The 144,179-nt window shown below is 33.2% G+C and overlaps 7 protein-coding genes and 1 long non-coding RNA gene across 15 annotated transcripts; 4 read left to right on the forward strand and 4 right to left on the reverse strand.

The window, feature by feature from the left end:
• The first annotated feature begins 14,435 nt into the window (after window positions 1–14,435).
• On the forward strand, window positions 14,436–21,228 carry SPS3F (sucrose phosphate synthase 3F). Of its 2 annotated transcripts, none has more exons than XM_085674733.1 (12): window positions 14,436–15,243; window positions 15,775–16,007; window positions 16,569–16,632; window positions 16,733–17,425; window positions 17,574–17,708; window positions 17,780–17,911; window positions 17,998–18,174; window positions 18,266–18,319; window positions 18,407–18,469; window positions 18,630–19,535; window positions 19,829–19,956; window positions 20,886–20,936. In XM_085674733.1, the coding sequence occupies exons 1-12, from the start codon at window positions 14,965–14,967 to the stop codon at window positions 20,893–20,895; spliced, it is 2,874 nt and encodes a 957-aa protein (XP_085530859.1). In that variant the 5' UTR covers window positions 14,436–14,964; the 3' UTR covers window positions 20,896–20,936. The 2 variants fall into 2 exon arrangements, with proteins under 2 accessions (XP_085530859.1, XP_027933697.1); XM_028077896.2 differs by having other exon boundaries at window positions 14,438–15,243; window positions 20,830–21,228.
• Window positions 21,229–28,606: 7,378 nt separating this feature from the next.
• On the forward strand, window positions 28,607–53,869 carry LOC114187800 (callose synthase 7-like). Of its 2 annotated transcripts, none has more exons than XM_028076174.2 (43): window positions 28,607–29,350; window positions 31,810–31,910; window positions 32,195–32,307; window positions 32,390–32,477; window positions 32,572–32,682; window positions 32,790–32,951; window positions 33,883–33,969; window positions 34,106–34,197; window positions 34,544–34,667; window positions 35,620–35,754; window positions 35,856–35,932; window positions 36,040–36,130; window positions 37,717–37,845; window positions 37,973–38,090; window positions 38,234–38,565; window positions 38,700–38,752; window positions 39,361–39,421; window positions 42,502–42,586; window positions 42,680–42,729; window positions 42,842–42,928; window positions 43,553–43,657; window positions 43,767–43,861; window positions 43,949–44,030; window positions 44,124–44,287; window positions 44,384–44,507; window positions 44,611–44,705; window positions 44,813–44,909; window positions 44,995–45,146; window positions 46,278–46,387; window positions 46,472–46,582; window positions 46,673–46,741; window positions 46,836–47,022; window positions 47,115–47,226; window positions 49,274–49,396; window positions 49,486–49,604; window positions 49,739–49,822; window positions 50,142–50,254; window positions 50,376–50,605; window positions 51,403–52,200; window positions 52,295–52,345; window positions 52,606–52,791; window positions 53,202–53,461; window positions 53,563–53,869. In XM_028076174.2, exons 1-42 carry the CDS (start codon window positions 29,140–29,142, stop codon window positions 53,439–53,441), a joined length of 5,754 nt encoding a protein of 1,917 aa, XP_027931975.1. In that variant the 5' UTR covers window positions 28,607–29,139; the 3' UTR covers window positions 53,442–53,461; window positions 53,563–53,869. The 2 variants fall into 2 exon arrangements, with proteins under 2 accessions (XP_027931975.1, XP_027931974.1); XM_028076173.2 differs by having other exon boundaries at window positions 28,608–29,350; window positions 53,202–53,456.
• A 1,272-nt stretch (window positions 53,870–55,141) lies between these two features.
• On the forward strand, window positions 55,142–62,622 carry LOC114188906 (uncharacterized). 3 transcript variants are annotated; one of them, XR_014995912.1, is made up of 5 exons: window positions 55,200–55,290; window positions 56,237–56,300; window positions 58,463–58,737; window positions 61,733–62,313; window positions 62,422–62,622. XR_014995912.1 is itself a non-coding variant. In XM_085675176.1 (4 exons), exons 3-4 carry the CDS (start codon window positions 58,547–58,549, stop codon window positions 62,241–62,243), a joined length of 702 nt encoding a protein of 233 aa, XP_085531302.1. In that variant the 5' UTR covers window positions 55,200–55,290; window positions 56,237–56,300; window positions 58,463–58,546; the 3' UTR covers window positions 62,244–62,622. The 3 variants fall into 3 exon arrangements, 2 of the variants coding, with proteins under 2 accessions (XP_027933375.2, XP_085531302.1); XM_085675176.1 differs by having other exon boundaries at window positions 61,733–62,622; XM_028077574.2 differs by lacking the exon at window positions 58,463–58,737 and having other exon boundaries at window positions 55,142–55,290; window positions 61,733–62,622.
• Window positions 62,623–71,157: 8,535 nt separating this feature from the next.
• LOC114168636 (uncharacterized) lies at window positions 71,158–72,914 on the reverse strand. Its single transcript, XR_014995733.1, has 3 exons — window positions 72,786–72,914; window positions 72,597–72,667; window positions 71,158–71,382 (listed from the first exon to the last, which is right to left on the reverse strand). It is a non-coding gene; the product is annotated as an uncharacterized LOC114168636 (long non-coding RNA).
• A 15,041-nt stretch (window positions 72,915–87,955) lies between these two features.
• Window positions 87,956–92,498, forward strand: LOC114188333 (putative receptor-like protein kinase At2g42960). The gene is made up of 8 exons (XM_028076927.2): window positions 87,956–88,527; window positions 88,999–89,734; window positions 89,845–89,949; window positions 90,130–90,252; window positions 90,766–90,936; window positions 91,021–91,150; window positions 91,239–91,448; window positions 91,901–92,498. Exons 2-8 carry the CDS (start codon window positions 89,070–89,072, stop codon window positions 92,027–92,029), a joined length of 1,533 nt encoding a protein of 510 aa, XP_027932728.1. The 5' UTR covers window positions 87,956–88,527; window positions 88,999–89,069; the 3' UTR covers window positions 92,030–92,498.
• A 718-nt stretch (window positions 92,499–93,216) lies between these two features.
• LOC114187167 (uncharacterized) lies at window positions 93,217–95,976 on the reverse strand. 2 transcript variants are annotated; one of them, XM_028075323.2, is made up of 2 exons: window positions 94,417–95,976; window positions 93,217–93,571 (listed from the first exon to the last, which is right to left on the reverse strand). In XM_028075323.2, the coding sequence occupies exons 1-2, from the start codon at window positions 95,447–95,449 to the stop codon at window positions 93,564–93,566; spliced, it is 1,041 nt and encodes a 346-aa protein (XP_027931124.1). In that variant the 5' UTR covers window positions 95,450–95,976; the 3' UTR covers window positions 93,217–93,563. The 2 variants fall into 2 exon arrangements, with proteins under 2 accessions (XP_027931124.1, XP_027931123.1); XM_028075322.2 differs by lacking the exon at window positions 93,217–93,571 and having other exon boundaries at window positions 94,116–95,975.
• Window positions 95,977–102,503: 6,527 nt separating this feature from the next.
• On the reverse strand, window positions 102,504–105,814 carry LOC114186870 (uncharacterized). 3 transcript variants are annotated; one of them, XM_028074916.2, is made up of 3 exons: window positions 104,480–105,813; window positions 104,297–104,368; window positions 102,504–102,938 (listed from the first exon to the last, which is right to left on the reverse strand). In XM_028074916.2, exons 1-2 carry the CDS (start codon window positions 105,488–105,490, stop codon window positions 104,306–104,308), a joined length of 1,074 nt encoding a protein of 357 aa, XP_027930717.1. In that variant the 5' UTR covers window positions 105,491–105,813; the 3' UTR covers window positions 102,504–102,938; window positions 104,297–104,305. The 3 variants fall into 3 exon arrangements, with proteins under 3 accessions (XP_027930717.1, XP_027930714.1, XP_027930715.1); XM_028074913.2 differs by having other exon boundaries at window positions 104,297–105,814; XM_028074914.2 differs by lacking the exon at window positions 104,297–104,368 and having other exon boundaries at window positions 104,480–105,812.
• Window positions 105,815–138,674: 32,860 nt separating this feature from the next.
• Window positions 138,675–139,465, reverse strand: LOC146885777 (uncharacterized). The gene has a single exon (XM_085675089.1). The coding sequence runs from the start codon at window positions 139,299–139,301 to the stop codon at window positions 138,675–138,677; it is 627 nt and encodes a 208-aa protein (XP_085531215.1). The 5' UTR covers window positions 139,302–139,465.
• Window positions 139,466–144,179: the final 4,714 nt, after the last annotated feature.

A 144,179-nucleotide genomic window follows, 5' to 3' on the forward strand; every position in this document is an offset into this window, starting at 1 on the left:
ATATAGTAGTCTGTAATACATAATAAATACACATAACTATAACTATAGATATAATTATAATTATAATTTTAGGACTTTGAGTTCTTAAAAGAATATTTATATATATATATATATATATATATATATATTATAAAAAGAGTATATATTTTTTTTTATTGTGGAAAAAAGACTTTAAAAGATGGTGAAATAAGATTTTTAAAGACGGTTATTTAACCTGTCATTAATTAATCAATTCGTTGTTGAAAGTAGGAAAAATAGACAATGGTTTCAACTTTGTCATATGTATGAAAAATACCATAGTTCTTTAAAAGTCATTTATAACCGCAGTTCTGATATGAACAGTCGTTAAAAGTATTCTTTTTTAAAATAGAAATGAAATATTGTATATTCCACAATCCTAAAATAAACTTCAAAAATAGATTATTTTGCAAAAGTCTAACCAGTTAATTCTAAATAAAGTTTGATAAAAGTATAATATATATATATATATATATATATATATATATATATATATATATATATATATTAACAAAATGTTTTGTCACGTTCTTTGGACATACACTAATGTATTTGATTCCAAGAGTTATATGTCATTAAAAGTCATTCAATACTAGCTTGCACAATGATTGTTATTGATTGTCATTGTATAATATATATATATATATATATATATATATATATATATATATATATATATATATATATATATATATATATATATATATATATATATATATATCTTGAGATGTTGCATTTGGTCTACCACTCAATATGTTTTATTCATTGTAAGTACTAAAATAAGAACAATCATGATGTTAAAAAACATGACATTATATATTCAAGGTCAATGTAGTAATAGGCATTTCTTAAAATAGACTTACCAATTTACTACCTATTTAAAGTGACTAGGGTTTTTCTTATGCATTGAGCATTTCACATTAGTCTTCAGGTGACATAAAATATGAAAACGGTCACACAAAATTTCAACAATCAATATGCATCTGAAAATCAACACAAAGTGCAATAAAACAAAATAAGTAAAATATATGGATGCAGATTATAATTTATATACTAATAAATTAATAAAATATAATTATTCTTCTTAAAATGTCAATTCAAAATTTAATACAATAGTTGATACAATCATCATTAGTTTTCATATAAAGTTTAAATTAATATACGAAGAAATTTAAAACTGGAAGAGTACTACACAAATCAGTGTATTAATTTTCAAACTAAAAATTAAGCATCATTAAATGAAGCCTTAAATACACATTTGGTACATATTTTTGTCGTTTTTATTCAATTTGGTCCTTATTTTGGTTTAATGTTCAATTAAGTCATTTTTTTCGTCAATTTTTGGTCATTTTGATTCTTTTTTCTAACTATGTTTAAATAGTAAACAGTGCATGCACAATTTTTGGTCATTTTCTTAGTTTTTTTATTATTATCTGTTTAGAAATTGACACGTGTCAAGACACCATTGTGCCATGTGTCAATGTTAGTGTCAAGTGTCAGTTTGTGGTTGTGTTATTTCTTTTTGTTCAATTTAGTCCCTATATTTGTTATTTTTATTCAATTTAGTCCTTATATTCGTTATTTTTGTTCAAATTAGTCCTATTTTTGGTTAAAATAGAGAAATTTTGTTCCTTCTAAATCGAGACTAAAATAGAGTTAAATCCGCATGAGCCAAGTTTGGACAAGTCCATGTTCATTATAGTTACGGTCGAACCATGTTCAGCTGAGTTAAGCTTGGCTTAGATGGGTCCTAATTTGATCAAGACCAAACTGGCCTAACTTGATCATGACTAGGTCAAGTTAAGTCGGCCCCTATCTAGGTTGAGCTGAATCAGCTTGGGCCCCAATCGATTTGAGTCGACCTAGGTCCAAGTCAAGCTAGGTCAGCAGGATCAACTTCAATGAAGTTGGGCTAAGCTCATCGATAATTGGTAATATCATATTTTATTTTTTGTTTATTTTTATCTGTGATTGTTATTTTATTGTTATATTTTTAGATATTTGAGGTTTTATTTAATAAATTTGGAAAAAATAAGTATTTGGTTTACATATTTAATATTTTACAAATAAGTGAAAATATCAAAGAAATTAAGAAAAATATCATCAAAATATGATTATCAGAGTTATCAGCAAGAAGAGATATTGATAAAGTTGGTTACTCCAATACAAAATCAAGTACAAAGTTGTAGGCTTAGTCCAACTTGCCTATCTAGGAAATTCTAGCTCTTTCTTAGTTTAAAATACCTTATTTAGTTTAACATACCTTTTTGGTTCAAAATAATCCTTAGATAGAGAAAGTTAGATGATCTAGCCAAATCAAATAGTTCCATAAGCAATAAAATCCAATTCAACCAAACCCACATTTCAAATTAAATATCTTACTAAATCGATCAATTTAAAACAAAACAATTGTTATAAATAAACTAGTTTCCCTTACCTAGATCGAACTCCAAAAGATGTTCTACATAGGCTCAATTCTCGCTAGCTCTGTAAGACTCACAAAATTTAATTAATTAAATAAATAATTAATTAATAAATGCGGGTAGCGGGAGCCTTTATGGCATTAAATGTTGATTGCTATGATTTGGAAAAGTACTAGCTCAAGTGGTTGAGAGTACTTGTATATGTTGACAGAACTTGAATGTATGTCATTTCTGTGTTATTTAATTGATTATTATTTTTATAATATTATGTGGAAGCATGAGTAGTGATGAGATAATCCTAAATTTATAGGAATTGTCATTAAACATTAATTGGTTGAATGGTTGTGCATTGACTTAACGTAGGCATGATTGTGTGTTTGAACTTAGTAGAGACTAGGGATGGCAACGGGGCGGGGCGGGGCGGGGCGGGCACAGGTTTCGATGTCTCATACCCATCCCTGTAAAAAAAATCATCCCCATCTCCATACCCAAACCCAACGGGTATCAAACTTTTGTCTCATCCCCATCCCCACCGGGTAACGGGTATAATCTCGTACCCACACCCATACCCATTTTCTTACTACTTCAATATTAACTTTAATTAATTTTTATAAAATAATAAAAAATTATGGTAAAGGAAACATAATATTATCAAATATTCAATATTAGATGGATAGTTGTTTCTTCGATATCAAATACTTTAAAATAAACTATAATTGTTTACATTTTAGATTTACCAAATAAAATTTCATGAGAACCACAACAATTATTAAATTTGCAAATATTAATGAAACATAGTTGATAAAATTTAAAAATATTTTTTAAAAAATATGAAAGGAAAAAAAATATTCAAATTAAAATATATTTTAAATGTTTGTTTACTTCAATCTTTTAAATTCTAATGAATCTCTTTTTTATACATTAATAAAAGTTATAATACATCATTTGATCAAAATGATACAAAGAACAAATAATAATCATAATAAAAGTTTAAAAAAAATTATAATTGTTTACATTTTAGATTATAATACTAAATAAAATTTCATGAGAACCAACACATTTATTAAATTTACAAACATTAATGAAACCTAGTTGATAAAATTTAAAAATATTTTTTTAAAAATATAAAAGGACAAAAATATTCAAATTAAAATATATTTTAAATATTTGTTTACTTCAATCTTTTAAATTCTAATTAATCTCTTTTTTATATACTAATAAAAGTTATAATACATCATTTGATCAAAATGATACAAAGAACAAATAATAATCATAATAAAAGTTTAAAATAAATTATAATTGTTTACATTTTAGATTATAATACCAAATAAAATTTCATGAAAACCAACACATTTATTAAATTTGCAAACATTAATGAAACCTAGTTGATAAAATTTAAAAATATTTTTTTAAAAATATAAAATGAAAACAAATATTCAAATTAAAATATATTTTAAATATTTTGTTTAGTTCGATCTTTTAAATTCTAATGAATCTTTTTTGTATACATTAATAAAAGTTAGAATACATCATTTGATCAAAATGATACAAAGAACAAATAATAATCCTAATAAAAGTTTAAAATAAATTATAATTGTTTACATTTTAGATTATAATACAAAATAAAATTTGATGAGAACCGACACATTTATTAAATTTGCAAACATTAATGAAACCTAGTTGATAAAATTTAAAAATATTTTTTAAAAAATATAAAAGGAAAACAAAAATTCAAATAAAAATATATTTTAAATGTTTTTTTACTTCAATCTTTTAAATTTTAATGAATCTCTTTTTTATACACTAATAAAAGTTATAATACATTACTTGATTAAAATGATACAAAAAACAAATAATAATCATAATAATAAAATTTTAACATAGATATTGTATCTTTTGAACTTCAATTATGTTGGATGGTGATAAAAAAATATTCATGACAATTACATTAAATTTTTATATTGTAGTAAATAAAAATTATTTATACAATTATAGTGAAAAAATTACAGTATGATTGATAATGAGTTAGAAAATAAAAAATAATTAGATAAAATATATCGAAATAGTATTCTACATAATGAAAATAAACAACAAATAAAAATATTAAAAAATTAACAAATGTTTACAAACAATTTGAAAGACTATTGAAAGAAATCGCACAAAGAAAAATAAATGTATAATTAAGGGTGATGAGTTGAAAAATATCTAAGAGATGTAAGAAAACTTTTCAAATATCAACATATATAGTCAATGGTTCAGAAATAACAAAAATTATTTTAGCAAAACAAAAGAGTTCTTCAAATGAAACAAAAACTAATAATAATAAGTAAAGATTTTTTTTATATTACCTAGTAAACAAAAGGTTTGTGTTATTAAATACTTAAATTCAGAGTATTAAACATTCTCATGTGAAAGAAAAATATATAATAAATAAAAATATTAAAAAATAATAAAAATATTCAAATGCGAGACATAAAAAAATTTTAATTGACATACATCTTTTTAACAAAATTACATAAAAGTTATGATAAGTTGAAAAATATAATTGAGATGCGAATGAGTTTCATGACAAACCAAATAATTAGAAGAAATAAAAAATAATATATATATATATATATATATATATATATATATGTGGTTACTTAATTAATTGCGATTTTTTTAATAATTTAAACAGGGACGGGTATTATGGCGGGGATATGTACATCCCCATACCCAATTGAAAAAGTCAGGGATTCCCCATACCCATACACATACCCAGTCAATGCGGGGATTCCCTGTCAAAACGGGGACAGGTTCGGCAATACCCACGGGGACAGGTTTATTTGCCATCTCTAGTAGAGGCAAATTAAGCTTTCTTTTTGCCAATTTTCTTTTTAGCTTAGATGCAAAGGGTCAGAAACCCTAACCTTCAGAAGGGGCAGCCAAGAGGGCTGGAAAACCACCTAGTAATGGTTCTTGAATGACCATTAATCCAGACATTAATCCATTTTCATTTTCTTTATGAAATTAATGAAATAAAGGGCTGAAAACTTGAGAGTAGAAGGGTTTTTGGAAAATTTGGGCATAGGAACTAAAAGTGAGTTAGGAGGCTGTGATCAAACCCAGGTTTTGGGTTTTCGCTTTAAATCGCCTGGCGACGAAGAACTGTCGCCAGGCGACGTATGCAGGATTGCTATGTTTTGGTTGTTATTTGGTTTCTGGGAATTTGAGGGACTCATGGGAGTCTCTGTAATCTGGGATGCTGGGCAATTAGACAAATTGTGTAGTGATAACCTGAAATTATTGTTATCCAATGGAGATTGATATATGTAAGAATTAGGGTTGAATATTTGGGGGATTTATGTTATGAAACAGATTGTGTAATCAAGAGCAATACAATTTGGGGTGTTGGAAATTTTAATGTAATAGAGTAGTTAATTGCATATGTGTGGAGTGTATAGAGTGAAGAATAGAGTAACTAGCCTGGAATGGGACTTTGGGTTTCTCACAAGTGCAGGACAGAATTATAGGTTTCCCATGCACTTCCTAGCAGCCGGCTAGGTGCCGCTAGGCACCAACGCAGAGAAGGTGATTTGTGTGTGGCTGTGAGGAGAAAGGATGGGTCTATAATTCTTGGAAATCATATTAATATTGAATATGGGATTGAGAAATTGACTAGACAAAGGTTTAGGGTGATTATATACATAACATGTTAGTATACATTAATTTGAAGGTTAATGGTGAGTGGGAAGCATCATTATCATAATAACAGTACCATAGGGAGTCTTATTAAACAAAAGCATTGTTGGAATTGAGAGTTATAGTACAATTAGGAACTGGAAGTACTAAATGAAGATGCACTAGTGGGATATGCGATATGGATTTATTATATGATAAGGTTTTTACGTGGGAAAGATTCCTATTGTGAAGGGTCTAATTGTGTTGTGCAAGACTAGATAGTAATATGGTGGTGGTGAATATGAATCCTATAATGTAATAGAATAATTGAATTAGAGAGTTGATAGATATAAAGATAAGGTGTATCTATTGGTTAAGTGGAAAATGATGAAACTGTAGTATATGAGTCACATAGCATGATGGAAATACCTAAGTTAGAGAGTAAGTATGTTTGCAATGATTGGGAAACAGGTGAAAAAGGGGTCTGCAGTGCCTAACAAAAACCAGTACTACGCAAGTACTGGTGTAGTGCTTGACGGTGGTGTATGGCCGTCAGGTGATAGCTACGATCATAGTGGGCTCTGGAATCGCATGGCGCCTAGCGATAAGGGTGGTCCCGCCAGGCAATACCTACAACGTCAGTGTACTTTGAGGCACTTGGCACCTGACGGCACGTGTCCCCCGTTAGGCGGTCTGCAAGCGTATTTCATCTGGTGGCTCTAGAGCAACGCCAGGTGATAATGCAAAGGCATGATTTATGATTTGTTTTCTTGGATGTGCGTGATCTACAAGGCTTTGGTGATACCTCAAAGGTTGACTTGCTGGAATGTTCATTGAGTTGTGGCTCGAAACATATCCCTTGAGTTGTGGCTCGGGATAGGGTGGCATTCCTTGAGTTATGGCTCGGAATGACATCTCTTGAGTTGTAGCTCGAGATGGCGGATGAACACGAGGAACTCTTGAGTTGTGGCTCGGGTTGGCGAGTGTTGCAGGTGTGAGTGTGCGAGTTATGACTCGTACAGATAGGTCCAGATAGATTGCCCTCCTCAGTTTGTGGCTGACGAGTTTGGTAGTCTTGGGACATTACGAACTTTATTCGTATTGGAAACTCCACCTGGCGTTACGGAATATGGTCCGTAGCTGGTTTCCCGTACGTATTCTACAAGTTATGGCGTGTAAATGTGGCGGCAAGACATCTTGAGGTATTCATTTAAAGACATAGAACATGGATAACATGGTGGTGGCCATGTGGTTTGGAATCAAAGGATGGAGTTCTTTTGATGTTTTATGTTTATATATTTGAATTGTATATGTTTTATATTGTTAGCTCCCCGTATCTGCTTGTATGAGCAGATGATGTTACAGGTGGATCTGGTGAGGCATAGAGCTAGAGCGAGGCTAGACCGGGAAAAAAATTTTATCCGAGTTTTGATGTTTTATGGTTTTGGAATAATTTTGTAAACTTTTATGTTACTAGACTTGGTTATTGTATTTGAATTTTAAAGTATCGATTTAGGTTATTTTATGATGAAATAAAGGATTTAATTTTCCCGCATTTTGGAAAAGGATAGTATTATAAATGATGTTTAATTATTATTTCCATTTTATTTTATTTTAAATCCGTAATATCCGAACGGGATGTTAGAAGCTCCACAGACTTACCTCACACATGTTGTTCTACCTACACATAGAGAACTCTTGTCAACGATCATAACACACCCTAACAATTATAACCAAACAAATATTCATCTTAAGCCCTTAAACGCCACATGCAAGCCCAAAACACCCGCATGCGACAAATTTCTTAAAAGATAAAAAAGAATGACAAAGATGAGCTTACTCTGTTCAAGATTTATATCGAGTAAGATTGTAGGCCTTTTCACCCTGAGTCCACTTGTGGTCTCTGATCGTCAAACTGATAAAAGACGACTTTAGAAAGTTATAGAGAAGGCAAAGAAAGTTATAAAAAGAGTTTCTAGAAAGATAGTGGTATTTATAAAATGAAACACGATTAACACACTAGTGCAGTTTGGGCTTATTAAATCGTCGTATATGCGCTAGTTCTTGTGCAAACGAGACATATTAAGACGTGATAACATTTTTGCAATTTTTGTGAACTTTTATGCCTTGTGTCTACTTTAAACTGAGGCAGAAATCTCCCAAAATTTTCAAACTTCCCACTGTTTTGAATTTTTTAAGTTGATCGTAGAGTTTTATGCCTCGAGTATGCTTTTAATCGAGGCAGATAGGATTTTATGCATCGGGCCTATTTTAACCGAGGCATATTGTAATATTTTTCGAGTTTGAATATGCCTTAGGCCCAAGTTAACTGAGGCATGTAAATATTTATGCCTCTGTTTAAAATCAACCAAGGCAATAAGCTTTGTTAAGGTAAAAAAAAAAACCCAAATCGCCACTGTTGCAACGTTTTCTACGTCGTGGGTTGCAGAATGCCAACAGTTCCCTTCTTCCACGCATAACAGCCGCATGTTTTGTCCCTCCATCGTTGGTGCACCGTCGTTCAGGTCGTTGCGGCGCTGCCTCCATTATTGTCATTCAATCCTGCTCCTTTGTACGATATATTTTTATGTTTTGGTTCGTTTTTGTTTTGACTCCATTTTTTCTTTTGCATTTTGTATGTTCTTGAGTTTTCAATCTTGAATTTGAGATTATGATGATTTATGATAGAAATTGTGTTTGTATTTTGATAAAAATTATGGGGAGAATTGTATAGGTTTGAATTTATTTAAGATTAACAACAATAAATTAGGTGGTAAAATTCCTCCATCAATGGATTTGCACAAGAACAACTTATCTGGTAATTCACTGGACATTTCAAACTTAAGTCATTGGAATACTTGAACCTTGCAGAAAACAATTTTTCTAGGGTTGTACCAGCAAAGATTCCAAACAACATTAGGGCTGATATTGAAAGGCAATCAATTTAGTTGCAATATTCCAGTAGAACTGTGTAGTTTCCCTTCCCTAAGACTACTAGATCTATCACAAAATAAATTTTATGGATCTATTCCTTCATGTATACTCAATTATAGTCTCTTAGATGGTGCAAGAACAATAAAATATCATCATCAATTCAATTTTGAGTTTTATTTGGGAGGTAGAGTGGTGGAGAATCATGTGAGTTAAAGAAGGAGTTTAGGGTGAAGTGAAAATTCATTTCTGATTTAATTCTTTTAATTATGCCTTGGTTTCCTCCAAAACCGAGACAGTAAGACAAAAATATACTTCGGATCATAACCGAGACAGAATGATCACCCTTTTTTGTCTCGTCTGCATATGTCTCAAGTCTGAAACCAAAACTAAATAACAAAAATAATTGTGGCAAAAACTTTTCCCACATGATATCAAATCTATTTATAGTTGAACATTTTATGAATAAAATAATTAAGTGTATCATCAAAATCACTACTACTCTTTAAACTATTTTAATCCTTAAATTATGTGTGATGAGCTTTGCTTTGAATTTTCTTTTTTCGGTTTTTAAGTTTGATTTTTCATTGCAATTTCAAATTTTCTTATTTTGAGCTCCTTTAGTTGCTTGAAAGACTGAAAATTTTAGTTAAAATGAGAATTAAGTTATATCAATTTATCAGTTTTATTGGAGCAATAGAGGAGTAAACAGAGATTTGCAGATACTGGATATATGTCCAAGTATAATGTGTATGAGAGAAAAGGAACAAGAAAAGTAATAAATAATAATAATAAAAAAGGGTTAGCATAAACAAATATGTGTAGTACCATTTCTTTTTTGGTATATAAGAGATCCTAAAAAGAAAGTCTGTTAAAATCTTAGGCAATGATAAAACTTATTAGAAATACTTAAAACTAAATTAATTACAAAAGAAAATTAACTTATCATTTTGAAGAAATAAATATTTTTATTTTTGAAATGAACATTTAAGTTTATTTTTTTATTAAACAGTTTTAATTTTTTATTTAAAAAAATCAATTTCATTTTTAACTATTAAGAAAATGCAAAAATAAATAAATTGTTTATATGTATTAATAAAAGAAAAAAAAAAACTGGGTGCTCCCAGTATCACTAAACTTTCGGATTTTAAAATACTTTTTTTTTTTAAGAAAATACACTTTGTGTATGTATAATATTGGTGTGAGAAAAGAGAGAGATCTCAAATAACCTTCAGCTTCAAACTATATTTTTTCTGGCAAGTCATCTCTCAGAACCATTTTTGGAGAAGGACAAGAACATGAGGGAAGGAAAACCTCAAATACTAAAAACCAAACACAAACGAAAGAGAATATTGATATTTATCCATACCCTACAAAATTTTATAAGCCTCAAAATGAGAAAAAAAAACCCTAAATGAATGATGACACAAACCTATAGAGATGAGTCATCTATGTCTTCATGCTGATGGAAAAGTGTGTTGTGGATATCTCATGAATATGACTAATTTAAGAACATTAGGGCAAAAATATAGTGAATATTTCTGGTTCAAAAAACACAACCTAGTTAAAAGTGTTCAAAAAATGTTTAAGGAAAATATGACAAGAGATAATGTTTGGTTGATGGTGGTGTTCACAACTTGTAGGATGAGGTCCATGTGTCACAAACAATGACATCAAGTCCCCACAAAGAGATCAACATAAGGACATTTAATCATTCAATTCACAGTTATATGCTTGATGGTGAGTGCTATAATTAATTAATATATATATATATATATATATATATATATATAAATATATAATGATAAATGTGTAATAAAGTAATAATGTATATATTAGAATTTTCACTAATTAATAACTCCAGGTTAAGTGTCCAAATTATTTTAATACTTGATTAATTAGAATACGTAGTTTAATAATTATGTATATAAAATAGATTATATTAGAACGGTTTAATCACCATTCCGGACTATGAAATGATACATGTTTTTTTAGCTACAATAGAAAGTTATTTGATTCTGACTTTTTTAAATATTTAAAAAAATTAAATTATATAGAAGAAAGAAAGATAATGATGGTAAGTCTCTTCTTTCTTTTTTTTCTCTACTTTTTTGAATTACACAGTGGAAACAAATTTTAGAAATGTGCGTTCTGTCTCATTAGATTTTAAATAAAGGCTTATTAGGAAGTATTAAAAAAATTATAACCAACTTATTTGGTTTAATTACCATTTTGGTTCCATAATTTGTTGGTTTGATTCATTTTGATCCTCTTATTATCTTTTTGTTCAATTTAGTTTTCTAATTATTTACAAAGGTTAAATTTGATTTCTGCCCTTAAGTTGACATTAACACTGTTTCCATACATGTCACGTGTCATTTTGTGGAATTTTTTAATTTTTTTTATTGTTTTGTATTTTTTTAGAGGACCAAAATGTGTGTTCTGTCTCATTATTAGATTTTAAATGAAGGCTTATTAGGAAGTTCCGTCTCATTAGATTTTAAATAAAGGCTTATTAGGAAGTATCACAAAAATTATAACCAACTTATTTCAATGACAAAAAGAACATATAATTTATAAGTTTTGTCGTTTATTTTACTAATTTTATTTTAATATATATATATATATATATATATATATATATATTATATATATATATATAATATAGTCAAAGTATTATTATTTTTATTTATTCTAATAAGACTTACCATGAAATTTATACTAAATTATCAACGTGGTGCATGTGTTTTTTTAGTTAATTCAATTTGGTTTCTCAACAATTGAAAATTTGAATTAATTTCTTAATTTCAAAAGTAGTGTAATAACCTTATCATTTATGTTAATATGGTTTGAATTTTTGAATTTATATTACCAAATGTAGGGATGTCAAAAGTGAGTCAAATGGACTCACACTAATTGATTCACTACGAATTGAGTTAAAAATGAGTCAGTTTGATCCGACTCACTTCTTAGTAAACAACAAAATTATTAACTCGGCTCAACTCATTATGATTGGTGAGTTAGTGAATTGATTTATTTACAAATGTTTTGTTCTTTCAATTTATTTTATATATTTATTATAATAAAATTAAAGTGAATTGATTCGACGTAATATATATGATAATAGTATAATCAAAGTCTTTATTTATTTTACCAAATATTATTATAAAGATATTGCAATCGGAAAGTGAAGTGTCTAGTTATGTAATGTAGAGAACAATTAAATTAAATATTCAAATTATTAAAACACTATTGAACATTTTAATATTTAAAATGACCAAATTTTAAACATATATATCAGAAGTAGTAGATAACTATAATAAAAAAACTTGTGAAAAAAATAGTAAAAAATTAATAAAGAGTTGTTATTGGGTGCTTGCAGGTAAACTCACATTCAACTCCACTTAAACTTGTTTAACTTACCGGTTAAGTAAGCCAAGTCCAATTTGACCATGTTTAAAAGCAATAAGTTTTTTTCAATTTAAACTGACTCGAACATGTGATGTGCCAAATTGACTCACAAGTTGAAACTCATTTTTTAACATTTCTGATCAAAGATATCCTACAATTAACTACATGTTATTGTCTTATAACTTAAAAAGAAAGTTAACATTTTACACAATTGAATCAAAATAATGTTGTATTAATTAAAATTAAAAAAATTATATTTATTTCTAATAAAAAATATAAATTAAACTAATTAAATAAACAGACGTGCATGTCAATATTTAGTAAAAAAAATAAGCATAGGAAATTATTAACTTACGCTTAAATTTGCAATAAAAATCTTCATATAATAACAAAATAGTATTGAAGAAACGTTTAATTGAATGGTTTATTCCAATACACTATCAAAAGTGAACTTTCTTTCATTCAAATAAATGAATGTGACTAAACCTTTAAACACGTCAAAGTCAAACATTTTATATGTTGTTGATAAAGATTACGTAGGTCCAACATGAAAACTTTATTTTTCATACAAAAGATCCTCATGCAATGATTGGAAGTATAATACATTATTCATTTGATAAGAAAATAAATTGTTAAAACTAAACTTAATACATCAAGATGCACAAGTCTCACTCCAACTTTAATTGCTTTAATTTCTCTTTTTTTATATGTATAAATATCTTCTACATAGAACAATTTTGTTAGAGCATAATATATCTTGGAAAAAACTTTTTTCTTTTTATATTCATTGAAAATTAAAAATAATAAAAGAAAAAGAAAAGTTTTTCTTTATTCAAGTAACGAGAAACAAAAAATAGAATTAGTCTTATTACTTATATTCTTTTTCTTTTTCTCTATCCAACGGCTACAAAACTCTTCTGAGAAAAGGAACAAAGATACTTCTCAAATATTCTGTATTTTCTTCCTACTTGCACATGCAACCAAGAAATAACCTCCTCAGCAGAATATGGTCCATTCCCATTTTTCTTCACTCTTCATCTACATGAATTTATAAGAGGAAAACAAAACCTTTTTAGCTATTTTTCCTCTTCTTTTTTTCTCAAACTAAAACACTAAGTTCTATTTTGTTCTTTTTCTAGTATTAATTCTAGGAATATTAAGAAAATATTTTCTCCATTTACTTTTATATTCACTTCATTTACTGAATATTAGGATAAATGATTCTTAAATAAACAATGATTTCGATGAGTCCAGATTTTTTGTTGGATATTTTGGACATTTCTTTCGCTGAACATTAAAAATGCTGGTATTTTAAATTTTTTTAAAATATTTAAAAACTTCAAAATCAGTTATCATTAATATATTTTAAAGACATAACAAAAGAATAATACAGAAAAACTAAATAAAAAATCCAAATTCTGATTTCAACAAAATAAACATCGTATCATTCATTCAAATTATTGTTCTGCATCGTTTTCATATTGTTTGTTAGAAAAAAACATGAATATCCTCTAAATTCATTGCTTCGTATCATTCGTGTACAATATTTAACCCGAATTAAATGTTTAATTATCATGCCGAAATTATTATTTATTACTATACTTAAACATAATTATTTGTTTTCATAAATAAAACAATTAACTTTCAATTGGATCACAAAAGAATTACTGTCAAACCTCTTACATACTAAACATAAGTACTTTTATATATAATATTCATAAAAAAATTATCCATAAAAATACAATAAGTATAAACAACTCCTATTAAAAATCTTTATTACAAATAGTTGAATATTTATTACTCTTGACTATAACTAGAAAAGCTAAAATACTCTTTAGTAGTTTTTTCAACTCCATAACAATCATGTTCATACATGAGAGCCAAATTCTCTGTCTATTTTTTCTTCTCTCTCTACACGTGTACAAGTCTCTGGCCCACCATTCCCTGCCACGTGGCTCCCTCACCTTTGCCATCTCCTTCTCCTCCACCCCTTCCTCACTTCTCACCATCTCTTCCCATCCAACCCTTCTCGTGATTCTCCAAACACAACCCAAAAACTCTATCTTTGAACCCTTCTTCACCAATCACAACACACCCCTTTTCCTCGTTCTACCCCATGCAACACCTCAACACACACAAACTTTTTCTCTCTCAGCATCCAAATGAATGAATGACACAAACTCTCAAATGACAATAACAGAAAAACACAACACCACCTCACCCCTTTAATCCTTAACGTACCAGAAGACACATTTCTCATGTTTTTCACTTCTCATGCTTACTTAATATCCAAGAAACCGTGATGGACTTATAACCACTGTACATATGTGATATATACATATTCTTGTTTCAAGTTCTTTTCTGAGATAATTTTGTTCAGGACACTTTCTTTTTCCTTCCTATACACATCTTCTTTAGGAGATAATTCGGTTGACACAATCTACGTTGTTAGAAATATCAAAAGACCCTGGTTTTTGTTTTCTTGGTTTATAATCATTTTCTTGAGAGAAAAAACAGCGTGATGGCGGGGAATGAATGGATTAATGGGTACTTGGAGGCCATACTTTCAACTGGGGCACCGACCATTGAGGAGCAAAAGCCTGCACCTGTGACTCTGAGAGATGGGGGGCATTTCAACCCCACCAAGTACTTTGTGGAAGAGGTGGTGACAAGTGTTGATGAATCTGATCTGTATCGGACTTGGATCAAGGTGGTTGCCACCAGGAACACCAGGGAGAGGAGTTCAAGGTTGGAGAACATGTGCTGGCGCATTTGGCACCTCACTCGCAAGAAAAAACAGGTTCTTCTTTAAGTTAGTTTGCTTTGAATGAAAAAGAATTCATTTGAATTTGGATGTGATTTGTAAACTATATGAATTGTAAGGTTGATGTGATTTCGAAGGAGTTTCATGAAAGAAGAATCTATTTGTGAATCCAATGATGTGGTTTTTCTTTTTGGATTCATGTTTTGATGGCATGATCAATCAATGCCAATATCAAATAAAAAAATATGGTACCATTTTGCATGGAAATTTGTGTGTTTTTCTTGACTGATATTTGTGCACACTGCATTAAAGTGACATTTTCTATTTGTTTGGAAACACAATCCAGTTTATTTATCTAAGCTGTGCCATTAGCTATGATTGTTGCTTTTTCTATCAGTTCAAGATAGAGAAGGGAGTTTTCTAACTAGGATACTGTGAACTGTTTGCTTTTAGTGTTCAATTTCACTGTGCTTGGTCCTTCACCTAACAAATTTGAGGGCACTATCATGTACTATAGAGTTACTGTATGCAAGATCATAATAGGTAACACTGGTGTGGTTTGTGTAGTTTGAATGGGAGGAATCCCAGAGGGTGGCACACCGAAGATGGGAGAGAGAACAAGGTCGCAGAGAAGCAACAGAGGACATGTCTGAAGACTTGTCAGAAGGAGAAAAAGGCGATGGTGTTGTTGAGATGATACAAAGTGAGACCCCAAAGAAACAAATCAAGCGTCAGATTTCCAACTTGGAAGTATGGTCTGATGACAAAAAGGAAAAAAAGCTCTATCTTGTCCTCTTAAGGTATACCAACAATTAACATCTGTGTTAACAAATAGACAATTTCTCAGGTTGTGTTAATGCATCAATGAATACTTACTCATTGATTGATCGTAGTGGAAGACAGATTCATATTTATTCCCATTATCAGTCATCAGGAAAACAGTTTACCTTTGCTTCACATGCTTTGTACTGCCTAATTCAGATGATAACAATGATAAGAGTTAAGCCAATGAGTCATTTCTGAATTTCCACCAGCTGTCATAAAACAATCATAATGGCCCTTTATCCTGCACTTAAACTTTTGTCCTGGTTCTTCATAATGGAAAATGTTGTTGGGGATTATCTTAAGATCAATATCATTGACAAATACAAAAGGGTAGGGAATTGGAATTGCATTGTCAAGCATTTACTATCAATAATTTAGAGAGAAACCACTTGCTTCCTATGAAGTTTAAGCATCTGTTTTGAAGATAGTCTCATTTTTCTAAACACTGCGGTTTAGAAATGTTTCAGGAAATAAACTCTAGAAGCATGTGTAGATTCAATGATTGCTATAACCTTATATATTCTTTTATTCCACAGCTTGCACGGATTGGTTCGAGGAGAAAACATGGAGCTCGGTCGAGATTCTGACACTGGTGGACAGGTTCTTCACATTTTTACACACCCAAATCACAAACCTACTATAAAATATCTTTGTCACTCCCTTTAAATGGTGATTAATGCTAGAAACAACGTGTTTGCAGATTAAATATGTGGTAGAACTTGCTCGTGCACTTGCAAAAATGCCTGGAGTATATAGAGTGGATCTGTTTACACGGCAAATCTCATCCCCTGAAATTGACTGGAGCTATGGAGAGCCTACAGAAATGCTAACTGTGGGTGGAGATGATGATGATAACATTGGGGAGAGCAGTGGTGCATATATCATACGAATACCCTTTGGTCCACGCAATAAGTACCTCCAGAAAGAACTTCTTTGGCCTTACATTCAAGAATTTGTTGATGGAGCATTAGCTCACATTCTCAACATGTCAAAAGTGTTGGGTGAACAAGTTGGTGGGGGACAACCTGTGTGGCCATATGTAATTCATGGACATTATGCTGATGCTGGAGACAGTGCTGCAATTCTTTCAGGTGCCTTGAATGTACCAATGGTGCTGACAGGCCATTCACTTGGAAGAAACAAGCTTGAACAACTTCTTAAGCAGGGACGCCAATCAAAAGAAGATATTAATTCAACATACAAGATGATGAGGAGGATTGAGGCAGAAGAACTTTCTCTGGATGCAGCAGAACTTGTTATCACTAGTACAAAACAAGAAATTGAGGAACAGTGGGGACTTTATGATGGATTTGATGTCAAGCTTGAGAAAGTGTTGCGAGCTCGGGCTAGGCGTGGTGTCAACTGTCATGGTCGATTCATGCCCAGGATGGCGGTAATTTGCTTACTGATATAGCCTTAGGTGTTGTTTGAGATAAAGTTCTTCATAAGAAATTTTAGAAAATAGAAGTGAGATGAAAAGATTAAATCAGTTTTTCTTTATGTTAATGCATATGCTACTGATTACTAGGACCATTCTGCAGGTTATCCCTCCTGGAATGGACTTTAGCAATGTTATGAGCCAAGAAGATGGCCCTGAAGCTGATGGAGAGATTTTTCAGCTTACTGCAAGTGTTGAAGGGGCTTCACCAAAAGCAATGCCATCAATTTGGGCAGAAGTGAGTAACTGATAATCCAGATCTTCCTTCAATATTACTGTTATTGGCTTTCTACTTACAGTTTAGTGCAGGTGATGCGTTTCTTTAGGAATCCTCACAAGCCAGTGATCTTGGCCTTATCAAGGCCAGATCCAAAGAAGAACTTAACCACTCTGTTAAAAGCCTATGGAGAAAGCCGTCCCTTAAGAGAACTTGCTAACCTTGTAAGTTGATTTATTCGAAATCGATTTGTCCTCTCAGAGGGACTGTTGTTAAGTACTTGGAGAAGACTAATGTGTTCACAAAACAGGTTCTCATAATGGGAAATAGGGATGACATAGATGAGATGTCTTCTGGGAATGCCAGTGTTCTCACAACAGTGTTGAAAATGATTGATAAGTATGACCTATATGGCCGAGTGGCATACCCTAAACATCACAAGCAATCTGATGTTCCAGAGATATACCGATTTGCCGCAAAAACAAAGGTATAATGAAGTCAGTAGATTTTCACAATTCAGAAACAATAACCTGAATTTGAACAATTATTAACAGCTAATGATTTATGTTTTCTATCAGGGTGTTTTCATCAATCCTGCTTTAGTAGAACCTTTTGGTCTTACTTTAATTGAGGTAGAGTTTAACCAACTAGCTAATTTGGTCTTTTTTATGGTACAATGTTCCTTTTTTTTGTCTCTAAACATGATCAAACTCATGCAGGCAGCAGCACATGGGCTTCCAATGGTGGCCACTAAAAATGGGGGACCAGTGGACATTCATAGGGTAAAACAAATTTTATCTTAGTTACATGGTCCATGCAGGAACCACCTGTGGTGAACTAGTATCTCAGATAGAATTGAAAAACATAAAAGTCACATTCAAATGCAAAAATCTCTTGTCCAAACCATGCAGCCACTTATTATGTCTCATTTTGATGTGTTAGGCCCTGAACAATGGTTTACTTGTGGACCCTCATGATCAGCAAGCAATTACTGATGCATTGATCAAGTTGTTGTCAGATAAAAACCTGTGGCATGACTGCAGGAAAAATGGTTGGAAGAACATACACCTTTTCTCATGGCCTGAACACTGCAGAACTTATCTGACAAGGGTGGCTGCCTGCAGAATGAGGCATCCACAATGGCAAACGAACACTCCTGGGAATGATATAAACACTGAAGAGTCTTTCAATGACTCACTTAAGGATGTTCAAGACATGTCCCTTAGGCTCTCTATTGATGCTGACTTAGCAGGTTTAGGATCAGTGTCAGACCCGCAAGACCAAGTTAAGCGTCTCCTAAGCAAGATGAAAAAGCCAGATTCTGGTTTAAATGACACTAACAAAATTCCTGACAATGTATCTGGGAAATATCCTCTTCTGTTGAGAAGACGGAGATTGATAGTTATAGCACTAGATATCTATGATGAGAAAGGAGCTCCTGGTAAGACAATGATCCAGATAGTGCAGAGGATCATCAAAGCTGCTCAACTAGACCCCCAAAATGCAAGAGTTTCTGGATTTGCTTTGTCAACAGCCATGCCAATGCTGGAAACAGTAGAGTTCCTCAAGTCAGGGAACATTCAAGCAAATGATTTTGATGTCTTGATTTGCAGTAGTGGTAGTGAAGTTTACTATCCTGGTACTTACACAGAAGATGGAAAGCTTTTGCCTGATCCGGATTATGAAGCTCATATTGACTATCGTTGGGGTTGTGAAGGTTTAAAGAAAACCATTGGGAATCTTATGAGTACTGCTGAAGGTGAAAAAAAACCTTCAAGCCCCATTGAGGAAGATTTGAAATCTAGCAATGCTCATTGCATATCATACAAAGTAAAGGATCTCACTAAGGTACATGAAATTCACTTTTGTGTTTGCATTGGTCCTGTTTGGTGGAAACTTCTCCAGAAGTACTTCAGGAGAGAAGAATAAGAAGAAAAATGAAGTATCAATGGGAAATAACTTCTACTAGCTAACTTATGCATAAGTCAGTTTTACTTTGTAGTTAAACTAAGTTTATTTCTGTCTTATTTTCTTGCTCTTTGAAGTGGCTTTAGAGAAGTTCATTCAAACTTACTCACAGTGACAATGGTTAAGGAAACTGGTTTTGTTGATTGAAATGATCCTTGTACTGTCTTTGTCAGGCAAAGAGAGTTGATGACTTGAGACAGAAGCTTCGGATGCGAGGCCTACGTTGTCATCCTATGTACTGCAGAGGTTCATCTAGTGTGCAGGTTATTCCACTCCTTGCATCAAGAGCACAGGCACTCAGGTAATAGTAATTCATAATAAGCAGTAAAGTCAATTCTGTAATAACTCATGACTCAACACTTTCAGATTGAAGGGTCTCATACTAGCATACATGCTAAGAGAGTTTGTAGAAATCTACTTTTAATAAGTGAGGAACTGTTAGAAAACTCTGAAAATGAGGCTGGAAGGGATTCAATCATTTGTTTAATACAGCATTTTGTATGTTGTTCTCTCAAAGCCATGGAATTGTCCTTCTCAATATTATAGGAAACGAAATGCTTACATTAAAACTAAGGTTGAACTTTGATACATTTTGGTCCTCAAACTTTATAAATGAATGGATATAATCTTTTTAACCTAATTATATATTTTTTTTTTGTTAAACGTGTCTTTTAGTTAATATTGAACCAGAAACGTGTCAAACGCTTAAATGTTAGCATGAAATATATTTGACATGTCAAAGAAATTTAATGTAATTGGGTTAAAATGTCTGTATCCATTTACTTTTAAAGTTTGGGAACCAAAATGTATCAAAGTTTCTGACAGAATGATGAATTTCAATTTCGTGTCAAAGTTTAGGAACTAAAGTCATATTTAACCCTTAAAACTACATACAACATTCAAGCAGATTTTGTATTGGAAATCAATCTACACAGCTTTATGTTATGCATTCACGTAACAGTTCATACTTCTTAATTTGATTTTTAAGACAATATCATCAAGATGGCACAGTACTAAACAAACTGGATTTAGGTACTTTTTAAGGTTCAATCTTATTCCTACAGTTTCCCATTTCTGAAGGGAGAAACTTGGCTATTTAATGAAGTGTTAGAGTGCTTGATTTACTGAGATAGCTATGTTTTATAGAATTGCTAAAAGAATGGTATTTTGTTAGGTATCTGTTTGTCCGTTGGGGACTGAATGTTGCAAACATGTTTGTGTTTCTTGGAGAAACTGGTGACACAGATTATGAGGAGTTGATTTCTGGAACTCACAAGACCATTATCATGAAGGGTGTTGTGTCTAATGGTTCAGAAGGAATACTTAGAGGTCCAGGAAGCTACCCTAGAGAGGACGTTGTACCAAATGAGAGTCCTCTTGTGGCATGCATTAGTGAAACAACTGAGGACAAGATTGCAAATACTTTGAAGGAACTATCAAAATCTGGGATAATGTGAACAAGTGTTAAACTACTAGGTGCAATTTTCTTTTTCAAATTGAAAAATCATGTAACTGTGTGCTATTCTTAAGCATAGAATCTGGCAAAAGTTATATATGGCTTATTTTGTCACAATGCTTTTTCATATTAGGACTTGTATAGAAATTTCACTTTAGGGTACAGGGTAATCATGAAACCTTGTTTCTCTTTTTATTTTTTACATTAAAGTAATGGGAATTTTGCAGGGTTTAGTGTAATTGAAGAAATTCTGCTGAATAAGAGAAGCATATGAACCTTTAAGAGGAAGCAAATTAAGCAGAATAATATTTTGCCATGATAACTGCTGAAAGAACTACAAAGTCTTGGAAACCCAGTAACTAATAGGATCCCAAGTAAGGAATAAACAGTTACATCAACCAAAAGGATGGAACTTGTTTGAGAAGGATTCAAATAGGTGTAAATTTAGGTTTTGATAAGTTAAGTTTTAAATATCTATATATCATATTTCTTATTTGAGTTATTTTTTTATTATATTGTTCATAATTAATAACTTTATTATAGAAATGATATTATTGTTTTGTTCGGGGGGAAGTGAGAACTTTGTTTCTCTTTACATTTTTTTTTTCTAAATAAAAATGAAGTGAAAGAAGGAAAGATAAGAGAGAAACTCTGCTAATTCATTCTGCAAGAAGTGAGAAGATAAACAAAAGTTTAAGTAAAAAGATAGTAATTTCTTAATAAAAGAGAAATGTATAAGTGCATTAGAGTGTAATAAATATAGGGATATTTTTATTACGAATACTGGGGTGGGCGTGTGTGTACAAATTTTTTTTATAATAATGGAAAACATACAATTATATTTTAATTTAATATAACGATTATTACAAAGGAAAGTAATTACGGAAACATAAAACAAAATTATAATAAAATATGTTAAAATATATTTTGGATTAGTTTTGTCAAAATAAAGACATTGATAAATAGAACATATACTTTAGTTAATTGAAACATGACTAACAAATCTAAATTTTACAAATTAGTCTCATTAAATTTCGAGTTAAAGAAGATTGCATTCACAAAAATTATGCAAGAAAATAAAAATATATATTTTTCTAGTGAAAGATGCAAAAATTTTGAGAAAGAAAACGACTTTTACCAGTTCTATATAAATTTTTATTTTTTTATGATTTGCTATAAAGTATTATTAACTCTTTCGTTTCCACAAAAGTATATTTGATCTTGATTTTGCTTTTATTTTCCCTTAATTTTCATACCTTTTATTTATTTTTATTTTTATCTTTTAAACCCAATGGTGATGTTAAAGTAATCTCTATTTCATCTAAAGTATCATATCAACAAATAACATCATAATATATTAGAATAGAAAATAATATATTTATAAGAACTAAAACTATAAAACGTAACATTATTACCTAGACTAAAATAAAAATAATATATTTATAGAGATTAAAATTAAAAATGAAGTAATTGCAGGAACTAAAAATAAAAATAATGCATAAAAAAAAACCCAGGGTAAGACTTGAGTATGACTAGAGCGATGAGATGTCACTTGATCAGTACTTAAGCCTAAACACACCAATTCAAATAAATAGATAACCAACAAATGTTTTACGTATTCTACGAAAACTAATTCCCATGCTTCCAATCCATCAAAACTTCCTATTTCATGTTTCAAATACAATAATATCCAATTGAATAATAATTACAATTCTTCCAAATATATATATATATATATATATATATATATATATATATATATATATATATATATATATATATATATATATTTCTACTTCTATATACATTAATTACTCTAACACATACTTCACACATATGTAACAGCATAAATCATTTTATAGATGTAAGTATTAACTCTTACCTGAATTGAAGTGTACTTAAACTTTCCTTATCATTTTAGAAAATTCAATCAAATCCATATAAGTTTTCAAAGATCAAACCCTTCACCAACATTGCCTCCTTTAAACAAATAATCCATAAGAGGGTTATAAAGGAGTTGAAGCCTTATTATAATTTAGGCTTAATTACCATTTTGGTCTCCTAATTTGTTGGTTTAGTTTATTTTGATCCTTTTATTATTTTTTGTTCAATTTGGTCTTCTAATTCTTTAAAAATGTTCAATTTGGTCTCTGTCATTAAGTTGACGTTAACACCGTCTCCGTACATGTCACGTGTCATTTTCTGGAATTTTGTAATTTTTTTTAATTTTTTTAAATTTTTATTAAAAATAAAATTCATTTTATACTTGTGACACGTGTCAATTTGAGATTTTTTTTATTTAAAAAAAAATATATTACCACGTTGCAGGTCATGATTGTGCCACGTGTCAAGCTAGCATTGGTTGTCTTCAATTTAGTCCCTCTATTTGAATTTTTGATTCAATTTAGTCTCCCAAATTTTTAAAATGATTCAATTTTGTCCTTTTCAATATGAGACCAAATTAATAATTAAGTTTAATTACAATTTATATATTCATGTTAAAATAATTTTTTATCATTTATACATCAAATCACTCCCTAAATATTCATGTTATTTTATTTTTTACATTTTCACTTGTAATTTGTTACACTTGAAATTTTTACACATGTAAAAAAATAATAATTTGAATAGTTAGATGGAGTAATTTGATCTATAAATATAATAAAAATTATTTTAACATGCATATATAAGTTGTAATTAAGATTAAAATTTAAAATTAAATTTTTTTTATCAAGTTGACATGTGGCACAACCATGACATGACACGTGACAGTTTAATTTTTTTTTAAATAATAAAAAAATTTTAAAATTTTAAAAAAAATTAAAAAAAAATTTAAAAATTCCACAAAATGACACGTGGCATGTACGGAGACGGTGTTAACGTCAACTTAACGGCATAGACCAAATTGAACCTTTTTAAAGAATTAGAAGAGCAAATTGAACCAAAAAATAATAAGAGGACCAAAATAAACCAAACTAACAAATTAGGGGAGCAAAATGATAATTAAGCCTATGATTTATTATTGCTTACCACGACTCAAAACTAATCGGTCCACCAAAATATTTATTCATACGATTCTTCAAAGATATGATTTGACAATGCATGTAAGGCCCTATTTTAATTCTGCCTTCTTTAAGGGCTGCCCTACAGTATTGGGCCTAAAGGTCGGCCCATAGGTTAAGAGCTGTCCATGTTACCCTAATTCCACACTCTCTTCACTTTCAGAACCGTAGCCGTCACCTTCCTCAGTGCACCGAGGATTCGTTCTGCTAGGGTTAGGTTCCTACTGTTGTTGAGCTAGTTCGAAGTTGTCTCCTACTCCAGGTAAGTACTGTGGCTAGCCATACTTGTCTCTATCGTTCATCTCATTCCTTTCATAGCTAGAGTTCCAAGTGACCCATATTGTGCTTCTGTCTCGCTATCTCTCCAGTCCTCCCGTTCGTCCCTTGAAGCTGTTGTGTCGTGCGTTCGGTAGCGAGGGCGTGTCGGGTCGTTTTGCTAGCTTGTTCCAGGTAAGGGAAGCTAGAACCTTTCTTGCGTGATGTGCTTAGCCTGTATTGTTATGGTTTGTGAATCCTCTGAGTTTGTGCATTGCCATGAATGTCTGGTTTTGGCTGGAATCTCTTTTGGGTGCGTGAAATGCGATTTGCAGGTGAGAACAGTGGCGGACACTGATAGACTCGCCCAGGCGAGCCTGACTCGCCCAGGCGAGATGTGCAGAGGCTCGCCCAGACCTTTCTGTGCGAGAGGTCGCTTGGGCGACCTGGGTGTGTTTTGAGCGAGTACACAACTCGCCCAGGCGAGAGGGATCTCGCTTAAGCGAGATCCCGCGTGGTCTTCTTGTTCCTGTTGAGCCCTCGCCTGAGCGGAAGGGGAACTCGCCTGAGCGAGACTGTCTCGCCTAAGCGAGATCCCTCAGCTTGGGCGAGGTGCTGAGCGAGGCAGTGCTGTGGTTGATTATTTGTTCATTCTTGAATGGACTATTTTGGTTGGGTATGAATGCATGATGAACAATATGTATATAATGGAGTATGAGGTATACGTGGTATGATTCCTGAATTACAAATGAAGGGTTTGGCATGAAAGTTAGCATGATCTCTACATGACTTGTATATGATGAGTTGGTTACATATGTGTGTGTGTGGGGTCACAAACTTGGTATGAGCAATAATGAATATTGGTGGTTGGTAAAGCTTTGGTATGGTTAGCATGAGGAGAAACACCTTACTCCTGATCGAGAATAACAAGTTGGTAATGATTCAACATATGAGTAATGGAGTTTTGTTGTGGATTTTGGGTTGAAACCTCGTGTACAATGTATGTATAAATCCTTGGTTGTATATGTATGTTGGTCCGTGTCAGTGCATAATGCCTTGGGGTCTCTAGGTGAGACTTTCAGGGTTGCGCTTCAGTGGTCGGGACGTAATTCCATGGCCCCTGTTAGTGGGTGTCCATGGTGGTGCCCCATCTGTATAACTAGGTATGGATTCAAGGTAAGGACTGCATCCTGACACTCTAAGGGGCCAGTTAGTCTCACTTAGAGCGGACTGATCCCTGTGGTGAGAGTAGCAGGAGGCCTGAAATTCATTAAGGGCTAACCTTGTGGTGAGGGAGATTTGATTCATCGTAACACTTGTAACATAGCTCGGGGGTGAGCAGCTCAGGGTCGAGCAGAGGTATCCACCACAAGTGCAAGCATCCGCTGAATCCGACCAAGTTATACTTATCCGGATGAGTCGAGTCGAGTCGTAGTGTATTGATTGAAGAGTCTTAACATGATTGGATGTGGTATTTATATTGAATGGCGAAAGTATGTTTAATTGTATGAAAAAGATGTTGATTGGCTCTAGCTTACCCCTTTCTCGTTGGTTGTCTTGTATGTCGTGTTTCTATCTTTGCGATGATCATCAATCTATTGATGGGAGCAGACGCGAGGAATCATCATGGTCATCAGGGAGGAGGCGACTCTACAGCTTAGTGTTTTTGGGATATTTTGAGGGCTATGGCCTATGTACTCGTCAATCTTTATATGCTGGTGTTTCCGTAGACTTTGTAATACTCCCTTATTCTCTTGTGGCATCGTGGTGTGCCTTATTTTTTTTGTAAGGTCTTACGTTTAAACTCCAGAACGGCGCTGTTATATTATAATTATGTGACGTTTCCTTTAATTTTACGTATATAAATTAAATGGGGCGTTACAATGCACAATAGTTATATTTAGTTTAGAGAGTATGTTAAGAAATGAATTTTAAATCTACTTTAATCTTACAAAATTGATTTATAAGATGTGGTTTGTATCTACTTATGGACTTTAAAGTATATACATCTCAAGCGTGAGTGAAACTAAACATTGATGAGTAATATGATAGCTGGTGACACGACCTAACAAATAACAACTATCTCAATAACAAGTCACATAATAGGTCCAATAAATAAAAAATCTGACTAGAACAAACTTTAATCCATAACTTTAATATCATGTTAAAAAATGAATTTTAAACCTAATTCAATATCATAACGACTTATAAAATAAGATTTATACTCACTTATATACTATAAAATCATTTCATTTTTAGTCATCGTAAAATCTCCTACACATAGTTCATATAAAAAGAACCTAAAGATAGAGAATTTTAAAATGAATTAAGTAATGAAAATCTAACTAGTGTATATAAGCCTTAAAATTAGTATCCATTCAGACGTGTTTGGATTGGGTTATTTATTGTTGGTGCAGATAGAAGTGAAATGAAAGTATGAAAACAAAATAAAAAAAAAAATATTTGTCAAAAAAATTTCCACGTCGTGTAATAATTACATGAAAAAAACAGATACACTATAAATGTTTTTGTTCAAGTTTAACAAAAGTGATTTTTTTTTTCTTTCCTTATCTCGTATTTTCTTATCAATGTATACATGTATTGGGAGTGTTATTTTGTATATTTAATTGATTTATGATTTTATTTAAATGATTTATGCCGTATAAAAATGATTATTAAAAGTGATAAAAATTATATGAATTTGTGATATTTATTTAAGATGATATGTGAAGAACTATTTTATTTGTGTATTAAGTGTTGACACCAATATTGTAACATAAATCTTCTTATTTTACTAATGGTTTAAGTCACATAGGCATCTTAGATAATAACGAGTTGGAGGAAAATTTAAAATTTTTTGTACATTTGATACATGTGTAGATATTTGATTTATATCATTGAACTTACCATATTTACTGTATTTGGATTTATTATTGTAAATCTAAATCTTCAATTAGATCAATATTAGTCTCTGGTGGAACATATTAAACATAAATCTTTGGTATTATTTGATATTCTATTTGTTAAATATATTTTATATATAAATTCATGTGTAATCTTTACTGTTGTTGTCTGCTGGTATTTTAACGAACTTAAATTGTTGTAATTTGCTAATTAAAATCTCCTCTTTTATATACAATTTTTTTATGATGGAAAATTGTTTTAATAGGTCACTCTTATATCTATTGTTACATTGCGACTTATCATGATTGTATTATCCACACACACACACTATATATATATATATATATATATATATATATATATATATATATATATATATATATATATATATATATATATATATATATATATATATATATATATATATATATATATATATATATAACTAAAATAAATTTTAAAAGAATTAAATTTACATATTTTAAAATTAAATTGAACAAAAATTTCAAAGAAAAATCAATTTTAATTAAAATTTTTTAAAGAATTATAAATATATTTAATTTATATATATTATTTAATTTATATTTTTAAAAAGATTATATAGCCATTTTATTATTATTATTATTATTATTATTCATTTTCTTATCTTTTTACTCTTACATATTTAATCTTTATCCTTGTCAGAAATCGCTGTAAAATATGGATCTTACATTTTTCAATGAATTAAAAATATATTGAGTTGAGTTCTGAACATTCATCCAATTAGAACACAAATTAAAACTCAATTTCTGCTTGATAACTTCACAACTTTTGCTCAACAAAATCAAATTTAAAGATGTATAGATCAGCTTATCATTATTTTATTTTAAATTAGAAATTTCATTTCAAACTGAGAAAGTACTTTTGGTTTCTAAACATTAAATTTGGAAAATTAAAGTATATTTTCAGAATTATTTTAATCTCTAAACAATAAATTTAAAAGTCTAATATCATATTATTTTAATTTGTTTTGTTTTTCAAATTATATGATTAATTGGGAGATTAAATATTAACTAAACTTACTACTTTTCTATTTTTTTTTTCATTTTAAAAGTACAAAAAGAAAACAATCCGATCACAGCATATAAATATTGGGGAAACTTAGTACAAACAAAGATGCTGTGATGATTCTAGGATTGGTGAGGAACAGAGCGCGAGCACACACAGTGACACTGTAGACTTTCCTCTCACAAACCACTTTTCTTTTTGTTACATGTTTTCCGTAAAAAACATAATGATTGATAGCAACTCCAAACCCCAAGGTTCTTAGCTTAGCTTCCTTGGCATGTAAGGATTAACAATTCGTCAAATCACAGTTTCAAAGACTCGCTTTTCTCACAAAAGAACAAAAAAAAAAAAAAAACAATGAAATTGCAATCTGATGTGTGAAGTGTGAGCTTTTCTCTCTGGTTTGTTCCTTTGTTTATTTATCACCAAAAGAAAAAGCACTAGCAAAAAAGAGTAGCAGCTGCATCACCCTCTGTTCCCTTCTTTTTCTTTATTTTGATAATTATTTATTTATTGTTTCCCTCCTTTTCCCTTGCTACCAGAGCAATCCCAAAACCTCTCTCTCAATCAAAGTATCAATCTTTTTGGTTCCTTCTTGTACCCCAGTACAAAAGATGGCAACTTTACCTTCCCTCACTCTTCAATCAAACCCCAATACCTGTGGTGCTTTCTGGGTGGTGAAGGAGAGAAAGAAGAAGAAAATTGAGGAAGAAATCTCGAACCTTGTTGCATTGGGTGTAGTGGTGTTGGAGGCAGGACCATGGCCAGCACCAGTGGCACAAAGGGTCCTTTTGAGATTGGAAGGCAGCCATCAAAGAGGATGGTGAGGGCTCCTACCAGAAATGTGGACTTGGGAAATGAGGAGGGTGTGGTGGACAGTGAGATTGTGCCTTCTTCACTTGCTGTACTTGTGCCTATTCTCAGAGCAGCCCTTGAGATTGAGGAGGAGAATCCCAGAGTTGCTTATCTTTGTGAGTATTTCTTCATTGGGTTGTTTTGATGATTTTTTTTTTTTTTTTCAGTTTTCGCTTGTTGTGTGCGAACAGTGAGGTGTTATGTTGTAAGTGAGGTGTTGTGCAAACAGGGATGGTTGGTGTTTTGTGTATGGAAGTAGAAGTATATAAGGCTGTGTGGATTTCCTTGGATGTTTTGGGCAATATGTCTTTTTCTTTTCTTCCTTTCTTAGAATGAAAGAATAATTTTTATCATGGAAGAGAAGAGTGCAAAACTTAATAAGGCTTGGGTATTCTAATCAAGAGATGCAAATTGCCAAATTTAACAATAAAATACTTAAAATATAAGATTTGTATCCCATGTTATTGCACCGTTTGTTGGAGGGGATGTTAAAAGTAGTGTAAAAGATATGATTTGAGATATGTACGGCTTATAATTATAGATATTCTCCATTATTAGGTTTCCCTATATTATAGTTTGAGTGATTATAAATAAAGGGTTTACATGTGTGTTGTTTATAAGGGGTGAGAAAAAATGAGAACAGAAAATTTACCAGTTCACACTGAGAGGCCACATCCAACACTCACCTCATATGAAATGATCAGCATAAGGAATTGTCTATATACAAGAAAGTAAGTGGTAGATTGCGTCCATGTTAAACCACACCACTGGATTTCCAACAGAGCTTTAGTGCTTATCTTGTTGAGTACTGCTATCCAAATGAAATACCAAATTTTGGGATGAGCTTCGGATTGGACTTTGAAACAGTGTTCTGCTAAAAAAGATCTAGATATACAAGCCTAAATTAAAATAATATGATAATGTATAAGGGAACTAACCACCCTTCCATGTATAGAAGTGGTTGGTAACTGAGATGTTACCAGTGCACTGAATATAAGAAAGTAAGAGTCCATCACAAAGAAATGAAAAATTAGTTAAGAGGATCACTGGTTACCACTAATTATGTTTTCCAAAATCTAAAACATTCCTGTCCTGCTACTTTTATATTCTTCTCTCAACTCTATATATCATAAAGGTTATGCAGAGTGGTGGAGAGTCCACATGTTTTTGAAATGAAAGGATGTTTAGCCTGAATGCATTGTTTCTGACTGACCCCAGAAGAATGTAGTAGTAACTAGTGATGGGATTTTATGAAAGACTGGAAATAAATCCTCTTTGGGAAAAGGAAATGAACAATTAAAGTGGCCAAATAATCACTCAATGAAAATAATTTAGTGGACAAAAGAAAGTAAACTGTTGGCACTTCAAATGTTCATGAACTTGACGCACAACAGTATTGGATTTCAATTAAGCAATAATTATCAAGCTAAAACAGTCATTTTCATTAAGAAAAGTGATATTTTGACAATTAAATTTTGACAATTTTCTTTTACAATCTTAAGTGATATCTTTGAAGTGGTTTTGAAATATAGAAAAATGAGAAAATGTAAAAAGGGAAGCCACTTAAAAGATATCACCTCAGGTTGTAAGAGAAAGTTGTTAAAATTTAATTGTTAAAATATCATTTTCCTTTCAATTAATTGATTGTTTGAAACCCTTACAGTGGATACTTATATCTTTAGCATTGAATTTCACCACCAATTTAGTCCTTATGACCGCAGACCTGTCAAACACGTGCTAATATTTCTCCCTTTTACAATTTGGCTTTATTGTTTAGAATTTTTTGTAGAAAAAGTTTATTATTGTGTGTTTAGCTCAACTTATTTTGAAGAAAAAATTGCTTGTTTTTACAACAGCTTTCTGAGAATTCTTGAAAAGCAAATGGTTATTTTCTCAAATTAAAATAAACCAAGCATGTTTGTGAACACCAAAGCCTCTAGTAATTCTTCTGCTTGTCGTATCTCTTGACATGCAGTATTTAATGAAGAAAAAAATTAAAGTTGTCTTTATATGGTTTATATTACTATCAGCATTTCTGATTTGTGATACCATTGATTTAGAGATATTTCCTGTAAAAATGTGCAGATAGATCTTCTGCTAAATTGACATCCTTTCTTTTCCTTTTTGCTTCTTGAAATGATAACTACTCTGTAAAAAGATTTCATATATGTTTACTTCAAACCATGTTCTGGATTTTATATGCTATAAAGATTTTGTTTATGAAAAATGGTGACTGCAGTTGTCACAACTCATAGAAAGATTTGAAAGTCTATGGGCAATTTTGACGAACCTAAATTTTTTATCTGTTTAACATAATCCAAATAGAACTCAGAAGAGGAACTATTAAAAATAAATTTTAGTAAAAAATCCCTTATTAGTTATTGCAAAGTGTCACATTGAAGCCTGATTCTACTTTCCGAATTGTTACTATGATGGTGAACACAAATTCAAAGCCAACACCTAAAAGAAAAGTGAAACAATATATAGAATGGAAGCGTTCCTTCAGTATATCAAAGGTGTTTTACCCACTATTCAGAGAAGAGTACATGGTACTGATGTTTGCTTGTTAAATTAGGTCGCTTCCATGCATTTGAGAAGGCCCACACAATGGATCCAACATCAAGTGGGCGTGGTGTTCGTCAGTTCAAGACTTACCTATTGCACAAACTTGAAAAGGTACACTGGCTATTTTTATTTTCTTACAGATCTTTTAGTTATAGGAGGTTCTGTTTTGTTTCCTCTGGTGTCTATATGCTGGTAATGATGGGTGTCCTGTTGATTTATATTCTATATATTACTCTCAGCCTGATAGGTTTTTCTCTTTTCATTTCAATATCAGGAAAAACATTATACAATGATTATATTGGTTGATCATTTACAAATAATTTCTTAATTGGTACTTGGAAAATGAGATTCAAGTAGTTGATGTATTAGACATTTTTAAAATTTCCTGGTTGCAGGAAGGGGAGCTTACAGAAAGACTTGTTCAAAGAAGTGATGCCAGGGAGCTGCAGACCTACTACCAACAGTTCTATGAGAAGAAAATCCGAGATGGAGAATTTAGCCAAAGACCGTAAGGCTTGATCTAAATCTTGTGCTTTCAAGTTTTGTGAATTGTAATTTGATGTTTTATTGTTCTGATGTTACTCTTGAAGTGAGGAGATGGCTAAGAATGTTCAGATTGCCACCGTATTGTATGAAGTGCTGAAGACTATGGTAGCTCCACAAAATATTGAGGAGAAGGTTTGTTTTGCTTGATTAGGCTACCATGACTAAAATTTTAGAATTCTAGTAAGAATAGCTCAGACCTGGACTGAGGATGTTGTATTATTGCCAGACAAAAAGGTATGCTGAGGATGTTGAGCATAAGAGGGGACAATATGAACACTATAACATCCTTCCATTATATGCTGTCGGTGTTAAGCCAGCAATCATGGAACTTCCTGAGGTTTGTGTGTCTGGGATATATGCATTGTTTCTTTTACTTCTGCTAATACTATAATTTCTCTGAAATTTTAAAGTTTTAATCTGCTTTTTTTTTCTTGAAAATTAAAGATCAAAGCAGCAATTTCTGCATTATGCAAAGTGGACAATCTTCCAATGCCCATAATTCGTGCAAGACCTGATGCATCTAATGAGGATTCTACAATGCCTACCGAGAGGCTTAAAAAAGTGAATGATATACTTGATTGGATTGCCTCAGTGTTTGGGTTTCAGGTAATGGATGTTCTCTCTCCCTCACCCTTGTATTTCCTAATTTCACTTTGATTGGAGATTGTCCTTCTTACAAATGTGGGTGAATAAGGAGCTACATTTATTATTACCATAGGATCAAGGTTCTTGGTTTAAGTTGGTGGTGGATGAAGAGATCTAGATTGGACTAATGATTGGGCTCTAGAAGTTGTATTCATACGAGATCTGGAGTCAATTTTTTAGTTTTTACTATTTGATAAAAGGATTCCATTTTTTTATCACATGGGGCTAGTTTCAAAAGGGTGGATTGAATGCTTTTTTCTATGTTCTGATAAGCATATTTAAGAGAACTAATGATTTCTGTATTTTACCAAATTATTGAGAGCCTTTGAAAAATATTTTGTTTCTCCTCAAAAGTGTTACCAAATATGCCCTCAGTTGAACTTGTGTTAACATATGGCTAATTTGGAAGAAATAGGGTAATGATTAACGTCTAGAAATAGAAATGTTTCATAGGTATGATGAACCATAGTTTCAACTTTGGTTGGAATTTGAGAAGGGTTCTCAAAATATATTTTTCATTGTTCTCTGGTATTGAAAATATGTCTGAACAATGCTTAGAGCATAAGCATTTGCATGTTTGTCTTTTATGGCTGAAGCTAATGTCAGTGCTTTTCAGTGGAGATATTCTCCTTGAACCTTTTATGACATTAGTTTTTTTCACTACAAACATGGCAAATGAACAATTTGATGAACTTTTATTAATAAATTATAAAGAGATTGAAGAGCTCAATTTAGCCGATCCTTCCTTATTTCATTTTGAATCTATCCTTGGTATGAAAGTTATGCTTCTCAATTTTTATTGCAATTAGCCATTGACAAATACAGGTGGGTATATTTGTCATGCACATTTTTTGTGAATGATCTGATATTCGTTTTCTTTTGGTATGTGAAGAAAGGAAATGTGGCAAATCAAAGGGAGCACCTTATATTATTACTTGCCAACTTGAATATAAGGGATAGGGTTGAATCATCTTCTCAGGTGAATTATTATTTCCCACATAAAACTTTTGTTTTCCTATCTTTTTCGTATTAAATGTGCAGGGTGATGCTTAACTTCAGAGTTGTAACTACATTTCCAGTTCTCATAGTAAAAGCTAACACAAAGCTTACTGCAGCTTCATGTGGAAACTGTAGAAAAGTTGATGGGAACAATTTTCAAAAATTATGAGTCATGGTGTCATTATGTGCGTTGTGAATCCAATCTTAGGTAATTGAATGTTTTACTTTTGGATAATAAAACCCGTAGATTTGTACCCTAAGAGTATGTTTGGAATGAGTAGTTGGAAAGGGAAAGGAAGTTTAAGTTTTCAATTTGAATTAACATTTTTTGAATGAAAGGAAAAAAGTTGAAGTGTTATCAAGTAACCTTCCAATCATCTCTTATTTTGTTTTATATAAATGTTTTATAGCTATTGATCTAAAACGGTAAACTAGCCCTCCTTTCCCTTTCTCTCCAAACCCTTTCAAAAGATACTCTAAACTGTGCTTTATGCAGTGTTTATATACTAAGAAGTGCTCATTGATTCATTTTGGTCTTAATTTCTTAACACTAGGTTTCTAGAAGATTATGACTTGCAACAGATAGAGCTGATATATATTGCCCTTTATCTTCTAATATGGGGAGAAGCTTCGAATATCCGTTTTATGCCTGAATGTATTTGCTATATTTTCCATCATGTAAGCTCTCTCTGACCTAACTTTCATTCTTCTTCTGTGCCTGCACTGTGAGTCCATCATCTTAATCTCATGCTCTAATTATTCATAACAAGCTTATGATAGCAAAATGTTTTTGTTACCTCTTAAATTATCATTTAGCCATCATTCTCATCTCCATCAATAACATAACAAATGTTATAGCTTTCATCTATAACCATGCTTCTTATCAATATGTTTAATGTCTTGAATTATTCTTCTTAGACAGAATGACGGCATTGAAATTAAGTAGAAGATATTTCATGATTCTAGATTCTATTTTCAGATTAAGGAATTAATATCATTCTAATTTTTTACCAAAAGGCATTCTAATTAGACAAAACCTTGTTGTGTACACTAACAAGATTCACTTTCTTATCCATAAATTAATGTTCTAGCTGAATGCCTTTTGAAAGGAAAAAAATTTCGTCAGGTTATCACTTCTCTCACGAAGTTCTAATCATACAAATTTCAAAAAAATATCGTCATGTGAAACCGCAAATGAAATGCAACAAATTGCATATTTATCAGAAAGTTTGTGGAATGGAGACGTTTCCCGGTTAATTTCCAAAACACCGCATGTGCCAGAATTAACTCTATATACATGATTTGGGAAGCTATGCAACATTTTAAAACACAAAAGTGTTTATATCCCAGCACTCAAGCATAAATAAATAATAGCATATCTATTATTAATCAATATCCAACATTCAAACGACTTACAAAGCAAAAGCCATATCAATATCAGACCTATCCTGAGCATGCCTCAAATTTTCACCTAATGACAGACCTACTTCCAGCATCATTCTTTCTATTCTAGTAGTAGGATAGAAACTCTATTACCTTTAGCGCTGATCCTGACCCTATAGCAAACATAGCAAACATGGGCTAGATGGTTTAATGCTAAGTTAATAATTCTCTTTTTTTCCTTTCAAAGATGTGCCATGAAGTCTATAGAATATTAGACAAGAATCCCTCACGTGTGACTGGGAGCACTGAGATAGTAGAAGGACGTGATGATGAATATTTTCTGAGGGAAGTTATTAGTCCTATATATCAAGTTTTAATGAAGGTCAGTGTGATGTGCAGCCGTTTTCAAATGTTATCTGGAACTTGTTTTGCTGTGTGTGTTCAAATGTTGCCTGAAACTTGTTTCTGTATTTGTTGAAAAAGGAAGCAAAGAGAAACAACAAAGGCAAGGCAAGTCATTCCAATTGGAGAAACTATGATGATCTTAATGAATACTTTTGGTAAACATTTCATTAGACTTTTACTTATCAAATATTGAACACTCTTGAAACAATGACATTTTTGTATGCATTTGGATAACACAAAGCTCAAACTTGTCCTTTTCCAGGTCTAAAAAATGTTTCGATGATCTAAAATGGCCATGGGATCCCAAAGCTGATTTCTTTAGGCATTCAGATGAGACACAAACAAGACATCGGGTCTGCCTATCTTCTCTTTCTCTCTACTTTACATTCTGCATACGTTTGCTGTTTTCCAATTGTCAAATTCTCTCATGTATTGGATGTAGTTAGAATAAAAGAATATTTATTTGAGTATATCATTTACTTTATATTCTATTTGTTTGAATAATTTCTCATCTTATGTCAAGTGCCATATTTTTAAACTCTATTACAATGAGCCTAATACTATCCTATTTTGCCCCTTTGTTGAAGAATGTTTTTATTTATTAAGACATTTTCATTCCTAAGATATAAGAGCCACAACAACTAAGCCTTTTTTCCACAAGCTGGGATTGGTTACATAGTTCAAAAGATGCCATTATGTTTTGAAAGTTATAGTGAAACAAAGGGCTGTAACAATAATAATCCTATAACTACAGATATGAAGTGCCAATTGTCATAGAACCCGCATGAAGGTTCCTGCATCAGATATTTGGATTAGGATACATTTTTTTGGGTAAATATTATATTTTTATAGATATTTGAAGGACCATCTCTCCTAAAAGCTAAGTTGCTAGTTGGACGCATTTGAATGTTTTTATATTTCCCAATGTGCTTTGTGCAGAAAATCCAAGTGGAAGAATCTTAGATTTGTAGGTTTAGGCATTACTCAACCTTAAAAAAATGGCTAGTGAGACGAGAGAGTTGTCTCATTTATTTATATACATTAATTTGACATCATCTCTAATTAATGTAAGATTTGAGTTTTTCCTAACATAGCCTCTCATGTTTAGCATTATTGGATTTGGTGTGTAAATATTATTATAGTTGATATTATATCTAGGACATGTCTTAAAACAATCTTAGATTTGTTGGTTTGATCCTAGCTCAACCTCACAAAACTAGCTTGTGAGGTGAGACTGTCCCCTCACTTTATTTTCATACTTTGACCTTTTTTATAGTCAATGTGAAACTTTTAGTTTTTTTCCAAAAAAGAATAGATGTATCATTGAGGTGATATGGATATTTAAAATAGATAAATAACTGGTTCACATAACAATCAATTATCTCCAAATTCACCAAAATAAGATTTAATTGCAAATCAGTTCATGACAATTTGTTTTTATCCAAGATAAAAACTCCTATACTAGTGGCTCTCTTTATCATATAAATTCTCTTCTTTTGACCCAAAAATAAAAGAAAGTAAATGTTGCCAGCAACTGTGGGATCTCAGTTCCAGTATTGGTAGAGGTGTGAGAATGATGGAGTCTGTATTGTAGAATGACTCCACACTTAATATAGTTTGTTGGGTTGGATAGGGCATGCCTGCCTTTCTTGAATTAGAGACATATGTGTCACGTATGTATATAAAATATTGCTCAGGCCGAAATGGTTTTTCATGTATAGCTATTTATTTGTATGTTGATTTTTGTACTTGTTCTACTTCTTTTTCCTTGCACTTAGTGTGTTCATTAGATATATAAATGTAGCCTACTTGTATGTCCTTGCATACTAATAAATTGTTGCATTGATTATACCCAAGTTTATGTAAATACTCACCTGGTTAGATGAACTTGCATTTCTTTTGAAAGAGACTTTAATTGATGTACAAATTTTAATGACAGCGCCGCAGCCAAGCCAACACTGGAGTTGGTAAGAGGAAGCCCAAAACAAATTTTGTTGAAGTTCGTACATTTTTGCATCTGTATAGGAGTTTTGATCGAATGTGGATATTCTTTATATTGGCTTTACAGGTAATTGTAGTGCTTGGACCTGTGGAATGTCCTTTATGTTGACTCTAAGTAAATGTCTAGAGCTATGGTTACGTGTGTAAACTTCACCATGCAAAATATGTTTCAAATATGAGAGTATTTGTTTCAGGCAATGATTATCATAGGATGGAGTTCCTTGGGACCTGTTGGGGTGTTTTTTGAAGAAGATGTCTTCAGAAATGTTATGACTATATTCATTACATACGCTTTTCTCAATTTTCTTCAAGGTACTTGATTCCTGTGTTATTATTATTACTATTCTGTTGTGTCATGACTTTATTAATTTAGAATGAGTATATTCTTTATGTTGTTTTAATAGCACTTACTGACATCATTTATTAACTTTTTTTCTCATAACTTTTATTTGCAGTAACTCTTGATATCATTCTGACATGGAATGCATTGAAGAACATGAAATTTACTCAGTTGCTTCGATATTTTTTGAAATTTGTGGTAGCAGCTGTTTGGGTTGTTGTTTTGCCAGTCTGTTATTCCAGTTCACTAGTGAATCCATCTGGGCTTATAAAATTTGTCACTAGTTGGGCTGGGGATTGGGGGAATCAGTCCCTTTATACCTATGTTGTTGTATTATATATGCTTCCAAACATAGCAGCTACAATACTCTTTTTCCTTCCTCCTCTGCGGAGAAAATTGGAGCGCTCAAACATGCGAATCCTTACCTTTTTGATGTGGTGGGCTCAGGTCTGCAATACATTCATTTATTTGTTTATTTTATTGTGGAAATACCTAATGGATGCTTCTTGTATTAATTTCTTTCTATTTTCTAATTGAAATATGGTTTTGGTGTGCTTTGTCTAACATTGACCATGCTGCAGCCAAAGTTGTACGTAGGAAGAGGCATGCATGAGAACATGTTCTCACTGCTCAAGTGAGTGAGAATTTATTATCAATTTTTATTATCCTTTTCCTTTTTGAATCCAGTTCTTTTTGTGGGATGGAGGGGGAGGATTTCAAGGTGAAACCTTCGTTTTACTCCAACCAAGTTTTTTTTTTTATAATTGGCTTAGTTTGTGTTCCGCAAATCTTTTAGAAAGATGATATTCATAAAAATGACTGTACTATTCCAATTGTATTTTGTTATGTTAAACACGATTTGATTTATTAAATGCTTTTTAAGATATTGTACTTAGCATACAGGGAACCCTTTTTTTCAATGAAAATTATATTCTTCTATTCCTTAAAGCTTTTTCAAGAAGCTAAGAACAAATATTTTTACCCCAAAAAGCATACAGGGAATCCTAGTTAAAGACATACTGATGAATATATCTGTCAACTTCCTTTTAGTGTTTTCATCATATGTTTTACAGGACTATTTTGGCCCATATAGGGACAACAGATCAATTTTTTTATATTGTCTTAAAATTTGATCAGACTAATGATTGGGTATTTAATTCAATCATATGCACATATTTTCTGCTTCTATTATTAAGTATATTTTCAAATCTTTTGGCTTTGAAATATATTTTATTATGGCAGGTACACCCTCTTCTGGATCATGCTACTGATTAGCAAGTTAGCATTCAGCTACTATGTGGAGGTATTATTTATGTAATTGATTTTTTATTTAAATTTCTTCTAATTTCCATGGCTTGTTGACGATTGTTGGAAGTCCCACATCGACTAGAGATAAGACAATTTCATAGTATATAAGTGAGGTGCAAACTTCATCTTACAAGGTAGTTTTGTGGGGTTAAGTTAGGCTTAAAGCCCACTTCTAACATGGTGTACTATCAAGATAAGACAATTTCATAATATATAGAAGTGAGGTCTAACAATGACAAAACACATGTAAGGGATAAAAAGCATATCTTGAATAATTAGTTTTTGGTTCCTAAACCTTGTATGACTTTTAGTCCCGATAAATTATTTTTTGAAGCTTTTGTACTTATTATTTTATTTTGGTCCCTATAAATATCTATTTTTCGTTTTGGTCCCTATAATATTTTGTTCATTTTGAATTAGTCTCTTCGAAAATATTTGAGGGGCTAGAAGCAAATAATCTACATATAACAAGAACTAAATCATATTAATAGATATTTACAAGGAGTAAAATAAAATAACAAGGACCAAAATAAAAAAATTACACGGACATGATGTTAAGCAAAATTTTTATAAAGATAAAAAAGTACAATAAACTATACTTCAAGAACAAAAAAACATATTTAACCCTTCATGTTATTGTGAGTGTATTAAAATATGTACAAAATATTTTAGAGGACAAGAATTATGAGTAATAGATTTCTATAAATAGGGTTAGGAGTTTGGTAATTAATTCCTACCATAAATAGGGCTGTTAGTGCATTGTCTTTGGCATCACATTCAAAAACATACCACCCAATATGATTTAAACAACCATATTGGGTGGAGCAAACTCATATTTTGTTATTAATAATTTTTTGGTTAAAATACTCCCTTTATCCATGTTTTTGTTGAAAAATCTCAAATAGGTCCTAAGATTTTTTTTAGTCTCAATTAGGTCCATATTTTTGAAAATGTGTAACAATTAGGCCCATTCCGTTAGTATGATATTAACGGTGTTAAGGATATGCCACGTGTCAGCTCCACATTTTTTTGATTTTTTTTAAATTTTTTTTTTTAAAATTTTTTAAAATTTTTTTAATTTTTTTAAAAATTTTTTAATTTTTTTTTTGAAAATTATTCATGCCACGTGTCACGTCAATATTGTGCCACGTGTCACGTCAGTAAGGTGACACGTGTCAAATTATTGTCTGAATCTCAATTTGGTCCATATATTTGTTATTTTTATTACATTTCAGTCCATTTTTTAAAAAAAATTTAAATATATTTATTTTAACCTTTTACAAAATTGTTTTAAAATTTTATATTTAAATTTATAAATTTTTTATTTTTAAACCAACTCTAACATTTGTATATAAATTATTTAAAACAATTTTGTAACAAGTTAAAATAAATATTTTAAAATTTTAAAACAAAATATAAAATAAACTTAATATTATTAAAATTGTTTAATAAAAATATCATTATAAAATTTATATAAAAGTTAAATTTGATCTCAATTTAGAGAAGATGAAATTGAAAATTAAAAAAAAATGGACTAAAATATAATTAAAATAACAAATATATGGACCAAATTGAGATTCAAACAATGACTTGACACGTGTCACCTTACTGACTTGACACGTGACACAATATTGATGTGACACGTGGCATGAATAATTTTCAAAAAAAAATTAAAAAATTAAAAAAAAAATTAAAAAAGTTAAAAATAAAAAATTCAAAAAAATGAGGAGCTGACACGTGGCATGTCCTTAACACCGTTAATATCATACTAACGGAATGGGCCTAATTGTTACACATTTTCAAAAATATGGACCTAATTGAGACTAAAAAAAATCTTAGGACCTATTTGAGATTTTTCAACAAAAACATGGACTAAGGGAGTATTTTAACCTAATTTTTTTTTTTTTTAAAATTATACATCTGTGTTTAAGTTCTATTTTTGTAAAATTCAACATCGATGCTATCACAGTCTCACATATACTTCAAATAGGCAAGCTTAACGCTAACAATTTTGAGCTTTAATATTATGTGTTAACTAGAAACAATTCCTAAACATGGTATATAAATATAGACAATTGTCACCTTACAAGACAGTTTTGTAGGGTTGAATTAGGTTTAAATCACTTACTAAAATGGTACCAAAGTTTTATTTTTTCTTCGGCAGCAGCCTTAGCCTCTGAGCACTTTTACACTCAAGCAGCTGCTGCGTTCTCTAAGTATTTTTTTACTTGAAGAATTGTCGCACTTTTTGTTCACTTTTTTGCTCTCCTGCTGTGGTGTTTGACCTCTAACACAAGCTTGCAACTGAAAATTTGCTTCTCTAGAAACAGCTATGCTACACCTGCACCAAATTGATGCGTGAAACCTTGTCATTGTTAGCTCTAGCAACCAACAGTGACATATGTCTCTCAAGGGGCTAATGTTGATGACATTTGTAGCAAGCTTGACTCATATCATACACATGCTCCAGCTTCAGGGAGAATGTTAAAAAATATGATTTGATTACATTATATAGGGAAATATATATATGACTCGTGTATGCATAACACACACCTACAAGCAATCCTTTTCAAGATGGTTTCAGAACCTATCACAGATCCATTACAAAGGCCACTCACCATGTTATATAAGTACCAAACCCAGTAGTACTAGATGTGAGGGGGTGTATTGGGGAAAGCCCAACTCAACTAGAGATAGTGGCAAATATAATTGGAGGTAATCCTCATTTTACAAGATGGTCATTTAGGATTGAGCTAAGCTTAAATCATTTACCAAATCATGTAACTGTTAATCAGGAAATTACATTGATGATAATAGCACACGGTGTCAACATCTCAGGACTCTCCTTTTTCTCTTGTTCTCATTTTCTCTTCAATTAGACATTTGTGCAAAACTTTATAAAAGTAATGAAATCAATTCCCAGTATATGAACTATCAAATTCTTGCAATCATGTTTCATGTATTTTCTTTATTCCTCTTTATATCCATGTCAGGATTGTACGAAACTCAGCAAATATTTTAAACTGTAATTCACTAAATTTGTTTCTGTTTCATTCTGAATTTATCTTTCCACAGATATTGCCCCTTATTGGACCCACAAAATTAATCATGGGGATGTCCATTGATAACTACCAGTGGCATGAGTTCTTTCCAGAAAATGGTAAAGATTTTTTGTCCTTTTCACATCTAGCTATCTTTGCTACTTGTTCTGTTGTCATAGCTAGCTTCAACTCACATTTTGTAACTGCTACAGAGACTCACAATATTTGTATTGTCATTGCAATATGGGCTCCAATTATCCTGGTAAGTATAGTAGGAAAGGAATTTTGGACTAAAGAACTTCAATTTATTCTATTACTCTCCCTTCACATTGGTACATTAATTCATTCCATTGTAATATTTTATTAATATATAGGTTTATTTTATGGATACTCAAATATGGTATGCTATTTATGCCACACTGTTTGGTGGCATTATTGGAGCTTTCAGCCATTTGGGAGAGGTTAGTGGCATGCTTATTGCAAAATTTTATATTTGACCTTTGTGATCCCCCCTTATTATTTGAATTATTCTTTAATCCCACGAGAAAATGCATTATTTGTAAACTACAATTGTTTATAATTATTTATTTATTTATTTGAAAATTTGCTTGGTATATATTAGTGATGTTATACTTTTCTGGTTATGATGCACATATACTTCAAATTTGGTGATGTAGACAAGTCAGATGCTGATATATGTTATACTGCTGCTTCTGTACCAAAAGCATGAATGCCTCGTCTTCAAACGAAATTGTTTTTGGATAACAATAATGATTCTATGTAAATTTGATTGCAGATATACTTTTTATAATGTTTTTCAAGATATTAAAGACAAACAATAATAGGATGGTGATGGAAAACCAATATAAATATCATATTATATATTTAAGAAAAATAAAGAAATCAAGAAAAATAAATCAATAACATATACACAATTTATAATCATTATATTTTAATATATAATGTACTTGTATTTTAAATTGTCATATTTATGTATTCTATCTTATTTTAGCCAGTACTTGTACCCATTCCATGCAACATAGTTTGTTTTTTGTAATTTTCTCCTAATGTTTTGCATCCCTTAGATAAGGACGCTTGGAATGCTACGGTCTAGATTTCAGTCTGTTCCAGTAGCTTTCAGTCAGCGCTTTTGGACAGGAAGAGATAGAAAGACTAAACAGGAGGAATCGGTATTGCAGTTCATGTTTCAAACTTTAGTATTTATGTACAATAAAATTATATAACTACATAAAACTTGAATAAGTATCTGGTGTCTTATGAATGAATTTTCGGTGCCAGGATGAGACCTATGAACGGAATAATATTGCATACTTCTCTCAGGTTTGGAATGAGTTTATAAATTCTATGAGAGAGGAAGACCTCATCAGTAATAGGTTCTAACTACTGGCCTTATACATCTTGTATCGCATGCCTGGTCCTGAATTTCAAGCTTCTGATATATTTTTAATTCTGATTTCCAGGGATAGAGATTTGCTTCTTGTCCCATACAGTGCAAGTTATGTTTCTGTAATTCAGTGGCCTCCATTCTTGCTTGCTAGTAAGGTGTGTCATACGAGTGGTTCCCTATGGCAAGAAGTTTATTATGATTGAATGAATGTGTCTTTTGCTTCGTTCTAAATTTTTTCAATTTGATAGATTCCTATTGCTGTTGACATGGCAAAAGATTATAAGAAGGAGACTGATGATGATTTGTTCAGAAAGATAAAGAATGATGGGTATATGTATTCAGCAGTTGTTGAATGCTATGAGACTCTCAAGGACATCATATTGAACCTTCTGCTTGAAGAAGAAGATAGGCTGTAAGAGAGAAATACTTGTATAGCCTCTGTTCACCCATTTAATTTTCCTCTTATTGGAATCCTCATGAGTATTGGGTTTCTTCCATCTATGGACAGGGTTGTGAGCAGTATATGTGGTAAAGTAGAACAGTGTATACTTGATGAAACATTTGTCAAGGAATTCAATATGAGTGGCCTACCTTCTCTCAGTGAGAAGTTAGAGAAGTTCTTAACTCTACTGGTAGGTTTTCCCACTCATTCTACCTTTTCTTTCTCAGTATATTTCAGTTCCTTTTCGTAGACTTATTCATATCTTGAAAATATTATTTTTCACCTATTGGCAGCGATCTGAAGATGGCAAACTTGAATCCCAAATAGTCAATGTCCTGCAAGATATTGTAGAAATTATCATACAGGATGTCATGGTTGATGGCCATTTGTATGTTTGAAACAGTGACTGGGACTTTGATTTATGACTTTTTTTTTTCCCTTAAACCCTATAGTAAGTACTGCTTTACAATATTGGTACTGTTCTGCCTTCTCCAGGTTTCTGCAAACTCCTCAGCAATATCATTTAGAGAGAGGGCAGAGGTTTGTCAGCATTGACACATCATTTACACACAATAGAGCAGTGATGGAGAAGGTACTCTTAATTATAGTTTAGGGAATCTATTACATTATTCTTTTTGAATGTGCTATGCTTACAAGTTTCTCTTTTCTCTCTGTAGGTTATTAGGCTTCATTTGCTTTTAACAGTCAAGGAATCAGCCATAAATGTTCCCCAAAATATAGAAGCTCGCCGCCGAATTACATTCTTTGCAAACTCCTTGTTTATGAATATGCCAAAGGCTCCCAAAGTTCGGGACATGTTGTCCTTCAGGTCAGTCATTGTGATAGAATAATACATTGAAAAAAAGGGAAAAAAATAGAATGAGTATTGATTAAATTGAAGTACAAGCTCGTGAATGATTTTACGTGTCCACCACCCCAAACAAGAGTGCTTTGAGATTAAAGCATGGACAAACACATTGGTATACTCTATTTTTTGTTGAAATTTATTGGATTAATGAGGGAAATAAAGATCAAACTTCTTAAGAAGTGGATTTTAAACCTAACTCAATCTTAAAAAATCGGTTCGTAAGGTAAGGTTTGCATCTATTTATATATTATAAATTCTCCTTATTTTCACCAAGGTATATACATCTCGAACATGAGGCTAGACACTAATGGGTGGTATGATAGGCCTAACAAACAACAAATCTCACTATGATAGTCTTCAGATGACTTTAAAACCATCTTAAGAAGTAGACTTTAAGTCTAATTCAACCCATTTATATACTATAAATTTGTCTTATCTCCAGTCAATATGAGATTTCCAACAAAACTCTTGAAGACTTGGTTATGTAAACTCTTATACCATCTTATGAACAATTTTATATCAAACAAATAAATTTTGAAATGGACGGTTGGATTTTCCTTTGTGCACAATGTCTAGCGAACCAACTTTTTTATTGGCTCAAAAGAGAAGAATGATTTAGATACCAATCAGATGTCCTTTTTCGTCACGATTTTCACTTTATTGTTTCTTTTTAAATCAAAATAAAAATGCTATTGCATCACTATACATGCTATAATCCTAATTAGGTTAGCAATATACGTTGACACCTGATTAATTGTGGCTGCATCCATGTATCTACGTGTTGACTTTATCAAATATATGGATTATTGTTTACTTTTTGCTGAGAGAATTATTGGAAGAAGTTTGTCACTAAACCTAACATATGCTCTGTTATTTATTGGTTATTTTACCATTAATTATAGTGTACTATGGTGGCAAATTCACTAATATCTGGCCAAACTATCTGCAATTGATATTTCTAACGTAAAACATAATTACACTTCACAGCATATTGGAATAATGCTAAATCTTTAATATTAGTGTTAAGTTAAAGTCCTAACAATTTTCCGAAACTACTACTGTGAAATGTAACTTATCTGAATATTGCTTCAGTGTTCTGACTCCCTATTTCAAAGAAGATGTTCTATATTCTGATGAAGAACTCAATAAGGAAAATGAAGATGGGATATCAATTTTGTTCTACCTAACCAAGATATATCCTGGCGAGTACTTTTATATGCTTACTTATATTTCTGTCCCTCTTGTCTATGTGCCCTCATTTACTAACTGAAACTGATGTACTGTAGATGAATGGGCCAATTTCCATGAGCGACTAAAAAGTGAAGATATTGAAGAAGACAAGGAGGAGTTAATGCGCCAGTGGGCATCTTACCGAGGGCAGACACTCTATAGAACAGGTCTTGATTGTAATGAACGGTATTTTCATTCCTATATTTCAGTATCCATTCCAATTTTAATGTTATTTTTCAACTTCTTGTTTTTGTTAGTGAGAGGAATGATGTACTATTGGCAAGCTTTGATCCTTCAGTGCTTCATAGAATCTGCTGGAGACAATGGTTATTTCTCTATTTGCACACTGTTCAAGTTAAAATTTTGAGATATGCATTAGCGTTTCATTTATAAATGAAATATACGTCTTTTCTCTTGCAGCTCTATCTGAAGGTTTCCGGACAATGTATTCCTATGACACAAATAAGAAGCTTCTTGAAGATGCACAAGCTATGGCTGATTTAAAGTTCACCTATGTTGTTTCTTGTCAAGTGTATGGTTCTCAGAAGAAGTCCAAAAATACTAGAGACAGAAGCTGCTATAATAACATTCTCAATCTGATGTTAATGTGAGTCAATACAACCAGCGCCGAACTTTATTAGTTCTTGTATTTGTAAAACAGCAATGAGATTGGATGGAAAAATGGAACATTCCGTGCAGGTATTCAGCCCTTCGTGTTGCTTACATAGATGAAACAGAAGAAACAAAGGATGGAAAATCTCAGAAAGTATATTATTCTGTTCTTGTCAAGGGAGGGGACAAGTATGATGAGGTATGGACAAAACATCCTTGTTTTATGCTTTTTTCCGAGTTGTGTTTTTTTCCATTTTTAACGGAATTTAGTTTCTATTGTCTGCCAGTGCAATATTTTTTTTATGCTCAACCAATAAAAAATTATGCTAGGTATGTGGTAGATACTGAAATTATGATAAGAATAATACAAAGAAATTCAGAGAACAAGCTGATTACATTGAAAATATCATGAGTTATAAACTGAAAAGAAAAATATAAAAGAAGCTGTGCTTTTCTGCCCTGTGACCCTAGCCACTACCAAAACTACCTCCTCTGCAATCCTTCTAATATGTCCTTGACTATAACTCTCTGTACCCTCGTCTCCACTATCCTGCTGCCAGGTGTCCTGTCTGTCATACAATCATAACAGAATTCTATATCCATTTCCCGAACTACCCTTATTTCTTCTTTCTGTTCTGTTGTTGACTTTAATCGTGTTATGGTATCCTTATATCAGTTAGTGTAATCCACAGATAGTTTCTGTAGTTGGTGATCCTAATCTCTGTAACTATATCTCAGTTAGTTACAACAGTTTCTCATGTTACAACTGTTTTGTTAACTGTCACATCAGTGCTGTGTCAGCATAGTAGCCCTAGCTTTCAAATAACTCTTCTTAGAGTGTCTATTAATATGTATTGCTGAATATTTCAAAATTGATAAAATCTTTCTTTCTCTTTATTTTACTGAATATTAGGTTGTAATATACTGGAGGTCCATTGTGTTGAGTTGAGGCTCATTAATATGGCTTTTAAGTTAATTGTTGCAAAAGTAAGCAAATTTACCGTACATGACAGTTTGTGATTGGATTGTACTGCAAAAACCCCTTACACAGTCAGTGCTAGAATTTTTTTTATATCAAATTTATTGCAGGTAGCATCGTGTGCTTCTAGAGTAAGGATGCACTAAAAACCAAGATAAAAAGGAAAAAGAATTACATCAAACCCATGTAGAACCAGGCAGACCTAAAAAACGGTTTGTGGAAAAAAGTACAGCCTAATACAATCAAGCATCCAATCATACCAATAAAAATCACATTGAGTTTCTATTCCTAAATTTGAACCAAGGTTCAGCTGTCACATGAGCAGACCCAGATAGCCCCAAGTTTAATAATTTAAAAGACCCATAATATTCTAAACTTAGCACCATCATTGTTTCTTGGTCTCAGGTGGCCTTCCAGGCTTTTTCTTTCCTAGAATATTTATATTTAGATAGAAAAGGTTGAAATGCTGGCAAAAGTCGCTAGCGGGGTGAGATGATAGACTCAATAGGCCTTGCTTGGATAAGCTTTGATATTACATTAGGAAGTATATTTTAAGTCTAACTCAACCTCACAAAATCGGTATTTTAGACAAGGTTTGCTTCTATTTATATACTATAATTTGGTTGAATCTTTAGGATCTGCAATGCAACAAGCCAAAAATTAAAAAGCTTGTTAGTGCACAGAATATTTACTCAAATAAATCTTGTAAATTAAATTTTTGTTTTGTAAACTTACTCTTAAATTTTTCATTCTTCTTGATTTCCCCTCTGTCCTCTATACATAAAACCACATATGTTAAAAGTTATAATTCTAATATATGGAGAATGGAATGCATGACTTTCTCATTCTGTGCTATTTTTTAATTATATATTTCTGTTGTTGAAAATAAGAGATTGAAAGTAGACAGAAATTCAACTAAAAGGAGCAATTTACGTTGTTTTTATCCAACAGTAGATAACCACTTCTTTATCAATGGAAAAACCAATATGGAGCAGATACTTTATAGTTGAAGCAAATGGAAAGATATGCTTACAGTTACAATAATTCTAGATTAAAATACGATTAGGGTGACAAAGTAAAGGATGGTATGTACTACTATTTGCATGGTATAAAGGATAAACTGAAGGGGTTTTCTATTGTAACTGTTGTGCCTAAATATATGATGAAAGAGTTTGATATTGTGCACATTGCTCAATTCATGTTAAGTTGGTTTTCTGATTTGAACAGCCTTTAATTTAGTTCAAATTATTCTGTATTGCATTTCTAGGAAATATATCGCATCAAGCTACCTGGTCCTCCAACAGAAATTGGTGAAGGGAAACCTGAAAACCAAAATCATGCCATTATATTTACTCGTGGAGAAGCCTTGCAGACTATAGACATGAATCAGGTAACTTTTCCTTGGACTTCAATTTAATACAAATTAAGCAGCATTTTTTGTATAACTCAATGCTCCTAACTCATGTTTCTTCTGTTAAGGATAACTACTATGAAGAAGCTTTCAAAATGAGAAATGTGTTGGAAGAATTCCGGAAAAGACGTAGTGGGAGACGGAAACCCACCATATTGGGTATAAGGGAGCATATATTTACTGGAAGGTCTGCCTTGAGACAATAATAATATTAAGTTTTATTTGAATTAAATTTTTCGCGATCAAGAAAATATATACTTCTATATCATCAAACATGTATTGGCACAAGTTATCTATGCTTATGTGTTTCTTATTCTGCAGTGTTTCTTCACTTGCTTGGTTTATGTCAAACCAGGAGACAAGTTTTGTAACCATTGGCCAAAGAATTTTGGCAAATCCATTAAGGTTAGTCCTAATTTTTTTGTCCTGTGATACTGACTGCAAGTATGATAATCCACTGGGATTTTCATATTGTTTTCACATATTTTACCTTATTCTCTATTTTGTTTCCTCCGCTTAGTTAATGTACAAGAAAGGGTACAATTTATTATTTATGGACTTTCCCACTTAAAATTCCTTTAGGCTTCAATCATTAACAGAGCACAGACAGGTCACTACTCTGTGCTGCAACTGAACTTAATACAAGAATAGGACAGTCTTGCGTTATATGAACTAACCTTTTTTCTTTACTTCAGTTAAGTAATCCACATTTCTAAATTTGTAGGGTCCGGTTTCATTATGGTCATCCTGATATATTTGACCGAATCTTCCACATAACAAGAGGTGGCATAAGCAAAGCATCAAAAGTTATAAACTTAAGTGAAGATATATTTGCAGGTAATAATAATAAATGATATCCTACCAATCAATTTTCTTCTAATTGCACTTTCAATTCAAATCCATATTGGTAATTTATATGGGTGTGCAATTTTTGACTAATTATGTTTTACATTCATAGGGTTCAATTCAACTCTACGTCAAGGATTTATCACACATCATGAATACATACAAGTAGGTAAGGGGCGTGATGTGGGCATGAATCAGATATCACTCTTTGAGGCTAAGGTAGCAAATGGAAATGGAGAACAATCACTTAGTCGGGATGTTTACAGACTTGGACGACGATTTGACTTTTACAGAATGTTGTCATTCTACTTCACAACAGTTGGTTTCTACTTCAGTAGCATGGTAACTAATCAAATCAAATATTGGGGATCTTATCTAGATAGTTTAAGATATATCGATAGTAATCTATCTGCAATTTTTCGTGAAATGAGTGATTTCTTAAGGCTCAATTTAAGCACTTGGTGTCTAGACACGTGTACAACATAAAAGGAGTGTAGACATTTCTTAATAAGTATTTAATATGTGTGGTTCATTTAGTTTAGAGAAGCCTTATGTTGGCCATATATAGTCTTCAAAAAATTGGTGACTAAATATTAGAGTTTGCCTTGCTCTAATGTTTAGTCTTTCAAAAATTTATTATGTTTAGTCTTCCACATGGACTTATATGGTAACATTTTAGATCTTTGTGGAAATAATTGGGTGACACAATATATAGAGGACTACTAAGGTGACAATTTAAATCATCGAAAGACTGATTCGGTAACCAACACTTTTGAAGGACATATCATCATGTAACTTTGAAGAAGAAATGAAGGTTTTCTTTTTAGTTTAATTCAGACTACTTTGAGATTGTGTTCACCTTTTGAAAGTGGAAGATGAAAGGTATTTATCAAAATCACATTTCTTAATCTGGTATTAGATATGGTCACATGCCTAAATTTTAAAGAAATCAACGGCAATCAACTTAATTTTTAAGTTTACATGTCTTGTTGACTGTGTAGTGAAATATTGCAAAACTAGAACTACAATACAATTACAGATATTACTAGAAAACTAAATACAGAAGCACATGATTCTATTCTTGATGTTTAAAATGAACTTATGCTAACGCCTGTATTTGGACGTTGTGAATTTTTCAGATTACTGTGTTGACTGTGTATGTGTTCCTATACGGACGTTTATATATGGTTTTGAGTGGTGTTGAGAGAGAAATTCTCCAAAGTCCAAACATACATCAGAGCAAAGCCCTTGAAGAGGCTTTGGCAACTCAGTCTGTTGTTCAGTTAGGCTTACTACTTGTGCTGCCCATGGTTATGGAAATTGGCTTGGAGAAGGGATTTCGGACTGCCTTGGGTGATTTTATCATCATGCAGCTGCAGCTAGCCTCTGTGTTCTTTACTTTTCAGCTTGGAACAAAAGCTCACTATTATGGAAGGACACTCTTACATGGAGGCTCTAAATATAGACCAACTGGTCGCGGATTTGTTGTCTTCCATGCAAAGTTTGCCGAGAACTACCGGATGTACTCACGAAGTCATTTTGTGAAGGGCCTTGAGATACTCATACTATTGATTGTTTACGAAGTCTATGGGGAGTCATATCGCAGTTCACATCTTTATTTGTTCATCACAATCTCAATGTGGTTTCTGGCCACTTCCTGGTTGTTTGCTCCTTTCTTGTTTAATCCTTCTGGCTTTGATTGGCAAAAAACTGTGGATGATTGGACAGATTGGAAGCGGTGGATGGGAAATCGTGGTGGCATTGGTATTTCAGCTGATAAAAGCTGGGAATCTTGGTGGGATGAAGAAAATGAACATATGAAACACTCAAATATCAGGGGGAAAATACTAGAGATAATTCTTGCATTTCGTTTCTTCATGTACCAATATGGTATTGTCTACCATATGGATATTACTCATCATCACAAGGAGTTGCTGGTAGAGTAACTCTTTATGTGCATTCTCCTATCCTATTAACAGTTTCAAGTTTTATTGGCATCATCCTACTTCAACCTTTGGTTTTTCCCTGCAGGTATTTGGACTTTCTTGGGCAGTTCTAATAATAATACTTATTGTACTGAAGGTATGTACAAATTCTATCTGGGGATCAAGAGTTATTTCCTATAAGACTACTATTGGTTCAATTTAAGCCTATTCATTTGTTTGATACAAAATATTATTAACTAAAGTGAGTTTTCACTCCTAGTTTGAATTTTAGACATAAAACATTTATTTTCGTAAAATAAAGGGAGCTTTTAAATCAATTTAGTCACTGTACAGTTAACATTAGTTCACATTTCTGCAGTACTAATTCATTTGTCTTCTGCTATCTGTATATATCAGATGGTATCAATGGGAAGACGAAGATTTGGCACCGACTTTCAGCTCATGTTTCGTATTCTGAAGGCCCTTCTCTTCCTTGGCTTTTTGTCAGTCATGACTGTATTATTTGTGGTGTGTGGACTCACCATATCAGATTTGTTTGCTGCCATTATTGCCTTCATGCCCTCTGGATGGGCCATTATTCTGGTAAGTTAAAACTTCTGCACCTTAGAGAAGCATTAATTAAGAACAACCTTTTGCCTTTTTGTCAAATTGACCCTATTTGAATAAAGTTTTCAATAAGCACTTACATTTCAAGAAAGTAGGAGAATAAAATGAATTGAATTTACATGAAAAGAAACTCTCGTTTAACTTTCCAAAATCCAAAATACATAAGTTGATTTTAGCTTGTGAGAGAAACTAAATTCATTTTACCTTTCATATTTTCTTTTCCCATAAGTACTTATGACAGAATCTACTCAAATAAAACCATTATCTAACATGTCTGAGACAGATTGAAGAAATATTGCTATTTACTTGCACTCCATCCTAGACATTTTTCTAAGAGTTTCATTCATCAAATAAAACTGATGTTCCCTTCTTTTTTTTCATTCAAGATTGCACAAGCATGCAAGGTGTGCTTGAAAGGAGCTAAACTATGGGACTCAGTAAAAGAGCTATCCAGAGCTTATGAATATGTAATGGGATTAATAATATTCTTGCCAACAGCTATTTTGTCATGGTTCCCATTTGTGTCAGAGTTTCAAACCCGGTTGCTATTTAATCAAGCATTTAGTAGAGGGCTCCAAATTTCAATGATTCTTGCTGGAAAGAAGGACACTTATAAATCTGATTGACATATTACTGAATTGGTAAGGTAATCTTGCATGCATCAAAGTTGTTTCTGTACCATGCATGAAAAAGAGTGATACTTGTTTACTTTACTCACTGGTTTCATATGTTTCCACATATTGGCAGGAATTTGAAGTTTTTCAGAATGGAGAGAAATTGATCTCCAACATACTAGAATTTTTGGGAGTTCATAGGATTCCCTTTTCCTTTTCATACTATATTTTACTGACAGAATAGGAATGACAAATGACAGAAGCAGGACTTTGACATTTTGAAATTGCACAATTGTATCAGCAATGTATATGTATGAGCTAAAAGAAGAGAGCTTTATTTTATTTATTTGTTACATACAATATAAAGAGGATTCAGAGGTCAACATCATTGTTACTCATTACAGTATAATTTAATTACAAATACTTATGTATTATTTCAAGTTAGTCTACATTCAGATGGGATTTTAAAAGGTATAAGAATGTTGTATCTTAAATAAATCTGCTATATTTTCTCCTTACTTGTGCGTCTTGTTTGTTTCCTTCAGTATTTGGAACTAAAGAATCACTACAAAAAGATAACAAACTTATACTTGTAAAAGACAAATTCTAAAGCTAATGAACCAACCAAATTTTGTTTTAAATATTTTCAGGATGTATAAATTTTGTGACTTTGTTTTTGAAGAACAGAAAACAAAAGTTGAGGATTGGTTATGCTGGTGATGTATTGCAGCTAATAAAAATGTTCAGTTGTTGTTTTGTGAACTGTTTGAGGCAGGGGAGTAGTCACAAGGATACATTCATTAAATTGTTTTTTTTTTTTTTTGAAATCTTGGTCTTAAATTATTGAAATTTTAAAAATAAATATCTTAATCATGTGAGAAATCTTCTCTAGGCATCTTTATCCGTCACGCATGTGAGAAATGATTACATTATTGAATTATAACTATTATTTTTTTCACTCAATTATGTATTGATATTTTAATTTAAATAATTTATGAGTATCTGACATATATTTCGATATTTTAGGATTTTATCAATATTTATTATTAAATATTTAATCTATAATATGTATATACCATATATAATATTTTATTATTCTTAAAATAAATGTATCATGAATGTAACGGATAGTGTTGTATTCGATGCATATATTTTATTGTTTTCGAAATAAACATATCATCAACATTTCGCGTATTGTTGTATTCGATGCACGAATCAATATCATTTTGATTTAACTCTTTATCTCCTTTACTTTGTGTTTATGCCAAAGCTTATTTTTAATATTAACAAAAAATTGAGTTACTGTATTGAATATTATTATAAATATTAAATTATAACCATATAATCGGTAAATACTTCAATTTATATATATATATATATATATCCATTTTAAAATAAATTATATATTTCTGAATGAATATTTGTATTAGTCATGTAATTATCTTTTAAAAAACTATCATACTTTAAATTAAGTTTTTAATAAATAATTAAGTAATTTGAATTTTGATAAAAAAAGCATAAACTTAATTTATTCTATGAAAAGTTTTAGTTCAATAACTAAATTATTAATTATTAAATTAGATTATATACATATATGAATTAATTATATCAAAATTTAGTCTTAAAAAAATTCAGTTTTCAATAATGTTAAACTAAATAAACTTTTTTTTTTCTTTGTATTCGTGACAATAACCCTAATGGTGAGATCATTATGGTAAATTCCTTGGCCTATATAGAATTGACACAACGTCTCACATCAGTTCAGTTTAAGCTTCAGACGCCGATGCATAACACAAGTTGAAACTAAATAAATAGCAGACACGCACGCTACTCTGATCAATTCAATTGTTCTTAATATCAGGTAATAATTCGCAAAACCCTCAATCTTTTCTTCCTCCTACTCGCTTCAAAATGCAATTTTTTTTACTTCGTAATACAAAATCTTAAGATTTCTGCTTCTGGGCGTTTCTTCAGAATTCTTTTTTCTTTGAAAAATGTTTCAGTTTCATATTCCGACAATCCCTTTCATCAAGTTTTTTTTTTTTTTCTGTTGTAATTGAATTTATAATTTTTATAACAGCTAAAAAGAACGTAATTACCAAACCTGTTAGGAAGAACCCACAAAATTTACCTCTTTGGTATCTGACTTTTATTTTTCTTTTAGTTTTTTCTAGTGGTAATCGTTACGCAATCTTCCAAAATTTTGGCATGTTGAGCAACAAAAGGTGAAATAGGAATTGAAGCAACAATATGCTGAGAATCTAGAAATCTGGAAGTAAAATTTGAAAATTTTAAGTGAGAAAAACAGTTTATCAGATGAAATTTTGGGTGAAAAATATTTCTTTTATAGGGTAGGGAGGTGTGAATAATTGAAAAAAGCATGGGTTAGTTTATCTTAGAAACGCTCAGATAGATCACAAAGAAATAAGAAAATAAAGAATATGCTTTGCTATAATTTTTTTTTTTTCTTTCTGGCCAAGGACAACAAATTTTGTAGGGAAGCTACTTAGGTTTAGATTGAGTTCTTATCGTATTTTATCACTTCTGAACAGATAATTTACATCACACTATCTGTTCATTGTTTTCACTATTCACTCCTGGTTATGATGTTAGTGTTACTTTTTCTTTTTTTACCTCAACAGCTTAACTAAGAATATGTAATAGTTTTGGTACTTGGTCATGTGCTCGTACATAGGAACTTTGATATATTGCTTATGTCCTTAGACAAGCTTCTGGAAACAGTCACATGCTGTGGTTTTGACAAATTTGATTTAGTGTTTTATGAGTATCATTTTAATTTTATGTAGGTGGGGTTTAAAGTGTGGTGTTACAGGGCCCTGTGACAATGGTTTTGATTAGTGGCACCAAGAGGTAAGTTTTCAAGTCTAGTAAAGTTTATTCATTGCCATTAGTTTTGACTATTCTTTTGAAACCAAAATTTTTTTCGTCAATATCAGCACTTATTCTTTTGAAACAACATACTTGAGATGCATATACCAATTAAGCTCCATATTAGCTAGACTGTCTTCTGAAAAGTGTATCAACAGTTCGTCGTCATGTGCATGTGCAACCATCTTCTTGTAGTACTTAGTGAGGTGGCTCTTGGGACATGTGGTTCCTCTGTATTTCTCAGAGTCTGACACCTTGAATTTGGAGTGAATCAATACATCTAGCACCAGGCATAGTCCTGTACAATCCTCAAAACCATAACTTACATCATCTTCAATGGCCCTGAGCCTTTCCTCTAAAATTTCCAGCTTGCCTTGGCCTTGTCAACATCAACTTCTTGGATAGTAGTGTAAGATGGAGCTTTTGTTTGGGATTCCCCACCACCCATTACATATGGAGCTTTTGGGCTAGGGTTTCAGGAGGATAAGCCTAGTGTTAGGACAATCTGCTCTCTGGGCACACTTCAACGAATGCTATTGAAGCTTGAGCAATCACATTAGTGAGGAGGGTGAATGAAATTCGAAGCTCCATTATGTTTATTATGGGAGCATTCCTTGAAGTTGGATTGCCGAGGTGTGAGTACAACCAATGACAAATGTGGTCTCCACCCAAGTGTCGAACATTCCATTGATGAGTGCACCGAATTCAAGCACTATGTGCAAATTCATACCTATCTTGTGCATCCATTGGCAACACTAATAAAATGAGGAAATGAAGAAATGTTACTAGAGACATGGTCTGAGGCACTTGAATCTAGAATCCTGTTTGAGAAATGCATGTTGTCGATACATTTGGCCTTGAAAAGGATTGACCAAGATTGGTAGATTTTTCAAACATATACTCCAAAAGTTCTTGGTACTCTTGATCATAAACTCTAGATTGTTAATAATCAGATAATGAGCATCTTTGTCTAGAAACTGTGCAATGAATAACATTTTTCTTGGGTATGACCCATTCTCCTATAATATGAACATTCAGGATGCCTACTTCGGCCACCATTTCCTTTTGGGTTGCTATGACCTCTTCCTCGTGCCACTATCATTAAATTTATCAAAGCATTAATGTGTGTGAGCTTATATATTCTTTCCAGCTTCCATGAATATGTTTGGTCTAGGTAGTGGTGTGGTCAAAATCAATGATTTAAACTATGCTATTTGGTATAAAAAAAATCCAGTTTCATTTAGGTGTGTTTGATTTAGATTTAGCTATAGATATGGATGAGATGCCCCCAGTTAGGGATGGCAACGAGTTGGGTTGGGGACGGATAATGCCTACTCACAAGCCGATCTGCAACAAAAAAAATTACCCGTACCCGTCGGGTACTCATTTGAAACATAAACATACATGCGAGTTTTTTAAAGCTCGTGGATACTCGTGAATATTTAAAAAGGATATTTTATAAAATTTTAAAATAAAATTACAGAAACATATAAAATAAAATATAAGTAAATTGAATATAAATTAAATTTTAATTTTAATTAAATTTAATCTAATAAAATTTAAATTAAATTTCAATTTTTTGTGGGTAATGGATACCGTAGTTACGAGTAGTATAATACTCGCACCCGACCTATTTATAAACCGGTATTAAATACCCGCTACCCATTACTTGGGTGTAATAAATACCTGCGGATACCAACTATCCGTGTGGATTTTATCCGCAGATACTCACGAGCACCAGTATTTTTCCATCCCTGATCCCAGTCAACAATAAGACCAGTACAACAAATAAAAAGTCTCTTTATAAGGCTTGACAAAGGTTTAACATGCTGTCTTTAAACTGGATGCGCATGACCATGGCAGAAAATGTGACGCCATTTATGCCCAAGACTGAAAATGCAAAGGGATTCTTAAGGTTGATCAAGGAGTATTCACAATTGGACATTATTGATAAGTCCATTGTGGGAATTCTCACGAGTGAGCTGACAACCAAGAAATTTGAATGGTCACAACGCATTCATGATCATGTAACAAAAATGGTAAATATAGTTGCAAAGTTGCAGTTTATGGAAATGGAGGTGAATGAATCTTTTTTGGTATAGTTTATTATGAACTCTCTTCCTTATGAGTTTGGTCAATTCCAGGTGAATTATAACACCCTTAAGGATAAATGGAACTTTCAAGAGATTAAAGTATTGCTAGTTCAAGAGGAAGAAAAACTCAAGAAAATGAAGGATCATTCAATTGATCTCATGACTCATGATGGTGCTAGCTCCAGTAAAGCGAATTCAAGAAAGAAGGATGAAGCCCCAATGAAAGTTAATGAGGGTAGAATCAAGAAAGACCACAAATGCTTCTTTTGCAAGAAGGTGGATCACTTCAAGAAGGATTGTGTGTACAAAAAATCTTGGTTTGAAAAGTATGTTTATGTAAGTTTTGAAACAAATATTATTGAAGTATCTAATAATACTTAGTGGTTAGAATCTAGAGTTACCACTCATGTTTCTAATATTATGCAGAGACTTCTCTCAATCTAGCCTATAAAAGGTACTAAAGGTATATTTATATATGGGAAAAAGAATGAAGGCACGAATAGAAGGAATAGGATAAATTGATTCTAGATATTGGCTATTGTCTAGATCTCAAAAAGTGTCTCTATGTTCTTGGTTGTGCTAGGAATATTGTAGAGTTTGATTATTTAGGTTTTAATTTTAAGATGGGAAAGGGTGTTTTTCATTTGTATAAACATACGTACTATTATAGTTCTGGTACTTTATGTGATGGTCTATACCATTTGAATCTTAATTTTAATTTTAGAGATTCCTTGCTTAATTAGTGAATTCGTCTCTGTTTAAGTGTTCCCTTGGTTATGGCTTCATCTTCGTTTCCTTTAAACATGTTTGTTTATCTTCGTTAGACAATCCACACATGCATCCCGGTCACCAAAATCCAATTAAGGTAAGATATCATTTTTCACCGACCTCATCATCATTTTTGGATACATGACCTAATCTTTGATGCCATAAGAAAGCAAAATTTTCATTTTGTACATTACACTTGCTACTAGAAACATGTTCAACATTTAAATAGGGAATGAATAAAACTAACATTAAGATTCAAATGGTATAAACCATCATATAAAGTACCAGAACCATATTAGTATTTATGTTTATACAAATGAAATACACTATTTCCAATCTTAAAATTAAAACCTAAACAATCCAACTTTGCAACAAAAATCAAATTCCTAGCACAACCAAGAACATAGAGACACTTTTCAAGATCTAGACAATAGCCCGTCTTTAGAAACAATATATAAGTCCTTATTCCTTCTATTTGTGCCTTCATTTTGTTCCCTATATATAAATACTTTTCAGTTCCTTTTATGGGCTGAATTGAAAGAATTCCCTGCATAATATTAGAAACATGAGTGGTAGCTCGTAAATCCAACCACCGAGTATTATTAGGTACTTCAATAATATTTGTTTCAAAACTTACATGAACATAAAATGTACATTTCTTTTCAAACAAAAATTTTCTTTTCAGACAATCCTTTTTGAAGTGATCCACCTTCTTGCAAAAGAAGCATTTATGGTCCTTCTTGATAACTTTCAATGGGGCTTTGTCCTTGTTTCCTGGATTGGCTTTACAGGAGCTAGTATCATCATGAGATGAATTGAATGATCTTTCATTTTCTTGAGCCTTCATTCCTCTTGAACTAGCATGGCTTTAATTTTTGAAAGTTCCATTTATCCTTAAGTATGTTATAATCACTTGGAGCTGACCAAACTCAAGGGGTAGAGAATGCATAATAAACTGGACCAGAAAAGATTCATTCACCTTCATTCCCATAGATTCAGCTTTCCAGCTATATTTGTCATTCCTATTACATGATCATGAATGGACTGTGACCATAAACCAATTTATCTGTTGTTAGCTTGAGAGTTCTCACAATCAATAATGTCCGGTTGTGAATACTCCTTGATCAACTTTAAAAATCCCTTTGCATTTTCAGTCTTGGGCCTAGATAGCTTCACATTTTCTGCCATGGTCATGCACATCAAGTTCAAAGACAATATGTTAGACCTTTGCCAAGCCTTATAAAGAAACTTTTCATCTATTGTACTGGTCTCAATGATGGTTGGGGACATCTCATGCATAACTAAATCTAAATCAAACACACCAAATTGAAACTGGATTTGTTCATACCAATCAACATAGTTTAAACCATTGAACTTGATCACACCACTGTCCAAACCAAACATATTCATGGAAGCTGGAAAAAATATATAAGCTCACACACATTAATGTTTTGATAAATTTAATGGATTTAGACCCATAACTACACTAGTCATGCATTTAAGTTCACCCTTGGGTGACGCTTAAACTGACATATAACCATACAAATCATTTATTTAAGTTCACCTTTGAGAGATGCTTAAATTGACAAATTTCCATACAATTAAGAGGCTAAAATAAACATACTTTAATAGGCAATCAATCATACTTAAGTCTACATGCATGCTATCTTTGAATATACAAACATATTTACTAAGTATTACTTTAATGTCATTAATTATAAGCAATGGTCCCCTTTTGGGTGACACAAATATTCCTTATTAATTAATGAGCAAGCAACTGTAAATTTATAGCATCTAAACATACATAATTCGCAAGATTTTAATGTCTCTCGACCAGCGAGACATGATTCTCGACCAGCTAAACAAACTTTCGGCCAAATTTCACTTTTATGCAAAAGGTTTGTTCGCCCAGCGGAAAACATTTTGACGAGCGAATTAATGAAACTGTATGCAGATTCGCGCCAGATCATACTCAACCCTACATTCTCTATCTACAAACAGCCCCCATCTGGTTATGCAACATTCGTCCATAATTTGGTCCCGAGTGATTCCTGGGGTAAACAACCACCATCCATTGTGATAAGCTCATATTTCAATAATAATTTTACAGAGTTACACTTCCATACTCATTTGATTCCTCTTTTCTCACACACACATAGCAGTTTGTTTGTTTCTTTGAACCAATTGCCATTTTTTTACACCAACTTTGAATAGTAGACTTCTTTGGTACTTTTGGTAAATGTTGGATTTGTCGGAGTACTTTTTTTTGGTTGTCTACGAAATTGTAAATGGATTAAAGAAGCCATGCTTGCTTTTTCTAATGTGCCGTTTATGCTGGTGTCAAATGTCTAACACCTCTTGGTTGGAGAATAATCTTAAAATCTGTTCGGTTATTTCTTGCGGTTGCCAATTTGGTGACCTAAAGTACTCTTGTAGGATTCTTTTTGGTTCTCAGTTCAGTTGATGGTAATTTTGGAGTGCTGTCAATGTTGCTCAAGTAAGAGAACATAGAAAGTTTTTGCTAATCTTCTTGCCTACCATTTTTGACGGCAGTGTTTTTCAACAAACAAATGATGAGAGGGCCAAAGCACAAGGTATTACAGTGCTTCAGAATTCGCCGCAGCAAGGAAACAAGAATGTGGAAAGTGCACGGACGCAGAATGTGGCTAATGCTGGCTTGAACAAAGCAATGACAACAATGGATGAATTCAAGTCTGGATTTCCGTCAGAAGGCTTATCAGCCACTTCAAATAAATGGTGGGGTAATAGGGACCGTGATGATTGTGCAGGAAGTAGTGCCAATGGAGCCAAGACTCTACTACCTGAGGAGAAAGCAGGGGAAGAGAAGATGGTACATGAAACACCAAAAACTGGAAACAGTGAAACTCCTCATGGTTCTTCTTTATTGACCGCTGTGAGGAAAAGGGCTGTGGAAGAAGGAAGAGAAGCATTGAAATTAGGAGTTTTTCGAGGCTATGGCATAAACAAGCTAAGCAAAAGGGAGAAAATACTGCTCCACCAAGTATTCGGATCTTCACTGCCAAAGCCATGGATGGAAACATGATTTTAGTAGTTTTAGAGACACTGTCATTCTGCACAGCTCAATACTATTTCTGATTTACTGACACAACTTAGTGAGAGTTCCTTTTCTTTCCCTGGTTTTTCTGGTTTTTCCATTGGTAGTTCAATGGAATGAATGGTACGTTATACTAACTATGATGATCATGTGACACTTTTATCAGATGTTGAAATAGCTAAATGAGAGGAACAAGAGGACCAAGTAGTGAAACATGACCAGAGTCAGGTTTAGAACTAGTTTTCTACGACTATGGACAGACTTTTATTGTAAATGAATTGTTTAACATTGTGTTGAAGATGTTGTAAAAGAACATTATGTTGAAGATTGAAATGAACATTGTGCCTGCTAAATTGTTCGAGTTGAACCATGAGGACTTCTACTATTTGGCAATCAAGAAGTGAAAACAATTATAAGACTGTTGTTGGACATTATCATAAATATGTTACAGAGAAGATTATTTAGTTGATGATAATGTATAATAGGGATTTTAGAGATGACATTAGTTGATAGTTGCCAAAATTTATATATTTTTTTTTTCGTAATGTTGAGAATTCAAGTAACTAATATTATTAATTTCAACAATGAATTAATGAATTAAAAATCGAACTGAGGTCTCTTAATATAATTTAATTTTCTTATTAATAATATTAATTATGTCTGAGATTATTATTTTTGTATGGAATATAGTTGAGATCAATTTAGTGATACTGAATGTAAGAGGGAACCATAATAAAATAACGAACACAGAAAACGATTAGAGGGAAACATGCTAACCTATGACCTGGGAAAATTATACTAACCTAATTTCAAAGGAGGATTCTAAACATACTAATAATATCAATTATCTGACTGCTATGAAACGATTAGTAAAGTGATTAGTAGTACTTTAATACCAATAGTAGGGTATTACACAATCAACATAAGAAAAAAATTCTAATAAATTATTGACAAAGAATAATATTTATTTTGTTGGTAAAAAAAAAAAACCATTGTAGATATCGATGAAAAAATTACAATAAACGTCAATCAAGAAAATCTATTTCACATCTTCCAAAAAATAATCTCCTTAACAATGGTTGAGAAAAATCTAAATAATAATGATCTACAACAATAAAATAATCCTAACAACGAATATAAAAATATTTCTATTAACATCAAGAAAAAAAAAAAAACCATAGTCAATGTCAATTACAGAGAAATCTTCTCAACGTTGGCCAGAAAAATCCTAACGAACATTGTTCAAGAAATAATAATGAATTATGCCCAAAAAATAACTATAATTGATATTGGTTTAAACCTTAACTCGATTCACATAAATTAACCCGAGTTCACACAAATTAGGAAAAGAAAGTGTCTAACACTAGTCAAAGAACATTGTTAATGTTGATTAAGAAAATATTGTCTAATGTTTGTTGGGAAATAAACTCGACCTAACACCAACAATAAAATAAATTTGATGATGTTGGCTGAAAAATAAATAGGCTTGGCTTTTGTTTGAAAGAATCCTTTGTCGATATTTATAAAAAAAAAATGTTGAGATTATAACACTTCGATCTTAGCCAAGTTAATTATGTCTTGTTCTTAGTCAAGTTAATTAACCTCGACCAAGATCAAGTTAAGAAGAAAATACAAAGAGAAAAGACAGGGATTTTATAATATGAAAATTTTCTTTCCAAAACAACATATTTTATCATAAAAATTTCAATTTTTCTATGAATGAATTATACTTTTACATTTTCTTATTTAAACACACTGTAAAAGTGTGGGGGTATATGATAATATTACTTGATCCCAAGAAAAATAGGTTCTAAAACTTTTAATAACATGTTCTTAGGATAAACATAGTTGTTTGTAGGGTTTTTATTCTTAAGTGATGTACTGAAAATATTGAGTCTTTGAGAATATATTCCATTTAAAGGTTAATAATATAATAGTGAAGTCATGTGTGGGGACTGGAAAGTAAAAGAAAAAAATAAAATTTCTTTTGGTAATGATTTTTACACTTACCTAACTAAAAATAATCTAATAAGCTTTTTAGAATTCACTAGTACTTTTAATGCAAAAACTTTTGGATAAGACTATTGGACTTAAATTGATTATATAAAGAAAAATAATAGGTAGACTTTAGTAGATTTGTCCAAAGAATCAAAGTTCATTGGTTCTATGGAGATATTTAAGAAAAAGAGTATTATGGTATTTATGACGTCCCATTTTTAATAGATTAATCCATCAAATAAAGTATCACACAATTATAATAACGAGAAGCATTCAGATGAACAAGACGATAAAGAAATGGTAACTGTTACAGTCATCCGGAATTACTTAGAGGAAACACAAGTCTAAAAGTCTAACAGTCTTGCAAAAGGGTTGCCACCACGGCAACTGATACAAAAGGCCTCATGGTCACGAAACTACTCCTAAGACATCCAGACACAAAGATCTAAGCTGCACTGCTGCGTCTCCCGGATTCATCTCGGGCCTCCCTCTCATCTGCTCCCACCAGAAGGTGATCATCGCAAAAGAGAAAACATAACAGGAACACACACAAAATGCAAGGGTAAGCTAGTGTAATATAATACTTATCATGGTATAAAGGAATAAATGCATAAACATTCCCAGACATACAACACAGAGGCACATAGATCATGTTATGGCAAACAAGCAAGACACTATGACTCAATTATCCGGATACATATATTAAGATCGGATTCACTGGATGCCTGCACTCGTGGTGGCCTCTACTGCTCTGCAGAGCCATTGCCAATGGGTTTCACCCTACCACTCACGAGGTTAGCCTTTAAGCGTCTAAGGCCATTATCCTGCCAAATTTGCTCTACTTGAGACTCACTGACCCTTTAGAGTTTCGGGATGCAATCCTTACTTGAATCCTTATTTTAATATATACACTACACGCCACCATAAAGTCTCCCCATGGGACTTATGGAATTACGCCTATCACACCATCAGAATCATGTTTCTCATACCATAACCACCACTTGATCTCATACATACAGTTCTCATGTTAAAACATCACGAAACCACAACTCCATGATCAATCTCATACCAAGCATGTCAATTTCATTCATAAAAACCCAAACACCCAAGCATATTCACGTACACCATATTTAGGGAGAATGACCCAAACCATACATGCAACAAACCATCCAAACAGCCAAGACAACATGGCACACATTCGCAAACTCGCTCAGGCGAGACGCTGGCCTCACGGACACAGCGGATTCTCGCCCAGGCGAGACATGCAACGAGGGATCTTCACGAACTCTCGCTCAGGCGAGATGCTGTCTTCCCTGAAACAGCGAATTCTCGCCCAGGCGAGACGCTCGACGTGGGGGCTTCACGATATCTCGCTCAGGCGAGGCCTTCTCGCCTGAGCGAGACTATGTGTCGCTCAAGACGAAAAAGGGCCGCCTAGGCGAGTTCTCGTGGCAGGGGGCTCTCTGGTACTCTCGCCTAGGCGAGACGAGCTCGCTTGGGCGAAAATAGCAGAGTTCACCACTGTCCACCCACATGCAATGGCGGAACCAGCTCGGATCCACACCCAAACACACATGCAACTCCATTTCTCTCAACAAAACACACCATGCATGCATATAAACATGAGAACGACCAAAAACAACTTAAAACAGATGGATCTAGCTTCCCTTACCTTTTGTTTTGGGTACAGAAAGCAAAAGTCCTTAACCAAGGGTTAGCACAGCTCCAGGAACTCGAGTAGGGCTGAAAACGTGAAGATTCAAGCAAAACGACGTTAGGAATCTCAATCCTAACTTGACCAACGCTTTCAAACAGAGAGGAAAAGGAAGTAAACGGACCAGAAGCTCCGAAGTTCCCTTACCTGTAACACGAAAGGAGTTTTGGTAGCTTGGAGACGTGTGGATGATGTGCCCTAGCAGAGGGCAGAGGTGTGGGATGGAGAGGAAAGTTGCTTCTGAAAAGGTGACAAGAGCAAAGTGAGGGAACAAGGTAGGGTATAGGGTCCTTCTGTAGGGCAGGGCCTTGGGCCTCCGAAAAGGCCAGGCCCAAACTCTACAGTACTGAAAAAGAAGGCTTACAATATCTCCCCAACAACAAAATTTTTCGTCCTCGAAAAATTAGACTTACCAGAACAGATGCGGATATGAACTCCTCATCTCCTCCTCTAGCTCCCAAGTAGAGTCACCCGTCCTCCGGTCCCATATGACTTTAACAAGACTGACGGCTCTCCCCTTGCGCTCCTTCACTTGGCGGTCCTCTATAGCCATGGGCTGTACTACAACCTGAAGATTCTCCCTGACTTCCACATCCTCCGCCTCCAAGACATGCGATGGGTCAAACACGTACTTCCGTAGCTGTGAAACATGAAAGACTGGGTGTAGATTAGCTAACTGGGGTGGTAATGCTATCTCATAAGCTACGGGCCCTATCCTTCTCAAGATCTGATACGGGCCCAAGAACTTAGGAGACAACTTCCTTGAGCGGATAGCCCTCCCCACACCAGTGGTTCGGGTCACCCTCAAGAACATGTGCTCCCCTGCCTCAAACTCTAGGGGCCTCCTTCTTCGGTCTACATATGCCTTCTGCCGACTCTGTGATGCTTGCAACCTGTCTCTTACTAACTGCACCTTCTCTGTGGTCTGTTGCAACAACTCTGGTCCAACCAAAACTGACTCACCATCCTGGTACCAACATAAAGGAGTCCTACACCTCCTCCCATACAAAGCCTCATAAGGCGCCATCCCTATACTCGCTTGGTAACTGTTGTTATAGGTAAACTCCACTAGCGGTAACACCTCGTCCCAACTACCAAGATGGTCCAAGATACAAGTCCTCAACAAGTCCTCCAAGGACTGAATCACTCTCTCTGACTGGCCATCCGTCTGAGGATGGTAAGCAGAACTCATCCTCAATCTGCTACCCAAAGCCTCCTGCAGTGCCTGCCAGAACCTGGAAGTGAACCGGGGGTCTCTGTCAGACACTATGCTACTAGGCACTCCATGAAGTCTCACTATCTCTCGGATGTAGAGCTGGGCCAACTTGGTCATAGACATTCTGAGATTCACCGCCAAAAAGTGAGCACTCTTCGTCAAACGATCCACCACTACCCAGATAGCATCATGTCCTCTCACGGTGCGAGGCAAGTGGGTAACAAAATCCATAGCTATGCTATCCCACTTCCACACCGGAATATCTAAGGGTTGAAGCGTTCCACCGGGTTTCTGATGCTCCACCTTTGCCTTTTGACAAGTCAAACAGGCCGATACAAACTGTGCAACCTCCTTTTTCATGCCCTGCCACCAAAAGCTCTCCTTGAGGTCTTGGTACATCTTAGTCATGCCAGGGTGCAGACTAAGACAACTCTTGTGTCCTTCCTCAAGGATCAACTTCCTCAACTCGACATCCTCTGGTACACAAACTCTGCCTCTGAACCTCAACACACCATCACTGCCCAAGGCAAACTCCTTGGCCTGATCTGACCCCAGTAACTCTTTTACCTTCTGTAGACTAACATCCGTTGCTTGTCTCTCCCTGATTAAGCCCAAGAAGTCACTAGATATAACCAAGGTGCTACACCTAATGAATTCCGGCTCCAACTCAAACTGTAGCTTCATGTCCCTGAAACTCTCAAGCAACTCTAACTCTTTCATCATCAAGTGTGCCACATGCACTGTCTTCCTACTCAATGCGTCTGCCACCACATTCGCCTTCCCTGGGTGATAGAGAAGTTCGAAGTCATAGTCCTTTAAAAACTCTATCCACCGCCTCTGCCTCATATTTAACTCTTTCTGATCGAAGAGGTACTTCAAACTCTTGTGGTCACTAAACACACGAAACTGTGCACCATACAAGTAGTGCCTCCATATCTTCAAAGCAAAAACCACCGCTGCCAACTCTAGGTCATGAGTGGGGTAGTTCTTCTCATGAGCCTTCAACTACCTTGAAGCATAAGCCACCACTTTCCTCTCCTGCATTAAGACACACCCAAGGCCCTGATGAGAGGCATCACAGTAAACCTCAAAGGGTTTACTCACATCCGGGATTACCAACACTGGAGCACTCGTCAACCTCTGCTTAAGCTCCCTGAAGCTCTCTTCACATCTATCAGTCCATGCAAACGGCTGATCTTTCCTGGTTAGCTGTGTCAGGGGTGCTACTATCTTGGAGAACCCCTCTATAAATCTCCTGTAGTAGCCAGCCAAACCCACGAAGCTCCGAATCTCAGTCACCGTCTTGGGACATTCCCACTGTATCACAGCCTCTACCTTAGCTAGATCCACAGCTATTCCCTGAGCTGATATAACGTGCCCCAAGAACTGCACCTCTCTCATCCAGAAGTTACACTTTGACAACTTGGCAAACAGTTGTTTCTCCCTCAAGATGCTAAGCACTATCCTCAGATGCTCGGCATGTTCCTCAAGCGTCCTGGAGTAGATGAGAATGTCGTCTATGAAGACCACGACAAACTTGTCTAAAAACGGACGGAAGATCCGGTTCATGTAATCCATGAACAAAGCCGGGGCATTAGTCACACCGAATGGCATGACCACATACTCATAATGCCCGTATCTGGATCTGAAAGCAGTCTTCTCAACATCTTCTGCCTTCACCAAAATCTGGTGATAACCTGACCGGAGATCAATCTTGGAGAACACTGACGCCCCATGAAGCTGATCCATCAAATCATCTATTCTTGGCAAGGGGTACTTGTTTTTGATAGTCAGCTTGTTCAGCTGCCTATAATCCACACACAACCTTGAGCCACCGTCTTTCTTCTTCACAAGCAAAACAGGCGCTCCCCACGGCGAAGCACTCGGCCGTATAAACTGTTTCTCAAGCAATTCCTCTATCTGCTTCTTCAACTCCACCAACTCTGCTGGCGCCATGCGGTAAGGAGCTATCGATACAGGACCGGCTCCTGGTACCAAGTCTATGGAGAACTCAACCTCTCTCCTCGGAGGCAAACCTGGTACCTCTTCGGGAAACACATCCTCAAAGTCCCTGACCACTGGTATTACTGTTATCCTCTCCTCTTTCTCAACCTCTATCCTGGCAAAGACCATATAACACTGTGCACCGTCCCGGATTTCCTTCATAACCCCATGAGATGATAGCAGCTCAGGCTCCTCCGAGTTGTGGAACAACAACTTCTTCTCCCGGCAGTCGATGAGAACGTGATTGGCAGAGAGCCAATCCATTCCCAAGATCACATCTAGCCCTTGCAGAGGGAGGCATATGAGGTTGACCTTGTATACGCGTCCCTCTACCTCAACTGGACATCTAGAACACACTGAAGAAGTCCTAACTAACCCAGATGCCGGAGTCGATACCACGAGATCAAACTGTAGTTCACACACCGGCAGACCCAACTCCCGCACACAAGACTCTGACACAAATGAGTGTGTCGCTCCAGAATCAAAAAGCACACAACACGACTTCCCAGATATCAAACAACAACCAAACACAAGGTTACCTGCACCTGCCGCCTCTGACCCGGTCATAGCAAAAACCCTGCCTGTAGCCTGAGGCCTGCTGCCTCCTCCTCTCTGCTGAGCCTGGCCTGAATTCTGACTCGGAGTGTGTGGTGAGGGTCGTGCTACAGCCCTCCTCAAAGTAGGACAATCCCTGCCAAAGTGGCCCTCCCTGCCACAATGGTTGCACCTGCGAAAACCTGATAGCTGCGGGCAGAAATTCTTCCCATGCGGCCCTCCGCAATGATAGCACTGAATCCTGCTGGGCGGGGAAGAAAAGCCTCTAGACCCCTGTGGCTGTGGATGTGGTCTAGCATAAGGCTTCCTCCTTTCTTCAACTCGTGGCCTGGACCCAGATGGTCCGCTAACTCTCTGCTGTGGCTGCTGCTGAGCTTCCACCTCTACTTTCATTCGCTCCATGACCCTGGCCTTCTCCACTAAGGCCGCAAAATCCTTGATGGACAGTGGAGCTACCATCAACCGAATGTCTCCTCTGAGACCATTCTCAAACTTCCTGCAGTGCCACTCCTCATCGAGCGGCATGGTGTAGAAACGCCCCAGATGCTTGAACTGCTCGGCGTACTCGGCCACTGACCTGTTTCCTTGCGTCAGCTGGAGGAACTCAACCTCCTTAGCGTACCTCACGCTATCAGGGAAATACTCAGACAAGAACCTCTTCTTGAAGGCTTCCCATGTGATATCCTCGTGCTTCTCTTCTATCACCAGCTTCATGCTGGCCCACCAATGCTCAGCCTCTCCAGTGAGCATGTAGACAGTGAAAGCCAGTCGACTCTCATCCGGGCACCTCTTGGCATCAAAGATGCGCTCCATGTCTTTCATCCACTGGTCCGCCTGGTCAGGACTCTTCTTGCCATCAAACTTGGCAGGTTGGTGCTTCAAAAAGTCTTCCAAACTCCATTCAGGGGGTGGAGGTTGGGGATGAGGACCATACATTGGTGCACCAGCAGCATTCTCCCCTAACTGGCGGAGAGCATCCACATGCTGCCTCTGAGCATCCTCTGCAGCCTGCCTAGCAGCTTCCATCTGCTGCATCATGAAGTTCTGCTGCTCAAGAGAGGCTTCCTGGCGCTGCATCGCCACCTCATGCTGTTGCATCATGGCATTGCTTTGCTGAGTCAAAGCCGCAGCCATGGCCTCGATCGCCCTTGCCAGATCTTGCCCATCGCCCTGAGTCGGTTGAGGAGGAGCTATACGTGGGGGTGCCATAACACTGGACACACAGAAAGAACCATCAAAACTCGGTTAGATTGGAAACTCATCGAAACATGACAGGAAGACACAACGAAAGCTAAGCAAACACATAGCCCATAGACACTTTGGAACGAAGGCTCTGATACCATAAAAGTGTGACGTCCCATTTTTAATAGATTAATCCATCAAATAAAGTATCACACAATTATAATAACGAGAAGCATTCAGATGAACAAGACGATAAAGAAATGGTAACTGTTACAGTCATCCGGAATTACTTAGAGGAAACACAAGTCTAAAAGTCTAACAGTCTTGCAAAAGGGTTGCCACCACGGCAACTGATACAAAAGGCCTCATGGCCACGAAACTACTCCTAAGACATCCAGACACGAAGATCTAAGCTGCACTGCTGCGTCTCCCGGATTCATCTCGGGCCTCCCTCTCATCTGCTCCCACCAGAAGGTGATCATCGCAAAAGAGAAAACATAACAGGAACACACACAAAATGCAAGGGTAAGCTAGTGTAATATAATACTTATCATGGTATAAAGGAATAAATGCATAAACATTCCCAGACATACAACACAGAGGCACATAGATCATGTTATGGCAAACAAGCAAGACACTATGACTCAATTATCCGGATACATATATTAAGATCGGATTCACTGGATGCCTGCACTCGTGGTGGCCTCTACTGCTCTGCAGAGCCATTGCCAATGGGTTTCACCCTACCACTCACGAGGTTAGCCTTTAAGCGTCTAAGGCCATTATCCTGCCAAAGACTAGGGCCTCCCGCTACTCTCACCACTTGGGTCAGTTTGCTCTACTTGAGACTCACTGACCCTTTAGAGTTTCGGGATGCAATCCTTACTTGAATCCTTATTTTAATATATACACTACACGCCACCATAAAGTCTCCCCATGGGACTTATGGAATTACGCCTATCACACCATCAGAATCATGTTTCTCATACCATAACCACCACTTGATCTCATACATACAGTTCTCATGTTAAAACATCACGAAACCACAACTCCATGATCAATCTCATACCAAGCATGTCAATTTCATTCATAAAAACCCAAACACCCAAGCATATTCACGTACACCATATTTAGGGAGAATGACCCAAACCATACATGCAACAAACCATCCAAACAGCCAAGACAACATGGCACACATTCGCAAACTCGCTCAGGCGAGACGCTGGCCTCACGGACACAGCGGATTCTCGCCCAGGCGAGACATGCAACGAGGGATCTTCACGAACTCTCGCTCAGGCGAGATGCTGTCTTCCCTGAAACAGCGAATTCTCGCCCAGGCGAGACGCTCGACGTGGGGGCTTCACGATATCTCGCTCAGGCGAGGCCTTCTCGCCTGAGCGAGACTATGCGTCGCTCAAGACGAAAAAGGGCCGCCTAGGCGAGTTCTCGTGGCAGGGGGCTCTCTGGTACTCTCGCCTAGGCGAGACAAGCTCGCTTGGGCGAAAATAGCAGAGTTCACCACTGTCCACCCACATGCAATGGCGGAACCAGCTCGGATCCACACCCAAACACACATGCAACTCCATTTCTCTCAACAAAACACACCATGCATGCATATAAACATGAGAACGACCAAAAACAACTTAAAACAGATGGATCTAGCTTCCCTTACCTTTTGTTTTGGGTACAGAAAGCAAAAGTCCTTAACCAAGGGTTAGCACAGCTCCAGGAACTCGAGTAGGGCTGAAAACGTGAAGATTCAAGCAAAACGACGTTAGGAATCTCAATCCTAACTTGACCAACGCTTTCAAACAGAGAGGAAAAGGAAGTAAACGGACCAGAAGCTCCGAAGTTCCCTTACCTGTAACACGAAAGGAGTTTTGGTAGCTTGGAGACGTGTGGATGATGTGCCCTAGCAGAGGGCAGAGGTGTGGGATGGAGAGGAAAGTTGCTTCTGAAAAGGTGACAAGAGCAAAGTGAGGGAACAAGGTAAGGTATAGGGTCCTTCTGTAGGGCAGGGCCTTGGGCCTCCGAAAAGGCCAGGCCCAAACTCTACAGTACTGAAAAAGAAGGCTTACAGTATTTATAGAAAAAAATAATATATATAAAGGTGAGGTTAGTAGCAAAATATTTTACATGAAAAAACCAACATATATTACTTGAATACGTTTATTCCAAATATCAAAATTTCCTTTAGCTTAGTTCTAATGATTATTCATAAATTAGTTATTCATCAATGGGTGTAGGATGGTCTTTTGAATGAACTACACAAAGAGATTTAAATAATTCATTCTAAGAGAACAAACCTACTGAACTACTTTTTTACTAATGATGCTAATAAATGCTTATTCACTAAATTTTGAAAAATATAAGTGTTTATGCTATAACATGTTATTTGGTACATGAAATTATATAGTTTAAAAGAAATTATAAAATCTAATTTAGAAGGAAAATCATGGACGACACAAATATAATTTTGGAAGTTGGAATAAGATGAAAAGAAGATAATATATTACTATCTCATGAAACTTTTCAAGAAATATTACTTGTACTGTATGTCCCATCGGTCAATCGGCCAAAGATAATCCTCAAGGGACCATCGGTCCTGCGGTCAAACGAACAGTCATACAGCATCGTCGAGGCATAAGACCATCGGTCAAACAGATAAAATGTCAGAACATCGGTCAAACGGTTGAACATATAAGTCACGACTTAACCACTTTCATGCCAATCGGTTCATCGGTAGAACAACATCGGTGGACCCTCTAACCTTGAGGGCCCATCGGTTCATCGGTAGAACAACAGCGGTGGACCCTCTAACCTTGAGGGCCCATCGGTTCATCGATAGAACAACATCAGTGGACCCTCTAACCTTGAGGGCCCATCGGTTCATCGATAGAACAACAGCGAGGGACCCTGTAACTTCGGGAACCCATCGGTTAATCGGTGAAACAGCAGCGGCGGACCTTCTTAAGCACCTGTCTGTTGATCGGTAAAACACAGATTGTTAGCTTGTTGGAAACGTAACGTTATCAACCCAGCCAAGCGGCCCTCGGTCGCACAGTTAAATGATTTAAGTCATTTAATTATCGGTTAAACGAGTCACTAATCTTCATTAAGGGATCATTGGGCCGTGATTAAGAAACCCTAATTATAGGCCCATGTCGAAAGCTATAAATAGGGTCCAAAGGTAGGTTGGTGAACATCTAAAATTCGCATTTATTACAGCTGATATTCTGATTCACCAATCGGTCCTTTCTAACTTAAGCATCGGAGTACTTTAGACAGGTACCCCGATCGTCATCCCAACCGATCGAGCTTAGGAGTGGATTTCGCTGAAGTTACGGGAGAGGAGAAGGATAGCGTAAAGTGAAGAGGTTCTTCCAGTAGGCTCTTGGTCCCTACCCCGAAACATTACTATTATGAATTTAAGTTGATAACTCTAAATTTAAAAAAAAATAAAGGAACAACAATTTTTCTACAATATTAAAATATCTTACTTAAAATTCACCCTTTGAAATGCAACCCCTAATCTAATAATACTTTACCCAAACCAAAAACAAAAGGTGAATAGAAAATGCAGTATAGAAAAACCATCCAATGCACTGTCAAATTGCAGAATTTTCAATTTGGAGTGTGATATTCTATCTTGAATGATGTGTTGTCTTTTGCCAATTTTTTTATTAAATTAATCATAAATAAAATAAATATAGTTAGTATCTGAAAATGTAAAAAGTACTTTCTTAATTTAATATTATAAAAAAATAAAATATTTCTCTTTGCATTCACAAGAAATAAAATACAAACTAGTTATTCTCCCAAACAGAACTCAGAGGGATATGGACAATTGTTGTCGAGCTGTTATATCTGAAGCATAATCTTACAACATCTAATAATTTACAGAATAATACTAGAATAATACTAGGGTTAATAATCTTTTATTTTATAAAATATTAAGTATTTTATCACTAATTTTTTGTTTACTTTAACTTCTTCTTCTTCTTTTTAAATTAAAAGATTTAGAAGTACATAAGAAAAAAATGTTAAATGGGAGAATAAAAATATATCTATTAAACATTTACCTCTAAATAACAAGTTCTCATTTTCAAGAACAATATATTATGATCTTTTTCACCGTTTCTTTTAATTTCGTAATATGTTCGTTCTAATTTTATACAAAACAAATTACTATTTTTTTTTTTTGCAAAAGAAAAAATCAATAAGGGGTAATTTTGGTGTGTTTTCTTCAATCATTATTTTGATTCACATTGAACATAAAAACTATTTACAGATCAGCACCATAATAATATTCCATCAATAAACAATTTCATTATAAATTTTCTCAAAATCAATTATTTTAACCTTTGATAATTCTACACATTTTTTTATATTTAAAAAAAATACCCATATAAATCCCAAAAATACATGTACGTATATGCAATTATACACGTGTATGATACATAGTATTAGGGTTTACCCTTATTACTTAGAAAACACATATACATAGATAAAAGAAGACCCATGAAAGTCAAAGAATAGATATAGTAAATAGCTATGTTATGGAGAGATATTAATATTAAATATGAAAGAATGTGAGGTGCATGTGCATGTTGTGAACAACTTATCCATATTAGAGAGAGACAATGAAAATGATGCAATGGTGATATTGATGTATGTGTAGTAATACATTTTTGCAACTTCAAGGTGCCATAGCATGTGGAATTTCATAGAGAACTGAAAAGAGAATATGCCTACTTTTTCATACCAATTTTACATTATTTTATGTAATAATAATATTAACTTTATTTATTTCTGACATTATGGGAAGCAAGGAGACATTAATACACTATCTAATGCACAAAGCATTTTTTTATTAATTGCTAATAAAAGTAACTGAAAAAGATGTTATGTATTGGTAAGGAATCAAAAGTTGCAAAATGTTTGTGTATTGGCCATAAATTAATGAATGAGAAGCCAAGTGGGAAAAGGTTGCACAGTCACGTGATGTGCACATGATGCATGTGAAGTGCACTGCTATGTAAGTTTCTAAAGATGTTTGGAATTAATTTTCAGAACTTTGGTATTTAGGTTAGGTTTGAACTTTTATGTGTGTGTATATGTATATGCATGTGTTTTGTTTGCATAGTTAGGACACAAATGATAGTAAAAAAGGCACATTGACAAAGAAAATTAGCATTAGAAGTAAACAACATGCATGTGTTGTTTTAGGACTCTAACCAAGAATTAGGGTTATCTTGAAAGAATATTCTAATTAACATAAATAGAAAAGAGTGTTTTTTTTTTAATATAAACCTACTTTTTTTTAGTCAATATATGCTAGCAAGTTATACTATATATGTGTTGTTTTAATATAATTTATTTGTTGAATGATATCGACATGAAACTTTAATTATTGAGAAAAAAATTGTTAATATAAAAACATTTTTATTAGTTATAAGAGGGTACTATCTCTATTTCGGGGATTTAACTTACACTTTTTTTTTTCGGTGCAAAATTACCAAAAGAAAATTTTGAATATTTTACAAAAGCAAAGAAGGAGAGATGTGGTGAGAAAAAGCAATAACTCATTTAATAATTATCTAAACATAAAAGATGAATAGCTCACAACAAACACAATCACAAATCAATCAGAGTGTGTGTAGTTAAATTCGGAAAATATTTAAAGATAAAAAAAAAAACTTTTTTCTTAAAGTCATGTTACAAATAGGTGTTACTATCTAATTAGAAGATTTATTCTATGAAATTTTCCTTGACAACTTAACGAAACATATCTAGGAATTATAGGTTTTGATAATATGATAAAATGCATAGACATTTCTTGAGCATGTTAACCCATGCTTTGTACAGTTGAACTGTAGCAAGCTCATAAATATTTCATAGATAAACAATAATGAATCGTCTAATGACTATAAATGAAGCAAACATGACTAAATTGATAAATCTCTAGTTCCTAAGAAAAGCTAAGACCCTAAGCTTAAATAAACGAGGAAGTGATATGGGATAATGAAAAAGATGATTCAAGACAAATTAGAAGTGTTAAACATGTCTATTTTGTGTTTCATCAAAATCGTCTGATGATATTGTCTATTAAGTTATCGTCTGATGATATTGTCTATTAAGTTATCGTCTGATGAAGTCATTTATTGAGACTTGTCCAATAATATCGTTTGATGGAATTGTCTACTATATATTGTCTGATGATTTCGTCTAATATGTATAATCTAGAAGACCTTGTCTAGTACATATCATCTGATGCGTTGGGGTCCATTGAATCATGTACTAAGTTGAACTTTTTGCAAAATAAAGTTGTTGCTAAGGTTATTATTTTGCACAGGATTTAGGAGACTTTTTGACACCAAAAAATATTGTTTATTTTCTATGAACTTAAACTAATTTTTATCCCAATCTCTACACAAAGTCTAAACAAATTTTGTCAACTTAAAGCTTTGTTGTGTGTTCTCAAGTCCTACAACTAAAGTGGTTATTATGAATCTCCAACATATCTGAGCAACAAAATCCATCCAAAATTACTACAAAAGGCAATAAACATCGAGCATTTGGAGTTATCACCCAATCCATATTCCATCATCCACCTCATCACTTTATGTTTTAGGTGGTCTTCCACATGGAAGACTAAACCATATTAGATGATTCTTTTTAAATTTCATAGTCAATTATGAAGTTATATGCAATAATTTTTTTTAATTTTCTTCAAAACAAAGTATATTATTCTATATTCTTTTTAAATTTTGATTAAGATTGTTTTAGAACAATTGTTTATAATTCAATCTTATTTCTTTAGTTAGAATTCTTGTCAGTTTTTTTATAACCTTTGGTTGGTAACATAGTAAGATTTAATATGTAAACGATGAAACATGTGAAGTTTAAGTTGCACTTTATTCATAGACGAAGAAAATGGTGAAGTGTAATAGAATCTTAATCGTAGACGGTGACATGGGTGAGAGATTAAATGAATTAATTAATTAGTTAACTAACCATATATACTTGTTTACTTGATTTAAAGGGTAAAAGAATAAATAAGACTTCACATGTAGATGATAAAACATGTGAAATCTAAATAGAGTCTCACTTGTAGACAATGTAGTAAGTGAGAGTCTTAACAAATTAATTTATGCTTATTTAATTAATTTGGGATCTTTATAAATTAAATGAATAATAATTAAATGATAGTTGATGAAGAATTCAACCATATCAACATGTATTCTATATTGTTTTATTTCTTTATATCATTTATTGCTTTAACACCCCCCCCCCTCTCCCATCTCCCACAATTTCTTTATAGTTTTTAGGATTCTAACATTTCTGCATATTTTTATAGGTACTCTTTTAAGTGAGTTTTTAATAGAATACATTGGGAATGATTTTGGGTAGTTTAACCCTATTTATACTCTTTTGTATAAATTTTTTGTATGGTAAACACCTTGGTTCTATGGATGCTTATTATTAGTAGTAGTAGTGAAATAAAATTTTGAAAGGATTTTAAAAAATGTTATAGCAAGTGATGCTAAAGCACTGAGTTACCATTGTACGTATCACTCAATGTCGCTCAAGTAACAACATGAATGCTCTAGAGACAAAGATTATAGCTAAATGAGGGAGTGAAAGACAGTCCAAGACAATTTTCTCTTCTTTATAATAAGGGATGCTCAAGTGACACGAGGTCATTTTAGCGTTGAAGTGGAGGGTGGTACCATGCTACTATGTGCTCATACTCAAGTGTTGGTGAAGAATTGTGATTCTAGAACTTGTAGGATTATACAACAAATGATATCGCTTAAGCATTGGAATGATGCTTAAGAAATGGTTGCCCAAACATTGTATGAGTGTTAAAGTTGGAGGCAAACACTGGCGGTCTTTTGTTATGACTAAAGGGGCCATGGTCCCCCAAATTCTTTTACATTTATATAATATATAATTTTAAATATATTTTTAAAATTTTAAAATTTTAAATATATTTTATGTATTTGATATTTTAAAATTTGTTTATACAAATATATCTATCTATATAAAGAAAAGTTTTTTTTTTCACATCTATTTTTCAATTTTACCTTTTAAATATTTTTTAAATAATATTAATTATTTTATTAATATCAACTTTTAAGTGATCATTTGTTTAATTTAACCTTTTTTTTTATTTCATTATTCTTTTAAACTTAATCATTATAAATGAAAATTAATTATAGTAAAATTATAAAAATTATTTATATTTAATTTTATAATTATAATTTTATTATTTTTATTATCATAAAAAATTAAGGTTAAATTACTCTTTTGTTCCCTCTATTTGTCCAGAAATTTTAGTTTGATCCTCAAATTTTTCGTTGTCTCAATTTGGTCCTCATTTTCTTAAAAATGAATCAATTTGGTCCTCGCCGTTAATTTTGACCAAACGGTGTTAAAGTCAACGCCACGTGTCAATTTTCGATTTTTTTTATTTTTTTGAATTTTTTTTTATTATTTTTTATTTTTTACATATGTCACTTCACAGTTGTGTCACGTGTTAAAATGACTCAATGTGGTCCTTATATTTGTTTTTAGTTTCAATTTAGTCATAATTTTTGTAAAAATGAAGCAATATTGTCTCTCCTTAGATTGACACTCAATTTAATCTTTGTATACAACTTATGATGATATTCTTAATAAAATTGACATTTTTATTAAATATTTGTAGAAATATTTTTAAACAAGTTTTTTTTTAGTTTTATTATTAAACAAAGTTAAACCCCAAACTTAATTTCAAAAATTCACAATTTTGTCATCATATATAAAGGCATCAAGTGTATCATATTATACAAACTTAGTGAGGATTAAAAATCAAATAACTTATCACATATAAATTTAGGAACTAAATTTAAAGTTCAAAACAAAACGAAAGTCTAATGTTTTGTATAGAATTTAAAGTTAATTTAAAATATTTATAGAAATATTTAATAAAATCGTTAATTTTAGTAAGAATATCACCATAAGATTTATAAAAAAGTAAATTTAGTGTCAATTTAAGAAAGGACAATATTACTTCATTTTTTCAAAAATTGAGACTAAATTGAAACTAAAAATAAATATAGGGACCAAATTGAGTTATTTTGACACGTAACACAAATATAAAGTGACATGTGTAAAAAATTAAAAATTTTAAAAAAATTCAAAAAAAGATTCAAAAATTCAAAAAAACCAGAAATTTACACATGATGTTGACTTTAACACCGTTTGGTCAAACTAACGGTAAGGACCAAATTGAATAATTTTAAAGAAAATGAGGACCAAATTGAGACAACGAAAAACGTGATGACCAAACTGAAATTTATTGACAAATACAGGGACCAAAAGAGTAATTTAACCAAATATTAAATACAATGGTTTACTAGTTTATATAAAAATTATGGGATTACGTTTTTTGTTTTTATTTTTGTTCAAAAATATCAAGTTAGTCCTCCAATTACTTTTAGTCTCAATTTTTGAAAAAATGATACAATTTGGTCTTTTTTTTTGTAAAATTTCTTGAATCGAATTAAGATTTTTTCATCAACATTGAAGTTGTAAATAAGGATGGTTTCCTTTTTTGGTGTACTTGACATAATCTTAGTGTCAATTTTGATGAAAAATCCTTGCCGCTTCAAGAAATTTAACAAAAATAATCAAATTACATCAATTTTTAAAAAATAGAGACCAAATTGAGACTAAAAAATTAGAGGATCAACTTGACATTTTTGGACGAAAAAATATATCAAAAGAGTAATTCAACCAAATTTTAGCACCTCCAAAATATTAGTCGAAGATTCACCACTGGAGGCAAAACTATTCTTCCTTTGAAATTGATACAACTTGAGTTATATGTGTGATGAATACTTGAAATGATATTGTAGTCCCTAGGTTTGTAATATTAAACATGAAACTCATTAAGGAAAAGATATATCCAATGTTTCATTGATGATTTGATAACAAAGAGTAGATCGTAGAAGAAAATTTATGTATTAGACTGTTACAAAGTGAGTGTATAAATTATTCAAACATAAGAAAAGTTGATGATGAATTTTCTAATGTGCTTTTAAAGGTGATTAGTGTCAGAAATTTTATTTTTAATGTGGGCTTTACATATTATTTATAGCATTATATTATTTATTTACATTTAGTTAGACTCAATAGAAGTGATCTAATTTTAGTGGGTCCAGTGGTGAAATTGATATGGGCTTAAATAAGTGAAAACCAAATTTGGCCCGTTAGGGGTTAATGGGAACCTTAACGACATGTTTACAATCATAAGGATGATCATGGTCCCCAAGATGCCAAGTTAGAAAGATATATCTCCCCATCAATCTATCCTATTAAGAAATATGGTAATTTGGTCGAGAAAGATCATTGCACAAAAAAACTATTCCGCTACAACCTTTAGTCAAAACAAAGTGAAAATATATATCTTTTAGAACACAAAAGATATTATTTAGTCAAAACAAGATGGAAACATATATGTTTTAGAATACACAAGATATTATTGATAATTTGATATAATGATTGTTTTTTCTTTTATTGACAATTAATCAAGAAAGATTATTCCAAAATAAGTTGTGTACAAAATAAGATTGCATACAAAATCATAAAGTTTATTCCAAAAATTACATGTTGATAATGAGACATACTTTATATACATCTTCAAGGAAAAAATATATGAGATATTACATTGTTTCGTTAATATACAACTAAATATTTATGTCTTTTTAAATAAAAGTGATTCAAGTATAACTTGATAAATTTAATCTATATTAAAAATGAACATAATTATATATGTATTCATAAATTATATATATAGAGAGAGAAAGAGAGAGAGGGCCGACTTAAAGGTGAAGCAAGTCAAGCACTCGCTTTAGACATCAATTTTTCTTTTTACTACTAATATATTAATGAGTTAAAACCTTTATTTAGTAAATTGTTTACAAAAAAGACAATGATTGTAATCGTCATTCTAATATAATTAATCTGAATTCTATTTTCTTCTTTTATCTTTTTGTCTCTATGTGACTTCTCTTGTCTCTTTTTACTCTCTTATCTCCTAAGAGTAATTTTTTTATGATTTTGGCAGATTACATTCCTTGAATCCCACATTGTTCATGTATACCAATTTTTTCATCATCATCCATGGTTAGTCTATTTTTCTTTGTATTTGTGTTTTGGTTGTATTAGAATTAGAAATGCGATTCTTTTATCCAATTTTATTTTTGGGTATTTTTCAATTTACGAGTTTCAAGAGTTTTTTTGCATATATATCGATAAAAAACAATATTTTGCTACAAAACTATTAATTAGATCAAGATTTAGTCTTTTGGTTGATAATAGATTAGTTGAAGCATAATTCAAAGTTGGATTTTCTATAGAAAGATAATTCAAGTTTAGAAAGAAAAAAACTTACCATCAATTTGAGAAGAACAAATATTTTTTTAATTACTTTTACTAATGATTAATTTTAAAATAAACTCTACAAGTTTACGAAGAAGTTGAGACATAAGGAGAAAGGGACTTGAGACTTCAAGATACTATAAGTCTACCATCGAGTTTATTTTATTGACAACAAAAACCAGATTTTATTGTTTTAATTCATTCATTTTATATATTTATCTTTAGTAATGTTTTATATATTATAATTTTTTATTTTATATTAAAATATATAGATACGTCAATTAGAAAATTTGAATGAAGCTATTCAAAAATTAAAAAGAAGAGAAGAATTGAAACTTTAATTGCATCCTCAAAGAATGAAACTATGAATAGATTTATAAAAGTAGATAAGAAAAATGATTTGAAAAATGTAGGTGGCTTAACAATATCTTAAAAAAGATTAAATGAATTAACCTTATTATCGATTGAAATTTTTTTTTAATAAAATTAATTATGACAATTTATTAAATAATTTGTTCATAAAAAAACAAAAAAAATAAATTTAAAATAAAAGACCTCATGTTTTTAATTTTACTTTAGACCATCTCAAACTCTTGATATATATATATATATATATATATATATATAATCAATTATAGTTGTAATTTGTACAAATGATAAGTAATAGTTAGAACACTAAAGAATATTTTAATTTACATGGTAGTTTGGTGATGGGTCACCTATATGACTTTTATATTTATGATTTGTATATTAATTATGTATTAGTGGATATATGGGTTGTAGTTATTTATATTCAACTAGTGTAGTTTATTAAAGTTTGTATAAATAAATATTTTGAATATATAGTACATATTACAATTAAAAGTTAAAACAAATAAATATTTATAATGTATAACTTCTATTTTAAATTTATAATAATTAATTTATACTGTAATATAATGTTATTTTTAATTATTAATAATGTATTTTAAGTATTATTAAAAATGATCAAACAAAGAGACAAATAAGTATTAAAAAATTCTTAAAATACTCTATCTGAACGAAAATTCTTCAAAACACTGCGGATAAAAAATGACAATTACATATAACATTTTCATTTAAGATAAAATAAATTGATATCTAAATCTTTAATTAATATTTTTTAACCCAAACTTAAAATTCAACCTGGTTTAATAAGTACATTAATGCTAAAATAATAAAATAAATTATCCTTTTGTAAAATTAGTGTGGCCAACTAAGTCTTTGAATGAATTGCATTAAACCATAATTTAATTAGGCTTAAAATTTTGAAGCTTAGACTGACTTTGTAGCAAGTTAAACAATTTGACTAATTAGACTTGACTCATTTTCAAATTCCTAATTACAAATCTAAAAGCAAATCAATGTCACTCACCAAATTTCACCATTTTTGTTTTATTATGGCAGAAAATAGTTGCACCTAACCTTTGACATTAATACTGATTTAAGTGTTTTAATTTTATTTAGACATTGTGAGATGAAAATGAGGTAAAAGGCTCTTATCACCTTAAAGTGACAACATGAAATATCAATTAAATTTAAGAACCATTTACTCATTTTTTTAAGAGAATATCAACTTAATTGGTGAGTATATTTTTATGTAAATGTAATTCATTTTTTTTCCTCTACAATGAGTTTATCTTGTCTTTTAATTTTAGATCAGATACAAATCTTACTTACCATGTTCATTATTAATTTGATAAGTTTTTGTATAAATAAGATTGAATATATACTTCCTATCACATTTGTTTTGTTGTCTCGTAGCATTTGGGTAACTATTTTTAAATCCTTTAAGAAAAATAATAATTTGTAAATTAAAATTAGTTTATAAAAAATCGATTTTTTTAAATTAAGTAATTTTAATATTTATAAAAAATAGTTTTATAAATAAACTACTTTGAAAAATGTTAGGTACGAATCAATAAGAAACTAAAGGAGAATTTTTGTTACGGAACATGGAGAAATTCATTTGTTTTAATAATAAACATTTTTTTTAAGTTTTTAACTAGTTTAATTAGAACATTGACCAACTAATTTTAATTTGTAAGAGAAATTGACCTCTATTTTTATTTTTATTCTTATAAATTTTGATTAGATAAACTTGTCCAAACATGCATAAAGAAATTAAGCAGAATTCAATAATTTGTGTCGTTTGGGGACAAAATTAAGGTTTAAAGAAAGTTTTTATTAGTGTGATATGATCATAAAGATTATTAAGATATATTAATCTAAAAAGAGTGGCTAATTAATTTTGGAAAGAAAGAAAAGTTGCAATGGTTTTGTGTGGGTCACACTTTAATAAAAAGTTATGCTTAAAATGAAAGTTTGTGTTTCTTCCTCTATTGGTGGCTTTTTCAGCCTCCAAAGCCATGATTATACTCAGAAAAAAGCTTCAATTGTTTAATCCAATGTTGCAATTATTTGAGTAAGAAAAAATTAGGTTTAGTCAAACCACATTGACAAAATTACCCCTCTCAGACCATTGGAATTTAAAACTCTGATTTCACAGTCAAAACATTCTGGCACATTGTACTATTTTTTTTTATAATAAAAGAATAGCACCTAGTCCCTTTCTAATTATATATATATATATATATATATATATATATATATGTATATGTGTGTATTTATATGTTTGTGTGATTTTTCTATAAGATAGTATTTTCTCCAGTCCTTTGTTTTGGGATTTATATGAAATCATATAAAGTAATTATATGAACATTTTTTTTTCTGAAATAATAATAAAATTTAATGTAAAAAAGTCAAAGTAATAATTACAATATGAATTTAAGTTAACTTTAATTATTATGATAAATTAAATATGCGAAAAGAGACAAATATTCCTGTATATTTAATGCATAAATTAAAAACGTATTAAATATACATTAATTTCAAATCACATTAAAATTAATTAATATCTTTTATTTAAATATCATAAATATTTCTCAATAAAAACTCATGTTTTTGTTTCTTTAACGTGCACACATTATGTAAAAGGACAAAAAAATATTAATAAATGTTATCTATATGTTAAAAGCAGATATTACTTATTATAGTAGAATTTTAAAATTAAACATAATATGAAATACTGGCTTTTAAGTTAATTATAATTGTAAATTGTTGTAATATCTTCTTATTATACTTATAAATATGTATTGAAAATATTCTCTTAAAGCTGGATTTTCGATCATAATTTGATAGACATACAATAGGTAATGCATACTATACCTTAATTCCCATTTACTAACTAATTAATAAAAGTACATAAATGGACTTAATTACAATTAAGGGTCGTGATATTTTAAAATATTTATAAGACATAAATGGCAAAGACATTTTCTCAATAAAAAGCATATTCTTTGTCTTTGGTTTTAATAACTTTTAGTGTTAATGTTTTAATTGGTAACAAATTATTCTTCAATTAATGTATTATTACACAGCCCTACTAAATTCCAATAATTGAAACTAAAAACCACTTGTTTTAACAATAAAATTTCCATTAGAACAATGAAATCTGTGGGTACAAACTTAATTTGGAGTTGTGTTAAAAAATCGATTTCATAGACGCAGAAACTGATATTTATAATTTCTTTCGAAAGTGAAGTTTTTTATTTTAAATTGATTTTGAAATTAAACAAACTTAAATTTTGTGTTAAAAATTTATAATCACATCGGTATAATGCTAAACCAAACACACTTTAAATCAATTTTACTCTTTTAAATTTGAAATAACACAAAAAAACTATTTTACTACTTAATATTTAAAGGGTTAAATATGTTTTTGGTTCCTTAACTTTCAGTGAATTTTGGAATTAGTCCATTTTGAAACTTTGGACCAATTTAGTCCTCCATCTTTTGAAATGCGTGAATTTAGTCCTTTTAATCAAATTTTGTTAAGTTTATTTGACATTTCAAGCGCGTTTCATAATAGTATTTGACTTAACATTAAAGCAAAAATGTGTCAAACAGTATAAACAACTCAAATACAATTCTGAAATGCGTACGAAACATCCAATAAACCTACCAAAATTTGATTAAAAGGACTAAATCCACGTATTTCGAAAGATCAAGGACTAAATTGGTCCAAAATTTTAAAATGGACTAATTCCAAAATTTACTAAAAGTTAAGGGACCAAAAACATATTTAACCCATATTTAAATAACTATATGTCCAATCTCTAGACACTACATTTAAAAGAAAAAAAATTGTTTTACAAATTATTCTTAGTTTCTGAATAATAAACTAAATTTAAGAAAATGAAATATATTTCAAAGTTTGAAAAAAAAACATAATTAACTTTTATTTATTTATTTATTTATATTGCATGTGCAATTGAATCATCATGAACCTAGGTAATGGCTAAGCCTGCAAAGTTGCAGAGGCATCACATTGATGAGTATAAGGAAACAATCTAAAAATGTTCCCACTACTACAATTTGCGATCTGCAAGAACCAAAACAAAAGGTCAGAATATAAATTTTAATGCCAGCTACACTTTCAAAAAATGTCAAAATTTTCTGTGATCCCTTCACCATTATGTATCCAAAATCCAAATTCCACAGTCAATTGCATCACCATTATTGTGCAGGGACAGATATGGCATTAAGGTACTCAAATATTTTTCATCTATTCTCTTTCCATTCCTATTTCTTTATTAGATCATTTGTTTTCAGTATTTTTTAACTAATAAAGTAAACATTTATCAGTATTACTCAAAATAACACCAAGAGATTGATCCAATATTGTAAAAAATAGTTTCCTTTATGATAAAGTGTAAGCATTAAGTTTATTCATTTCTTTAGATAAGATGAAATGAAACTTTATAAAAAATAGTCTTTAAATCTTACTTTAGACACCAATATGCTATGAAACAATTCACTAATCCTTTCACATGTGTTTAAAAAGTACATGTTGAAAGATGTTACATTCTTAAAATAAGTTTAATACCTCAAAGAATTTATCTTTAATTTTAATAATATATATGTTTTCAATACTTAAATTTTGACATAAAATTTAAATTTATAATTTGAATCTTAAAATTTAAAAATTAATAGATATAATTATTTAAATTTAATTATCATAAATTTATTTTAGCGTGTTAAACAGATTTTATATTAATATTTTATGTTATTTATATTATTTGATACATTTAGATTTTAATGTTAGTTTGCAAACAAATTAATTAATTGGATTAAAGAATATATCAATTTATCTTTTAAATTTAAAGAAAAATATATCAAAATTTTGAATAAAAATTAATATATATATATATATATATATATAATGTGATGGGAAATAATAAAGAAAAAAGTATTGAAGGAGTGTTTGCAAAAAATGAGAAATCTGAAAATCAAACTCCTATCACCATAAAATTAAAGGGAAAATGTAAGCATTTTATTAAAAAAAAAAAAATTCTGTTCATACAAATAGGACAGTTTGGTAAGTATACCTCAGAAGAAGCTAGATTTGGTTTGGAGTTCAACCCTGTTGGATTGAGGTTGACTCTCTCTCTCTCATCAACCCACTTCTTATTTCTCTCTCCTTTTTTCTCTCTTAACTCTACTTTTTGTTAGCTTATTCAATACACTTTTTGCTTCCAGCTATAAATGCTTCACCTGTTTATTACATTTTTGCTTTCCCTTTACTGTTTCTCTCTCTCTCTCTCTCTCTTCTCTCTGGTTTCCTCCATTACAAACCAGGTTTCCTTTCCAGCTAGTTAGGTCCCGCTCTCATCCTGAAGCACAGTGCCCACCAACCGTTTTCCCCACCACCATTGCTTTTTCCTACACCAAAATCTAGTCATTTTCACTCTTTCTCTCTTTCTCCTTGCATTTTCTTTTTCTTCATAAAAATTATACTTTTGTCTGGCATTCCAATCAATTTTTTATTTTCTGTTATCTTGGTCTTGCCTTGGGTTTACTTGTGACCCACTTGAGGTCACAATCCACTATAGCTAACTGCATATCAGACTCTGCATCTTTTTGCAGCATCTGGGTTTTGCAGGGCTTGTTGTGTTTTTTTCTGGTATTGTTCTGCCATTGCTGCGCCTATCTATGCTCATTAGGTCTGTTTGGGTTCAGAGAGAAGGCCCTTTGTTGCCCCTGTGGGTGCTCGAGATAGAGGATCAAGGAGGGTGATATAGATCAACACAAAGGTGAGTGCTTTGTGTCTTTTAGAGCCACTTTTTTGTTTTTGTTTTTTTTTTGGGAAAAATTGGCATTTGGGTTTGCCTTTTGTTCGCTTTCATTATAAGTGATGCTTCACAAGTTTACTTTTTTAGTCTTGTTGGATATTTTGTTGCGATTAGAATTGCTTGAGATAGTGGAGAGCTCCTTATTTTCCTTATAAATTGTACGCTTTTCTGATTGGAGTGATGTGATCGCTAATGGGTTTCTGATTTGTTCAACTGTCGCAATAATTTTTCGTTCAGAATACCTGAATTCCCGCAAATGAGTTTATAAATGCTGCTGCCAGATTATGTTTGATTTTGATAAAGGTGGAATTAGTGATTAGATGAGTTGCTGTGCTGATTTTGTTCTTTTTGGTTTATGTGGATTCACTGCATGAACTTGAACATTGGCTGTGAATTAAAATGTTGAATACTTAACCATGTTCTTGTATTCAGGTGGGAATGTCTTGATTGTACTCTGAAAAGTTTGGTGGACATATTTGATTGACGACTTGTGGGATCCAACTATGTCAGCAAACAATTCTTTGCATGTGGAATTATCGAAGAAGACTTCGTTTCTGGGATTGAAATTATGGGTTTTGATTGGGATTGGTGTTGGCGCTTTTATAGTTCTGATTCTTTGTGCATTATCCGTATGGGTGATGTTCCGGAGAAAGTCTAGGAGATCTCTGGACAAGTTCTCTTTGTCACAAATACCGCGTGTCTCAAAAGACATCAGTGTTGACAAGGTTGGGGTGCAGAATTCTTATGATCAAGCAGAAAATGTAGCAATTCCTGTTCATGACAAAGCAAGTGAGAACAATTCTGACAAGTTCTTAGTTCATTTGCGCAAAAGCAAATCCAGCGATGCTGATAATATCAGTCAGTGCAGCTCAGTTTATCATCATGAGAGGGGATTTAGTTCAATGTCAGGGGAAGAAGGAAGCTCTGGCACTGTTAAGAAGCAATCTGCATTGGCATTTGGAGGTGTGGTAACTGCCTCTCCTCTAGTTGGCTTACCAGAAATTTCTCATCTTGGGTGGGGTCACTGGTTCACTCTAAGAGATCTGGAACTTGCAACTAATCGATTCTCTCCGGAGAATGTGATTGGTGAGGGTGGATATGGGGTTGTATACAGGGGAAGATTGATCAATGGATCCGAGGTGGCGGTTAAGAAAATTCTTAACAACTTGTAAGGACACGATGGTTTATCCTGTGACTTTCATCTATTGCTGCTATTTCTTGATTGAGCAAATGACCTTTGAACTTGCTCCATAATTGCATAATATGTTGAATTCACAGGGGACAAGCAGAGAAAGAGTTCAGGGTGGAAGTGGAAGCTATTGGCCATGTCAGACATAAAAATCTTGTGCGCTTACTTGGTTATTGCGTAGAAGGAGTTCACAGGTAAACTTGGTGTTCTTGATGTATGAAAATATCACAAATGCAAATATTCTCTTATATACTCGATCACATTACTAACTTTATTTTTGTGATGGCATTAGTCTTACTTTTTTGTTGAAAATTTGAACTGAAGCTCTTTTCTTTGTCTTTTTTTATTAAGTGTGGTTGCCATCTGATTTGCAGGTTACTGGTGTATGAATATGTGAACAATGGTAACTTAGAACAATGGCTACATGGGGCTATGAGCCAACAAGGAATACTTACCTGGGAAGCTCGGATGAAAGTTATAACTGGCACAGCCAAAGCGTAAGTTCTATTTGAAAACTTCAAACATAGGACATTATGAATTATTTCTGTTGACTTGTGTAAAATTGCAGTGGAAGTATTTTGTGATAACTGTTTTAAAATTCATATTTAGGGTGATCTCTAAATGGTTGGCCATGTTAAACTTTTTACACTGTTAGTGTATCAAAATTAAACACTCAGTTTTTAATGTGTACTAAAGATTGTCATTAATGTAAGTTGAGAGTGAATATTGATATTGCTACTTTGTAGGATATATAGTCACGTCTTTTGCAATTTATTTGCTCCATTAGGATTCTGGACAACACAGCTATGTGCTCTCTGCTAATCTGCTTCACTGGTCCATTGTTAAATCCTTGACATAGAGAACAAGGAACCTGTTGCCAAGATTATTATGTTTTCCATAGTTTTATGTTGGTGCTTGCTCCATTGGATACTTAACTTAATGATATAGCAGTTTCAACATTAGGCTTAGTTCCACTGATTAAGCCCCCTATTTCCTGTTACTGGTTGCAGACTGGCTTATTTACATGAAGCAATAGAACCGAAAGTCGTTCACCGGGATATCAAGTCTAGCAACATATTGATCGATACCGAGTTCAATGCAAAAGTTTCTGACTTTGGTTTGGCCAAACTTTTGGACTCAGGAGAAAGTCACATTACTACTAGAGTAATGGGAACATTTGGGTATGTTAAATGTTTTGGGATCCACTTTACAGATATTTTTAAAGGATTGCATGGATGGAAACTTACTCTTGTTTCCAATTTCAGCTATGTGGCACCAGAATATGCCAATACGGGTTTGTTAAATGAGAGGAGTGACATTTACAGCTTTGGTGTTCTCCTGCTAGAAGCAGTTACTGGAAGGGATCCTGTGGACTACTCACGTCCTGCTAATGAGGTATGAATCACTTAAGCAGTGCCTAATTTACTGCTTCTAACTTTCTTTTGCACGAGAAGTGATAATATTTTGATTATCCTCATTACAGGTGAATCTTGTTGAATGGCTCAAGATGATGGTGGGGACAAGAAGGGCTGAGGAAGTTGTGGATTCAAGGCTTGAAGTGAAACCATCAACACGCGCTTTAAAGCGTTCTCTTCTGGTTGCACTTAAGTGTGTTGATCCTGAAGCAGAAAAGAGGCCTAAAATGAGTCAGGTTGTGAGAATGCTTGAAGCCGATGAATATCCATTCCGAGAGGTTTGTTCTCTTTATTGTCTTACCCTCTCATATTTAACTTTTGCTACAGAATCTGAATTTTTATCACAATTTGGAACTTTGGATGTTTGTTTTGCTCCTTGCTACCTGACACATCATTCGGAGTACACACGAACTCAATAGCCTTTTTGCAATTCAATTGTGTTAAGCTTCTTCTCTGAGTGGAATTATCTATTGAACTTGACATTTTTGAATGACTAGTAATCAATAACATGTTCCCAAATTTATTCTCAGAATTCATCTGTCCGTATGCATGTCCCTTTCATGATTAGTTACCGGTTACTAAATGTTGAATGCCATGGATCCTCTCTGGTTTGTGTATGTGCATGTTTGAATTGAATGTATGAGGTCCTGGATATTACATGAACTCTTCATCAGTCACTTCTATTGGATTTGTTAATTTAAGCCAAACATCTATTGTAAATCACTTCCAGGATCGAAGAAATAGAAAGAGCCGCACAATCAGCATGGAAATTGAGTCTCTGAAGGATATTTCTGGTCCATCTGGTGCTGAAAAGGTGAAGGGTTCTGAAAGCCATGCACCAGAAACAACTCAAGGGTAGGATTGACAGCCACACTTGACTTAACCAGCATGTACAATCGGCATTGTTTTGATTTCTGTAACCAATCAAATACCATATATGTTCAAAGCTTGTCTTGAGATTTTTCTTTTGCCGCAAATCCGAGCAGAAAATGAGTTCTGAGAAGAGAATCAAGTCGGAGATAGCTCATTTGAACAATGAAGCATTTTCTTGTTCAAGATGGTTATTGAAGAATATATGATACACAAATTTTTTAGGAGGATGAAGTCAGGGTGAGTGAACCAGTTCATGTTGTACATGTACAGATGTCATCTGAACCACTCTCTCTTCCTTACATGACTGCTAATTTGCAGCCATTTTTGTCTGCTTGAGAGTTCAGATGATGAAAACTGACTTGGCTTCACTGTAGTTGCCATTTTGCTTTAAGTTAATCATTATGTATAAACTCCAAAAAGCATTATATGAAGTGATAATATCTCTTTCTTTTGAAGTAGTCATGAATCGTGTACACGTGTTTACTATTTATCTGTGTTTCTATCACATTTCAAACTGTTGTACATATAGAGGAATTAATGTTCTCTGATTCAATTTGCCACCTATACAAATGATTATTGATCAACCAGAAAATGGATTAACTGCACCGAATGACACCAGCAGATATATGCTTATATTATTGGCCTGTTAAAACACTTCTTTGTTTTAATGTTTTTGATTTCGACTAAGCATGTGATCTCTACCAGAATTAGAGTTTCACTCGTATAATTTATACAAATTTTTACTACGCAAATGATTGGAAGTACTTAAAAACTTCTGTTATTTTGTTCTTTGTGTAGATAGTAGATAAAAGTCATTTATGAGCAGATTGAGGGAGTTTTCATTGTTGAACAGTGGAATCTTGTTGAAATGATTGGTGTCAATAAACAAACTAGTAAGCTTTTTGCCACCTTTTTTCCCCTCATCCACTCATACTCCACTTGTTGTCCTTATATGTTAGTGATATTGAAGTGACGTGTTCTTATCAGTTCACCAAGTACTTTCTGTGTGGTAGGAAACGAATTCAAATTTTCTGAGTACCAAACTTCAGTCACAAAATCTTGTTCTTACATACATTCGACACTCACCTGTCAAGTTAAGAAAATCTCCGGAACTTACTTTAAATCAACAGAACCATTCCAATTACTATCAACATAACTTTCAAGATTTCCATTTCCATTACAGTACCAAATACTAAAATTAATAATTCCTTTTAAATGTCTCAACACTCTTTTATCTATATGAAAATGTGTCAAACTTGATGAGAAAACATGGACTCTGGTATAGTAGCAGTCAAGTGAAACAAACAGCCAACTAACTTTCATACTGAGTTACATCAGTTTTCCCATCACCATCATTCTCGAAAACTTTTCATTTACTATAAAAGGAGTTTAAACAAGATTACAACTCTCCAATATGAACTTTTTTTTTTCAACTTTGTGTTCTTCCTGGCGAGAAAGATTCCTTCTTCAGGGTAATGCATTTCCATTCCCAAAAATACCTCACTCCAAGATTGATCATTTCAAAAACCTGCAACATGCTCAATTAAAAATAGTAAACATAATTGTAAATATTTAAGTTTTGACTATGATACTCCTCGTTTTTCTTTGTAACTTGATTAATCTAAAATGTTTTAATTTAAACTAATGAGGCAAAAAGGTCTTAATGAGTGCCCTAGTCACACAACAACTTCATGCCTATCATACTTAACTATTTAAAACAACATTACGTTACCAGCATTTCTACATATATAAATCATAAAACATGCCATAATCAACATATTGTATGTAAATCATGGCATCAAAATATGAAATTAGCCAAATTGAGCTCAAAATCTCAAGGATTGCTGAGACATTTAAAAGTTCTAAACTATATGTATCCATGACTTCACATAACGGTATGCGATATGCACTACCAAGATATAGTGACAATTTCAAGTTCAATGGAATCAAAAGCTAGGGCTTTTAAGACAACTAAACAGAAATCATTTAATAAAAAACTGTAAAAGTACCACAACTAAATGCAATTTGATTTGATTGAAATTGTAAAACAGATTCACAATCAAGAAATTAAATTGAATATCACAAAGTATGTATATTTATATAGTTAATTTTAAAATCAGGATGCGGTAATTATGACCAAACTCAGTCACTTCAGCATTGAAACAGAGGAGTCAAAAGTTAGGACAACAGCCTTCAAAGACTACATTCAAAAAAATTTCAAAGACTACATAACATCATCATGATGAATTAATCCTTTGTAGACATCTGGTAATAAAGGCAAATGTTCCTGGAAACCAATGACAAATTTCTTCAAAAATATTTCCTCGGTAGAGCCCATATAGGAACCAAAACTCAAATTACTCTTAAGCAAACCTTTTGATTTCAAAATTTTAATTACTGAGAGTCTAGGGATAATCCTCTTCTCCAAGCTGTAGGCCAGAACAGGAGGATATGCAGCAATATCTAATGATGACAAACCCATATCCTTCACTAGGAAAGTCATTTTTTTGTTAACTGTCTCCTCCGACAACTTCATAAAATTGGGAAACTTCAGAAACGCTTGAAGAGCCAATTCGCAGTTCCAGCCCCACCTCTCATACATCTGAATTCTCGATTCCCATCCCCCTTTACTTATCGCTAAAAGCACATCAATAGCCATGACAAAAGTTGTTTTCTTAGGATCAAACCCTAATTTCTTAATTCTCTCGACAACTTCCACAAATCTTGAATGCTTCACCATTGCTGAAGAGGTGGCGTTGACCATCATCAGAGAGATTGAACCCTGAGGAACCCCAGACTGCCTCAGGATCTCGATGTTTGGAACCAAGCATTTCTTTAGGTCACAATTTGTGAAACCAAGTGGGACATTTCTCAAAACACTAACAACCTTCCGATCATCACGAACTATACTCCTGATAATCTCGTATCGTGGCACAAGGCATTTTTCCAGACTCCTCTGCAAGATGACAGGGTCTTCAAGCGCAATCCTATGGATGATACTGTTGGAAACACCAATAGAGTTGAAGAACTTGAGTTTGGGCAAGAGGGTCTTCTCCGCACTGGCTGCAAGCAACCTGGGATTCTTCTCGACGACTTTTGCAACCTGAGTTTTGGAGAATCCATAGTTCTTGAGAGTGTCAAGAACAGCATTTGGACCATCTGGGGTTTTCAAATTCACCCTCTTGGAGAGTTTCCTGGCCAATTCCAGGGACAACCCACACGAGTTGCTGAGGTAAGACACTGTAAAGGTGTCACCTTTGTGGCTGTCCCCACCAGAAGTGAATGTGTTGAACATAAAAAGAGAAGCATCGTGTTTGTGTTGCAGCAGAGAACCCCATTGGAATTGGGTGCTTCTGCAGTTTGTGAAGGACGCAAATAGTCTAGTAACGAGAATACGAGGCACCATTTACTTACTCAGATTTCGATTTTCCACCAATGTACGCTTTTGAACGTTTCAACCTTCAATGCAAACCCTTAAGCTGACTTCGGAACAGGGTGGTTGAACCTCCAACGGGGCCAATGAAGATAATGAACTTGATTATGGAGACAAACAATTCGGATTTCGATTATTCCCGGGAGGACATTGCTTCCTGCACCTCCATGTATTCTTCCTGCACCTCCATGATTTTTAAAAATTCAGTTGTACCCTTGTCGAAAGAGGGGTGGCGACGGGGTCGAGATGCATGATGGTGGGAAGGACGACGAAGTGGCAGAGGAAATGGATGGGTTGAAGTTATTGTATTAAGAAGTAGGAATCCGGTTCTCCATGGCCTTCCATTTTCAAGGATATGCGCACACAAATGGAGATGTAAGAGATGAGGTGAAATGGAGGTAATGTATGGGTTTGAAGGGATGAAATGAGATTGAATGAAGGAAAGGGATGGGTTGAATGGATGAAGAGGACCGAAATCCATTTATGCCTTTAGAATTCACTTAAGAAAATTTTCAATTAGATCTTGTTCTTCTAGAAATTTTTATGGACTGCTTCAACCATTTGATCCCGTTAATTGATATGCTAACTCAACTTTTATTCATTTAATTTGTTTTTGCCACCTTTTTTCCCTCATTCACTCAAATGTTTCTTTTAGTTATCTTGATCAAGCATTAAGAGGCATGCATTATGTTAGAAAGGCACATTAGAATGTTTACGTTGGACAAAAATAAAAGGGATGAATCGATTTGTTAATAAAAAATTTACTTTTAAAAGTTTTTCTCCTTTTTAATATTAAAATTCAATTAAAAAACTTTTTTTATCTAACAACAAATAATTGAAGAAAGTACAGAAATGGGAGATTGATACAAGATATTTTATACCGATTTGGATCAAAAGACTTATAATTACTAGAATAAACCCAACTTACAATTACATAAGAAAGAGTTTAAGGTTTAAAAAACATTTTTTTTAAGACACAAGACATGAAAGACACATTCTTTGATTCACTCAAGAAATAACCATCTCCTTTGAGACAAATAAAGAATGAACAACTTTCCTAGCAATAATAGCAATACTCGATCTCCGAAGAACCCATTTGGTGAAAGTTATTGATCTATCCATACTATTTTTTTTAAAGTCCCTTTTCACAAACACATAGAGTTTCTCTAGCAGTCATAACTCTAAACCTCTAAATGAAAAAGTTATTTTGAAATAGGTTTATCCAAACATATATAAATTTTTTCTTTTGAAAATTAGGTCAAGAACATGAAGAGTTTAATCACAAATGCCCCTAATAATCAATTATTTCAAGAGATAATAAATTATCACAAAATCTTTTTTAAAAACATTCTCTCACTATGATAATCCATTATCAGGAGTGGATAATTGATTATTACATTATCATTTCTAAAAATCTTAAATTCATTTGGATAATCAATTATCATTAGTGCTAATCAATTGTCCGAGAGCTTTTGTGAAAAATAAAAATCTTCCTAAGTTGATCTTTGTGCATCTTGCTTTTTGACTCTCTATGTTAAGTACTACACACAAATTTTCGCTAATATGAAACTTATTACAAAGGCCTAATATAAAATACAATTCTTCCAATATTTATTGTCATCACATGAAATCTTTGGACTTGCTTTTATCATCATCAAAATTTTCTCTAGAAGAATGATCACCTTTATCTTTTACTTTTACGATCAAAATTTGTTTTCAAAGCCTTTTAATAATAACCTGTAAATACATAGCTTCACAAACTTGTCTCCCTCTTTTTGATAATAAACAAAAAATGAATTCATGAGATAGCTCCCCGTAAATCAAATAACATCATAAAATTGAAATCCCCCTCAATTTGACAACCCATATAATACAAAATAATAAGAAAATATTTTATTTGATTTAGAATTCATCACTCATATCATCTTCTTCATCACCAAAATAACTATCAAATTTCTCTTCCAGTGGTGTCTAAATTCCTTAGTAAATTACACACTTCTTCATGCCTAGAACCTTAAACAGTGTGAATTTCTTCTATACTCCTACACATATTAGCAATATTTTCTTTCATGGAGGAGAAAGACCCAACAATAGTACTGGAAGAACCAACAACAAGAGTAGCCTCCGGCCTTTCTTGATCATCCTCAAACTCTTCAATTGACACATCTCTTTTGGGAATGTAACTATCTTCATAAGGAATAAATCTCATTTATTTGAGAACACTTTTTCCAATTTTGTTGGAGTCAAGATTGTGTTGAACAAGTTCTGCAATAGTACGCATACCTGTGTATTCACAGATTCTTGAAATAAGAAGTGAATAGGAAAAGGATATGCATGATACCTTTTTGCTTTAAGCATTGTATGATATGATTTAGCAATCCATAAATAATTAAAAGATCTGCTTCAGTTCACTGAACATGATTTGAGGCTCTTGGACATAAAATCCAGATAATTAAGTAATGAATAAGTCTCTCATCTATTTTTAATCCACCCGCCAAGAGTTGTTTTCCAACTTTCTATTGAGGAATCTTTAGGAATGATCGAAATGTTAGTTGCCTGTTAAAACCTTCAACTTCTGTGAGCACATTCACAACATCTTCAGGAATGGGAAGCTTTGCAACGTTTTCCAAAATATCACTGTCAAGAATGATGTATATGCCCTTGACTTTGGTGAAGGCCACACCATATCTATATTTGTAATTGGAATAAAACACCCTTACCAAGTCAAGATAGTAGGTACCTTGCATTTCCACAAAGAATTTGAGCCCTTGATTTGTCATCAATTAAGGAAAGTTGAATCCAGATGCACTGAACTATTCAAATTTGATAAACTTGGGTGCAATCCATTTTTTTGTCTTCCTAAAAAGAAATGAACTCAATCCTTCTTTCTTCATAAAAAGATCCATACTTCAATGGAGACAGTTCTTGTATCTTGTTGATTAACCATGTGAGAACTTCTTCTTTTTTCTAGTAGGAAACTTCCTTCTTGAAGATTCTACGGTTTTGGATACAAAGGTTGTCACGAAAACAAGATTTAAAAGGTGAGAGATAGAAAGGATAATAGTCGTGAAGAGGGAGACAAGAAATGTTAAAGGTTTCAAAAAGAGGGAAACTCTAAAGATGAAGAAGCTTGAGATAATAATCGATTTCTGAGATTTCTTTTATAGCCTAGTGCTCCAACGGTTAGAATTTGAATGATTAATGTGAAACTAGTCGTTGCCAACAACTATATTTTGTAGTTTGTAACTCTGTAACTCGTGATAATCGTTTATTAATTTTTGTTTCATATCAAAGACTAGAAATTTCCAAAAATGGTGATAATCGATTATCAGCTTAGGATAATCGATTATTCCAGAGCTAAAGTTTAAAATTTTTGCTATGTTGCGATAATTGATTATCGATAATTAATTATCTCAACGGAGTTTTTTTTGTAAATCACTAAAATGCATGAATTTAACCATTTAAGACACATTCAATATTCCTAAATCCCTTCTAAGTTCATAAAATATGTCTTTAGTTAGGGTTTAGTAAAAATATCAGCTAAGGGATGCTTAGTGTCTACATATTCAATTATGCAATTTCTTTATTTATGTGATCTCTTAAAAAATAATGTCTAATCTCAATATGCTTAGTTTTGGAATGAATTATTGGATTTTTAGTGAGATTTGTTGCACTAATATTATTACATTTTAGTGGAATATGATTAAGAAATATATCAAAATCTTCTAACTGTTGCTCCATCTATAAAATTTATGCACAAAAATTTCCTACAACAATATATTCAGCCTTAGTGATTGACAAAACTAAATAGGCTTGTTTCTTAGAATGCTAAGATACTAAAGAACATCCTAATAAATGACATGTTCCACTAGTGTTTTTCGTATCAATCTTATATCCCCCATAATCAACATTAGAATAATCTATTAAGCTAGGGGAGGCCCATGAAGGATGCCATAAGCCAAAGGAGACAATTCCCTTAAGATATTTCAAAATTCTTTTAATTGCTACAAGATGGGTTTCTCTAGGACTAGATTGAAACCTAGCACATACATAGGGATGACAATGGGTCGAGTCAGGCACGAATAATGCCTACCCGCAATCCGACCTGCAACAAAAGAATTCACCCGCTACCCGCCTATTTACCCGTCGGGTACCCATTTAAGAAATACCTACGGGGTTTTAAAACCTGCAGATACCTATGGATACTCGCGAATATTTAAAAAAAGATATTTTATATTTTTTAAAATAAAATTACAAAAAATATAAAATAAAATAAAATATTAATTTAATTTAAATTTAATCTTATGAAATATAAAATAAATTTTAATTTTAATTAAATTTTACTTAATAAAACATAAATTTAAGTTTAATTTTTTCTAGGTAACGAGTACGACGGGTACAAATAGTATGATATCCACACCCAACCCATTTATAAATGGGTATTAAAATACTCGGTACCCGCAAGTAACAAATACTTGTGGATATTAACTATCTGTCACAGATTTTATCCACAAATACTCGCGAACACATGTATTTTGTAGACATATGCATATGCTTTGCATAATATCTGGCCTACTAGTAGTGAGATACAATAAGGATCTTATCATGCCTCTAAGCATAGTTTGATTAACATCCGTACCTCTCTCTTCCTTATCCAAGTAGCATGATGTTGCCATAGGAGTGGCTACTTCCTTAGCTGTATCCATACCAAATTTCTTTAAAACTTCCTTATAGTACTTGGATTGTGATATAGGTTCAATCTTCCTTTTGCTTAATTTGCAATCCAAGAAAGAATGTCAATTCTCCCATCATTGACATTTCAAATTCTCACTGCCAGTGGCGGAACTTGACCAAAAATTTTAGGGGGGCCAAATTATATTTGTTATATATAATTTTTTTTAATTAAAAAAATTAATTTTTTACATCATTTTTTATTCAAAATAAGTACTCATGACAATATAATCCAAACAACATAACAATAATATATGTGAAAGAGTAACATAAAGTTTATCATCAACAATAATATATAAAAACAAAAACAAAAGTTACTTTTAGTCAAAATGGTTATCCAACTTTTAAAACCTATAAAAAAACATTCAAAAAGTTAAAACATGTTAATGACAATCAACTTATTGCAAATTAGAATTCAATGAAAATAAACTCAATTACATGTAAGAATGAAAACATCTGAGTCAAGTCCTTCCCTTGATTTTTTACTAAAAAGATAGCACGGTAAGCCATACGTAGCATCTCTTAATGGCAATCATCTTTACCAGACAACGGATAATTTTCTATATGCATTTGATATGGACCCCATTTTAGATAAGCCCTTCGTACCTCATCAATTTCATTTGGTGGGTATTGTTAGATTTGAAGACGCTTCCTCGGATCACGTTCTAAAGTATTTTCAAATTCATTATATGTAACTTTAGGAACCTTAGAGAGTTGTTTTTTGTTTTCTTCAATATTTGGATTATCATGAAGTTTCTCAATTTTAGATGACGTAAATGCGTTTTTTTCATCTTCATCACAAGTCTTCCTCTTGAAAAAAGAATAAATTCTTTTACTCTTTATCATAATTTTTCTAATATAAAATTGTCAATTCTTTTACAAAAAAATAAAATTATGAACACCCTAAATTAAATCTTAAAAGCAAGACTCGATATTTTAAGAAAACTAATAACTTCTAAATGATTAGCTTCTCTTACCTTTCCTTTACACAACTTCAAAGCCTAAAATAGTTCTATCTACACAAAGAATAGTTTGATCAACAATTAAAGCATGATTTTATGATCTCTAACAGATAGAGATATGCCTAGAACATAGAAAAGCCACATACAAGAGAAAAACAAATTGCTTTAAAAAAAAGAAGGGAAAAAAATGAACTTACTCAAAAGAAGAAATTGTTCCGTCCAAAATATTTATTAACTGTTCAATTTTGTCGTAATGCAATTTGATTTTGAAAATAATAAGGAAACGATGGTGAAAATTGAGATGAAAATAAAATGAGAGAAAAAGATGGAAGCACAGAAGAGAAAAACTAAATAAAAAAATATAAGAAATTATAATAGAAAAAAAGCATGATTTTTAAATTTAAGAAAAATAATTCAAATTAAATTAATATAAATAAGGTAATAATATATAAATAAAGTAATAATATATAAATATATATTTTTAAAATATATAAAAAATAAAATAAAATAAAAATCAATTAATATAAATAAAATAATAATATATAAATATTATTTTTTAAATAAATAAAAAAAAGGAAAAAAAAAATGGTTGGAGGTGCCACAGCTCTCCTCTGTCCTAACCTTATTCCACCCCTGCTCCCTGCATAATATTTGCAAATCCTTCACAAAAATAGTTATCATTTGATCCAAAATTATATCATCCACATACACTTGAATAATTAAAATATGTTCACCTATTTCTTAATGAATAAAGTTAAATCAACCTTTCCTCCAATAAAATCATTTTATAATAGAAATGTACTAAGTCTTTCATACCAAAATATATCTAGGAGCTTGTGTTAATCCATATAGTGTTTTTTCAATCTATAGATGTGATTTGTAATCCTCAAAACTAGGAAGTTGTTCTTCATACACATTTGTCTTGATAAACCCACTAAGAAAAACATTCTTAACATCCATTTGATACATTTTAAATTTCATTCTTGAAGCATAAGTAAAAAGTAAGCATATAACCTCTAACCTCGTAACCAGAACATATGTCTCATCATAATCTATACATTATTCTTAACTATATTCTTTTGCAACAATCCTAACTTTATTTTTGGTTATGTTTTCATTTTCATCCAACTTGTTTCTAAACATCCACCTTGTTCAAATGATTAAATACATAACACGAAACTGCATTTTGTCCTTAGTCAATCTAATTGCTTGGTATGTTGGTGATATTACACTGACATGTTCTTATCAGTTCACCAAGTATTCAAATTTTCTAAGTACCAGAAGATCAATCACAAAATCTTGTTCTTACATCCATTCCACACTCAACTGTCAAGTTAAGAGAATTCCCAGCAGTCTTCTTTAGATCAATAGAACCATTCCAATCACTATCGACAGAACTTCCAAGATTTCCATTTCCATTACAGTACCAAATACTCTAAAACTAATAATTCCTTTTAAATGTCTCAACACTCTTTTATCTATACCAAAGTGTCAAACTTGACGAGTACATGAACTCTGGTATAGTAGCAGTCAAGTGAAACAAACAGCCAACTAACTTTCATACTGAGTTACATTAGTTTTCCCATCACCATCATTCTCGAAAACTTTTCATTTACTACAAAAGGAGTACAAACAGGATTACAACTCTCCAATATGAACATTTTCTTTTCAACTCTGTGTTCTTCCTGGCGAGAAAGATTCCTTCTTCAGGGTAATGCATTTCCATTCCCAAAATACCTCATCACTCCAATACCGATAATTTCAGAAACCTGCAACATGCTCAATTAAAAATAGTATACATAATCGTAAATATTTAAGTTTTGTCTATGATACTCCTCGTTTTTCTGTGACTTGTTTAATCTCAAATGTTTTAATTTAAACTAATGAAGCAAAAAAGGTCTTAATGGGTGCCCTAGTCACAACACAACATCAAGCCTATCATATTTAACTATTTATAACATTACGTTACCAGCATTTCTTCATATATAAATCATAAAACATGCCATAATCAACATATTGTATAAACCATGGCATCAAAATATGAAATTAGCAAAATTGAGCTCAAAATCTCAAGGAGTAATCCCCTTGCATATGCATGCCATTAGTCGGAAAAATAGATACGGTCTTAATCAAGTCTGAAATTTCATCAACATTTACACAAAATTTGTTGAGATTATAACACTCAAACATCAACCAATCCAATCATGTCCTGGTCTTAGTCAAGTCGACAAGAGCTCAATCAAAAATCGCATTGAAGAGAAAATACGAAAAAGAATGACATAAATTAGAAGATATAAAGAATTTCAGATTCTTAACTTCTAAGTAGAATTTGAAATTCTCTAATCTTGAGTATCCCAATTACTCATAATATTCTAAAATTTCAATTTCTTTACTAACAAATATGATGTTATAAAAAAATTTAAATTCTCTAAAAAATGAATCAACCTCCTAAATTTCTTTATCCAAACACATTATTAAGAAAACAAAGTTGTACCCTAAAAATCTGCTATATCTTTTGGCTGTAAGGACAATGTTCAATTCAATGCGAGAAAGCACAAAACCTAGTCTTTCCTAACAATATTCAATGCTACTCAACCCATGAGAACATCATTATTAGATATCTTCATTAAAGAAACAATACTTTGACTACTAACATCATTTTGTAATTTGCCATAACTTATAATCCTTAAAAGCAAAGATAAACAGAAGATGAGAAAAGTTCAAAACTATATGAATCCATGACTTCATATAACGGTATGCAATATGCACTAACAAGATATAGTGACAATTTCAAGTTCAATGGAATCAAAAGCTAGGGCTTTTAAGACAACTAAACAGAAATCATTTATTAAAAGAACTGTAAAAGTACCACAACTAAATGCAATTTGATTTGATTGAAATTGAAAAACAGATTCACAATCAAGAAATTAAATTGAATATCACAAAGTATGTAGATTTATATATTTGATTATAAAATCTATATGCTGTAAATATGACCAAAACCCTACAGTTAAGTGAAAATAAATTCACAATAATATCGACTCAAAAAGCAAAAGCAGACAGAGCATAAGTTCACTCCAGCGTTGAAATAGAGGAGTCAAAAGTTAGGAAAACAGCCTGCATAAACCTTCAAAGATTACTTAACATCATCATGATGAATTAATCCGTTGTAGACATCTGGTAATAAAGGCAAATGTTCCTGGAAATCAATGACAAATTTCTTCAAAAAGATTTCCTCGGTAAAGCCCATATAGGAACTGAAACTCATATTGCTCTTAAGCAAATTTTTTGATTTCAAAATTTTAATTACCGAGAATCTAGGGATAATCCTCTTCTCCAAGTTGTAGGCCAGAACAGGAGGACATGCAGCAATATCTAATGATGACAAACCCATATCCTTCACTAGGAAAGTCATTTTCTTCGTAATGGTTTCCTCCGACAACTTCATAAAATTCGGAAACTTCACAAACGCTTGAAGAGTCATTTCCCAGTTCCAGCCCCACTTCTCATAAATCTCAAATCTGGATTCCCATGCCCCTTTACGCATCGTTAAAAGCACTTGGATAGCCATGACAAAAGTTGTTTTCTTATGATCAAACCCAAATTTCTTAACTCTCTCGACAACTTCCACAAATCTTGAATGCTTCACCATTGCTGCAGAGGGGAAGTTGACCATCAGCAGAGAGATTGAGCCCTGAGGCACACCATACTGCCTCAGGATCCCGATGTTAGGTACCAAGTCATTCAATAGGTCACAATATGTGAAACCAAGTGGGGCATTTTTCAAAACTCTAACAACTTCCAGATCATCACGAACTACACTCCTGATAATCTCGTACCGTGGCACAAGGCATTTTCCCAGGCTCCTTAGCAAGATTAAGGGGTTTTCATGCGCTATCTTATGGATGACAGTGTTGGAAACACCAATAGAGTTGAAGAACTTGAGTTTGGGCAAGAGGGTCTTCTCCACACTTGCTACAAGCAACCTGGGATTTTTCTCAACAAGTTTTGCAACCTGATACTTGGAGAATCCATAGTTCTTGAGAGTGTCAAGAACAGCATTTGGACCATTTGGGGTTTTCAAATTCACCCTCTTGGAGAGTTTCCTGGCCAATTCCAGGGACAACCCACACGAGTTGCTGAGGTAAGACACAGTAAAGGTGTCACCTTTGTGGCTGTCCTCAGCAGAAGTGAATGTGTTGAACATAAAAAGAGAAGCATGGTGTTTGTGTTGCTGCAGAGAACCCAATTGGAATTGGGTGCTTCTGCAGTGTGTGAAGGACGCAAATACTCTAGTTATAATGAGAATACGAGGCACCATTTACTTACTCAGATTTCAATGTTCTACTAATGTATTCTTTTGAACGCTGCAACCTTCGATGCAAACTCTTAAGCTGACTTCAGAGCAGGGTGGTCGAAGCTCCAATGGGGGCAATGAAGATAATGAACTTGATCATGGGGACAAACAAATGGGCTTTTGATTGAAGAATGCGTAGTTTTAAAATTGAGAGGAATGAACGAGAATTGCTCGGCGTAATTTGGTGCTATGTAGCGGCTAGTTTTCTAGGTAGAATTGTTATGCCATGGGGTTTGGCATGAACTTTTTTCGTATTAAACCAAAGAAAATTGGGATCGAAATATTCCGTTTTTTATCAATTTAAACTAAACCCCCTTTTTTCTTTTTTTCATAGTGAGAATTTGGGACCAAAGTTTTGAACTTTTTTACGGCAAACTAGTCGGATTTCGACTATTCCCGGGACTGGCTCGATTTTTTTATTTATTTATTTTAAAAGGTTTTAAACAATTGAACTAAAAATTTTATAATTGTAAAATTAAATATTTTAGATGCGATTTTTTAAATGATTATTGATTAAAATTCCAATTTAAAAGATAATTTACTTAAGTTATTTTCAATACCAAATTTATTAGTATATTATTATTAATGGGATAATTATTTTTAATCTAATAAATACTAACAAAAATTAAAATTATTACTCTTAGCTTAAGAATTTGATTAGTATTATTAATAAATTGTACTGTGAATTATTTATGGATAATTTTTTATTTAAGTTAAGTTAGTTGGTCAATTACCCAAATTGTTTGTATTTGTTTAAAAGTTTGGCTCACTCAATTTTTTAAAACTATAGTTGTTTGGAATGTGTGTATATATGATTGAAGCTAATGATAGCATTTTGGATTATTTTTCTTTTCATAAACTTGTAATAATTTATCAAAACTGGAAATAATAAAATTTATAGGAAAAGTTTTCAGTTAAGTAAATTATGAAGCTCTTTTCAAGAGTAAATTTGTTTTATAATTAGTTGTTTCATGTATTTATGCAAAGACTAAAGAGTATATGAAAATTGAAAAAAAAAAATTGTTTAGGTAATTTCTTTTATCTATTTTATAATATAAGAAAGCTAATATGTTTCAGCAGCTTCAGTCCTTGGAGCATCCATCTAGATTGGCTTCAACCATTCTGGAATATGCTGTCCAGTGAAGTCTTCAATATGCAACTTTTTGACCACTGTTAATGTGTCAAGGAGTTCTTCTTCATTTTTTACTTCGTTAAAAACTGATGAAAGAAACAACAGCTTTAGAAAACAAAAAATGGCAATAAATTAAAGAAGGCTTAAATATACATTTGGTTCCTATTTTTGTTGATTTTATTCAATTTGGTCCCTATTTTTGTTTTATGTTCAATTAGGTCCTCATTTTCGCCAAATTGTTGTCAATTTGGTCATTTTCACTAACGGTGTTTAAATAGTTAACGTTTTTGAACAGTATATGCCACGTGTCAGTTTCTGGTTTTTTTAATTTTTTTTTTAATTTTTAAATTTTTTTAAAATTTTTTTTAAAATTTTTATTTTTTTTTAATTTGAAAAAAATGGTCCACGTGTCAAGTCACAGTTGTGCCACGTGTCAATGTTAGTGCCACATGTCAGTTTGTGATAGTATTATTTTTTTTGTTCAATTTAGTCCCTATATTCGTTATTTTTATTCAATTTAGTCCCTATATTCGTTATTTTTATTCAATTTAGTCCCAATTTTTGTTCAAATAAGTCAATTTTGTCCCTTTCAAATTGACACTAAATTTAATATCTATTATACAAATTATATTAATATCTTTTATAAAATTGACCTTTGAATTTATTATTTTTTAAATTCAATTATAAATTATTAAATTTAATTATAAATTGAATAAATTCTTATATTTAATTGCTAAATAGAATATAATTATTTAAAATATTATAAGAATATAATTATTAATTTTTTTTCTAATATTTATATTCTAAAATATTTTTAAAATTGATATATAAAAATATTTTAGAAAAATAAACTAATATTTGTAAAATTAACATTTACATATAAAATATTTTAGATTTTAATATCTAAAATGCAATAAAAATATTAAATATTTTAAATTTAAATGTGAATTTTATAAATGTTAATATATATTTTTAAAATTTTAATAGTTATATTTTAAATGATATTTAAATAATTATATTTTGTTTAACAATTGAATCTAAGAATTATATTCAATTAATAATTAAATATTATAATTTATAATTAAATTTAAAAAATAACTAATAATAATGTCAATTTAAAAAATTGAGTGGTTTTATTTTAACAAAATTTGGGACTAAATTAAACAAAAATAACGAATATAGGGACTAAATTGAATAAAAATAACAAATATAGGTACTAAATTGAACAAAAAAATAATACTACTACAAACTGACACGTGGCACTAACATTGACACGTGGCACAACTGTGACTTGACACGTGGATCATTTTTTTCAAATTTAAAAAATTCAAAAAAAATTTAATAAAAATTTAAAAAAAAATTAAAAAAAATTTAAAAAAAAATCAAAAAAACCAAGAGTTGACACGTGGCATGTACTGTTCAAAAACGTTAACTATTTAAATACCGTTAGTGAAAATGACCAAATTGACCACAATTTGACGAAAATGAGGATCTAATTGAACATAAAACAAAAATATGGACAAAAATAGGGACCAAATTGAATAAAATGAACAAAAATAGGGACCAAATATATATTTAAGTCATTAAAGAATGTTGCGTGGAGCAAAATGGAAAAAGTTCAAAGTCCTTCTTTTCTTTACAAGGACTTTAATGTAGCTTTGTCTTCACTCCATGCATGTTAAAATTGAAGTTGAACATTCTTGGAAAGGTTGCTTACATTACATGATAATATTTCAACTACAACTTATAATTTGAATTAGCTTTCAGAATTACAATTTTTTTTTAAACATATATTTATAATAGAATTAAGCATGAATGTCTATATCTATTTATAAAATTCATTGCCAGTTCAGTTGAAATTTTTAGTCTAAGGCAGATAAAAATAAATAAAGGTTTTAGAGAGAAAAAAGTTAAATGTTTATGATTTAAAATCTATAAACAACATTTCGAGCAAAAATATCTTTTATAGAAAGTTCATAATTGTAGAAAACAAAAAATGTTATTCAACTAGAATCACTAAAAGCCTAAGGCAATGATTAAGAATACCTTTTGCTTCAGCAAATGATGAAATGGAACCTTTGTTTGGTTTAACTTATGCAAGGAATTGTCCCAGCATATATTCTTCCCATGAAAATTTCCACATTAGTCAATCCTTTCTTTCTAGAAATAATGTTATTATTCCAGTAACTATAACAAACAGATAGAAATAAATAACCAGTTTGGCATAATCTTTTTCCCATAAAACTATTACCAAATTTTTCAGCTAGCTAATTTTGAATTATTACCAAGTCCTGCACTCCAATAAATATGAAAATTTCAGTTTTATTTTTTTCAAGTTATGCAATCCGAAAGTCAAAAAATAACTTTAGGATTATGCAATTGAAAAGTTATTTTTTAAAAAAGAGTTTTAGATTGCACAACCCAAAAACAAAAAACCTTCTTGAGCGTATAAAATGATTTCCAAATTGTACAATCCGAAAGACAAAAATGACTTCATGATTATGCAATCCAAAAGTTAAAAATGATTTCTAGATTGTATATTTTGAAGCTATTTTTTTCTTAACCTTAGTTAACTTCTTGAAGTTATTCTTGACTCCCGGTTTGTGCAATCTAGAAGACTTTTTTTGAAGAAAAAAAGATAGTTTTTGTGAGATTGAAATTCAGAAGTCGTTTTTGACTTCCATATTGTGCAATTCAGAAATTTCTTTTGAAGAAAAAAAGTAACTTTCAGATTGTACAATCTAAAATAAGTTGTAACTTTTGAATTACACATCTCTAAAGGAAAAATGGGAAATTTTATATTCATGGTCGTACAAGACAAAAGAAAAATATGGAAATGTAGGAAGAATTTGCCATGATCCTTATGGGTTGGCCCCATGTGGTTGGGTTGTTCATCCCTTTCTTTAACATATGCATAATGACCAGAAGTAACTGCCCAATCGGTAGCTTCAAACTAATAATTGAGAAAGTTGTGCATACGTTAACTCTATAACTATTCTTTTGCAATTGCATCAGAACTCTAAAGTTCCAACTAAATGCTGAACTATACAGAATTGTGGCTTGGGAAATAAAGATTTTATAATGCTTAAGTGAGATCATTGTTTTGATCTTATTTTTTTATTGTAAACCTCTTTATATTGTTTATAAATACTGGCTGACCAACACTATGGTCATAATTAGAACTAACAATAAACTTAACCATCTCAGTATTAGTTCATTGATTCAAGAAACTTAATTTATAAACAAAATAAGCTAAACTTCAATTGAAAATATAGGCAAAAGTAAAGAACTAGGTGAAAAAAAAAACAGTATTTACCAAAAACTTGTTATTGGAAAACAAATTACAAATATAAGTGATTTTGCATTGGAATTTGCAGTTACGCCAAAGCACATAGGGTTGTTCATCATATTTAACCTTGGCCTGCAAAACATAGGGACATTTCTTCTAATGTGCTCTGTTGTATCAACAGAAATTAATAAACTATGACACAAAGATGCTGAAAAAGGAAATCACTAAGTAGTTTCATTCACATGATTATAAAACCAAACATGTTGTAAATCCAACCAAAACACCCTCCCTCCAAGAAAAATAAAACTCCACATGTTGACATAAAAAGTAAATGCATGCCATTGAATACAGTGAAAATAGGTTTGAGATTAATCTCCATCTTGTGTAAAAATACACATAGGGTAATGTATTTATAATAAAGGAGACATGAGCTAAGCCCAACATACAAAATAGAAAATAATAACAAATAAACTGAAGATAGAAGATAAAGATAAGATATCGAACAATATATGTAACACATACGAAACTCAGAAAAATGAACTTGTCACTTGGATTTGAGCACCCTTAAAACTAAGTCTCCATGAATAAATTTAAATCTGCAAAATTTATCCATATAAGTGACAAAGTTAAGCACAGGGTTACCTAGCAAACTGAAAGAATCATATAAAAAGCATTTAAAGTAAATGCATATGAAACTCAGAAAAATGAACTTCTCACTTGGATTTGAGCACCCTTCAAAATAAGTCTCCATGAATAAACTTAAGTCTCCAAAATTTATATATACAAGTGACAAAAGTAAGCTCAGGGTTACCTAGTAAATTGAAAGAATTATATAAAAAGCATTAAAGTAAGAATATGACTTATAAAAGCATATTTGAGTAAACATGAAAGTTCTTCCGGTAAAAGCTTATCAGCAAGCAATACCTCATTATCTTTTACCACTTTATTCCTTTTAATTCGTGTTGGAAAGACCAAGGACAAAAGGCAATCACAAAAATTATAAGTACAAAAAATTAGATTTGTATAAAGGATGATGGAAACATTATCATTAGCAAAGGATCAAAGTTGACTATATAGGAACAACACTACATCAAGTATACCATTCATTTCACACACATGAAGTGGTTTTTGCATTAATAGGTCCGCTTCAACTTCAGGTTTCCATACGCTAAACATCCCACTCCATAATACCTGTAGATTTTGCAGTCTTGATATCTGCTAAAACTTTTGGTTAAGGCAAATGTTTGATTCAATGAGAGATAGCACTACACCCGATCTTTCCTAACAACAGTAAATGCTACTGAAAAGATAACCAGAAGTTGAGGAAAGTTCAAAACTATATGTATCCATCGTATAACAGTATGCAGTATGCACTAACATGACAAGATACAATGACAAATTTCATGTTGAAAAGAGTTGTAAGCTTGGGCTTGGAAGACAACTAAACAAAATTCATTTATTAAAGGATCGTAAAACTACAATAACTTAATGCAATTTGATTTGACTCAAACTGAAAAATAGACAAACAATCCAGATAATTAAATTGAATATCGCAAGTAAGTAGATTTATATAATTGATTATAAAATTCAAATGCTATAAATCTGACCAAAACTCCATCCTATTTAAGCAAAACAAAACAAACTATATCGACACAAAAAGCAAAAGCAGATAGAACTCAGGTTCACTTCAGGACTGAAATAGAGGAGTTAAAAGTTAGAAAAATAGCCTGCATAAAGCTTCAAAGTCTACATTACATCATCACGATGAATCAATCCTTTGTAGACATCTGGTAAGAGAGGCAAATGTTCCTTGAAGCTAATGACATATTTCTTCAAAAAAACTTTCTCGGTAATGCCCATATAATAGCCAAAACTCAAACTATTCCTAAGCAAACTACCATCATTCTCGTTCACAAAGCTACCAACATTCTCGTGAAAATCAATACTTATTATTCACTCATAACAAAAAAACCACATCAACCTCACACTCCATTACCACATGACAATCTAATGAATACAATTTTAATAATCACTAACATGACAAAAAAAAATTGTGAGCTTCCCTAATATGGTCCTAAAACGTTTTCCCTTTGTTTTCCTTCTCAAGGTCTACCCATTAATGCTACCATTTTCCTCACATCCCTTCAATTTCTTAGCAAACCTTCAAAACTAGTAACCACTCTAATGCTTTCATGATAGTTTTTAAGGAAATACAAGAAAAAAGACAATTTTTTAGAGATGGTACTCCAATAAGAATGGAATTCATCCTATTACTGCGCCACTTTTCTCGGTCAAGCTTGTAAGTAACTATTTAATTAAATAACCTTTAGATTAATTTATTACACATTAAAGAATTAAGCTTTATTAATATTGTTTACTCTCCCTCAGTTTATCCTTACATACTCATATTGTCTACTCTATTCATTTTAATGTATCATCTACTAGGTTCAAAGTTTAAATACACAACATCCACTACTCTCAAACACTTGACAATACAACATTTACCACACAACATCTAACTCACCTTATCTATAACTCTTGTTTTTACTTCCACTTAGCATCCTCCAAAGTTCACACACTTCATCTACTCATTTTACCTACACCTTCCATCAATTCTACATTTCACTGTATAAGCCTTTCCTATTTCTGTAATTAGTGTAAATACACCTATTGTCTTATACATGTAATTAGACATATCATCTTATCCTTGTATTTTACAAATATCGTCTACTCTATGCCAAATACACTTAGTGTTTGGCTCATGCCCTTAAACCGTTTGTCTACTATGTGTAATTGCACTTAGCATCTACCTAGTTCGATTTTCACCTCTTGTCTAACATATTCATTGTAACTTTGTCTTTTTAGTTAAGTTATTACCCTGCCTTAACTAAACACTTCATTTACTACACTTGATGTCATATTGTCTATTTGGTTCAACTACACTTACATAATCTACCATTCATAACATCACACACTAGTGTCTACTCCACCTAACCACATATAACAAGTGCAATTATGCATAATGTCTACCATACTTCCCCACACTTAGTGAAAAAACATTTGTACTTCCTTCTTTACATTTACTATCTAATTCATTTAACTTGTACATAACATCTAATCTCTATCTCTTAAACGTGCCTTTCCCCTACCCTTACACTTAGTATTTCTTCCAAGTCTTTACACAAAACAACTTTGCAAAGATTAAAAGACTCCCTTCAATATTAATCATATATTATCATTAATTTCTTTTTCTTTTAATAAATACAGATGACAATTACTTAAAAAACTAACTAAAAAGTAAACACATTTTTAATTACCACGGGTTTAAACAAAATTAACGAAATCAAATTTTTGTATTAAAGCTATATTTTTTTATCATATTAAAATAAAAATAATATTAATAATTGCTGTACTAAATAAATCGACTATTTACAAAAAAAAATGTATACAAATATCAAAATATTTAATGGAGATTCAATTGAAAATATTTAAATTTATAAGGTTCTTTAAATTTAATTAAATCAATAAATATATACTTTTAACTATATTTTAATATTTTTAAATCTAAAATCTTTGTATATATTTTAAAATACTTGTATATTAATTACTTCCATTCGAGTTTATAAATTCTCAAGAATAACCTCAATTTTTGTTTTTTTAAACAAAAAAAGTGTGGAATTCTATTTTACTGCACTCGATTCTTAGTATATTATTTAAATGGAAAATGATAAAGTGACTCAATTTTTTTGACTCCTTCCATTACTCCTTGAGGTGGCAGGTAGACATGGCCAAATGAGGTGGCTTTTATTTTTAAAAATACTTAGGCAGACGTGGCTTTTACATTTTTATTAAAAATTCTTTTTAAAGACACTATGGCACAGTGGGTGGGAATTGAAGGGACAGAGAAAGTTGTTCTCTTTGCACAGACCACTCCACACGAAGAAAGGGAAAAGGAAGAAAGGATTTGTATATGACTAAATCTCTACTTGTTTAAATCAATTACACTTCTTCAACGTCGTCTTCTAGTGAAATCAAAGAAAGGGTGAGGGAGAAGACAAACCTCGCAGAATCCCATTTCGTTCAAAGATTTGTTTTTGTGGTTGTAGCCAAGTTAGGGTTTTCGGTGCTTTCTGTTGTTCGATTCAGCCCGATGATTGGCAGGTTGAAATCACCGTTATGGGTTTTTGGGTTAAGGAAGTGATATTTTGTTTTGTTTTTGTTGGCCCTGAAATAAGGCCATTGAGACTACAATGCTTGGTTGATATAGGTGAATGCTGTTAATCCTCATTTGGATTGAGTGATTTGTGTTGAATTATTCAACCATATGTAATTGTGCGAATACAGTTTATAGTAGGTCAGCAGTAAATATGTATGTGGTCATCAATTCAGTAATATTGGTTTACATGTTCAAACCCTTACCACCACAGACCAGAAATAACTAATTATGTGCAAAATGTTGTTTTCAAGTCAACACTTAATATTTCAGTGATATGCATTTAAAAATACCAGAGTAATCATGTTTGTCATGTTTTACTAACTATCCCACATCAAGTTAATATGTAATATGTGATGTAGGACTTGTGAACCAATTATCCTATACAAAAATTGATGTTCTTCAAAAAATTGACTCTAACCTCGTATCAGATTTTGTATGGATGTGCAAATTGTTTAGAGCAGGTCAATACTAATTAGTTCTTTAGTCAGCATATAATGTTTGCATACATAAGAAGTATATCATGTTGGACTTGTGGATGAATTATCCCATACCAAGTTTCATGATGTTGAATACGTTACATATACGTATAAGGTGTTTTAATTCATTAAAGATGGGGTACATATTGACACCCTTACCAAATACCACAGATTATGAGTGTGTACAAAATGTGAAACGCAAGTCAATACTTAATAGTGAAATAACCAGTATCTAAAATTACCAAAGTTATCATGTATGTCCTGTTTTACCAATTATCCCACACCTAGTTTGGTGAGGTTGAATCCATAGAATATATGTTAGTATGGTTTATTAATTCAAGGACAGTGGTCTACATCTTCAAACCCTTAGTAGAGACCACGAATTGTGAAGGTGTGCAAAATATTTAGTGTAGGTCAACAGTTAATACTTGATTGGTAAGCATTTACTATTGTAATAGTTGACATGTATGTTGTTGCACTTGTGCAACAATTATCCCACAACTCATCTCATCGTGTTCAATATCTTGCATTATATCTTATTGAATTTATGTGATTGGCTATAAGTGGAGTACATATAGAATCCCTTTCCAAATAGCACAAATTTTGGAGGGGATGCAAAATCTTTATCGTCGGTCAACATTTAATAGTTACATAACCATATAATATTTCCAGAGTTGGAATGAATGTCATGTTTAAGGTGTGGACTAACCTCATCAACGTCTATTGTTTGAGTGACATTGAGTTACATGGATAACAAAGTGCACAAAATAAGTTTAATACCATAGATGTAGTACATCCTTCCAAACACATAGTGTCATGAAATTAAAAGTACAAATTAACAACGTAAACCCAAAAGTTAAAAGTAAATAGCACAAAAATTAAAGACATTAAACAATCATGAATTATGTAAGTGATATATTATCCGAACCAGAAGATCCAACTTTGGAGCTCTCCTCAACCTCAAAACATGGAATATTGGTGGATTGAGGAACCATCTTCTGCAATATATCCTCCACATTGGTAGTGTCAGTAGGTTGCACATTGGGCTGCACACAGATGCACCAAAGTTAATCACCACATTCACAAGTTGTCACTACTATAACATGAAAGTTCCAAAAATTTAGTGATTCCACATGCTTGCAAAAAAATGCAGCAGAGGTTATCACTTGTCTGCACACAGGTCATCACTAAAAAATCAAACAGTTTTAATCAACTTGACTATGAAACAATATGAAAGACATATTTAGAATAAACATAGATGCACCAAAGTTAATCACCACATTCACAAGTTGTCACTGCTATAACATGAAAGTTCCAAAAATTGAGTGATAGCACATGCTTGCAAACAATGCAGCATAGGTCATCACTTGTATGGACACAAGTCATAAGCAAAAAATCAGACAATTTTGATTAACTTGGTTATGCAACAACATGAAAGACATATTTAGAAATGAACACAGATGCACCAAAGTTAATCAACACATTCACAAGTTGTCACTGCTATAACATGAAAGTTCAAAAAATTGAGTGATACCACATGCTTGCAAAAAATGCAGTAGAGGTCATCACTTGTGCACACAAGTCATCACCAAAAAATCAAACAGTTCTGATCAACCTATTCAGAAAATCGGTATTCACAGACCTATTAAAGTACTTGGTTCATCAAAAACTTCAACTTCAATTGCGATTAATTTCACATCCAATGTAAACCTAACCAACTCCATCACAAATAGATACTCACACAAACACAACAAACAAAAACCCTAGAATCAAGAATCATCTAGTTCAAATGGAAAAAAAATGAAAATTTTTGGTGTTTTAAACACTAAAGCACACCCTAATGCAAGTAAAAAAAATCTCCATACCTCCAATGTCTTACAACCACCGTCGATCTTAGAGTTGCAACCTTCGAAAACAATGTCCAATCACCCCAAACCCAATGGAGGAATTGCTTCACCTCACTGATTGAAGAAACTACAATGTAACTCCATGTCGTGCTTTGCGCGACACAGAAAACGCCTTCGTCAACAACACCTTCACCTTTTTTCCCTCACGTCGTTTCGTGCTCTACGAGAGAGACAAACAGCCTTCGTCAACAAAACCAAAAACTCTTCTCCGTAACCCTTTCAAGCTTTGGATGCGAGAGACAATCCGAAAAACTTCTTCACCTTTTCTCCATAACCCTTTCTCCATCTTCGTTTTCTATCTTCCTTCGTAAAAATCCTTACAAACTTCGCAAAAAAATTTTTGTTAAGGGTGAGAAGAGAATGAGAGTATGTGTTCGCAGGAGAGAAACATAGAACGACTCCAGAGAAAGTGAAAGTGGGAAAGTCGAGCAGTTCACTTCCCATCACTTCCCGCCTCAGTATTTTTTTTAAATTATATTAATTTCAAAAATAAAAACGACCTCACCTGGCCATGTTTGTATGCCACCTCAGGTAGTAATGGAAAGGGTCAAAGAAATGGAGTCACTTTATCATTTTCCTATTTAAATATATCTTTATCGGTGAGTATTTGATCATTAGTTAGTTCTTTATCCTCCAATGATCATCCACCATACAAGTCATCACCTATCCATGGAATGAGACAACGTGACTACGATCACATCACATCCTACATTGAAACCAAGATTTTTCATACTATTCTATCAATACCATTTTTCAAAGTCAAGTCACAAACTTATAAGTCACTCAACATTAGGTCAATTTCAAAAGTATACAATTTCCAATTGCCACATTTTTGTATGAATATCGGTAATAAAGTTTTAGGTTTAATTGTGTTTTATTATTATTATTTTATTATATATATATATATATATTTATATTTAAGGTAGATTTTTATTCTGGTCCTTAAATTTAAAAAGAATCTTTTAAATATAGTTTTAGACTTGTTAAACTATTTTTTTGTTGCACTAGAATTTAGGAAATAATTCTAAAGTTTTCCTAATGAAGTATAGAAAAATTTTGGGTATCGAATTCAAGGAAATGGTGTGTATTAAGTTTAGTTTGTACAATTTAATTTCGTTTAAGAAGAAAATAAAACATGAAAAAGGAGAACATAAAATTGAATCAAGAAATTTAAGAATTACCTAAACTAAAACTTATTTAAATGCATGATGGAAACTAAATTATGCTATGCATGAATGATGCAAAATGTAGAATGCAGGGACCTAATGGGATGATGAACTGAACTTTAAATGTAACGAAGAAGTGTCTAGATGAAATGCAAATGGTGAATGCATATGCCTATTTGAAAAGCTAGACTAAAAACTAAAATTAAAACCAGGTAATTAAATCTGACATAAGCATCAAAACATGACATCAATGAGTATTGTAGTACGTGTATGCAGATCTCAATTTAAAGATGATGCAAAATATTTGAGTTGCAGTTGGACATCATCCACTACCAAAACATAACACAAGTAGAATCAGTTGCAGGTTTTCATTTATTTGAATGCAATGCATATTACACTTAAAATGGGCAACAATCAAAAGAGAATGCATAATAGCCTAAGTCTAAATATGCAAATCAGACTTCATGTGAATGTAGAACGTGAGTGCAAATCGAATAGCGTGGAAAACTTATAAATGTGAGTGCTAAGATGATCTAAAGTACTCTAAAATGAAGATGAATGAATAGGAACCATGTCTGTTGCATGAAACCCCATGACAGTAGAAACTTAGACTATGACAACAATAAAATTGATAAGCAAAACCAAATTGTGAGGTAAGCTATGTGTGTGCATGTAATTCAGATATGAAAAGTGCTTCAATTTGATTTTTCGATCTTCCAAGCACCTCCATCCATCACACATCGGTCTTTGCCTTGTTTCAACGTCACCAACGATAAACTATATTTTAAGTAAAACGTGCACTTTGAGAAGGAAAGTTCGATCAAAGATTTCAGTTGACCCACCAAGGACTGTTATGCCAAAAGAGAAAATTGGAATTAATGATTCAACATGCAATTCATCCAATTAAGGACTTCCCGACAAACTAATTTTATTAAAAATGGACTTTTAAAAATAACAAAACTAAATACAACAAAATACTATTAAAATTAACAGTTTATCAAATAATAAAAAAAATTAATTAATTAAAAACAAACATTTTTTTTTTTAAACTAAAATCAAATTTTTATCAAGGAAAAACACATAAAAATGAATGTTATATGAAGTTCTTATATATTAAATTTAAGAGATGAAAAATATTTAATGTAAAAATTAAAATAATATCTTTTTCAAATTTGAAAATCTAGAAATACTTATTTATATTTAAGGAAACAAAACAAAAATTACTTCAATTTCAAAAATAAAAAATATAATTAAGCCTAAATTGTATATTTATGCAACCATAGGTTGAGATAAATATAACATAGTCGTTTGTTTTAATATTACAAGATTCAAATATCACATCAAATATCTTAACTAGTTTAAATATAAGATTATAACAAAAAAATGTTTTTGTTTTCGAAACTTTAAGAAAATAATATTTTAATTGGGGAAATTAAATATCCCTGATTACGGTAAGATGATTTTATCCAATTGATTTACACATTGGATTACTTTAATTTAGTAATACTTTTATTTCACTTATTACTAAATCAGTTAAGTATAAAATTTAATAGTAAAAAATTATCCAATTACAGTATAAAATGTATTAAAGACATGTGTAGATATTTTTTAGTTAACATACAACACAAATAACGTAAAGATTTAATGAAATTTTATCTACATGTGAAGCTGTATAACATTTAAAAATATAAGTTAAACATATACAATATGTATATAAATATAAATATTTAATAATAAATCACAAATAAATTTTCTTACGTATTGTTTTCTAATTTTACCTATACATGGTCATATAGATAATATAATGGAACATAAAAACAACTCATATATATATATATATATATATATATATATATATATATATATATAAGAAAATTAATTCCATTGAAATATCAATATAAAAAATTTACAAAAGTAACATACAGTATACATCAAAGATATAAATGGAATGTCAATTGATATCTTTTGAAAAACTCATATGTTACGTCAAAGAGTAATAGTTGATCCAAACCAATATTTAGATTTACAAACAAACCTTAGAATAATAAATTTATTACAACCTAGTTTGCATCTACACATGTCAGGATGTGTAAGAATCTAACATCATTTCTCACCAACGGTTAGGACATCTATCTCTATTTACCCATTTGGACTTATCTTGTATAATGTGCGGTATGCACTACTCATTTGTTTATGAAAGGTTAAAATACCTTTTTAGTTCTAATTTTTGTCAATTTTTTTTTAAATAAGTCATAATTTTGGTTTTGTGCTCAAATAGATCCCAATTTTCGTCAATTTTGTTCAATTAGGTCCTTTTTTGCTAACACTGTTTAAATCATTAACGGCCATGAACAGTGACGGCCACATGTCACTTCGTGCTTTATTTGATTTTTTTAATATTTTTTAATATCTTTTAATTTGTTTTTAATTTTTTTAAATGTACACGTGTCAACCAAGGAGTTTGCCACGTGTCACTTCGTGGTTTTTTTGAATTTGTTTTGAATTTTTTTTTGAATTTTTTTTAGTTTTTTTTAAATGTCCACGTGTCAACCCAGTAGCGTGCCACGTGTCAAAGTCAATGTTCTAAATTCAATTTGATCCCTATATTTGTTATTTTTGTTCAATTAGGTTCCAATTTTTGTTAACATTAACCAATTTGGTCCCTCTCCAAATTAAAACCAAATTTAATTTTTATATTAAAATTCACATTTTTTATTAAATGTTTTTATATAATATATTAAAATTCACATCATTATAACTTTGATATAAAAATTAAATTTGATCACATCTTCGATAGGGACCAAATTGGTTAATGTTAACAAAAATTGGGACCTAATTGAACAAAAATAACAAATATAGGGACCAAATTGAATATAGAATATTGACTTTGACATGTGGCACACTACTGTGTTGACACGTGGACATTTTAAAAAAAATAAAATAAAAAATAAAATAAAAAATTCAAAAAAACCACAAAGTGACACGTGGCACGCTCCTGGATTGACACGTGTACATTTAAAAAAAATTTAAAAAAATTTAAAAAAAATTCAAAAAAATTCAAAAAAACCACGAAGTGATAATGTGGATGAGTTATCTCAGTGGGTATGCAATCTACATTAAAAAAATGTGGGTGGATTAGGCATTTAAGTCCATATAGGTATATCCATAATATCTTAGATATAGTGCAAGCTCATTTTACATAACTTGTCCTAAATTTTATATTTGTGTAAGATTAAATGTGTTAAATATGACTAAATATTAGAGTAAAAATTAAACACTTTGAATGTTTTGATTGATAACTTAAACACAACAAGTTTAGTGCTTGAAAACATGTAGCAATTACGTGTGGCAAACTGAATAAGACCATGAGTGCATGTGGTTTATTTGATAGACGATAGAGCACTATGCCAAGTTTCACTTCAACTAACAAATAATTGAAGAGCAATCAGACTATAAATATAGACTAAAACTTAAAGTTCATGATAAGTATAGACCAAGACTTCAAGTTGTCACACATGAAGAATACTCCAAAGCTTGAGTTTGAAGATGCATATAATTTTTTCATCATTTGTCTCCAAGACTTTTGCATTCAATTTCAAAGAAATGTTCATCTTATAATTCAAGCTAAAGTTGAAATTTCTATTAACTTTATCTGACAAGCATGTTCTGACCAAACTATCTGTTTAGTAAGGTGTGTTCTTTTGTCACTTAAAGAAGTAAAACACTATGTGTAAGATCCGCTAAATTTAATTAATTAAATAAATAAATAATTAATAAATGCGAGTAGTGTGAGCCTTTATGACATTTAATGATGGTTATTGTGACGTGGAAAAGTACTAGTTTAGATGATTGAGACTACTTGATTGTATGAGAGGACTAGAATTTGAGTCTTATGTATGCCATTTATGTGTTATTTAATTTATTATTATTTTAATAATGTGTTGGGTTATGATGAGTGATAATATAATCCTATAATTATAGGAATTATCATGAAACATGAATTGGTTGAATGGTTGTGCATTGAACTAACATTGGCATGGTTATGGGTTTGAACCTTGGTATAACCAAATTAAGCTTTTTTTTTTTCTAAACTTAGTTTTGGCATGAATGTGAAAGGGTAGAGAAACCCTAACTGACAATGGGCAGTCAAGGGAGGCTGGAAAAACAACCATTAATGGACTTTGAATGGTAATTAAGTCGGTTTAATGCCAATTCTCGTTTTTCTTTTCATCATTGATAATTAAGGCAATTTTTAGTGAAAATTAAGGGTGAGAGAGAGAGTTTTGGTGTCTGCTGTAAGACCCGGGAAAATTAAATAGTTATTTAATTAATTATTTAATTAGGACGGGTAATGAGAATATTTAAAGTAATAAATGTGGAGAACTATGACGTGGAAAAGTACTAGCTCAAGTGGTTGAGAGTACCTTCTTGTGTGTGAGGACTTCAAGTCCTATGTGTGCCACTTGGGTGTTAATTAAATTATGCATTTTTGTGTGTTTATATATTGAATGCGTATGGATGATGATAAATCCTTAAAATTGTGGGAGTCATCATGAAACATGTGTTGGTTGAATGGTTTGGCATTGGTTTGGTATGTGCATGAGTGTGGGTTCAAACCTTGTTGAGAACTAAATAGTTTTCTTTTTGCTAAATTTCCTTTGAGCATGAATATGAAAGGATTGGGAAACCTAGCAGATACTGGAGAGGCAATGAGGAGGGGGCTGAAAAATAATGGGTGATAACCATTGAAATGGCCTTAACCATATTTTTATTTAATAAAATTCGTTTTAGTAAAATAGAGAATAATTAGGGCACATTAAGCTTGAGAGAGAAGAGAGAAGGAGAGGAAAAATCAGTCTGTGAAAGGTGCAAACAGTTCTGAGAGGGAGAGGGGAAATTTCTGGTGCGTGAAGGGGGGCCAGCGAGAGAAGGACTAGAGTGGTTCTTTTAGCAAAGGGAAAAGGTGCGCAAGGAGAGTGGAAATCTCAATTTGGAGCGCGAATTCCTGGTAAGGGGAGTTGCTTTCGATGCTTTAGATACATATACATTGTATTATGCTTTGGTGATCGAAACTACATGCCTTCCACCTGTTTTTCTACACTGTTCGATTGGGTTTCTGGGTTTTTCCCAGAAATCGCCTGGCGGTTTGATCCTTACCGCCAAGCGGCTCATCAGAGATGAGCGTATGTTCTTGTTTTGGGTTGAGTCGCCTGGCGGCGATGAGTTCCTGCCTGGCGGCACGACCTTGATTGTGTTCTGTTTGATGGCGTTGATGCTAAATTGGAAGAATGTAATGAACTGTTGAGTGTCAAATGATTGTATAAAATTGTGTGATGGATTATTGTCATATACTTCTTGTGGGAATGTTTGTGATCATATTGGGGTTTTGTACGTGGGATTGTTGGGTGGATTAGGAATTAACTGAAATTGAGGAATGTGATAATTATAATATTGTTGAGTCTGGACGTTGAAAAGGTTGGAACTGTATGTGTGGTGGTTATCTGGGAAGGAGGAAAACAAGATAGGTTTGTGGGGAGTGCAAAAACGCATGCAGAGGGTCGGATTCTGGTGTGCCGCCTGGCGGGGCTGTCCTATCCGCCAGGCGATGACGTGTAGCAGCCCTGATTGAGTGATGTACAGGGGAGTTCTGTGAGAGAGAGAGAGAGAGAGAGAGAGAGAGAATCTTGGGGATTGTAAAGGTTGGTATAGTGGAAAGGAGAGAATTGTGAGTGGGGAGTTGGAACGGAGAGGTGGCTTGAAAAGAGACAAAGTAAAGGGGGTAGGAAGTGAATTAAGATTATATATAGTGTAATGAGTGAGAGGAAAATGCAATTGGAATGTTATGATGCTAATAGAATCTGAACATGACCCTAACTTATTAGTGGATGTGGAGGGTCAATGATAGTGAAGAGGGGTTGGTCGAGAAGAATGGTAGAAAAGTTGGAACTAAGAATTTGAGTGAGATGGGCAAGAGGAGTGGGAAGATAGAGTGAAGGATGAAATGATACATGAACTGTCAATTGAGTATATGAGGTTTATGAGGGAGTATGATTGTGAAAAAGGGAGATAAGGGAATAGGATCTGTTAACTTGTGAATTAAGACCTGATGGCATGACTTAAGAATAAATAAATCTCTAGTTGAAATGTGTGAAGGATGAGGTTGGGCTATAATGACATTATAATAGGATGGGAATTGGCAATAAATCAGAATGAGGTGCTGAGACCAAAAGGTGAGTTGCTCTTCGAGTAACTTAGGCTGTAGAATTAACCAAAATGGAGTGCCAAATATCAGTTGCAGAATGCCTCTGATATGGCGCCTGGCGGCTTGTTGATCACCGCCAGGCGATAGACGTAGCGTGAGTGAACCCTGTATGGGGTGGCGCCTGGCAGCACGGTGAGGTCCGCCAGGCGGTGACGAGAAAACAGTGGGTCTGGGAGGACGCTGGCGCCTGGCGGTGAGTGAATATCGCAGGCGGTCTGGAATAGTTTCGCTTGGCGGCGTGTGGGCTGAGCCAGGCGGAGATGCTGTTGTTCTCTGCCTTCTGGTGAGTTGTTTTAACTGACGATGATACTTTGCTTGGATCGGGAGATGCTGTGCCATGAGTGGGTAGGTTCATGGATGGTGATTGACATGTGATGATATGAGCGGGGAGGTTCATATCAAGTTACTCTCACGTGGGGATACGAGCGAGGTAGGTTTGTATGTTCCGTGCTCACGTTGAGAGATGCCACGTGCGGGGAGGTACGGGGGCTGGTGGATCACATGTGTTGGACTACGGACGGGCAGGTCCGTAGAGTAGGACTACGAGCGGGGAGGTTCGTAGAGGCAAGACCACGAGCGGGCAGGTTCGTGTGAGCATCATGTTCCCGAGTCCAAGGCTAACCAATTGTATGATTTGAAGATTGTTAAGTCTTGGGGTTAGGGTCTTGGCCAAGAATTATATATATAATGAATAAGATGGGTATATGATTTATCTGGTGTTCTATATGTTGTTATTTTATTTTCTCAGCTCACCCTTTCTGTTTGTGTGTGGCGATGATCGTGTAATCCGTTACACGGGAGCAGATATTGATACAGGTGGTGCTGAGGATGCTCAGATGGCGGAGTGAGGGCTAGCATGGGATTAGAGCTAGGGTTTTGCTAATTTGTAATTTATGTTTTTAAATACAAATTTTGGTAACTTGTAACCTTTTATGGATTTAGTTATGAGTTATGGCGCACTATTTTAATGAGTTTAAACTTTTCCCGCGTTGGGATTTTTATCGAGATGACTATTAATGTAATTATTTGTTTTATTATTTATTTTTTTAGTAATATTCCCTAGGGATGTTACATTTGGTATCAGAGCAAACGTTTTGATGCTTTTGGGGCAAACTAGGGAGTGAGCTGACGTTTGTTGTGTGAAATTGATTGATGTGTGCTGGATGTTAAATATGATAGAGTATAATTTAATCTTTAGCTGTTTGATTTTAACAGCTGAATATGTGGCGTGCACAGGCAATGGCGAACAGAAGGCGTAGAAACACCGCTGGCGCTGATGAGATTGCTAATGCAATCCATAGGATGGTGGATGCTATGCAGCCTGTGGCAGCACCACCGAGGGCTATGATCCCACCTGTTAGGCCAATGACCATGGAGGACTTTATGCGTCACAAGCCGGCTAAATTCACTGGGAAAGCCACCCTAGATGAGGCTGACACATGGCTTTGTGAATGTAAGAAAATATTCAGAGTGATAGAGTGCACAGAGGCGCAGAAGCTAAATTTTGCCACCTTCCTGTTAGTGACTGAAGCTGAGTATTGGTGGATGAGTATGCAGCAACAGATGATAAACAGAGCTGAAGAGGTGACTTGGGCTAACTTCAGGACGAGGTTCCTGGAGAAATATTTCCCTGATAGCGCTAAACATGAGCGCGAGGCAGAGTTTCTCACTCTACAGCAAAGGAGTCTATCAGTGCAAGACTATGTGGAGAGGTTTGAGTACCTCTCGAGATTTTACTCCCAGACGGTGACGAAAGAGTGGCGCTGTAGGAAGTTTGAGGGCGGCCTCAAACATGAACTGAGGCATTTTATTGTGCCACTGAGGGTGCGAGAGTTCCCAACCTTTGTTGAGCAAGCCAAGAGCATAGAGCAGCTGGAGATGGGACCCAGCCGGGTCAACCGCACACAGAAGAATAGTGCTGAGGGCAAAGTCCAGAAGAAGCCCTACAGTAGACCAGTCGCGTCTTCGTGCAGACCGAGGTGCTATAATTGTGGGGGTGAGCATCTGCAGCGAGATTGTACTAGACCCGCACGCAGCGAAGGCAGTGGCATGGGCGCTCGTAAGTGCTATGCCTGTGATCAGCCAGGACATTTCGCCAACAGATGTCCTAATAGGAAGACTACACCAGCATCACGACCTCAGGCATCCTCTTCCGACAGACCGAGAGCCGCAGGCCGGGTTTTTGCCATGACCAGCACAGAGGCCACCCGGTCAGGTAATCTGATTCTGGATCATTGTCTACTTTTTGGTAACAGTGTGTTAGTGCTATTCGATTCAGGAGCTTCGCACTCCTTCATATCTCATGATTGCGTGAAGAAATTGGGGTTGTCTACTCGTGACCTTGGATGCGAGTTGATAGTCTCGACACCCGCATCTGGGCAGGTTTCAACAAATGTAGCCTGTGTTGGATGCTTGATGGAGGTAGAGGGCAGACGCTTCAAGGTGAATCTAGTTTGTTTGCCCTTGGAGGGATTGGAGGTCATATTGGGAATGGACTGGCTGTCTATCAACCATGTGGTGCTTGATTGTGGACGGCGCAGAATTGTGTTCCCAGAAACAGAAGGGATAGAGTTGGTAACGTCTGGAGAGGCAGTGAAAGAGATGAAGAGAGGGTCGACTTGTTTTGTGATAGTGGCCCAAGAGAAGAAAATGAGTACAGAAGAGCAGATCAGTAAGATACCGGTAGTGGACGAATATGCTGACGTATTTCCAAACGAGATACCTGAGTTACCACCCAGCCGGGATATAGATTTCTCAATTGATCTAATCCCTGGAGCGGGTCCAGTGTCGGCAGCGCCATACAGAATGGCACCAGCTGAACTAGCAGAGTTGAAGAATCAGATAGAAGACCTGCTAGAGAAGAAATTCATTCGACCTAGTGCTTTCCCATGGGGAGCCCCGGTGTTATTAGTGAAGAAGAAAGACGGAAGTTCTCGGCTGTGCGTCGATTATCGGCAGTTGAACAAGTTGACGATAAAGAACAAATACCCACTGCCGAGAATTGATGATTTGCTTGATCAGCTCAGAGGGGCAGGAGTATTCTCCAAGATTGACTTAAGGTCTGGCTATCATCAGATCTTAGTCAAGCCAGAGGATGTCTAGAAGACAGCATTTAGATCGAGATATGGACATTACGAATATGTCGTGATGCCCTTTGGAGTGACCAACGCTCCAGCTGTCTTCATGGATTATATGAACCGCATCTTCAGACCATATCTGGACAGATTCGTGGTAGTGTTCATAGATGATATTCTCATCTACTCACGGACTAGAGAGGAGCATGCTGACCATCTGAGAATTGTGTTGGAGGTATTGAGGGAACATCAGCTGTACGGTAAACTGTCCAAATGTGAATTCTGGCTGGACGAGGTGCAGTTTCTGGGGCACGTAATTTCTTCACGTGGTATATCAGTGGACCCGAGTAAGATTGAGACGGTGTTGAAATGGGAGAGACCTCAAACTGTAACAGAAGTCAGAAGCTTCTTGGGATTGGCTGGATATTACAGGAGGTTTGTGGAAGGGTTTTCTAAAATGGTAAGTCCATTAACTCAACTCACTAGGAAGGATCAACCCTTCTCATGGACTGATAAATGTGAGGAATGCTTTGAAGATATGAAAAGGAGGTTGACTACCGCTCCGATTTTAATTATTCCAGATACCAGTAAGACGTTTGAGGTATACTGCGATGCATCCTACCAGGGTTTGGGTTGTGTACTAATGCAGGAGAAGAGGCCGGTAGCTTATGCCTCTAGACAATTAAAGGTGCACGAGAAAAACTACCCTACCCATGATTTGGAGTTGGCTGCTGTAGTGTTTGCTCTTAAAACATGGAGACACTATTTATATGGCTCCCAATTTCAGGTGTTTAGTGATCATAAAAGCCTGAAATATCTGTTCGACCAGAAGGAGCTAAATATGAGACAGCGGCGTTGGATGGAGTATCTCAAGGATTACGATTTCGAATTACTCTACCACCCAGGTAAAGCTAATGTGGTGGCGGACGCCTTGAGTCGGAAACGGATGCACATCTCAGCTATGATGGTGAAGGAGTTGGAGTTAATTGAGAAGCTCAGGGATATGAATCTAGGTATGCAACTGAGTGAGGATTGCATCAAATGTGGGGTGCTTACATTGACTAGTGATGTATTGGGAGTTATCTGAGATCGACAGAAGGATGATGCTGAGTTACAACAATTTGTGAGTTGGATAGGGACTGAGAAGGGGAAAGACTACCGGATTGGGACAGATGGTATCCTAAGGTTCAGAGACCGAGTCTATGTGCCTGGAGATTGGAGGTTGAGGAAACAGATTCTAGAGGAGGGCCATAAAAGCCGTCTTAGCATACATCCAGGTATGACTAAGATGTATCAAGACTTGAAACAGTCTTTCTGGTGGAACGGGATGAAGACTGACATTGCAGACTTTGTGGCATCGTGCTTGGTATGTCAGAAGGCCAAGATTGAACACCAGCGACCAGGGGATACACTGGAGTCATTGGATATTCCTCAATGGAAATGGGATAGTGTAGCTATGGATTTCGTCACTCACTTGCCGAAGTCTGTGAAGGGGCACGACTCAATCTGGGTAATAGTGGACAGGTTGACAAAGTGTGCTCACTTCCTTGCTATTAATCAAAAGTGGTCAATGGACAGATTGGCTGAGTTGTACGTGAGGGAAGTGATCAGGTTGCATGGTGTGCCGGCCAGTATAGTGTCAGATAGAGATCCGAGATTCACTTCTCGTTTTTGGCAGTCATTACAGGCAGCGTTGGGGACTCAGTTGAGGATGAGTTCTGCATATCATCCTCAGACTGATGGGCAGTCGGAGCGTACCATTCAGTCCTTGGAGGATCTGTTGAGGGCTTGTGTATTGGATCACATGGGTAGTTGGAGACGACCTCTAGAGTTCGAGGCTGGGGATCATGTATTCCTCAGGGTAACGCCGACAACTGGTATTGGGAGGGCCATCAAATCGAGGAAGCTAACCCCGAGATTTGTTGGGCCGTATCAGATTCTGAGGAGAATTGGAGTTGCAACTTATGAGATCGCCCTACCACCACACCTGACGAATCTGCATAACGTGTTCCACGTTTCTCAGTTGAGGAAATATGTTGCAGACCCGTCGCACGTACTGGAGTCAAACGATATTCAGATTCGGGAGGATTTGACGGTGAGCACTGGGCCAGTGCGAATTCTAGATTCACAGGTGAAACAGCTGCGGGGGAAGGAAATTAAGACTGTGAAAGTGCTGTGGGATGAGACTACCCAGGAGATGACCTGGGAGATGGAGGATCGCATGAAGCAATCCTACCCGCACCTATTTCCTGGTAAGTCTTATTTTCGAGGACGAAAATCTTTAAAGGTGGGTGTAATGTAAGACCCGGGAAAATTAAATAGTTATTTAATTAATTATTTAATTAGGACGGGTAATGAGAATATTTAAAGTAATAAATGTGGAGAACTATGACGTGGAAAAGTACTAGCTCAAGTGGTTGAGAGTACCTTCTTGTGTGTGAGGACTTGGGTTCAAGTCCTATGTGTGCCACTTGGGTGTTATTTAAATTATGCATTTTTGTGTGTTTATATATTGAATGCGTATGGATGATGATAAATCCTTAAAATTGTGGGAGTCATCATGAAACATGTGTTGGTTGAATGGTTTGGCATTGGTTTGGTATGTGCATGAGTGTGGGTTCAAACCTTGTTGAGAACTAAATAGTTTTCTTTTTGCTAAATTTCCTTTGAGCATGAATATGAAAGGATTGGGAAACCTAGCAGATACTGGAGAGGCAATGAGGAGGGGGCTGAAAAATAATGGGTGATAACCATTGAAATGGCCTTAACCATATTTTTATTTAATAAAATTCGTTTTAGTAAAATAGAGAATAATTAGGGCACATTAAGCTTGAGAGAGAAGAGAGAAGGAGAGGAAAAATCAGTCTGTGAAAGGTGCAAACAGTTCAGAGAGGGAGAGGGGAAATTTCTGGTGCGTGAAGGGGGGCCAGCGAGAGAAGGATTAGAGTGGTTCTTTTAGCAAAGGGAAAAGGTGCGCAAGGAGAGTGGGAATCTCAATTTGGAGCGCGAATTCCTGGTAAGGGGAGTTGCTTTCGATGCTTTAGATACATATACATTGTATTATGCTTTGGTGATCGAAACTACATGCCTTCCACCTGTTTTTCTGCACTGTTCGATTGGGTTTCTGGGTTTTTCCTAGAAACCGCCTGGCGGTTTGATCCTTACCGCCAGGCGGCTCATCAGAGATGAGCGTATGTTCTTGTTTTGGTTTGAGTCGCCTGGCGGCGATGAGTTCCTGCCTGGCGGCGCGACCTTGATTGTGTTCTGTTTGATGGCTTTGATGCTAAATTGGAAGAATGTAATGAACTGTTGAGTGTCAAATGATTGTATAAAATTGTGTGATGGATTATTGTCATATACTTCTTGTGGGAATGTTTGTGATCATATTGGGGTTTTGTACGTGGGATTGTTGGGTGGATTAGTGAATTAAGATTATATATAGTGTAATGAGTGAGAGGAAAATGCAATTGGAATGTTATGATGCTAATAGAATCTGAACATGACCCTAACTTATTGGTGGATGTGGAGGGTCAATGATAGTGAAGAGGGGTTTGTTGAGAAGAATGGTAGAAAAGTTGGAACTAAGAATTCGAGTGAGATGGGCAAGAGGAGTGGGAAGATAGAGTGAAGGATGAAATGATACATGAATTGTCAATTGAGTATATGAGGTTTATGAGGGAGTATGATTGTGAAAAAGGGAGATAAGGGAATAGGATCTGTTAACTTGTGAATTAAGACCTGATGGCATGACTTAAGAATAAATAAATCTCTAGTTGAAATGTGTGAAGGATGAGGTTGGGCTATAACGACATTATAATAGGATGGGAATTGGCAATAAATCAGAATGGGGTGCTGAGACCAAAAGGTGAGTTGCTCTTCGAGTAACTTAGGCTGTAGAATTAACCAAAATGGAGTGCCAAATATCAGTTGCAGAATGCCTCTGATATGGCGCCTGGCGGCTTGTTGATCACCGCCAGGCGATAGACGTAGCGTGAGTGAACCCTGTATGGGGTGGCGCCTGGCGGCACGGTGAGGTCCGCCAGGCGGTGACGAGAAAACAGTGGGTCTGGGAGGACGCTGGCGCCTGGCGGTGAGTGAATATCGCAGGCGGTCTGGAATAGTTTCGCCTGGCAGCGTGTGGGCCGAGCCAGGCGGAGATGCTGTTGTTCTCTGCCTTCTGGTGAGTTGTTTTAACTGACGATGATACTTTGCTTGGATCGGGAGATGCTGTGCCATGAGCGGGTAGGTTCATGGATGGTGATTGACATGTGATGATATGAGCGGGGAGGTTCATATCAAGTTACTCTCACGTGGGGATACGAGCAAGGTAGGTTCGTATGTTCCGTGCTCACGTTGAGAGATGCCACGTGTGGGGAGGTACGGGGGCTGGTGGATCACATGTGTTGGACTACGGACGGGCAGGTCCGTAGAGTAGGACTACGAGCGGGGAGGTTCGTAGAGGCAAGACCACGAGCGGGCAGGTTCGTGTGAGCATCATGTTCCCGAGTCCAAGGCTAACCAATTGTATGATTTGAAGACTGTTAAGTCTTGGGGTTAGGGTCTTGGCCAAGAATTATATATATAATGAATAAGATGGGTATATGATTTATCTGGTGTTCTATATGTTGTTATTTTGTTTTCTCAGCTCACCCTTTCTGTTTGTGTGTGGCGATGATCGTGTAATCCGTTACACGGGAGCAGATATTGATACAGGTGGTGCTGAGGATGCTCAGATGGCGGAGTGAGGGCTAGCATGGGATTAGAGCTAGGGTTTTGCTAATTTGTAATTTATATTTTTAAATACAAATTTTGGTAACTTGTAACCTTTTATGGATTTAGTTATGAGTTATGGCGCACTATTTTAATGAGTTTAAACTTTTCCCGCGTTGGGATTTTTATCGAGATTACTATTAATGTAATTATTTCTTTTATTATTTATTTTTTTAGTAATATTCCCTAGGGATGTTACACCTACCATTAGAGAGCATTGTGATGAGTGAAATTGCAGAGAGAAATTGTGGTTCTTGCGTGAAAATAAGAGCTTAATTTAGGTAGCATTAAGGAGACCATTGGGGATAAAATAGGGAAGCTCTAAATTATCAAATTTTAAGCAAGGAATCCAGATTAGGGGTGCTGTCATTGCATTTAGTTATGTTAAATTATTGCATCAATTGTCGTAATGCATCTATATTGACCCTGTGACCTTTATTTTCCTTGGAGTTCATAAGTTTCTGGAAATTCAAGAAATCGCATGGCGGATGATGAACAGTCGACATGCAACGCATCCTTTCCTGCATGATTTTGGGGTTCTTGAAGGGGAATCGCCTGACAACATGGCCTTGGCTACCAGGCGACGCCTGTCTGCAACCTTGTTTTTGGGTTGTGCTTGAACTGTCTAGCGGTGAGGAACTTCCGCCAAGCGACACGAGTCGAATTGTCTCGATTTTGGGCTTTTTGATGTGTTCTAGGCTAATTTTGATCGGTGGAAAACATACTTTAATCATGTATTGATTAAAGGGAAGGGATTAATGGGGGAATTATTTGGCAATAAAAGGAAAATTGACGATTTTGGTATATTCGCGCATTAGGGTGAATAATTGGGGATTCTTAAGTTTTAGAATCAATTGCAGCGTAAAGTAGATTGATAGTGATTCGTTTTATGTTAATTTAACATTGGAGCGCAGTTAATTGTAGTAAGATTGAGTGAATTTCGTAGCAAATGGAAATGGAAGTCGAGTTAAAGAGTTTCGCAGGTGCATGAATTGCTGGAAATCTCCATAATTCTATACATCGCCTAGCGGTACTTGGATGACTGTCAGGCGACAGTCGTAGAGTAGTGGAGTGAGCAGCTAAATTGGCAGCGAGCAGAAAATCCAGTATGGGGGTTAGTTGTGATAAGGAAAATGCGAAGTTAATATGTGTTGGCTATAATGGCAGGAAGGTTAAATAATGCAAGAAGTGATATTAGATAGAATTATAAAATCTAGGTTAAATTACTCTTGTGGTCCCTCTATTTGTCAAGAAATTTCAGTTTGGTTCTCAAGTTTTTCGTTGTCTTAATTTGGTCCCCATTTTCTTAAAAATGATTCAATTTGGTCCTCACCATTAGTTTTGACTAGACGGTGTTAAAGTCAACGCCACGTGTCAATTTCTGGTTTTTTTGATTTTTTTTTAAAATTTTTAAATTTTATTTTTATTTTTTACATGTGTAACTTCATAGTTGTGCCACGTGTCAAAATGACTCAATTTGATCCTTATATTTGTTTTTAGTTTCAATTTAGTCTCAATTTTTGTAAAAGTGAAGCAATATTGTCCCTCCTTAGATTGACTCTCAATTTAATCTTTGTATACAACTTATGATTAGGGGTGGCAATGCGGGCCGGCCCGCCCCGTTTAGGCCCGCCCCGCATAAGGCCCGCATATCGCGGGCCGGCCCGCCCCGCCCCGCACATTTTATGCGGGCCGCATACTCTGGCCCGCCCCGCATACACGTTGGCCCGCGGGCCCGCGGGCCGGCCCGCTTTTTTTTTTAATTTTTTAATTAATTTATTTTTTTTATGATAAAACTTTCAATGTTTAAAAATTGGGAAACTTTAAGAAGTTCGCAAAATTAAGTAAAGACTTTAGGGAATTAGATGATAAATTGATAATTCAACATTTTCATCATATTCATACTATGACATACACAATGTATTCTTTAAATTTTAGCACATTAAAAATTACATAATACTTGTCTTTTCCAATTATACAAGAATTTGAAATATTAATGCAAGAGTCCATAAAAGAAGTAATTAATATACACAAGTACAAGTTTTTTTTTTTTTAAATTTTATGCGGGCTTGCGGGCCGGCCCGCGCGGGCCGCGAGCTAGCCCGTGCGGGCCGCGGGCTTATGCGGGCCGAGCCCGCGCGGGCCTGCGGGCTCAATATCTTGGCCCGCCCCGCGTTTTTTTTGCGGGCCTGCGGGCCGGGCCCGCGGGCCAGGCCCTAATTGCCATCCCTACTTATGATGATATTCTTAATAAAATTGACATTTTTATTAAATATTTGTAGAAATATTTTTAAACAAGCTTTTTTTTATTTATTATTATTAAACAAAGTAAAACCCCAAACTTAATTTCAAAAATTAACAATTTTGTGATCATATATAAAGGCATCAAATGTATCATATTATACAAACTTAGTGAAGATTCAAAATCAAATAACTTGTCACACATAAGTTTATGAACTAAATTTAAAGTTCAAAACAAAACCAAAGTCTAATGTTTTGTATAAAATTTAAATTTAATTTAAAATATTTATAGAAATATTTAGTAAAAACGTTGATTTTAGTAAGAATATCACTATAATATTTATAAATAAGTAAATTTAGTGTCAATTTAAGGAAGGACAATATTATTTCATTTTTACAAAAATCAGGACTAAATTGAAACTAAAAACAAATATAGGGACCAAATTGAGTCACTTTGACACGTGACACAACTATGAAGTGACATGTGTAAAAAATTAAAAAATTCAAAAAAATTCAAAAATAAATTCAAAAAAATTCAAAAAAAAATTTCAAAAAATTCAAAAAAAAAAAAATTGACATGTGGCGTTGACTTTAACATCGTCTAGTCAAAATTAACGGCGAGGACCAAATTGAATCATTTTTAAGAAAATGAGGACCAAATTGAGACAACGAAAACTTGAGGACCAAACTGAAATTTATTGACAAATAGAGGGACCAAAAGAGTAATTTAACCTAAAATCTAAGTTGAACTATGAAAGATTGGTATACATATTGATAGTGTAGCAAAGTCAAACGAACTAGAGTCTTACTGTATAGTGGGATGGAGTATTATTTAGAAGTGGGAACTATGATTTGGAGTTGTTTAAGATGAATAGGAGATAACATTCTAGGATAAAGTCTAAGTATGATGTTACATGTAATTAACTGGTGATGGCTGTAATAATTGGAACCAAGGTTAAGAAAAAAGTAAAATGAGTGGGCTGTGGCATATTAGGAATGAGTAAGGTTGACCTTAAGGAAGCCTAATTCTAGTATACTTGAGTGGTTGAACTTAAATGGAAGTAGGAACCTTGATAATAGGTTAACCACTTGAAAAGTGATACAAATGAATTGGTATGAATTATCGTGAGTCTTGATGTCTTGAATGGGGAGTGGAGACTATTTGGGTGACTCTAAACCAATACTGCGAAGGTACTGATACGATGCCTGGCGGAGGTGTTAGACTATCAGACGATACTTGCCAAGTTAGAGAGGTATTGGATATGTGGCGCTTGGCGGTGAGGGTCATTTCGCTAGGCGACGCCTCAAGCAGTGGCACTAGAGGCACTTGGCGCCTGACGGCACGTATCCCCGGCCAAGCGGCCTAGAAGCATGGTTCGCCTGACGACTCAGGAGCAATGCTAGGCGATATTACTGCAACAGAAATTGTGTTTGCTTTCTTTAGATGTGTGTGGTCTACAAGGCTTAGATGATATCTGGAAGGTCGACTTGCTGGTGTTCCTTGAGTTGTGTCTCGGAACGTATCCCTTAAGTTGTGGCTCAAAATGACGTCTCTTAAGTTGTGGCTCAGGATGACGGATGAACACAAGGCACTCTTGAGTTGTGGCTCAGGTTGGCGAGTGTTGCTGGTGTGAGTATGCATGTTGTGGCGCGTATGGATGGGTCTAGTTAGATTGCCCTCCTCAGTATTAAGCCGATGAGTTTGGTAGTCTTGGGACGTTACGAATGTTATTCGTATTGGAAATTCCACCTGGTGTTACGGAGTGTGGTCCGTAACATGGTTTCCCGCACGTGGTCTACCAGTTGTGGCTGGTAGGTGTGACAGCAAGACATCTTGAGGTACTCATCAGAAGACGCAGAACACGGGTAACATGGTGGTGGCCATGTGACATGAAATCAAAGGATGAAATTCCTTTGGTGTACTTGTATGGTTTATCTGATGTATATATGTGTGTAATTATATATTTTTGTGTAATTGTAAGTTCACCCTATTTGTTTGTGTTTGGCGATGATCGTGTACGCGGTACACGAGAGCCAATGATGTTGTAGGTGGATTCGGTGAGGTATGTGACACCCCGACTACTATACTAAATAATTATTATTTGATAAAAAGATATGGAATTAATTTTTTTTCCCATAAGATTATCCTTGAGAGAACATTAATAATAACATAACTTCATATTCATATATATAGTATACATCTCTATAATTGTTCATGAAATGTTACAAAATATGTATTTGTAAAATATTAAGAGTTCTACATCAGAATAAAAGATTATCTATATTTTTAATATCTCCTAAATATATTAATAGAAATTATCCATGAGTCAATCTTCAGAAGATCCACCAATAATATCCCGAACAACTCTCACTGAGCAGGTTCCTCTTCTGCTCATGCAACAGGTACATATGAAAGAAAAATATGAAAGGAGTGAGGTCTTTATAAGCCTTAAATATCAATCTTAATAAACTCAACAAATAATGCAGACACCGGGGGCCTAGATTTGGACCTATAACCACCAAACTTGATCTTGTTTTACCAGACATATGGATCCATATTCCACTTCTGATGATCCAATCTGGACATCAAAAGTTGCTTTGGGAAGTGATTAGGTAGTTGAGTATTTCTCATAAAATATTGGTACAATCATAATTATTTCTTTCTCGAGAATATTAGCCATTCATCGGCTCACAAAAGAGATATATACTCACTACCTAACCTTGGCGATGCCGAGCAGGTATCGGATAGTCCCAAGTTTGGCCTATGAATATCCTAGCCCAGGGCGCTATTCTGAACTATCCAGATATTCACCTACTTGGTAAAACTTCCTTAGACCCCACCATGGTCCCTGCCTTTCATCCCGCAATGTACCAAACTGTGACTTCCCAAATACAAACACTTTGACACTGGTTTAATCTCAACTTATTGAAACCAGACTTAACTCTTACTTAACTGACACACTCTTGGGTATTTTCAAAGGTCATAAAATGTGATGACTATCAATTCATGTCATTGTATAAACAATATACAAAGAATATAAAACAACGATAAAATGGATATGCAATTTTCTTCTATCCAAGCTCACTAAATAAAATAATATTTACTTTCACTTCACATTTTTTTTTTATTTTTAATTATAAAATAATGATAAAATAAGAATCAAAGCAAGAACTTTAAGTAAATAATTAGATAAGGATTAGAACATTATAATTAAATATAAAAATATAAATTAAACGGGACCAGTGCATAACTTGAGATATATTAATTGAAATAAATAAACAGGACCAGTGCATAACTGGAGATAAAAATAAAATAAATAAATAGGACCAGTGCGTAACTGGAGGTAAATAAAATAAAATAAATAAATAGGACCAGTGCGTAACTGGAGATAAATAAAATAAAATAAATAAATAGGACCAGTGCGTAACTGGAGGTAAATAAAATAAAGTAAATAAATAGGACCAGTGCGTAACTGGAGATTAATAAAATAAAATAAATAAATAGATAGGACCAGTGCGTAACTGGAGGTAAATAAAATAAAGTAAATAAATAGGACCAGTGCGTAACTGGAGATAAATAAAATAAAATAAATAAATAGATAGGACCAGTGCGTAACTGGAGGTAAATAAAATAAAATAAATAAATAGGACCAGTGCGTAAATAGAGGTAAATAAAATAAAATAAATAAATAAATAGGACCAGTGCGTAACTGGAGATAAAAATAAAATAAATAAATAGGATCAATATATAATTGGAGATTAAATAAAATAAATATAAGAGGATAATAAATGAAAGTAAATAGAATAATATATGAGTCAAAATAAATAAAAGATTAATATAAAACCCATGAGCTTATCAAGATTAATATATAAGAGCTTAACCTCACTCCCCCTTACCTTATTGATTGAAGGGCACACTAATAATCTTTGAAGAAGACTAAGATATCTTTGAATCTTTGCTCTATACTTTCTTTCCCTCTCTTCTTTCTCTTCCTCTTTCTCTCTCTCTCCTTTCTTTCTCTTTCTCCTTTTTTTTCTCTCTCTCCCTCCTTTCTTTCTTTCTTTCTTTCTTTCTTTCTCACTTTCTCACTTTCTCACCTCACCGTAACTTCTCTCATTCCATATATATATATATATATAAAGCAAAGCATGTGCATGTTTATCGAAATCATCATTATCCTCCTTTTTTTTTTCTTCTTATCTTTTCTTCTTATCTTTTCTTCTTATCTTCTTATCCTTTCCTATTCTTTTCTTTTTTTTTTCTTTTTCTTTTCTATATTATTTTTTTTTCTCTTTTAAAAATTCTTCATATATATTTTATTTTTATTTTTTTTACACACACCTATTTAATTAAAATATTTTTACCTAATATATACATATATATATATATACATATTTTATTAGTTTTGTTTTCTTCTTATAATTATTTTTAATAAGTAAAAAGTATATCATGATAAAATATATTTTTACTGTTTAAACTACATTTAGATAAAATATGAAACGTTAGTAAAAATAGAATATTTTCTAAATGTTTTATTTAAAATAAATAATATATTTTATTAAAAATAGGGATGTTACATTTCTCCCCTCCTTTTAGGAATTTCGTCCTCGAAATTCACGTTGTTGTAAAAAGATGGGGATACATCTCTCTCATATTACTTTCTAATTCCCAAGTTGCATCACCTTCATCTTGTTGATTCCACAATACCTTTACCAAAGGTATGTCCTTTCCTCGAAGTTGTTTAATCCTTCGGTCTCCAATCCTCACAGGAAGCACATCATAAGTAAGGTTTTCTCGTATTTGTACTATATCAGGTTCTATCACATGAAAAGGGTCTTGAATATATTTACGAAGTTGAGACACATGAAAAACATTATGAAGTTTTGAAAGGTTTGGAGGTAAAGCAATTTGGTATGCGACAAAACCAATTCTTTTAAGGATTTGATAAGGACCTATGAATTTAGGTGTAAGTTTTCTAGATTTGAGAGCTCTACCAACCCCAGTTACAGGTGTAACTTTCAAGAAAACATGATCTCCTTCTTCAAACTCAATGGGTTTCCTTCGTTTGTCATAGTAACTTTTCTGCCTATCTTGAGAAGTTTTCATCTTTTCCCTTATCATTTTAATCTTCTCAGTTGCTTGTTGAATTACCTCTGGACCCAAAACTAAGGAATTTCCATTCTCATACCAACACAACGGGGTTCTACATCTTCTCCCATATAGAGCCTCATATGGAGCCATTCCTATGCTTGAGTGGAAACTGTTGTTATAAGTGAACTCTATAAGTGGTAGAAATTTCTCCCAACTTTCAGTTTGTTCTAAAACACAGGCTCTCAACAAGTCTTCTAAAGATTGAATAGTCCTTTCTGATTGTCCATCAGTTTGAGGGTGATAAGCTGAACTAAGCCTAACTTTTGTTCCCAAGGATTTTTGTAAGTTATCCCAAAATCTAGATGTGAAACGAGGGTCTCTATCAGAAATTATACTAGAAGGTACTCCATGCAGCTTGATTTTATGTACAAATGAGCTAACTTTTCTAAGGAAAATCTAATGTTAATGGGTAGAAAGTGAGCAGATTTTGTTAACCTATCCACAATGACCCAAATTGCATCATGACCAGACACAGTCTTTGGTAAACCTGTCACAAAATCCATGGATATGCTTTCCCATTTCCATTCTGGTACATCTAAGGATTGTAGTTCCCCATAAGGCTTTCTATGTTCAACTTTTGTTTTCTGACACACTAGACAACGTGCAACAAACTCCACCACTTCTTTCTTCATCCCAGACCACCAAAACATTTTCTTCAAGTCTTGATACATCTTTGTAGTACCCGGATGAATACTTAAGCTACTCTTATGAGCTTCCTCCATTATCAACTTTCTCAATTCTTCTTTTGTAGGTATGCAAATTCTATCTCTAAACGATGATTCCATTTGAATCCTTGTGAAATTCTGATTCCTTTCCTTCAACTTTTGCTATCAACTTTTCTTGTAAAAATTTATCTATTTCTTGAGCTCTTTTTATTTCTTCTAAGAATTCACTTGATATTTTTAACATTCCTAAGCATATGCTATTAGGTCTAAGTTTTACAGCTAAGTTCAAGTCTCTGAATGATTCTATCAGATCCAATTCCTTCACCATCATCATGGATGCATGTATAGACTTTCGACTCAAAGCATCTGCAACAACATTTGCTTTCCCAGGGTGATATTGCAGCTCAAAGTCATAATCCTTAAGAAATTCCATCCATCTACGTTGTCTCATATTTAGTTCTTTCTGATCAAAAAGGTACTTCAAACTTTTATGGTCACTAAAAACTTCAAACCTTGCCCCATACAAGTAATGTCTCCATATTTTCAATGCAAACACCACTGCAGCTAATTCCAAATCATGTGTAGGATAATTAAGCTCATGTTGCTTGAGTTGTCGTGAAGCATAAGCTGCAACTTTTCTTTCTTGCATCAACACACATCCTAATCCTTGTCCGCATGCATCACAATATACCTCAAAATTTTTTGTAGGGTCAGGAAGGATTAAAACAGGTGCAGATGTTAATTTTTTCTTCAACTCTTGAAAACTAAACTCACATGCTTCATTCCATTCGAAAGGTTGTCCCTTACGTGTTAACTTAGTCAAAGGCAATGCTAATTTAGAAAATCCTTCAATGAATTTTCTATAGTAGCCTGCTAATCTTAAGAAACTACGTATTTCTGTGATATTCTTTGGTTGTTCCCAAAGCAATACTGCTTGAACCTTTGAGGGGTCAACTGCAATGCCATTTTGTGATATCACATGACCCAAAAATTGAACTTCTCTCAACCAGAATTCACACTTTGACCATTTTCCATACAATTGTCTCTCTCTTAGAATTTGTAACACAATCCTCAAATGTCTCTCATGTTCTTCATGATTTTTGGAATAAATTAAAATGTCGTCAATGAAAACAACCACAAATTTATCCAAAAATTCATGAAAAATACGGTTCATATAATCCATAAAAATGGCAGGAGCATTGGTCACACCAAAAGGCATTACCAAGTACTCATAATGACCGTATCTTGTCCTAAAAGCTGTCTTTTGAATATCTTCCGCCTTGACTCGAATCTGATGATAACCAGATTTTAAGTCAATTTTGGAATATACCACAGCACCTCTCAATTGATCCATCAAATCATCAATCCTTGGTAGAGGGTATTTGTTCTTAATGGTGATTTTGTTAAGCTGACGATAATCCACACACAACCTCATAGTGCCATCCTTTTTCTTGACTAACAATACTGGCGCACCCCAGGGAGAAACACTAGGTCTGATGAATTGTTTATCCAACAATTCTTCTATTTGTTTTTTCAACTCTACTAACTCTAGAGGTGACATCCTATAAGGGGCTATAGACACAGGTCTTGATCCTGGTACCAAGTCTATAGTGAATTCTATTTCTCTTTGTGGAGGTAACCCAGGAACATCCTCAGGGAAAACATCAAGATACTCACAAACAACAGGAAACTTATTAATGTCTGGAATTTCCTTGACTTTTAAAGAAGTTAAGATCATGTATACTTGAGATCCTTTTGGGATTTCATTGTGGTTGGTAGTACTCTCTTTTAATTCTTTTGAGTCAAAAACTTCACCTATGTGTGATTCAAAAATTAAAGTCTTATCGTGACAGTTTAGGAGAACATGGTTGGAAGATAACCAGTCCATTCCAAGAACAATATCCAAATGAGACAAGGGTAGACATATAAGATTTACAGAAAATTTTATATTCCCTATAGAAATATTGCAATTTGTACATGCAAGTGAAGTCGTGACTGGAACATTGGTAGGAGTAGACACAGTTAAATCATATGGTAATAAAGAGATAGGTAACTTTAAATGTTTGACACACTCATGTGATATGAAAGAATGAGTAGCACCTGAATCATATAGTACATTAACGAGGTGACCATTTATGATACATTTACCTTGGATTAGATCTTCAGATTGAACAGCTTCAGTACCATTCATCGTGAAGACTCTCCCGGTTGTCTTTGGTCTTCCAAGTTGATTATTTCCTTTGTTGTTGCTTCCCCCACTTCCTTGCTCCTTAATTAACTCTTTGCATTCATTACGATAATGACCCAACTTCCCACAATTGAAGCAAGTTACAGTCCTTGTGGCGCAGTTTCTTGACAGATGAGGTCCTCCACAGTGGAAACATTTGATAGGGTGGGTTGCGCCTGAATTATTGGCAGCAGAGGAATGTCTTTGTCCTGAAGAATTCCACAAAGTATGAGATGGACGTTGGTAGGGTTTCTTATTATTAAAATCATTTCTTTTGTGCCTCAAAGGCCCTCCTTGCCTCCATTGAGTTTGTCTTGCCTTAATATCATCCTCAAAAATCCTACAACGGTTTACAAGAGTGGGAAAGGAAGAAATCTCTAAATAACCAACTGCTTGTTTAATATCAGGTCTCAGTCCACTTTCAAACTTGGAACAACGGGAACGTTCATCAATTCTATCATGAAAGTAAGGACAAAACTTTGACAACTCGTCAAACTTTGCTGCATATTCTCCTACAGACATGATTCCTTGACGAAGATTAAGGAATTCAACTTCTTTCCTCCTCCGAAGATCCTCTGGAAAATATTTTTCCAGAAACTTTTGTTTGAAGGTTTCCCAAGTAATTTGTCTCCCTTCATCCTCCAATTGTTGTTTTGTAAATCTCCACCAGTTTTCAGCTTCTTCAACGAGCATAAATGTAGCAAATGTGACTCTATTTGCATCTGCACACGTCATTGCGATGAAAATTTTCTCAATTTCTGCTATCCATGATTGAGCACCTTCAGGATTAAATCCCCCTTTAAATTTTTGTGGATTATTCCTGCGAAAAGTTTCTAATCCTTGATTTTCCATGGGTTCAACATTTTGTTTTTGGCTCATATTTTCCAGGACAATTGTCATTCTTTCCAACAACTCATTGGTAATGTTTGGTCCATTATCCATCTTTTCCTGAAAGAATGAACAATTTCCTTAGTTTTCTTTAGATTTTTTTTTTTAACTATTGTTAAAACTTATCCTTACTACAAGTATTAATTGTTGTTATTACTTACTTTTATTAGTCTACTTATCTTGCATTTCTCCTTTACAAGAAAAATGTAAGAACAAACAACTTGCACCTCTACTTACTAGTAGAGACTACAAACATGGAAGACACCATACCCAAGGTCTTGACAGAAGGAACTGCTCTGATACCACTCAATGTGACACCCCGACTACTATACTAAATAATTATTATTTGATAAAAAGATATGGAATTAATTTTTTTTTCCCATAAGATTATCCTTGAGAGAACATTAATAATAACATAACTTCATATTCATATATATAGTATACATCTCTATAATTGTTCATGAAATGTTACAAAATATGTATTTGTAAAATATTAAGAGTTCTACATCAGAATAAAAGATTATCTATATTTTTAATATCTCCTAAATATATTAATAGAAATTATCCATGAGTCAATCTTCAGAAGATCCACCAATAATATCCCGAACAACTCTCACTGAGCAGGTTCCTCTTCTGCTCATGCAACAGGTACATATGAAAGAAAAATATGAAAGGAGTGAGGTCTTTATAAGCCTTAAATATCAATCTTAATAAACTCAACAAATAATGCAGACACCGGGGGCCTAGATTTGGACCTATAACCACCAAACTTGATCTTGTTTTACCAGACATATGGATCCATATTCCACTTCTGATGATCCAATCTGGACATCAAAAGTTGCTTTGGGAAGTGATTAGGTAGTTGAGTATTTCTCATAAAATATTGGTACAATCATAATTATTTCTTTCTCGAGAATATTAGCCATTCATCGGCTCACAAAAGAGATATATACTCACTACCTAACCTTGGCGATGCCGAGCAGGTATCGGATAGTCCCAAGTTTGGCCTATGAATATCCTAGCCCAGGGCGCTATTCTGAACTATCCAGATATTCACCTACTTGGTAAAACTTCCTTAGACCCCACCATGGTCCCTGCCTTTCATCCCGCAGTGTACCAAACTGTGACTTCCCAAATACAAACACTTTGACACTGGTTTAATCTCAACTTATTGAAACCAGACTTAAC

The sequence above is a fragment of the Vigna unguiculata genome, chromosome 6 (genome assembly GCF_037176805.1).
Source record: "Vigna unguiculata cultivar grain cowpea cultivar isolate G323 ecotype 2 chromosome 6, ASM3717680v1, whole genome shotgun sequence".
In the NCBI taxonomy this organism is placed as follows: domain Eukaryota; kingdom Viridiplantae; phylum Streptophyta; class Magnoliopsida; order Fabales; family Fabaceae; genus Vigna; species Vigna unguiculata.

Excerpts from the sequence above, each read along its gene's own strand:
- SPS3F (XM_028077896.2), top strand. The coding sequence starts at position 14,965 with ATGGCGGGGAATGAATGGATTAATGGGTACTTGGAGGCCATACTTTCA. Across the intron at positions 16,008-16,568 it reads CTCTATCTTGTCCTCTTAAG|CTTGCACGGATTGGTTCGAG; the intron begins GTATACCAACAA and ends TTTATTCCACAG. Across the intron at positions 18,320-18,406 it reads TTGGTCTTACTTTAATTGAG|GCAGCAGCACATGGGCTTCC; the intron begins GTAGAGTTTAAC and ends AAACTCATGCAG.
- LOC114187800 (XM_028076174.2), top strand. The coding sequence starts at position 29,140 with ATGGCCAGCACCAGTGGCACAAAGGGTCCTTTTGAGATTGGAAGGCAG. Across the intron at positions 36,131-37,716 it reads AGACACAAACAAGACATCGG|CGCCGCAGCCAAGCCAACAC; the intron begins GTCTGCCTATCT and ends TTTTAATGACAG. Across the intron at positions 47,227-49,273 it reads GAGGGGACAAGTATGATGAG|GAAATATATCGCATCAAGCT; the intron begins GTATGGACAAAA and ends TTGCATTTCTAG.
- LOC114188906 (XM_085675176.1), top strand. The coding sequence starts at position 58,547 with ATGAAGGATCATTCAATTGATCTCATGACTCATGATGGTGCTAGCTCC. Across the intron at positions 58,738-61,732 it reads AAAAAATCTTGGTTTGAAAA|TGTTTTTCAACAAACAAATG; the intron begins GTATGTTTATGT and ends TTTTGACGGCAG.
- LOC114188333 (XM_028076927.2), top strand. The coding sequence starts at position 89,070 with ATGTCAGCAAACAATTCTTTGCATGTGGAATTATCGAAGAAGACTTCG. Across the intron at positions 89,950-90,129 it reads TGCGTAGAAGGAGTTCACAG|GTTACTGGTGTATGAATATG; the intron begins GTAAACTTGGTG and ends TCTGATTTGCAG. Across the intron at positions 91,151-91,238 it reads ACTCACGTCCTGCTAATGAG|GTGAATCTTGTTGAATGGCT; the intron begins GTATGAATCACT and ends TCCTCATTACAG.
- LOC114187167 (XM_028075322.2), bottom strand. The coding sequence starts at position 95,449 with ATGGTGCCTCGTATTCTCGTTACTAGACTATTTGCGTCCTTCACAAAC.
- LOC114186870 (XM_028074913.2), bottom strand. The coding sequence starts at position 105,490 with ATGGTGCCTCGTATTCTCATTATAACTAGAGTATTTGCGTCCTTCACA.
- LOC146885777 (XM_085675089.1), bottom strand. The coding sequence starts at position 139,301 with ATGGCTCCATATGAGGCTCTATATGGGAGAAGATGTAGAACCCCGTTG.